At 47.7% G+C, this 140,602-nt stretch overlaps 5 protein-coding genes and 1 non-coding gene across 14 annotated transcripts; 5 read left to right on the top strand and 1 right to left on the bottom strand.

Annotated features, from left to right (window-relative positions):
• Positions 1-41,334: 41,334 nt before the first annotated feature.
• Positions 41,335-46,470, top strand: TIMCC (TIM double twin CX3C motif chaperone). Of its 3 annotated transcripts, none has more exons than XM_075911009.2 (3): positions 41,335-41,444; positions 42,930-43,070; positions 44,350-46,470. In XM_075911009.2, the coding sequence occupies exons 2-3, from the start codon at positions 42,936-42,938 to the stop codon at positions 44,536-44,538; spliced, it is 324 nt and encodes a 107-aa protein (XP_075767124.2). In that variant the 5' UTR covers positions 41,335-41,444; positions 42,930-42,935; the 3' UTR covers positions 44,539-46,470. The 3 variants fall into 3 exon arrangements, with proteins under 3 accessions (XP_075767124.2, XP_075767122.2, XP_075767123.2); XM_075911007.2 differs by lacking the exon at positions 41,335-41,444 and adding an exon at positions 41,792-42,079 and having other exon boundaries at positions 42,855-43,070; XM_075911008.2 differs by lacking the exon at positions 41,335-41,444 and adding an exon at positions 41,866-42,079.
• Positions 46,471-47,427: 957 nt separating this feature from the next.
• On the top strand, positions 47,428-51,942 carry SNRPG (small nuclear ribonucleoprotein polypeptide G). 3 transcript variants are annotated; one of them, XM_075911010.2, is made up of 4 exons: positions 47,428-47,580; positions 48,001-48,023; positions 51,224-51,348; positions 51,746-51,942. In XM_075911010.2, the coding sequence occupies exons 1-4, from the start codon at positions 47,549-47,551 to the stop codon at positions 51,794-51,796; spliced, it is 231 nt and encodes a 76-aa protein (XP_075767125.1). In that variant the 5' UTR covers positions 47,428-47,548; the 3' UTR covers positions 51,797-51,942. The 3 variants fall into 3 exon arrangements, with proteins under 3 accessions (XP_075767125.1, XP_025043540.1, XP_089629961.1); XM_025187755.3 differs by lacking the exons at positions 47,428-47,580; positions 48,001-48,023 and adding an exon at positions 48,025-48,136; XM_089773835.1 differs by lacking the exons at positions 47,428-47,580; positions 48,001-48,023 and adding an exon at positions 48,067-48,106.
• A 606-nt stretch (positions 51,943-52,548) lies between these two features.
• On the bottom strand, positions 52,549-69,258 carry PCYOX1 (prenylcysteine oxidase 1). The gene is made up of 6 exons (XM_075911006.2): positions 69,094-69,258; positions 63,894-64,100; positions 60,608-60,782; positions 57,346-57,557; positions 56,676-56,828; positions 52,549-56,289 (listed from the first exon to the last, which is right to left on the bottom strand). Exons 1-6 carry the CDS (start codon positions 69,194-69,196, stop codon positions 55,631-55,633), a joined length of 1,509 nt encoding a protein of 502 aa, XP_075767121.2. The 5' UTR covers positions 69,197-69,258; the 3' UTR covers positions 52,549-55,630.
• A 2,087-nt stretch (positions 69,259-71,345) lies between these two features.
• TRNAG-CCC (transfer RNA glycine (anticodon CCC)) lies at positions 71,346-71,416 on the top strand. The gene has a single exon. It is a non-coding gene; the product is annotated as a tRNA-Gly (tRNA).
• Positions 71,417-71,629: 213 nt separating this feature from the next.
• Positions 71,630-102,424, top strand: TIA1 (TIA1 cytotoxic granule associated RNA binding protein). 4 transcript variants are annotated; one of them, XM_075910962.2, is made up of 13 exons: positions 71,720-71,932; positions 84,842-84,938; positions 85,364-85,462; positions 85,991-86,045; positions 86,216-86,248; positions 87,516-87,603; positions 92,824-92,899; positions 94,960-95,068; positions 95,909-96,004; positions 96,096-96,180; positions 97,010-97,133; positions 97,680-97,822; positions 99,351-102,424. In XM_075910962.2, exons 1-13 carry the CDS (start codon positions 71,907-71,909, stop codon positions 99,472-99,474), a joined length of 1,155 nt encoding a protein of 384 aa, XP_075767077.1. In that variant the 5' UTR covers positions 71,720-71,906; the 3' UTR covers positions 99,475-102,424. The 4 variants fall into 4 exon arrangements, with proteins under 4 accessions (XP_075767079.1, XP_075767078.1, XP_075767077.1 ...); XM_075910963.2 differs by lacking the exon at positions 86,216-86,248 and having other exon boundaries at positions 71,717-71,932; XM_025187775.3 differs by lacking the exons at positions 71,720-71,932; positions 84,842-84,938; positions 85,364-85,462; positions 85,991-86,045; positions 86,216-86,248 and adding an exon at positions 92,287-92,355 and having other exon boundaries at positions 87,585-87,603.
• Positions 102,425-107,227: 4,803 nt separating this feature from the next.
• Positions 107,228-133,195, top strand: C28H2orf42 (chromosome 28 C2orf42 homolog). 2 transcript variants are annotated; one of them, XM_006129097.4, is made up of 9 exons: positions 107,228-107,377; positions 115,778-116,612; positions 119,770-119,880; positions 120,549-120,653; positions 123,950-124,054; positions 126,401-126,508; positions 129,726-129,826; positions 131,413-131,575; positions 132,515-133,195. In XM_006129097.4, exons 2-9 carry the CDS (start codon positions 115,790-115,792, stop codon positions 132,721-132,723), a joined length of 1,725 nt encoding a protein of 574 aa, XP_006129159.2. In that variant the 5' UTR covers positions 107,228-107,377; positions 115,778-115,789; the 3' UTR covers positions 132,724-133,195. The 2 variants fall into 2 exon arrangements, with proteins under 2 accessions (XP_006129159.2, XP_025043552.2); XM_025187767.3 differs by lacking the exon at positions 107,228-107,377 and adding an exon at positions 107,409-110,739.
• The last annotated feature ends 7,407 nt before the right edge of the window (positions 133,196-140,602 follow it).

Raw genomic sequence — 140,602 nt, 5'->3', positions numbered from 1 at the left:
CTGGCTAAATGCTCGTGCAGACCCTGGCCCTCAATGGGCTTGGAAACCGCCCCCTGCTGTCCTTGCGCCGGCATGGGGGTGAGCTTGGTGCATGCTGCTCGCAGTGTGGACGTGCCCTCTGCCAGTGGCGTTAGTTCCACCCGTGTCAGACTGAGCAGCAGGGATCGGTATCTGGCCCTGAGACAGCTCCCCGAGCCTGGGCTGCTTCACTGCCGCCCCGCCCCTCGTGCTGCCTTTGGCATCTGAGCCAGTGGCTGCAAAGTGCTCATGTGCCAGGCTCTTCAGGCTGCTGCCGTCAGCTGCCATGGAGAATCCAGCCTGGCACGTGGGACCTTGGGGAGTCGGGCCCAGTGCCGGGAGCCTGAGAGGCCAGCCAGGATAGGGAGGTTTGGCTCTGGGTTCTGCTCCAAACCCACCTCCCTCTGGTCCCAAATGCCCCTGATGAGAACAAAGAGCTTCCCCCGCGCAGCCTGAGCTGGCTGACGGCCCTGGGGAGGGCATGGCCTGGGCACAGACACAGGAAGCTCTGGGCTGCCCCACGCCCCTTGCAGGACTGAGCCTTGACGCCTTCCGAGGCAGGAACAGTCTGTGTTGCCTTTTGATTGCTGCCTGCTCCCCGGATCAGCCCAGATCCCGCCACTGGCTGCCCTGCTCTGAGCCGCCCACGGCTACCACCCACCCTGACCTTGGAGAGATTGCCAGAGCCAGGGGGCAGCCCCTCGTCGCCTGCCTTTCAGCTGAAAGAGCCTTTTCCTGGTGGCGTGGGAGGGGCAGTCAAAGAGCGAAGTCATTGAAGAGAGGGCTGCCCCGGACGGGTTGGCTGCCAATGCTGAGGCACTGAAGGGATGAGGCTGCATTGCAATTACCCCCTCCACACACTTTGCCTGGGGCACCGAGTCTCAGAGTCCAGGCTCAGGGCTAAAAATTGCACTGGAGGGGTTGGGGCTGCCTTGTCTGAGCCCAAGCGTCCTGCACTGCAGATTTATACCCCGAGCCCCACAAACCCCAGCAACGGCCCCTGCTACATGCAGGAATGGGGGTGCAGTTCCCGCTCCCCACCCTGGTCTCTCGCAGCTCCACATAGATCCTTCTAACTCACACCTGGGTCTTGCTACTGCAGGGCCTGATCCTACTCATTGGACTGACCCTCCACTGGTGCAGATCAGTATAGCTCCAGCAGTTAGGAATAAACCAGCAGTTAAGAATATATGCCAGCTAGGACTCTGGCCCCCAGCCTGTACCCCATCTCCTGCAGATGCTGTCATCCCTGCCTTTGGCTAAGTGCCTTCTGACCCACAGCCCCTGCTGCCTGGGGCATCCTCTCACACCCCAGGGACCAGCCACTCTCCCTCCACTCGCTGTTAACGCCTTCCAGCAATTGAACTTTGCCTCCTTCCTCCATTATGGAAACAATCACCCCGTGCAGAGGTCCAATGCAAAGTTCTAGAGGCCAGTTCAGGGCTTAAGTAGTGCAGAGACATCCTGGTGGCAGTGTTCTCTGTACGCTGGGCACTTGTGTGGCTGCTCAGGAGAAATTCAAATAATGCCACCCAGCTGATTAGCAGAGTGCCCACTGCTAGGTTTGTGTGTCTACTGGTGGTGCACATCCAGACATGCCTTGGTGTGCATAAAATTATTCCGCACATAGATAAAAATCCATCCACACACAGATGGAAAAGACTAGAGGGAACATTGCCTAGTAGTCCACTGCTCAGGGCTGAACTTCACATCTGTCTGTCCCATATGCAGCGATTTAACCTATCGAATTTGCGCTGCATTCACTGCTGTGTTATCTGTGCACGTCAGTGGCCCTCCCATGCATTGCACAGTGTATACCAACCTACGGCTTCTCCTTGCAGGGCTCCGCAGAGGTCCAGCAAGTGGATGAATTTCACTAGGCCTAGGGAAGCAATCCGAATGGAAGGTTCTTTGCTCTGCACTTTCATTTTCTTCTTCCGCCTTTCCAGGCTGGCTTTTTATCCATTGCTGCTGTCTGAGATCATGCAGCTCCGCACCCCCCTGGGATTAGCACACCCCAGGACATGATGGTGTGAACATATGAGGGAAGGATTCCAGCCTCTTCCCATGTAAGGCCACGGCTGCTGGGGCCTGAGGCTCCGCAGACAGAGTAGATTTGCGGGATGCTAATGGGACCACCTCACTGCACTAAATTTAGGCCTCACGCTGCCCAGAGGCTGGGAGCTCCTGTCTGTGGGATGAGAATGAAATGCCGGCGGGTAACCAGAGCTCGCAGTTCACGGGCCACTCCTCCCCGAGCAGATAAACATCCAGCAGCACTTTGCATGCTCCTCGGCTTGTCCCGGTCAGCAGCCAACATGACACTCATTCCTGTCAAGTTATTCTGCATGCTGTCTGCAGCCAGATCTGGCGGCGCTCTATTTCCAGCGACACGCGGCACATGTGTAGCCCCTGTGGTTTCATAACAGGCAGCTCTCTCGCTATTGCAATAACGTGTTAGCGTGGGCACTCGGTAACATGTTAGCAAGGGCGCTTGGTAACGTATTAACAAGGATGCTCAGTAACATGTTAACATGGGCACTCGGTAATGTGTTAACATGGGTGCTTGGTAACGTTATCGTGGGCACTCGGTAACTGCTTACATTGACCTGTTCCTGGCTAACAAGCTGTCACAGCAAAAGTTACTTTGATGTCAGGCCTTATCCTTATTATTCTCACTTCTTTTGTTTTCTCTTCTCCTCCACATCCCCTTTGGTTTTCTTTACGTTCTGAGGGGAGGGGGGAAAAGTTACCTTTTGTGTTGTTTTTCATGCAAGCCCACTTTGATGATTCCCTCATTTGGGGGGTGCAAATCTTCCCTCTGCAGCAAGCTGGCACCAAGCTTGGGCACTGGTTAAACCCACAAACAAGAGCTTCAGGGGTGCACAAGCCTCGTGCTGTCACCCTGCACAGGAATTCATGTAATGCCCATGGGAGTTAGGCACCTACATCTCTTGGAGGAGCTGAGCACTAAGAAGACAAGGCAGATGATTATCCTCATTTTACAGAGGAAACGGAGGCATGGAGAGATGAACAGCCCTGACTTTCACAAGTTCCCCACACCCAACAGTTCCCACTGAGAAATTAGGGCCATCCAGGGAGTTATGTCAATCCTGCAGACCCACAAATCCTGCGTCAGCGAGTCTCAGTACCTGGCTCAACGGATGCAGGCACATGGGGCTCATGCTGTGGGGCTGAAAATAGAAGTGTAGCTATTCAGGCGTGGGCTGGAGCCTGGCTCTGACCCTTTCCCCTGGCTCCTTTAGCCCTGGAGCACAAGCCTACTCAGTTGACCTGGCCTCTGAAAGGTTTTTTGCACTGGAGATGCATCCATAGGAGGTGTTTCTCCTGAGTCCCATGCCAGTGCCTGGTCCGTCCTTCTGTCCTGGAGTTACATCCTATTTTCACCCAGCATCACTGAGAGCCAGGATTGTATCTGGTAAGTTTTATTGTTAATTCCTGTATTTATTTTGGACCCGATCCTGTCCCATTCTGAGCAGTACTTTGCTCCGTGCATGGACACTGGGACAGTTTGTTCAGTGGGTAGTGCTGAGATCCAGTGAACCAAACTATAAACCCTGATATAATGGAAACTACTTCAAGCCAGGGGGTGCTGCAGCTGCCCCCACACCAGTGTTCCCTGTAAGTTGGGCGCTTGTGCAGCTGCTCAGGAGAAGTCAAATGCTGCCCAGCTGATTAGCAGAATGCCCACAGCTGAGTTTTGTGTTTCTTCTGGTGGTGCGTGTTGCTTATACCTCGGTGCACATAAAAAATTGTTCTGCATTGGATGGAAAAGATTCGAGGAGACATTTCCCTGCACCCCCAGTTTCAGCACCAGGGGATCCAACAGCCTCTGTGGGCCCCTGAGCACGGTGCAGGAGCCAGCTCTGTACTCCCAGAATGGACAGTGCCTTGGGCGCAAAGGGTTGGGCTGGGGGCAGCCAGCCTTTTGCACCAACTGGACCAAGGTCCCACCCACCCCCCTCCAGCCCTCAGAGCCACACAGAGCGCACAGCATGAGGCTCCAGCAGCAAATTAAAGGGCCCCGCACTCCAGCCACAACCACAGCAGCAGCCAGGAGCCCGGGGCCCCTTTGAAGCACTAGGCCCTAGAGGACAACTGCTGCCCCCCTCCCCCCTTCCCCCGTCCTCCCCTCCCATTGTCAGGCCTATCCAGTACCTCTGCCCACTGGGACATTGCCTGATGAAAACAAGTCCCCAAGCCCTAGGGTTGCCAGATACCTTCACAAAAAATCCCAATGCTGCCAGCCTTCCGTCCAAGGATGGGAGGCCAAAATACCGAACTGTCCGGGTGAAAACTGGACACCTGGCAACCCTACCAAGCCCTCACCATGGACTTTCCCAGGCAGCATTCTTATTTTTGGCTCCTGTAGAAACAATGATCAGAGGCCACTGTCCGAATTCCCATCTCCCTGACCCAGGTGCAAATGGGGAGAGACTCTGGCCATCAAAGCCGTTCTCAGGAGTACTTAGTCCACATGGGGGGTGGAGTAGTTGGCTTCTTGGAGCCCCCCAGCCCCACATCTTGTCTGTGGTTGCCTCACACCAGTGTGAGAGAAGTGTCTCCAAGAGTTGGCCCAGTGTTATCAATGCTGTCACGCTGGGGGTTTCAAAGGCGCATCTGGAGTCACATGCCCAGTTCCCATAGGCCCCTTTGGCAATCCCCGCCTGAAATGGAATAGGATCCCACTTCTGAAAAGAACGGGGGGGGGGGGGGGGACGACACTGCTCCAACAAAGAGACAACATAAGAACATAAGAGCGGCCGTACTGGGTCAGACCAAAGGTCCATCTAGCCCAGTAGCCTGTCTGCCCACAGTGGCCAGCACCAGGTGCCCCAGAGAGGCTGGACCGAAGACAATGATCAAGCGATTTGTCTCCTGCCATCCCTCTCCAGCCTCTGACAAACAGAGGCCAAGGGCACCATTTTATCCCCTGGCTAATAGCCTTTTATGGACCTAACCTCCATGAATTTATCCAGCTTCTCTTTAAACTCAATTATAGTCCTAGCATTCACAGCCCCCTCTGGCAAGGAGTTCCACAGGTTGACTACACGCTGTGTGAAGAAGAACTTTCTTTTATTAGTTTTAAACCTGCTACCCCTTAATTTCATTTGGTGTCCTCTAGTTCTTCTATTATGGGAACTAATAAATAACTTTTCTTTATCGGCCCTCTCCTCACCACTTATGAATTTATAGACCTCTATCCTATCCCCCCTCAGTCTCCTCTTTTCGAAACTGAAAAGTCCCAGTCGCTTTAACCTCTCCTCATATGGGACCGGTTCCAAACCCCTAACATCCTTCCCTCCCCTTAAAGTCGGTGGGAGAGGTGAGATCCTCAAAGGGTTTAGGTTCCTAATGCCAGTGGAAGTTGCCCCTCTTCCACTGAAGTTGGGAGCCTGGATATCTTGAGGAGCCGAGCCCCAGAACCTTGCAGGATTGATCCCTGCGGCTGAGATGCTTTGGCACTCAGCATCCACTTTGGCGGGGGACGTTACCAGCAGTCAGCTTTGGGCAGCAGCAGGGGGCAGGGGAGCTAACGCGGCCCCAGCCTAAGGGGGATTTTGCATGACAGCCTCATTCAGGCTGCATTGTCCGGTCTGTTTTGTCCAGAGGCCTGGAAGTAACAGCCTCCTTTGCCGCCTGTCACCATGCTCCGTTACTATGGCGATGCTCCATTAGGCCCAGCACATGACATGCAGCCCTCTCCTCTCCGTGCTGTGGGAAAGACCCTAAAAGAGTCCTGGGGGCCTGCTCCCATTGAAACCGGAGCCTTGTGCTTGCAAGGGGCGAGTGCCTGATGCTCAGACCTGCAGAGGCCCTGGGCACGCCCCAGCGCAAAGAAATAGCTTCACTTGAAACCGCCCAGATTGCTGGGCAGCAGGGGGGTAGCAAGGACAGGGCCTGGCTTTCAGAGGGGTGGGCGATGATGGGGGGCGGGGCAGAGGGACTGAGGGCCCTGGGAGGACAGGTGCCCTGGTGAGGGGATGGGGGCAATTCGGCACCCTAGAGGGAGGGGCACAAAGGGATCTGGGCCTTGGCAAAAGAGGCTGGAGGAATGGGGGCCCTGCCTCCCCCCACTCTGCTCTCAACTGCTCAGCAGGCAGCCCTGCCGCATCCCTCTCCGGCCGGTGTGCCGCGTGCTGCTAGCTGCCCAGTGCTAGCCCCCACCCGGCCTCCCCTGAGGCACCCCCTCCTCTGGACTAGGGCTGGCGAGCAGGGCCGCAGTGCCCAGGGCTGGCAGGAGAGCCATGCAGCCAGCCCAGCCTGAATGGAAAGGGGCAGGGCTGTGGCCCATGCAGGACCCCTGTAGCTACACCTCGGCTGGGCGGTGAATTTCTAGTGTTGGGGGTGGTGCTTGTGGAGACCCACTGCCCCCCATGCCCCCAAGGCACATGCTGCAGAGAGACACACGCTGGCCCCAGTGGCTGGCCACTTTGAGTGGTGGGTGTATGGGGCCGTGGCAGCCAGGGAGCCTGCCAGAGGGCCGTGCTGGGCTGCTGGCTGGGAGCTGCCTATGGTAAGGCCTCCTAGCCAGAGCCTGAACCGGAGCCTCAGCACCTCCTGGCCAGAGCCCCTGCCCCAGGTCAAAACATCCTCCTGCACCCAAGCCCCCTCCCCCTCTTGCACTCCAATCCCCTATCCAAAGCACCCGTCTGCAGCCAACCTCCATCCCAGACTCCGCACTATTGATATCATAGAAAAGTGTGGCCCTTGATCACTTACTAAATTATTGGAGTTCCAGAGAGGCTGCAGGGTCCGAGAGGGGGCTTGGGTGTAGGAGATAATTCTGACCTGAGGGAGGAGAGTAATAGGGGGTGCAGGGACTAGAAGGGAGTTTGGATAAAGGAGGAGGCTGTGACCTGGGCAGGGGTGCAGTGGGGGGGTGCAGAGAGTTTGGGTGCAGGAAGGGTAGTGATCTGGGGCAGGGCATCAGGCTGCAGGCTCTGGATGGGAGGCACTCACTGTAGGTGACTCCTGGCCGATGGCACGGCAGGACCGCACCCACAAGTCACCAGGGCCTGATGAAACGCATCCTAGAATACTCAAGCAGCTGAGAGAGGAGGCAGCTGAGCCTTCACCTATCATTTTTGAAAAATCTAAAAGGGAGGGAGGGAGAAAAATGGTTCTCCTTGATTTTTGAGGATAGGACAAGAAGCAATGAGTTTAAATTGCAGCAAGGGAAGTTTAGGCTGGACATTAGGAAAAACTTCTTAACTGTCAGGGGGTATGTCTACACTACAACGTTAATTCGAACTAACGGATCTAGACTAAAAAACTAGTTCGAATTAGCGTTTTGCTAATTCGAACTAGCATGTCCACATTAAGTGGACCCTGAACCGGGCTTAAGGATGGCCGGAAGCAGTGCCGGCAGGGCATCAGAGGAGGACTTAGAGCGTGGAGATGCTGTCTCAGGCTAGCTGAGGGATGTGCTTAAAGGGTCCTGACCCCCACCCCGGACAGACAGTTCTCAGGGGTGCCCCGCTTGCAAAGCAGTCCTGGCTTGGATTGCCCGGACTACCCACACTGGGCACATCACACCACTCAGCCCGGCTGCACTTGCCGCAGGCTGCCATCTGGGGAGAGGGGGTAATTGGGGGGCTGCAGGAGAGCTTCCACTCCCAGAAGCACACAGAGCCAGCCCAGTCCTCCCTAGCCCCTCTTCTTGATGTACAAAATAAAGATAACGTGTCTTCCAAAATGGAATCTGTCTTAATTGAACAAAACTGGAGGAGACTGGGAAAAAGAGGTGGGAGAGGGGAAGAGAGAGGGTGGGAGAGGGGAGGGCAACTAAAATGATCAGGGGTTGGGAACAGGTCCCATATGAAGAGAGGCTAAAGAGACTGGGACTTTCCAGCTTAGAAAAGAAGAGACGGAGGAGGGACAGGATAGAGGTCTCTAAAAGCAGGAGTTGGGTGGAGAGGGTGCATAAAGAAAAGTTCTTCATTAGTTCCCATAAAGAAGGACTAGAGGACACCAAAGGAAAGGAATGGGTAGCAGGCTTCAAACTAGTAACAGAAAGTTCTTCTTCACAAAGCAAAGAGTCAACCTGTGGAACTCCTTGCTGCAGGAGGCTGTGAAGGCTAGAACTAGAACAGAGTTTAAAGAGAAGTGAGATCAAGTCATGGAGGTTGGGTCCATGGCGTGCTATTAGCCAGGGGGTAGGAGTGGTGTCCCTGCCCAAGGTTTGTGGAAGGCTGGAGAGGGATGGCATGAGACAAATGGCTTGGTCACTGTCTTCGGTCCATCCCCTCCAGGGTCCCTAGGGTTGGCCACTGTCGGCAGACAGGCTACTGGGCTAGATGGACCTTTCGTCTGACCCAGGACGGCCATTGCAAGCTCAGGGCTCAGGGTCTGGGTTTTCAGTTGACCCCCTTGATTCTCTTGCACACCTGCTCCTGGGTGGCCAGGCTGGCAGCTCTCCTGCCCTAGACGGCCACTTTCCTGTGCCTAGTGTGGATATCGTGGACGAGGTCCACGATGTCTGCACTAGCCCAGGCGGGTGCCCGCCTCTTGCGGTCCCGGGCAAGCTCCCGGGAGCCGCCAGCCTGGTCCCGGGAAGAGGGGGAGGGCTGGAGGGCCTCGGGTGGGTGGCTCGATCCGTGCCAGGTGCAGGGTCTTCTGGCTGGGTGTTGGCAGGCTTGCACCTGGCACGGGCACCGTAGCCAGCCCGTGCCCCTTTAAGGGCTCCGGGGCCGGGAAGGGGGCAGACAAGTTTCCCTGGTGTTGGCCAGAGTGGCCACCAGGGAAACCTGGGGAGGGCTAGCCTCCCACTAGTTCGAATTAAGGGGCTACACACCCCTTAATTCGAACTAGCTAGTTCGAACTAGGCTTAATCCTCGTAAAATGAGGTTTTCCTAGTTCAAACTAAGCGCTCCGCTAGTTCGATTTAAATTCGAACTAGCGGAGCGCTAGTGTAGCATCTATTAAAGATAATTCGAACTAACATCCGTTAGTTCGAATTAACTTTGTAGTGTAGACATACCCCCTAGGGTGGGTAAACACTGGAATAAATTGTATAGGGGGCTTGTGGAATCTCCATCACTGGAGATATTTAAGAGCAGGTTAGACAGACACCTGTCAGGGATGATCTAGATCAGTGGTTCCCAAACTTTTCAGAATCACGCCCCCCTTTCTGATTTTTGAAAAACCCTCACGCTCCCCCTCCCCCAAAAAAGGAACTGAGCAGGACAGCAAAACTTGATGGTGGGGTCTGAGTCTCCCCCCTGGAATTTCTTCACGCCCCCCATTTTGGGAACCCATGATCTAGATGGTGCTTGGTCCTGCCGTGAGGGCAGGGGCCTGGACTCGATGACCTCTTGAGGTCCCTCCCAGTTTTAGGATTCTGTGACTCTTGGGTAGGCTCCCTGGCTGCTGTGGCCCCACATGTCGCTCAAAGCAGCCGACTGCTGGGGCCAATGTGTGTGTCTCTGTGTGTGCCTTGCATGCAGGGAGGCAGCTGGTCTCCATGTGCTGCCCGAGTCCACAAGCACTGCCCCTGCAGCTCCAATTGGCTAGTTTCCAGCCAATGGGAGCTGTGACGATTGTGCTGGGGGCGGGGCAGCACACAGAGACTCCTCTGCTCCCAAAAGAGCATGCCATGCAGAGACACACAAGCTGGCCCCAGCACTCAATCGCTCTGAGCAGCATGTGAGGCCGTAGTAGGCAGCCTCTCTGAGGGTACCCATGGGCTGAAGCAGGCCAGATCCAGGTCTTTGGTGGGCCAGATCCAGCCCACAGGCCATATTTTACTTACCTCTCTTATAAGAGCTAGGGATTATTACAAACTGGAAAGGTTTTATTGAATTAATAGAACTGTGACAAATATAATGCACAGTGCTCTTTGTGTTATTTAATTTGATACATTCATCCTTCTCAAGGCAGGGTGTGGGTGTGGGTGTGTGGGGGTGTTTGTGTTTTAGCAGGTGTGGCCCATCATTGACCAGGTAAAGTCATTTTGCATAGATTATACTTATAGGAAAGTTCAAGAAATTAAATATGTCATAGAATTTTGATTAATTTGCTTGAAAAAGGGAAGTAAATTTGTAGGATTTCAACTTCAAACATTATTCATTGTATTGAATAATTGCCATACATAGTAAATTTGAATCTTTTAAACTTGCTACCTATTAATTTCATTTGGTGACCCCTAGTCTGACCATTTGTTGTTTTTTAAGTTTTTCCTTAGGAATATGTTAAGCACTTGGGGATATACTACAGGTTACAGCCCTGTGCTTATGGCCAGGGTGACGTTAGGAGGCCACTTTCATCTTGGATTTCTGTAATTCTATGAGGTTGACTTCTTAAATGTCAGGGTATGTGTGTCACGGCTCCTTTAAGGCGAAAGGACTAGGCTGGTTTTGGCACTGTGCAGCTAGTAATCTGTTCTAGAGGAACATTACTGGGTTTGGCTAAGTTATGGTGGCCCAGCCTGCTCTGCTTGGCTTCCATAGCCTTTGGGTAATGTCATAGGCAGTTTGACTCCAGGTAGACCCAAGATGAATTGTGGAAACCCCATTACTGGAAATAGTAGGGTTGTGCCTTGAAGGCCCCAGAGCAGACAGGAAGCATGAGAGATGCAGACCTCGTTTGCAGCTAGCCTGTAGGTGCTGGGATCTTGCACAGGTATCTGCTGCAAATACGCCTTTCAAGCTTGAGGTTACGGGTTGGAGGAGGAGTGGTTACGGGTCACTTATGGCTGGATTCGGTTAGGCAGCGGAGCTCTGTTAGTCTGGGGGAACAGCAGTGTGCTTGCCATTTTAAGGCTGTGTATTTATTTATGGGAGTGTCCTGTGGCTACATTTATTTATTTATTAGTCCCGGATGGAATTCCTGTGGTGAAATACTAGTTTGGGGTAATATTACTTAGCAACTTTCTAACCTTTCTGGGCATGTTCACAGCTGTAATGGATTTAGGTTTGGAGGCAGAGCTGAGTAGATACTTCAACGCCCATTTTGGTGACTATTTGCTTATTTTTTTAAATGTCACCTTGTTTTGGGCTGTTTGGATGCATCGTTTGTGCCTGAAATTCACCCTCTGTGCAGAGAACAAGTATAAGGTATTGGGCCTTAGTAAAAAACCCTTTAACGTGGTCTGAAGGATTAAGTGGGCCTTCGGCAGTGGACAGATATCACCTCATGGGAAGTGGATTTCACTCTCCAGTAACTGAGCTCGCTGGCCAGAGTGGCTGGTGGAAACTGCAAATTCTAAGCAAATGTTTAAGGGTGTGTGCGGAGCATTTCTGAGAGTGAAGCTCCCCAGGCCAAGGAATGGAATGGCAGCAGGGCTAGGTGATCCATCAGAAACGGTCATAAAGAACACTGGTATGAACTCCTGGGGTCCCTGCCATTCCTATGTGCTCCCAAGTGGATGGTTAGCATAGCAATGGCTTTCCCCAGGGTGACCTTTCACCCCACCCTGGGAGGAGGGCTGGAGCCCCACTCGCCATGCGACCCAGATGTGCAGCTTTCTCCGGTGAGGCGGGTCCTCAGCAAGCGTCATGGTGGTTTTGCTGTTGAGACAGAGAAGAAGATAATGCCCATGTTGTACCATAAGGCTTTCCTTGCTGTCTGTTATTTATTATTATTCATGATTTGCCGTCGCTAGCACCTTGGGTTGCCAAGTCACCAGGAGTCTCCAGGAATTAAAGATTCATCTGTAATTAAAGATGATGTCATGTGATGAAATCTCCAGGAATGAAGCCAACTGAAACTGGCAACCCTAGCAGAGCCTACGAACCTCAATGTCACAATGTGGGCTTGGGCAGTCAGGCCCAGTGGTTGGAATGAAATGGTTCAGAAAAGGGCAACAAAAATGATTAGGGATTTGGAACGGGTCCCATATGAAGAGAGATTAAAGAGACTGGGACTTTTCAGCTTAGAAAAGAGGAGACTAAGGGGCAGATATGATAGAGGACTATAAAATCATGACTGATGTGGAAAAAGTGAATAAGGAAAAGTTATTACTTGTCCCCATAATATAAGAATTAGGGTCACCAAATGAAATTAATAGGCAGCAGGTTTAAAAGAAACAAAAGGAAGTTTTTCTTCACTCAGCTCACAGTCAACCTGTGGAACTCCTTGCCAGAGGATGTTATAAAGACTAGGATTTTAACAGGATTTTAAAAAAGCTAAATAAATTCATGGAGGTTAGGTCCATCAACGTCTATAAGCCAGGATGGGTAGGAATGGTGGCCCTAGCCTCTGTTTGTCTGGAAATGGATGACAGGGGAGGGATCACTTGATGATTCCCTGTTCTGTTCACTCCCTCTGGGGCACCTGGCATTGGCCACTGTTGGCAGACAGGATACTGGACTAGATGGACTGAGTATGGCTGTTCTTATGTCCTTATGAACAATATTGGTCACAGCTGGAGCCAGAAACCAGGAGACAAAGCCAAGAGACAAGTCTGTCACCACAGCTTGCAGGGGAGTCCACATTGTTGCACGGACACATCCTGGGATGACTCCTGGGCTTAAACTGGGCACCTGGCCCAACCAGGGGCCAAGAGGGAATCCTTCCCCCTGCGGCGTTTAGCTCTATAGGGTTTATATGATGATGCACATGGCCCTATCATGGCTGCCAACCAGTGTTCCCTATAAGCTGTGCACTTGTGAGGCCACTCAGCAGAGATTCCAGTGCCACCCAGCTGATTAGCAGAGCATCCATAGCTGGTTTGTGTTTTTCCTGGTGGTGCACATTGGCATATGCCTCGGTGCATGCACACAAAAATTATTCTGCCCATGGATGGGAAAGCTTAAAAGGAAGATTGCTGCCAGGTGGCAGCATGGAGGCACCAGCCATCCTGCAGACCTGGATTCTAATCCCTGCAGAGAATCATCCCCAGTCATGCACCAGGCCCCATTGTGCTAGGCGCTGTACAAACAGAAGATTTGGACCTTACGTAAGATCTGTTGCATGCGCAATAATGCCTGGCACCAAGGCCACGTATGCTTGCATGACGGCAGCTCCGTGATGGTGCACATTCCTTAGCTGAGCAGAAAGGATCTCCTGGATGATTACTCAGCGGAGTTGCTTAGCAGATCTTCTGTACCACGTATGTCTGGAATCTCTCAGCCACCCCACACAGCCGCCTTCACACAGCCGCCAAGGTGATTCAGAAGGGCTGATGGGGAAAAAGAACCCAGGCTAGTTTCGCTCTGCTGCATGGCCTCAGTGTTTACCAGCTACCGTCTCAGCTGGCTGCAGACCTGCCCGAGGAATGAAGGGCTTAGCTGTAGGTTAAGGCGGAGGATTCCCATTCAGCCACATGGCAGGCTGCCCGTTGGCAGAGGGCTGTCAGTAGAAAGCAGCTGAAATGAGGCAGAAAAAAATGGAGGCATCTCTGTTTATGGGAGTTTCAAGTGCTATGCATGTCCTGGGATCATGCTGCCCCCCTAGGGACATTGTGTGATTTCTTGCATCTTCCCCTAAAGCATCTGGTGCTGGCCAGGGTAGAGCAATAGATGGACCTGATTGAGTCTGGCAGTGCCTGGCTTGGCTAGTGGAATTCTCTGCAAGAGTAACGGTTGGCGTGACTCAGTGCAGGATCAGTCACAAGGAGATACCTCCTGCCCGGAACCATCACAAGTATAAAGAATTCAGTGGGTGCTGTTTAGCCCAGTTTCTATTGGGGGGTGGCCCCATAGTGTTAGGTGCTGTTTCCATATGTCCAGTGTGGAAAATTGTCTTTGTCAAGAGCTGCATTGAGCGTAGCTTGATCAGTTTGTGGGGCTGATTGGCAGATTCCCCTTTGGACTCAGCAGATCTGTCATTTTGCTCAAGGACCCTCTGAACTCAAAGCAAGGCTCAGTCAAAGCCATGCAGTTGGCCTGGGTCAACGTTGGCTCTCTGTGACCTGAAAGGCTCAAGCCACACAAAGTCGCAAGACCTCTAGGTTCTTGGATTCTGCAGTTTTGGTTTGGGGCCAAAATTTTCCTATTTTCATTGTTTTGAACTACTGATCTCAGTCTGGGGGAGGGAGGTTGCTGAAAACTCAGCTGCCGGCCCAAGCAGCAAATCTAGCCAAACCTGGAATAAGGAAACACAGCAGATGTTGCTCCCTGGTAAATCTGGGATAAGAACTGCTGTGTGATTCTCTTACCATCTTATTTCTATATTAGGGGCTTTGTCTTATACCCCCAACTACACCTCTCTCCCCCCAAAAAAAGAAGCGTCCTGGTTTTTCACACTTGCTGTCTATCACTCTTTTCCCAAGAGGCACGAAGGCAGCACAGCTGATGACAGGCTGAGCTATTTTTCTTAATCCCTGTTGCATTCAGCCCTGTGTCTGTTTCACTGGCAAAACTTTCTGTGTATCGCCCCCTGCTGGAAAAGATCAGCCTGTGAAAGCATGACTCATGGGGCTGAACCATACAAGTCCATTCATGACACACCAGCCCCCGTCACTCAATTCCTAGAAAGCCTGATGACTGGATTTCCATCTAGCTCCAGTTAGTTTGTTTTGAACAACAAGACAGCAGGCTCCTTGTGCACTGGTTTTCCTAAAGTCACCCATCACCATAATCTCTGATCATCTCCTGTTTCTGACCACAAACTGAGCATGCACCATGGGGTACAACTGTAAACCCTCATAAGTGGCAGTGTTGCTTTGGGCACAGTGGAATGCTGGACACACCCATAGTTCTGTATCTGTGCTGATCATTCTATAAAAGAATGAATGACGGAACTAATCAAAATAAACACTCCAGTTTGTAAGACTGGAGGACAGAGTTCCCTCTAAGATTTTCCACCCATGAGTGGAGTGAGTTTTGTCTTGTGCACCAATATTGAGGTCATATGCGCCACCATGGCACCCAAGTTATTAACAAATATCTTATAAATATTTTTAAAATGCTATGGAAGAAAGAATACTAAAATAAGGGATAATTAACAAGGTCCATGACTTCAAATATTTATTTAATATGAAGTCAAATAAAAAATTTTCAGTAGCCAACGTCCACTGTTTTTAATCCTCTCTCAAGCCCTAACCCAGCTGGTCTTCCTCCTCAATTTAATCTGGCTCTCCTTTCAGGGAACTATGTTAATTGGTTTTTTTGAGCTTGTGTAAGATACACTCTCCATTGCGCACCTAGGCAACAATGTATTGAATATTTCTACCCATTCACATTGTGTCTCAGGGCTATATTTTATTTTGTATCTGAGGTGAAGTCAATCCAGTATCATTTTAGAACAGTTCCTTTTATTACAGATAAATAGTCAACTTTGAAAAAGCAGTTACATGGAATGCTTGTTCTGCACCCAAGACACATAAATCAGAACTAAATCTCTCTGATAAATCAAGTGCAGCTTTCTTTTAATTGTCTGATTTGATCCACTCATTAGCATTCTTCAAAGCTTGAATGTATATTAATGAAAATAATGTATAAGAAAGGTGACAAATAATATTCTTTGCTTTATGCCAGAGTGCAGGTATTAGATTGTATTACTTCAAGTGATCAACTCAGCTACAAAAGTTCTTATTTTTTCTCAAAGTAAAGAACAGTGTATTTGCATGGAAAAGTTATCAAAGAAATTTGTGTAAAGCTTAAGCACATGCTTGATGGGTTTAAGTAATTTCTTGCAGTTTTAAATTAAAAAAAGCAAGCAGACAAGAAAATAAAGGATGTTTAAGGCCTTTTCTGAAACTCCTTGAAGTTAATGAGAATCTTTCCATTAACTTTATTGGACTTTGGATGTGGTTCTTCAAGCTGTTCTTTTAAATACTTTTAAAGTAAATTATGTAACTAAAAAGAATTATGTATTATGGTATTTATTTTATTTTATGTCCTCTAACAAAGACATTGAGGCTATATCTACACTGTGGCTTTTGCCGCAACAGCCTATGCAAATGAAGCACTGATTAGCATCTCACCATGCTTCATTTGTATAATTTATTCAAGCCGGTTTTGCGCAAGGGGTTTTTGAGCAAAAATAAGCAGCATGGATGGGGTTTTTTGCACAAAAACCCCATTTTGCACAAAATCCTTATGCCTCTCCCAGAGTTTTTGTGCAAAAAAACCCGTCCACACTGCTTGTTTTTGCGCAAAACCAGCTTTAATAAATCATGTAAATAAAGCGCAGCGATATGCTAATCCGCACTTCATTTGCATAGGCTCTTGCGGCAAAAGCCGCAGTGTAGACGAAGCCTCAAAGTATTCAAAGAAATATATTTTCTCTACCTTTTTGTATATATATATGACAAGAACTGATAAAGGTCCTTGTAGGGCAAGAACTTGCATGGTCCTCTTTTGTTTAAAATACATATTGAGTAACATTTCTATACATTATGCAGCCATTTACTTTGGTGGTTCTGAGCTACAGACAACTGCTGTCTGGGCACTAACTCCATGTTCTTAGTTGCAAAGCTTCTGGTTGAACAAGTGTTAGGAATACAATAAGCACAACTGCTTCAAATAAACACTAGTTACAAAGATGCTTGAATTAATTACATTGGATTAAAAAAACCCCTAAATTTATTGTTGTTCCGTAGTTATTACTGTGCTATTAAATCTCCATTCTTCACACTTGATGGTCTATTTGGGTCACAAACACAGCTAAAGCTGCTAGACAGAAAAGGGGCAGGTGGATATTTGAATTAAATATGAAGCAGCGTATGGCTCATCTCACTTCAGAGCCAGTAGGAAGCCACACAGAGCTTAGTCCCTTGTCTTTAAGAAACGCTACAATATTGTGCAGCAGTGGTACATGCACAAGTAAGGGGCACCTAGAATGGCCTCCCAGGCATTCAATCTCAGTTTGGACCCAGCCTATATTATAAAGACTGGAACCCATGGAAACTTAAAGTCCTCCCAAGATGTTGATGCCATCATCCCCCAATAGTGCCCCCATCTGAGCCCCATACCGCTCGCAAACCCTGCTCAGTAACTCACTGATACACTCTGCTTCCCGCTTTGGGCTCCTGCCCAGAACACACCTGCCTTTCCAGCCGGAGCTTTCCCAGTGGCGTGGGTACACCGTCTGCCTTTGACATGGTGAGTGCCTGCCCTGGGTGCAGGGGCTAGAGCCAGGGCCATGGTGCTATTTTTAGTACCACGGTCAGGACTGCAGAAGCTGCCACGCAGCCCTGACTCCAGCTGCTCCTGGGGCAGGACCACATGGCGGGCAGCTGCCTCACATGCCAGGACTGGAGCCAGGGCTGCCCGTGGTGCTATTTTTAGTACCGTGGTCCCACTCCAGAATCTCTCCACCATTTCTAGGGCCAGGCCCATGGTACTAAAAATAAGACTGCGGGTGGCCCCACCTCCAGTCCCAGCATATGTGGCAGCTGCCCACCATGCTGTCCCATCCCTGGGGAAGCAGCTAGGGCCTGGGCTGCATGGCGGCTTCTGGGGCCCTGACCATGGTACTAAAAATAGCACCGTTGCCCCAGCTCCAGTCCCAGCACGCATGGCATAGCTGTGTGGTGGGTGGCTGGCCCATGTGCTGGGACTGGAGCTGGGGCAATGGTGCTATTTTTAGTACTGTGGCCCAGACTCGAGCTCTGGCAGCTGCCACGTGGCCCACCCTGGCCGCAGCTGAAGCTAGGTCAAAGCCACGTGGTGACTGCCCAGCTGCTGCTGAGGTGGGGCATTCACCTACTATGTGGCCCCACCCCAGAGCAGCAGAGCAGCCTCTGTGCAGCTTTACTATGAAGGTGCGTGGGAGTCAAATTCTTGGCTTCTGTCTCCGTATGTAACCTGGATTAAGTTTCTGTGAGTGGGTTTCAGTACTCTGGAAATCAGTGATAATATCACATGTACTCTGATCCCTAGAGTCTCTGACTAACATCACCACTGTGTGAGCAAGCTGGACTTTGGCCCAGGTCAGGACCCCAAACTGTGTGCTTGCTTATGCAAATACACCACACCCAGCTCCCTGATATATCTGCAGGGGCTTTGAATTCACCCATTGTACTGTTCCCTCCTTGTGATTTCAAGCCAGTTTCCATCGGGAGAAGGCAGCAGGGTGTCTAGCCTCTTATGGATTCAGAAATCCAAAGGCTCTGGGAAGAGACAGCTCTAGGCAGAGATCACATGGACATTATCAAATCAGCAGAAATTTTCATTGGGGTTGAAAAGCCTTTTTTTGCGAGGTCCCCAAAATACATTTTGACAAAAGCTTCAAGCAACTCCACTGACAACACTCATCTCAAGTACACACTAACAATTTCCTCAGCAGAGCTCTTGGCAAACTATTGATAAAGAGCTTGTCTCCACTTAATGGGAGATTGACTCTCTGGAGATCCATCTCCGGGGTTTGATTTAGCAGGTCTAGTAAGGACTGGCTAAATCAACCTCTGATAGTGTCCCTATCAACGCTGGTACGCCACCAGGTTGTGAGGCATAACAGAAGTGGAGGGGACTGTTTCTCCTGTCGACCTCCTGCAGTAGGGATGCCACAGAAATTCGACCTAAGGTAGCTGGAGTTGCATATCTTCAGATGACTTTCTCTACCAGTGTACAGCCGGCCTAAGTCTCACAACCACTCCAGGGAGGCCAGTTAAATCAGTGGAGCACAAAGAGGCCGGTAGGGGGTAAGGCCCAGATGCTTAGCAGTATTAGGTGCCTGTCTCTCTTTGAAGCTCTGGGTCAAAGTTAGTAGAAGAGTCAGGAACAGAACCCTGGCATCTAGACTACCGCAGCCCTGATTTAACCATTAGATGGTCCTTCCTGTCTGCCAACAGTGGCCAATACCAGATGCCCCAGACGAGGAAACACAACAGGTAATCCTCACGTGATCCCTCTCCTGTCACCCATTTCCTGACAAACAGAGGCTAGAGACACCATTCCTACCCATTCTGGCTAATAGCCATTGATAGACCTCACCTCTATGAATCTATCTAGCTCTTTTTTGAACCCTGTTATAATCCTGGTCTTCACCACATTCTCTGGCAAGGAGTTCCACAGGATTGTGCGCTGCTTGAAGAAAAACTTCCTTTTGTTTTAAACTTGCTGTCTATTAATTTCAGTTGATGACCCCTAATTCTTATATTATGGGAACAAGTAAATAACTTTTCCTTATTCACTTTTTCCACACCAGTCATGAATGTATAGTCCTCTATCATATCATATCTGTTTGTTTTAAACCGGCTGCCTAGTTACGTGAAAGTGGGTTTACAAATATAGACAAAGGATCTTAACATGCCCAACTATAGAGTGAGTTAGAGGAAGCTTCCCGTGCAAGTTCAGGCTGGATGGGAGGGACTGGTTTCTGACGATTGGCACTGGGAGATTCTGGAAAAGCCTCCCAGCAGGAGCTGAGTCAAACAACTTAATTAGTTTGTGAGGGAGACCCGGACAAAGGAATGAGTGTGGTTGTGTGGCAGGGCTGCTTCTGAGGGTGAGGGCGGGGCTTGGCAGCTCTGGACTCACTTTCAGGTTGTTTCTGACAGCTCATGCTTCTTTCATGGGCCACCTGTAGTGTGTTCCGCGAGCTGTTTCCTGTCTCCTTCCTCTGAAGCATGACTAGAGATGGGGTGGGGTGGGCCAGGACTGTGAGGTGGAATCCGGTTTCCTCTCTCAGGTGCTTGGCTGGCTGCTTCTTGCTCAGGGTTTAATCAATCCTCATAGAAGTCAGGAAAGACTTTCCCCTCAGGTCAGATTGGCAGGGACTTTGAGGGGGTCACTTTCCTCTGTGGCGTGGAGTGGGGGTCACTTGTGCGGATTAGCTCCTCACAAGTGTATGTCAACCATTTCAGCACGATTGTGGGGACCTCAGGGACCAGTGCCCCTCAGTCCCTCCTTCCCCCTGCAGGGGGACATGTCTGTGGAGGGGTGTGATGTTTTGGTCTAATTTCAGTGGTTGGGTTAGCGTGAGGGTGCTGGGTTGTACTGTGCTGTACAGCTGGTCAGACTATGAGCTCTGGTCATCCCAGATGCCTTAAAACTCTGTAATTCTCCTCAACGGATATTTTTTTTTCTTCTTACACTCCAATAACAGCAGGTTAATGATTTACTTACCCTAGGGCCTTGTGTCTATTAACTCTATTACCAAACTAATTCTCTTAGTTGAGCCAGGAACCCTGAGGCTTCTTTTCAGAAATGATGAACAAAGTAATTCCTTCATGGAAAAAAAATGTAGAGCAAAACCCATCCGAATACATTTGCTGGCTGTGGCTGACCTTCGTGAAGTGCTTCACAAGAGAGAAGAATTGTCTGTGGAATTCAGGACGTACTGGGGGAGTTTGTTTTGTTTTCACAGAGCTAAGGAAATGTGAGCCAAAATTAAGATTGGGTTTATCTGGTTGCTTCTGTCCTGCAGATTCCTCCTACCACAAAAGAAATTCATTGAGTCATGCCCAGTGATGGAATTTAAAGGGGACTGATAATGCTGTGACTAATAATAGGATGTATAGTGAGGGACCAGTTTCTACTCTCATTTAAACAAGTGTCAATCCAGAGTAAATCGGCTCAAACCACTGCTGTGCATTCACACCGTGGAGAACAAGCTTTGGCCTATAGTGTTGGTGTCCAACACACTATGTGGCTATTTGGCCAGTTGAGCGTGGCTAGTTCACTATAGCACTATAGCGGCTGCTGCTCTAGAACTGGGTGGACGCCACAGACCTATAGTCAAATATTGGCCGAGCACTTGTGAGGGTCAGGGAAGGATATATCCTCGTGTTGCAAATTTCGCGTGTGGCCAGGTGTACAAGGAAAGTTTCTCTCTCATTACAGATTGGCCACTGCTGGAGGGTAAGATGCCAGACTTAGTGGACCAATGGCCTGATTAGGTAGAAATTTTATCAGCCTAAATCTTTTGGGCACTCTGTCTCTGATGCTTTGGGAGACTTTTTGCTCTGACTGGGCCTGGTTCACCACTCACACTGGCTGTGTCTACATTGGCATCCCTTTCCGGAAAAGGGATGCTAATGAGACACTTCGGAATTGCAAATCCGCAGGGGATTTAAATATCCCCCGCGGCATTTGCATTTACATGGCTGCCGCTTTTTTCCGGCTCGGGGTTTTTGCCGGAGAAAAGCACCAGTGTAGACGCGATTCTCTGGAAAATAAGCCCTTTTCCGGAGGATCCCTTATTCCTACTTGAAAGAAATTGCTGTGGGGTGCCTGGCGCTATGCTGCGGATGAGCTGAAATCACTGTGTGGAGCCTGGTGCTATACTGCAGATGAGCTGACATCGCTGTTGCTGAGGGGAGCCTGGTGCTAAGCTGCTGGGCTACTAGCAGAGCAGCTTGCAAGGGACAACCAGCAAACACAGGCAGACAGCAGAGCGGTTTGCCGGACGACCGGTGGGTGCAGGCGGACAGCAGAGCAGCTGGCGGGGATGACCTGCGGGTGCGGACAGAGCGGCTGACGGGGACGACCTGCGGCTGGTAGGAGCGGCAGCAGGCAGCCAGTGGAGCAGCGGCAGGAGCAACCAGCTGGCAGCCAGAGCGTGGACCGAGACGGCTGGCGGAGCCGGACAGTGGAGGCGGCTCACTGGACAACAGGTGGAGTGTGGCAGAGTGACTCGTGTCGACGGCGGCGGCAGAACCCCACGGAGAGGCGGAGCCATCGGTGGCCCACGTAAGGTGTATCGATCCCCGCCCCCCCAGGTTGGGATGGTGAAACCCTGCCGGGTGAACTTTTGAACCCTGGGGCGGCACTGACCTGGGGCAGAGACTTTTGGGGTGTTGAACTTTGGGTGATTTTTTGAGTTGCTGGACTTGAGAGACTCTTGGGGTGTTGGACTTTTGGGACTTTGGGGGATTTGTGGCTGGGGAGGGCCTTTGCTCATGTTTGGTCTGTAAATCTGAGTTGTGATGTTTTCCCAATTTAATGCTATAAAATGTTTGCTGCTATACTGAGGCTCTGTGCTTGTGAGAGGGGAAGAATTGCCTCTTTGAGGCACCCAGAGGTGTATGTAAGATTTCCCAGGTCACTGGGTGGGGGCTCGAGCCGGTGTTGTATTACCTTGTTGGGAGGAGACCCCTAGATACTGAACCCGGCCCTTGCTGCTATTTACTTGGCCTGGCAGAAGGGTTACAGCAGGATCAGAACTTGATGGAGAGTTTGCCTGAGGAAGGACTGCTGGTATTGGCCCACAGGGCTGTCCTGGCAACCTCAGGATCTGCTCCATCCCTGCCAAATGCAGTGGGAGTTTGGGCATTTGATTTATGAGCGTGGGCCCATATTCCTCCCAGTAAGGCCTGGTATTTGTGCTCAGTTTCCATTTGTAAAGCTGGCAGAGCTGGGTCATTGGCAGGCAGGATTGAACCTAGAGCCCTAGGGGCTAAAGCCACATGCCTCTACCCCATGAGGTAAAAGTTAACTGGCTTTCAGCCAAGGCTGTAGAGCATACTTCACTCTGCCTTCTCATTGGTCTCAGGGCCTCTGGGTTACATGTACCTTATCTAGCACGCGGCCGACCGGACTGTACCCATTTGTACCGCAGCTGAGCCTGCCGCTTGGCGTCACCCCGTCCCGTCCGCAGTTCTCACGTGCATCGGCCCCCTTGGCACAGTAGGAATGAGAACAGGAAGCTGCAGATCTAAATGCATGAGTGGCTACAGTTGGAGCTTAAGTCCCGAGCTGGGGGCTGTGACATCTCATATCCTGCATGGATGGGCAGGGAGGGGAATAGTTACATGCACTCGCCCGTTGATCTCGCACACACACACCATGAAAGGCAGAGTCAATTAAAACTCCCAGGCCCCTTCCTTTCCTGTTAACCAACAGCAAAGTGTAAATCAAACCCAGGGCTCACCCTGTCAGTCCAGGGCCTGGTGAACCGAGGAACCGGCAAACCTGGAGCCAGCTCAGCTGGACTGAGGGAGGGACACAGCCTAGCGAGTCTGGGAGCAGCCACCCCAGCCGGTGGGGGTCGTGAGAAACTCCGGCAAGGAGCGAGCGTGGGTGTGATCGGCGCATGGGGAAAGCCTGAGAGACTCGGGAGAAGGGCTGAGCTTGTTACCAGGCAGCGTCACTCCCACGGCCCTGCTGGAATTCTCATTACCTGGAAGTCTCCTTTGCCACCTGCTCATCTGGCTGTGAGGGGGGCAATGAGCCCCCATTCTGTCCTCCCTTAGCACGCAGGGGGCATGGTCCCGTTTCAGAGAACAGGGGTGGGGCGAATAAAAAAAGGTCAGATCAGCAAACCAGCCGCTTGCCGTAGGCTGCCCAGCTCTACAGGGCTCCAGCTATGCGGCCTTGGCTCCTCACCATCCTGGAGTCGGCCTGGGCAAGAGGCTTCGCTTGCTGACCTGGCTAGCCTGGTTGCCCACCACTTCTGGGTGGTCTCCAGAGCTTTTAAGAGCGGTTCTACTCTGCTGTCACTGGACAGTGCCTGTACCGAGCTTTGAAGAGAGAAAGGGCTGCAGGGCAGCCTGTATTATTACTGCCATTTTACAGATGAGTCAACTGAGGGAATGAATCGACCTGACCAGCACCGCACACCAGTCAGTGGCAGAGGTAGGCTGCAAACTCAGCTATTCTGATTTCCAGGGCCTTGTTCTGACCAACCAATCACACTCCTTTCCCAAATCCAGCATCTACTGGAGAAGATTTTAAGAGCCATTAGACAAACACCTATGAGGGGCGGTCTGATTATACTTAGCCCTTCCTTGGGTGCAGAGGAGTGGACTAGAAGACCTCAGGAGGTTCCCCCCCTCCCTAGTCATATGTCTCTATGAGTCTCTATTAAGTATTCCATAGCGTAGCTTGCTAAACTCACATTATAATCGTTTTCTTTCGGTCAGTTCTAGCAATGGATTTTCAGTGTGTAGCAAAAGCAGGTTAGACTTTACAAATCCCTGCCTTCAGCAGGGACAGACAGCTGCAGCCATAACTCAGCAGCATGGAATGCAGAGAGGAGGAAAAAGCCCCGGGCTGATTGTGGAGAGGTTGTGGATGACCCATAGGGACATACCTAGGTCCTCACTACCCAGGGGCTGAGGCCCACAAGTCACAAGAGAAGTCAGAGGGAGCTACCGCATGGAACACCCCTGAAACATCCTCCCCACCATGCCCACGTGTTTTCCTGGACAGACAAAGTCTGGCAGCTCCAACACCATTGATTGCTCTGTTCGGGCCAGGGGAAGAGGGATGGCCAATGCCGAGAAGACAAGCTGGGTTTAGTTCCTGCCTTGTCTTGCGTCGCGTTGGGCAAGTCTCTTCTTCACCCTTGAGCTTTACTTTCCCATCTATCAACAGAGATAAAAGCCATTGATGATTGCAGGCCACTCACATGCTACAGTGACGAGGGTCATATAAATACCTAGAGAGTTGCCTGTGATATCAGCGCTCAGCCCGAAGGTTGCAAATATTATTTATTATTTGTGTTCCATGGCCTCTAGGAGCCCTAGGTGCTGGACAGGGTGAAAAGGCAGCCCTGAGCCTGAGGTCTTTGCAATCTAAATAAGGGCTTCAGGAGCCGTTGCTGGTCTCCTTTCCTTTATGGGGAGGGGCTCCTGAAACGTTCTTCTGCTGTGACATGGAAAAGGTCGAGAGCTGTTGGCTTGGGATCCAAAAGGCACCGTGGTAAGTGGATCTGCTGTGGAACTGGAAATCGCTCCGGAACTGGCCCAGCATCCCCCTCACTCTTGCTCTTTCATCTACTGGACGTGGCTGCCGGGGCCTGGGAGAGAACGTCCTGTTTATTCATCAAGGGAGCTTTACTTTTACAATTTAAATGAAACCGTTACCCTCAGCTCCTGGGTCCAGGCCAGCCAGGGATGCTGGCATAAGAAGCCTTTCCTGGAAAATGCTGAAATTGTGGCTCTGTTAATATCCCAGAATTTGCAGTGTCCAGGGGGGATGTTTCAAAGAACAGGCGGGACACCTCTGTGCAACCCTGGGTTCTTTTTATACTTGTCAGCTCTGTTCCCCTCCTTCCTCTCCAACGCTGGCAGCAAGGTGAGGCTGAGGACATTTGTGATCTCTCTGGCGGCCCGGCTGGAGCTGTGCTCCCGGATGCTGGTCCCACTGGGGCTGTGCTCCCAGATGCTGGTCCCACTGGGGCTGTGCTCTCTGCCATCAGCCCAATGCAAGCTGTGCTGCTGACCCTGGCCAGCTGGGGCAATCTGCTCAGCAATATCCATGGTCCTGCTGGATAATGGATGTTGCCGGACCAGACAGTCTTGGATTTCAGAAGTTCGGTCTGTACCAATATGCCCCAGCCAGGGTGCACATGGCAATGCTGGTTGTTACCGCTGGACGGACCAATCAGAGGAGAGAGAACATACCTCTTTGCAACAAAGAGCTTGTTTGTGCTACGAGAGAGTGAGTCACGCTCCAAAGAGACAGGTGCCCTGCCCCGCCCGTGCAAATCAGAGCGGTAGCTGTGAGAGCCAAGTCTAAGAAAATGCACCTGCCCGGCTATTAAAATCCTGCAGGACGTACAGCGGCTGGGGCTCCTTTCAGCCAAAGACAAACAGCAGCCAACACATTGGCTGGGCTTGTTTGTTTCCGCCAGATATGGGGGAGTCAGCGTAGCACATGATTTTACACAGGAAGGAATCATTTCCATTCACTGGTTAGCACAGCTGTGTGGGGAAAGGTACATTCTCCTTCCCTGTCCTGCTAGCACTCTCAGCTCCTGGTGCGCTCAATGGAAGCCCAGAGGCCTTAGCCCCCTGTAAGTTTGAGCCCTTAGGCAGGAGAGGAAGAGAAAAGTGATTTCTGTCAGGGCTATTTAGACATTAGCCCATCTGAGCTCCAACACACTCGTGACAGGTGTTGCTGAGAGGCCCCAGAGCAGGCTAATCACACACATCATGCTTCTTCTGTAAATAATAATTCCTCCTGCTCTTCTGTGCTGTTATCTATCGTGTTAGGGCTGCAGGCCCGTGAGCTTTAACCTACTCCCCAGGTGGAACAGACACCATGGACCACTTATTGGTGCTGTACATGCCAGCAGCTGTGTATTCAGGAGGATGCACATCTCCCCCTAGAGCTGTAAGTAACACAACCACTCTCCTTTGACACCCAGCCTGGCGTTGATGAGAGCTGGTCACAATTTGACCATTTTGGTTATGTTTGTGGGGGCCTTGAAATATGAAAACTTCCTGTTTCCGCTATTTCAGAAGGGACCGTTTGCTGTATTCATTTTGAAACAACTTTCTGGTTTGAAATGTACTTTATGTTGTAAAAAAGTGATGTTAAAATATAGTTCAAATCAAAATGAAACCTTGCAATTGACTCAGAATGGGAGGGGAGATCAGAATTTTGTTCTGTGGAAAACGTGGATATTTTCTGTTTTATTGTCCCATTCAGGGATGTGTTTTCTGAGAAACTCTAGACTGCACAATATGGAGCCAATGCAATGCTGGGAGGCAGACTGCGGAGAGCAGCCAGAAACACTTATTATGAATTCCAGACTGAGATGCTTGCTGCAACCACGTGGGCAAATGCATAATTTTTGTCCTGGGCCCAATTGGTTTGCAAAGGCAGTGAAGGAAATGTGTTGTGCCCAGTCTACGTGCAAGGCTGTATGCTGTTGGATTTTTTAGAAAACTTTTTATTAAGGCAAAATTACATTAAAAGGTTAACATGCTATATGCATCTTTCTAATTTCACAAAAGTGAACACCCCACCCTGACCTCCACTTGTTCCATCCCCCTTTCTTCTATCACTCACTGTCCGACACACTCACTCACTTTCACCAGGCTGGGGCAAAGGGTTGGGGGGGGAGGAAGAAATTGCTCCAGCTGGGGATGCAGGCTCTGAGTGAAGCCAGAAATGAGAGATTCAGGGTGCAGTACCTTAACTACATTGTACATTGCTTATTCCTTATTCAAGACCTGGTTAATATTCAAAAAAGCTGGCTAAAAATTGAGTATTACTAAAAGAGGTGCCCAAACTTCTAGACACCAATCCTCTTTTTGGTGTTTCTCTTCTCTACCTACTTGGTGTAAACATTTTTCCATTCCAAGGACAATAGTATTTTTCTTAATTTACCCCTTACCCGTTGGCTTTCATTGACCTGTGGAACTCCTTGCCAGAGGAGGTTGTGAAGGCCAAGACTTTAACAGGGTTCAAAAAAGACTAGATAAATTCATCAATGGCTATTAGCCAGGATGGACAGCAGGAATGGTGTCCCTAGCCCCTGTTTATCAGAGGCTGGAAATGGGCAACAGGGGCAGGATCCCTTTATGATTCCCTGTTCTGTTCATTCCCTCTGGGGCACCTGGCATTGGCCACCGTTGAAAGAAAAGATACTGGGCTGGATGGACCTTCGGCCTGAGCCAGCATGGCCATTACGTTCTTATGTAATGCCCTGCAGGTGTTCATCTGGTCTTACCTGCCATGCTAAATAGCTGACTTGTGCATCACTTCCCTCTACTGGACAGGCTCAGAACTGCTCAACTACATGTTAGGATAGGCCCTATAGTGCAAAGAGCTGATACCAAGGTTCTATGTTGGGGTCTCTCATTCTGTAGCAGAAGCAAACAGCTTGGTTGTGCAGCACAGTGACAACTACAAAGCTACAGGTGGTCTCAGAATTAATATAATTGTTCTTACTTTTAAAGAGTCTTTACTTTTGCATAAGTTAATCTATATAGTTGAGAGTTTGTCTGTTTGCCTGTTTTCATGTTTGTTCAAGAACTCCTTCTAAATGGTAAGAGCTAGGCCCCAGCAAATTTGGTAGGCAGCTTCACCTTATCAGAACTTAAAGCAAACTCAAGGTTTGGTTGCTCCAGGACAGTGGGATGTGCCAGGAATGGGATTGCTTCTCATAACCCCAAAATATGCTAATGTGGGACTCATTTGCATGAGTCGCGATCTCATTAGCATATTTTCTGCTGTTTCTTTTTGCGCAAGGGGTTTTTGTGCAAAAAGAAGCAGTGAGAGCATTTTTTTTACGCAAAAAAACCATTTTGTGCAAGATCCTTATGCCTCTGGAGATCTTGCGCAAAATGAGGTACAAGGAGACATAAAGATCTTGTGCAAAACGGGTTTTTGCACACAAAAATTGTCCACGCTGCTTCTTTTTGCGCAAAAACTCCATGCGCAAAAAGAAGAGGCAGAAAATATGCTAATGAGATTGTGAATCATGCAAATGAGTCCCTCATTAGCATATATTTTGCAGGAAGATTTTGCGGTATAGATGATGCCATACAGAAAAGAGACAGAATCACCAGGCAGGTTAAAGGGGCTGGCTGGGGACGCACCCCCCCCTCCTCCAGGACTGCTGCAGCCCTGAGCTTCCTATCTCCCAGGTGTCCCTTAGAGAGGATGAGGGGTTCTGAACCCTCCCCCCCTCCCCGATTCATATGGGAACATTGCTGGCTGGTCCCCTTCATCAGGGAGTGAGGAGAAAATGCAGTTTGAGGCATTCCTCACTCTGGATGGGCAGTACAGGGGGCAGATGAACCTGGACCTGCCCCTGCCGGAGAACAGGTGCTTCTCACCTGGCCCCAAGCTGTTGCAGTGAGAGCGGGCTGGGGTTGTCCTCTCTCCCCAGGACAGCCTGGCTCCTGAACCCCTCCTCCCCAGCCCCACCCCAGAGCAAGGATTGAAATGAAGCCTGGACATTTTAATTTTATTTTCCAAAAATAATAATAATAATAATTGAGTTAAGGACCCAAGAAATACCTGCTAACTCTTCTAGTGCTTATATATTTTGTTTGGTGGCTTTGTTTTTTGTGCTGTTTGAAATACGACACAGTAAATTCCTCTTAAAGGGTGCGTCTACACTGTAGTGTTTTTCTGGAAGAACAATACTCACGTCCACGTCCATTGAATTCTTTTGAAGAAAGTCGAGAGAACAGAGGGTTTTTTCCAACGGTGTTAAACCTCATTCTAGAGGAAGAAGCCTTTTTCCAAAAAAGCTTTTTCGGAAAAAGGCGTGTGTGGACGCAGAAGAAGGAGTTCTTTTGAACGAAGAGGCCTAAGAGAGGAAACAAGTAATAAATTCACTGTAATCATCCCTAAACAGAAGAAGGTTTCAGTGGCGTGTTTCTATAAAAAAGTACAGTAGAGCACTGTAAAGTGTTAAACACCCGGATCTGGATTCAGACCAGATCCTATGATAATCCCTGCAGTGGGCTCCCACTGACATCAGAGAATCACAGAATCATAGTCCAGTCCCCTGCCCTCACAGCAGGACCAAGCACCATCTAACAGGTGTTTGTCTAACCTGCTCTTAACTATCTCCAGAGATGGAGATTCCACAACCTCCCTGGGCAATTTATTCCAGTGTTTAACCACCCTGACAGGTAGAGAAAGTTTTTCCTAATGTCCAACCTAAACCTCCTTTGATGAAGTTTAAGCCCATTGCTTCTTGTCTCTCATCAGAAGTTAAGGAGAATAATTTTCTCCCACTTCCTTGTAACCCCCTTTTAGGCACTTGAAAGCTGCTATCATATCCCCTCTCAGTCTTCTCTTTTCCAAGCTAAACAAACCAAATTCTTTCAGTCTTCCCTCATAGGTCATCATTTCTAGACCTTTAATCATTTTTGTTGCTCTTCTCTGGACCTTCTCCAATTTGTCCACAGCTTTCTCGAAATGAAGTGCCCAGAACTGGACACAATACTCCAGTTGAGGCCTAATCAGCGCACACTAGAGGAGAAGAATGACTTCTCGTATCTGGCTCACAACACTCCTGTTAATGCAGCCCAGAATCATGTTTGCTTTTTTAGCAACAATGTCACACTGTTGACTCATGTTTAGCTTGTGGTCTACTATTACCCCTAGACCCTTTTCGGCAGTACTCCTTCCTAGACAGTCACTTCCCATTTGGTATGTGTGAAATTCACTTCTCCTCCCTAAATGAAGGTCTTGTGAGTATTACAAAAGCAGGATATTGGCTAAAGCCATACGGATGCTCTGATGCCATCTGTGTTGTGATAAGCAAAAAGTGTCGTCCGTAGTGAAATGAACCACCCATATCTTTGTAGAAGTGATGAAATACATGTTCCCTTCCAGTAAAAATAACCCAGATGGTTGGCAGAAATGTGAAATGTTCTGGATACTGGGTATATTTGGAAACAGCTGAATAACAACGTTCCAAAGATAGGAAGGAGATGAAACAGAATAATATAGCTCAGAGATGGAAAAGACAATTTTGAAGAGGGTTTCCCAACCTTTTCGGGTTTGAAAATCTTATTCAAAGTCAAAAATTGTAATGATTCCCCCTACTCTTACGTTTTACAATAAAAGTAAGAGTAAAAAATTGTATCTGTCATAAGAATGCTAAGGCTATATAATATAAGTGCTGCTACGTTTAGCCTAGTACATTTCAAAAGTTATTCTAGAAGTTTCATTTGCTTTGAAATTCAATACAATTTCCAACATCTCATTAGCACCATGACCCCAAACACTACCCCCTGACTAAAACTATGGATTTACATTACTGACTGCATTTCCCTATTAGGCAGGATTGGTCTCTACCCAGCATGTTCAGTTCTCTGGAAAATCTAGTTATCCCCTTTGATAGAGCTCTCTGTACTTCATCAGAGTTTGTCCAATCAAGAATAACCCTGCCCACCCACACCCACACCAGCAGCCAGCCATTGGTGTAGCTGCGCTAATGTTCACACCTACGTGCAGAGAAGCACAAAGTATTGTTCACACTGATTAAGCCAAGGAGCAGCTAGACAGGAAAGCAAACCCAGATATGCCCTGCTTTGCACTTAGGGGTCAGCATTAGTCACCCCTATTGCTGTTCACTGGTTGATGTAGCAAGGCTATTGCTGGGGAAAGACCAAACCACTGGAGGCTGTTTCCATTTCTGGCTGTGGCTAGGGTTGTGCTCTCAAAGCAGGACCCGAATCGCTTAATTTCTACATGCAGGGGGATAAACCAGGAATTCCAGATCAAACCATTTAGCTATTTATAGAAACTGAACTCAACCACCCCATGTTTGAGCGAGAGCCATCCTTAGGATGTATGGGACCCTCCGCATTACTGTGACACTGGTGTCCCTGTGTCCAACAGCGGCCCAGGGATGTCGATTTTTTAGAGATGTGATTTTATAATGTTCAGCAACACGCGACTGAAATAGTCTTAAAGCAAAATTGAAACTAAGGTCCTGTCGACTAACCCAGTAAATTCAGAACCTGACAGTATGTTCCTGGGGCTGGCTTTGTTACCACTTGAATGGCTCTTTCCCAGGTTCAGTGTCTGCTGATAGCTCTGGCCGGCTTTGTCACTGTTAAGTTAACTAGATCCTTTCTGGAGGACGGAGAGCCACAAAACAGGGATAGGAAGAGGCAAGCTGATGGACATTAAGACCCAGTGTGTCCTTTGCAGCTGCATATTCTGTGTATGGGCAAGGCACTTCCTGCTTTAACCCAGTCCTGCACTCCTTGCTCCGTCAAAACTTTCATGGAACTGAGTTGGTCCTGAGTGAAGGCTGCAGGATTGAGCCACTTTTGAGGTTCAGTCATTGCAGCAAATGACCTTCCCCCCCCCCCAACAGTTGCTGTCAATCCACATCTCATTTCTGTGCTCTCCGCTGCTCATACTAACAAAATCTGCTGGGTAATGGTCCAGCAAGCACCAGTAAACACAGCAGGGTTCTTATCCACAGCAGCAAATGTGAATCCGTATAAACACCAATGCAGGTTTCGAGACAGAGATTCAAAAGCTGTTCCGCGACAATGAACAACAATGAACATAGTCCTGGTTTTTGTTTTATTGGTGGGAGAGACACGCTTACAAGCTGACACTGAGCTCTGCCTTGGCTGTGTGAGAGATACCCAGGGAGTCCCTGCTAAAACACGGTGGAACCGATTGTCTAGCATACACAGTCAGCATGTGTTCCAAGAAACCATTCCAGGTGAAAAGGACAGTGAAGACCTCTGCATTCAAAGGGCACAGGTTAGTGGGTTACATATTATTGTTATGAGCCATAAATCCAACGTCTTTATTGACACCATGATTTCCAGTAGCTAGTGGAATGATGAATTTAAGTTCCGAGGTTTCACTGTATTGTGCAAGTTTCCTTTGAGGATCACTAAGATGTGGAATGATCATTTTTGTGAGAAGTATTTAGACACAGGCAGTCAGGTATCTTTCTCTTCTCATTTTTCTTTGTGAGTTTACTTGAGAATGTAGTGATTGTCTGCTTCCATCTGTGTAGTTGTTTGGGGGGCATTTAGTGAACCACACCACACATCCTGGGAGCAAGGTGTAGGACCATGGGTCTTGAATTGTGTGCCATGTCATCTCAATGGTGGAGAGATGTTTGGAGGTTTTGCATCTGTTGTTCTGGTGGGCTCTGGTGCCTCTTTGAGTTGATGCTTCTTGGTCTGTGAAGATCTGGCCTTTGACAAGGAGCTTGGGAAGTGTGCGGTTGGTGTTTGAAGGCCAGAAGAGGCAGTCTGGGAAATATTTCTCTCGGGATGTGGTCTCCATTGAGTATGGGTTGTAACTGATTAATGATTGATTCCAGATTGGGGTGATAGGTGACAACTAGAGGTGTGTGGTAAGTGGGTTTTTGTTTGTTCGTATGGAACTAGGGTCTCTCAAGGGGGTTGGGTGGGCACGCTGATTACGAACTCCTGCATGACCTCCTTAGGACTGAAGCAGTTTCCAGGTATTTATGAAGGTACTTAGAGAGTGCAGCTACCTTGGGGATTCTAGCTCTCAATATCCTCCCACCAATGTGGGTTGAACACTACAAATCTCTTGGGTAGACAAGAAAAACTGCTTTGCGCTAGGGGGGTCTACACATGCAGCCAAGGCCTAAGAGAAGGTCAATGAGGATCAGAGGGTACTTCCTGGGGGGAATCATACATTGAATAAAAAGTTTTTCTTTCGTCTGTCAAGTGAGTTCTGGTTTTCAGAAACTGGTCATTTTACTTACTGGAAATTCAACAGGCTCTGAAGGTTACTTGATTCCTTGTTGGGAAGTTATACTCATTATTGAGCGGCTTCCCACGCTGCCCCTTGCTCAGCCTCTTGCAGGGCTGGAATGATCCAGCAAGCCATCCAGCAAGGGCAGTGGCTTCTCAAGGGATCGCAGAAACGAAACCACACCCAATGACTGGAACTCTAGACATGAGGGAGGCCTGACTGGTCCTGTAGGACTGGGAGTAGAACATCAGAGTGTCTCCTGCATGCGCAATGTACGTGATGTGCCACAAGTGTCATTTCCAGGGTAGGTGTGTGTGTGAGTCCCCTTGCCCCCCTCAAGCAGTTGCAAGGAGTGTGCATTGTAGATGGAGCCATGGACACAGAGAGACCACTCCGCAGGGCCTGCACTGCCTGGCGGCTCTGCAGGCTTTGGGTGTGTCTAGACAGCAAAGTTATTTCGGAATAATGGTGGTTATTCCCAAATCACTATGGGTATGTCTACACTACCCCACTAGTTCGAACTAGGAGGGTAATGTAGGCATACCGCACTTGCAAATGAAGCCCGGGATTTGAATTTCCCGGGCTTCATTTGCATAAGCCGGGCGCCGCCATTTTTAAATCCTGGCTAGTTCGAACCCCGTGCCGCGCGGCTACACGCGGCACGGAGTAGCTAGTTCGGATTAGGAAGCCTAATCCGAAGTAGCTGTACTCCTTGTGGAATGAGTACAGCTAGTTCGGATTAGGAAGCCTAATCCGAACTAGCTACTCCGTGCCGCGTGTAGCCGCGCGGCACGGGGTTCGAACTAGCCGGGATTTAAAAATGGCGGCGCCCGGCTTATGCAAATGAAGCCCGGGAAATTCAAATCCCGGGCTTCATTTGCAAGTGCGGTATGCCTACATTACCCTCCTAGTTCGAACTAGCGGGGTAGTGTAGACATACCCTCTGCGAGCAAGTCTTCACACAGCAAGTCTGTTATTTAGAAATAATTTCAAAATAATGGACAGCTTATTCTGACTTCTGTATACCTCATTCTGCTAGGAATAACACCTAGTCTGAAATAGCTATTTCGAAATCAGGCGTGTATAGATGCACCACGTCTGCTATTTCGAAATAGCCCCTCACCAGGGCCATTCTAAGTTATTCTTCTGGGACTCTAAATCGAGATAGCACATCTACAGTAGGGAAGCCGGACTCGGACTCATTGTGGGGCTTCCCTGCAGTATAGATGTACTATTTTGAAATAAGCTATTTCAGAATAACTATTCCAGAATAGCTTATTCCGAAATAACTGTGCAGTGTAGACGAACCCTTTGAGTCCCAAGGCTGATTGTCTATATGGAACCTGCTGAGTTACAGGAAAAGCCATCAGTCCAGCACCTTCAGCATCTCTGAGATGGAGCTTATTATATAGAGGAGAGGGCGAGGAATCAAGGGGCACCTGAGTTCTGTTCCTGACAATAACTCACAGCGTATCCACGGACAAGTCACTTGTCCTTTCTATGCCCCAGTGTGCCCATCTGTAAAACCTGCCTAGCCATTAGCATTTCTCTCCTTGGGATATTTTCAGGCTTAACTGACTGGTGTTTGCAAAGCGAGGTCCTTGCATGACAAATGTCGTTGGCGTGTAAAGTATTGTGGATACCAATTAGGAGAGGCAAGCAGCCTGTCCTTTGTGTAAGGGATGAGAGTGAAATCATCCAAGACTGAGGTCCCTTTGGATCCACATAGCTGAACCAGCGTGGATCTAAGAGCAGAATTGGGGCTTAGGACCTTGCACACTACTCCGTGTATCAGCCCAGCTGAAGACCAGCACTCCAAATACAGCAAAGCTTTCTGAAGACTGTAGGAACCGGGAATACCTAGATCAACAACTCGCTCTCTTAAAATCCATGGCACTTTGCTTTTCAGATCCAGAGTGGGGTGCCAGACCCTGGCTGGGCTCCTTATCACAACTGCAGAGCAGGAAATCACAGGTTTCTTTGATTGTCTAACTCCCCCTGAATCCATTCATTCACAAAGCAGAAGCTCCACCACTTTTAAAACTAATTTTAGATTTCCAGTAATCTGGAACTAAAACCTGGTGCTGCCCACATGCGTCTGACTAGGATGGGGAAGCATTTGGTTATTAGATTACACTGAACTGCCCTTTCCCATAACTCAGATAAGGATAAGTCCAGGGGCAGGAGCGCCAAATGAATCAAACACTGCAGATGTGTCTTTATTTGGGTTACACGTCTATGTTCAGCCTGTGTCCATCTCTGCCCTGAATGCCTCACGCCCCCTCTGTGCTCCAGGGCTCCCTGGTGGTGCTCTGTAAAGAGATGCAGTTTCCAAAGGACTTACGCCCTTTTGCACCCATGTTTTGGTAAGGATCAAATTGCCCTGCAGGAGGTGCAAGTTAGATAGCAGGAGGCACCAACGCTTGGTTTTCCAGGCACATACGCAAGTAGCTGGTGCATCTTGAGTCTGAGGTACCCACCACTCCAGTTGAAGCCAGGGGAAGTTACAGGGGCTTGGGAAAACAGGTTCACTATAACTGGGAAAAGGAAGGTCAGATCTCAGCCATTTAAAAAAATGTATCCCATGCAGCAATGGCTTTCCTTCAGCTCAGTGCACTGCAGCCAGGGACGCTGAGCCTGGGCATTGCTATACTAGCAGGACTGCCCAATTCAGCAGGGTGGAGATGTGTTCTTGGTGGGTAGAGCTTGTTGGTCTGGAGAGGGGAGGGACTCTGTTTGGCACAGCCTGCCTGGTCCTTATTTTCCAATGACATGGCAAAGGAAACTAGTCAGTAGCAGGACTCCAGCCAGGAGACAGCTGGGAAAGTCTCACCGCTGCATTGAATACTGACGTGGCCAGTGCTTTTCTTGTGACAGTACTGCTCGGTGCACAGTACCAGCACCTCCAGTCAGAGCTTACCTGGAAAGAATGAAGCATACCGGCACCTCTGTACGCAAATGTCCGACAATCGGCTGGGCCCTGTGTCTTAAAGGGGCTGTGCCTCTTAAAAGGGCAATGCCGGCTCCACCCCAGCTTTTTTTTTTCTCAACAACTTTTTCCCTGGAGTACCGGCAACTTTTTTTTTTACAAAAAAAGCACTGGATGTGGCTATGCTGGGGTAAGAGCTCTGTATTCAGAGCACAGAGGGGATCTTCCCAGGAGAGCAGGAGTTTCAATTGCAAACATGGGCACGGAAGTGGTTCACATGCACTGGGTCTGGGTGTCTTTGAATGATAAGAGAGGTGTATTAAAGAGTGTCGACACTCTCTGAGAAGGAATGAACAGACACTCAAACTATCTTACCCAATTACCAAGATAGCTTCCCCAATTATCACCTCTAATACAAACATCCCACTCTCCCCACCTCTAATATCATCAATTCAGACACTTACCTTCCTTCCCACCCCTCCCCCCACTGCATTCCCCTCCTGTTCTGAAATGTGATTTGTCCTTTTCATATGTGTTCATTTTTTTAAATTGTATCCTTTGGTATATATGGTTGTGAATATTTTCTTCCACTATTCGATCTGAGGAAGTGGGTCTGGCCCACGAAAGCTCATCATCTAATAAACCAACTTGTTAGTCTTTAAAGTGCTACATAGTCCTGTATTTTGCTTCAGCTACCCCAGACTAACACGGCTACATTTCTAGAACTGGAAGAGACCTCAGAAGGTCAAGTCCAGCTCCCTGCTCTAGGCAGGACCAATTCCAACTAAATCAACCCGGCCAGGGCTTTGTCAAGCCGAGACTTAAACACATCTAGGGACGGAGACTCCACTACTTCCCTAGGTAACCCATCCCAGTGCTTCCCCACCCTCCTAGTGAAATAGTTTTTCCTAATATCCAACCTGGACCTCCCCCACTGTAACTTGAGCCCATTGCTCCTTGTTCTGCCATCTGTCACTACTGAGAACAGCCTCTCTCCAGCCTCTTTGGAACCTCCCTTCAGGAAGTTGAAGGCTGCTCTCAAATCCCCCCTCACTCTTCTCTTCTGCAGACTAAACAGACCCAGGTCCCTCAGCCTCTCCTCATAAGTCATTCCTCCTCATAACCCAGGCTGATATAGTGTCTTCCCCAGTGTCTAGCCACCCAGAACCTCATGCCAGGGATCTCTGCTTGTTGCTAACCAAGGTGGATCTTTTAGCTCATTGTTAGAAGGGCGTGCTTTCAGAGACAGAGGTCTGCAGTCAGACCCCTACCACTCACCACTGTGATGCTTGGGGTTTCACCCACACCACGGCGGGGTTCTGTCACTGCTATTGTGCTTAAGCCACGCTGAGATTAATAGCAGAGATCTACTTACTTGCACAATGCATGGCATTGAACGGAGACGGCAATTCCAGTGATTTCTCAGTGAGTAGGTCTGTAGTTTTAGGCAACATCTCCCTCCGAAGGTTGGCAATACTCAATGCAGTGTCCTCCTCTAGTTAAAAAGGAATTAAATGCTAGAGCTTTTATTCACACTCTCGCTCCTCACCGTGCAGTCACTGGGCCTGAATTTCTGGTGCAAAGTGCATGCCCAGCAGCAGTGCTCTGATTTGTTAGGGCATCTCGCACACTGCTGGGGCATTAGCCTAAATCAGAATTTCTCAGCCTTTTTTTATAAAGTACCCCTTTTTCAAAAATATATACATATATACACCTAGTACCTACAGTTTTCAAACACACACATATTTTTCTACCATTGCAACACATTTGTTGGGCGGGCAATGAGATTTTTGGGTGTAAAAAGTGCAAAACTAATAAAGTGCTGTAAAACTTAAAACAAAAATTCAGTTTTCTCCAAATTTCAGTTGTGTTGATGTACCCTTCCCCCCTCCCCCCCCCCGGCCGTCTCTCCAGTACCCCTGAGAAACATTGGCCTAAATGACACCACCAGGCAGGAGCCACACAGAGAATCAGGCCCTTTGGTTCAGTCCACTCCTGCCACCTAGTGACCAGCTTGTCTACTGGAGCAGGAGATTGGAGGGCAAGGACAACACACGCCCATAGGAGAGGAACCACAACCAGTGCTATGCTTGAGATGGATGCTGGGCCAGAAGCTAGACATCAACCAAGCATAAAACTGCCAGCATGGGGACACACGTTCCCATTCACCCAGTGGTTGTATGTATAACTAGAGCCCTGCATAGATGCAAAACTGTAGAGCCCAGTGCGGATACAAAATTTGTATCCACATCCATATCTGTAAAAATGAGCCACTGGTACCCACACTGACATCTGTGGATGTGATTACCGGCCAATATACAGTGGACATCCATGGATTTGCAGGGCTCTAGGCATCCTTATCTGCATCTGCAAAAATGATCCACAGATATCTGCATCCACATCCATATATGGAGATCAAGCAGATAGCTGCAGATTTGTGGGGCTCTAGATACAAAATTTGTATCTGCATCTGCATCCATATTTACAAAAATGAGCTGCAGATATCCGCATCCACAGCTGGGGATATGGATACCCATGGATATAAAGAAAATGTCCGCTGATTTTCGGGGCTCTGCCTTTAACTAGAACCCTGTATCTCACATGTGACCCTTTTGCTGCATATTTTGCCAAGGGAGGGGAGAATTCAGGCTTCATTTCAGTCATCTGCCTTGGCCAATAACAGACCATTATTTTGCGCAAAGTCTTCTTACAAATTAGGTATGGCTTAACTCAGCTCATACCTGACTGAGATTTTGAACACGCCCACAGTTTGACACATATCGGGGGTTCTGTTTGTGTTGTTCTGTACACAAACTGCACTCCTAGTGGCTTTCAGAGGAGCTGATAAATGCAATTCCAGAGCTAAATAAGTCCTGTTTGTATGTCAGACCATTCCCTTGTGAACATGAGCAGAAAGAAAATAGTCAGGATCCCATTGGTCGCTCATTATTTTGTATTACTGTAGCACCTAGAGACACCAGACAAGAGGGGCCCTTTTGTGCTCGGTACTGTACAAATACATTAAATTAGTTTCCCTGCCCAAAACATTGCTTACCATCCAAATACTGCATCAAAGTGGTGCCCACTAAACTTTTATAACCCTTGCACTATGCCTAGAATCTACAGTGATAACTCTAGCTATATTGGAATCTAGAGAAAGAGAGTGAGGGTACGTCCACACTAGCCCCCTAGTTCGAACTAGGGAGGCTAATGAGGGTGACTGAAATTGCTAATGAAGCACGGGATTTAAATATCCCGCACTTGATTAGCATATTCCCGACCGGTTGCCATTTTGGAAACTGACTAGCCCAAAGTAACTGCTCGCGTCTACACACGGCAGAGAAGCGCGATTCTAATTCCTTAGTTCGAATTAACAGTTAAACCTGAGGCTTAACAGTTAAACCGGAGGCTGCACGCCGGGACCTTCTTCCCCGACCGCCACATCAGGGTCGGGGATGTGGACATGCTCGTCTGCCTGGTGGGGGATGCGGCCTACCCCCTACAGCCCTGACTAATGAAGCCCTACATGGGACACCTCAACCCCTCCCGGCAGGCCTTCAATGCCAGGCTCACCAGGGCCCACATTGTGATTGAGGGGGCCTTCGGCTGACTGAAAGCCCAATTCCTCCTCACCCGCCTCGACCTCGCCGAGCACAATATCCCTCCCATGGTGGCAGCATGTTGTGTGTTGCACAATTTATGCGAACGGAAGGGGGAAGGCTTTCCTGCCAGCCTGGATGGCTGAGGCTGACTGCATGGCTGGCCAGTATGCGCAGCCCTGTACTGCCGCCATCCGGGAGGCCCAGAGGGGGGCGGTCCAGATCCGGGAAGAGCTTCCATGTGGAGGAGGACTGAACTTTCCCTGCATGCCCCACTGGAGCCTTCTTCCACCCTCCTCTCCTTCCCCCTCCCTAATGTCAAATAAAGACACCTGTTTTGCCAACAAAAATCTCTTTTTATTTTACATAACTGGGGTGGGGGGAGGGAGGAATGAGGGTGAGAGAGGGGAGGGGGAAACCTGGGAGGAGGGAGTTGGAAGGGGGAGGAAGGGAAGGGAAAGCTCAGGGCTCAGAGTCCTGCTGGCTTTCCCATCTCGCAGCATGGGTGTGGGGGCGTCGGGGGGGAGTGGGTGTGGAGGGTGGGGCAGGAGGGACGGGGGGTGCAGAGGAAGCGGGAGGGGGAGCAGGAGTGGGAGGAGGAGCGAGAGCTGGGGTGGCTGCAGGGGCTAGAGCAGGAGGAGGCAGGAACCTATCCACCAGGGTCTGGAGGTGACCTCTGAGGGCACGGCCCTGCTCCTCCAGCGCCTCCAAGCTCCGCTGCCGCAGCTGCAGGTCCTCCCGGACCCAGTGCTCCTGGATGTGGATCTGGTGCTCCAGTAGCCGCAGGTGCCGCCGGTGGTGGTACTCCTGGTTGTGGGTGCGCCTGCTGGCCCGGGTGCGTGTGGCTGTTGCAGGCGGGGTGATGCACCCTGCAGTCCCAGGTGCTGTGGTGAAACAAGAGCAGTGGTCAGTTCTCCTTGGGGACACAGTGGGTGAAACCCAGCCCCCCCTCTGCAAGGCGAGGTCAGCGTGTGGGGAATGGGCCAGGGCCCCTGCATGACACCCAGCTGCTGCTCCATGGTGGGCAAGGCCTAGGCACACAGTCCCTGGGCTCCCTCTCCATCCCCCCCATACACATAATGGGAGCATGATGGTACTCACGTGTGGAGCCCTCCCCGGCCTCAGACGACACAGCAGATGTGCTCTGTGGGATGACTCGGGGGTCCTGGGTCCTGGGCAGGCTCCCTGCAGACTCCTGGCTCTCGACATCCTCCTCTTCCTCTGTTTCTGCCCTGGGGTCGACCACCCCCCGAGAGGCATGGACTGCGTGAGTCCCCAGGATGCGGTCCAGGGCCTCAAAGTGAGGGCAGGCCTCTGGGTCGGCCCCTGGTTGGGAGGCCCTGGAGTAGGCCTGCCTCAGATCCTTAATTTTGTAGCGGACCTGCTCCTGGGTCCATATGTGGCCTCTGGTGGCCAGGCTGGCAGCCATGCGGCTGTAGACAGCCACATTCCTGTGGCTAGTGCGGAGATCGTGGACGTTGGAGGCCTCCCCCCAAACCTCGATGAGGTCCACGATCTCCGCACTAGACCAGGTTGGCGCTCGCCTCTTGCGGCCCCGGGCAGGCTCCTGGGAGCCACCAGCCTGGTCCTGGGAAGAGGCAGAGGGCTGGGTGGCAGCAGGTGGCTGGCTCATCCCGTGCCAGGTGCAGGGTCTGCTGGCTGGGTGCTGGCAGACTTGCAACTGGCACAAGCAGTGTAGCCAGACCATGCCCCTTTAAGGGCTCCAGGGCTGGGAGGGGGGCAGACAAGTTTCCCTGGTTTGGCCCAGAGTGGCCAGCAGGGCAAGCTGGGGAGGACTAGCCTCCAGCTAGTTCGAATTAAGTGACTACTCAGCCCTTAATTCGAACTAGGCGTTAGTCCTCGTAGAATGGGGTTTACCTAGTTCAAATTAAATTTGAACTAGCAGTTTGCATGTGTAGCCCCTATGAAAGTTAATTTGAACTAACAGCTGTTAGTTTGAATTAACTTTGTAGTGTGGACACACCCAACGGAATGGGGAGTGAGAGATGGCTGGGGATGCAGAGATGAATGGCATGGCCAGTGGGAATAAGAGGCAGAGGAAGGCTGCCAGGTACCGCCCTGCCCGCACTCTGCCCCCTGCTTGAGCCCAGCTCATGGGCTGCTGCTGGGGACTCTAGGGTAATGCTCTGGAGTGGGGAGGGTGGGGCTGTGCGCTGCCCGCTCTCCACCCATGCTCTAGAGCCGGGGAGGCTCCTGTGGGGGGCTGGAGGTTTGCCCCTGCGATGGGCTCGGTGCCCATGGAGCGGCAGCCTCAGGCAGAAGAGGCAGGGCTGGGGGCTCGCCACCCCCAGGACTACATTGGGGGAGGAGAGGAAAGCGAAGGCCAGACAGGGCGAGCGAGAGATGCCAGGGGGGGAGCGAGGCTGGGGCATGGGGTGGGTTTAACGCTTGGTTTAAGTTCCCAGCACAGCGACAATGGAGCGAGAGCGAGAAACGGGCAGGACCAGAGCGAGGTGCGCGGCGCTGCACCCTGCCCACCCAGCCCGTGCGCCCCTCGCTGGCTGGCTGGCCGGGACGCGCGGGAGCCGGGTTGCAATGCGCCCAGCCGGCTCCAGGGGCTGCTGTGGCCGCCGCGCAGCGCTGGGCCGGGCTGACCCGGGAAGCGGATGGGGGCGGCGGGTGTCCTCTACCCATGCGGGCGCTGCCGGCCGGGCGCAGGGCGCAGCATGGCCGAGGCGCAGCAGAGCCGCATGCAGGCGGCCATAGACAGCATGGTGCACGGGCTGGAGCGCGAGAACATCCGCAAGATGCAGGTAGCGGCCCCCCATCCACCGCCCCTCGCCTCCGTGAGCACCCCGATCGGGGAGTGGGGGAGGAAACCACTGAGCCCCCCTCCCCAGCGTGGGTGCGGAGAGGGGCCCTGAGTGACGGGGGGAAGGGGCCAGCGAGTTCTGCCCGCTCCCCACTGGAGTGTGCCCAGGGATCTGGGCCCCTTGACGAACTGGGGGAGGGGGCAGGGCTTTGCCCAGCCCTATTGCAGTGGCTGCTTAGAGGCCTGGGGCTCTCCACGAATGGGACCCCCCCCCCCCAGTATCGAACCTCCCAACACTTTGAGCTGCTAACCTGGGGCGCAGTGACACATAGGTCTGGCCCTGCGCCAGTTTGCAGTGCCAGTGGGTTTGGGGACCCACAGACGGGGGGGGGGGGGGCAGATTAAACAGCCCATTGCACAGGAGAGAGGAAGGGGGTGTGTATGGGGGGGGGGGGGGGCAAAGCCGGACAGTTCTGCAAAGCCCAGGGCAGTTGGGAGCAGGGAGGTGACAGGTTCACTGGGAAGCCTTAACACTTAACCCGTGGGAGCTGCTTCAGACCCATTGGGCCTGCTGTGGATAGGTGCCGCTCTGGCCACCCAGAGCAGCCCTTGTCCGCAGTGGGCCCTGCCTGCAGCGGAGAAGGGGGCTACTCCAGCCCTCTTCCCCACCTGGCCTTTAACTGGGATTTTACATCCCTAGCTGGGAGGTGTGCAATATATGCACGGGGCTCTCCAGTGAATGGGGTGTGTGTACTGTGAGATTTGAATGGCTACAGGCAACAGCTTTGGAAGAGTCAGGCCTCTGGCTGCCCGCAGCCCATTCCCAGCCAGCTTTGTTTCCGGCTCTGCAGGGGCACATGTTTCGCTGCAGCGCCGACTGCTGCGAGAATGACAAGGCCTCCATGCAGCAGGTGCACCACTGCATCGAGCGCTGCCACGCGCCCCTGGCCCAGGCCCAGGCTGTCGTCACCAAAGAGCTGGAGAGATTTCAGGTGAGGAGACAGTGACCGATGCCCCAGGCCAGGTTCCATGGGGCCCTACAGCAATAGCATTGGCAGTGGAAGTCTCTTGGAGGCCTCAGCTCCCCGAGGAATCTTCTTCTTGTCCGGTTTAATCTCAAGCCCTGTGCAGAGGTTTGCCGTGGACACATACGGGTTTGGGAGGTGGGGCCAGTCGGTTCTATGCTCAACCCCATTGCAAAAGTAACCTGGATCAAAGGGGACGTACCAAAGCAGGGACTACGTAATGTAAATGGGGCATCTCATGTGGGAGAAGAGGAGGCTGTGAGTGAGGGGAGTATTGGAGAACCAAGGTTGTGCTCTGTGTTCAATCCAGGCTCATTAGGAAGCACAGGGTTTGAAAGCGCAGGACACCAGAAAGGAGAACATCCTGCAAAGAGAACGTGCCTTTTTAGGGTAGATTTTCCAGTGTGAAAGGGCAAGTCTGAAAGCGAGCAGGCTGGAGGAGTAGCTACACACACACCGCCATCCCCGAGGGTTTGATATTTGGAGGGGAGCCTAAACAAAATTAGTTTGGAGTAGGGAGGTTAAATTTAATTTAATCCACTAATTGACTAGTTGGTAGATTTTCCATCGACTAGTCAATTAATCAATAAGCAGGGGAGCCGCAGTGGGGTTAGTTCCTGCTGCGGCTCTGCCTTTTAAATGTATGAAGAGCCACCAGGCTGTGTTGACTCTGGGTCTCCCCCCGGCTGCACACCAGCCATAATGTAAAAAGGCTGGAGCGCAGCGGGGGGACCCAGCGCGAGCTGGGAATCAGCCATCCTGGCTCGCGCACAATGGTGTTTCTGATTTTTAAACTTAAGAGCCCGTAGGCCCATAATACATTTAAAAATCAGAGGCGCAGCGTCTGGGACTGGACGCAAACTGGGAATCAGCTGATTCCCGGCTTGCGCGTGGTCCCCGCTACCCTCCTGCTTTCCCTGCCCCCTGTGGAGACGGTGCTGCGGGGAACCGGCTCCTGCTGTTCCCCCTTGCTGCCTCGCATAGTCAACTAGTCACTTACATCCCTAGTTTGGAGGTCTCATTGCAAATGATGAGAGAAACTTCCAGATTGCAGCTGGTTTCATTCTTCTTCCAACCATTCCCTCCATTATAAATAATTTTGTTCTGTGTTCTCCAACGCATGATGTCCACCTCTTAGATAGCAGGCTAAGAGCTCATTTTTCCCATGGCTGCACTTCCTCCCAATACACTTTCCACTTGCTCCCAGCCATTTGAACCTCTAAGTGTCTGGAATTCTCATTTGCAGGACCGCTTGGCTCGCTGCACAATGCACTGTAACGACAAGGCCAAAGACTCCCTGGATTCAGGGAGCAAGGAGCAGCAGGTGAAACAGCAGCTGGAGAGCTGCGTGACGAAGTGCGTGGACGACCACATGCATCTCATCCCCAGCATGACCAAGAAAATGAAGGAGACTTTGGCAGCTATTACACAATAAATCTGAGTTTGTTTTGGGGGAGAGAGGGAGAAGCATAGCTTCTATTAAGAGAGAGACGTGTACACGGAGATTCGTGTTGGAAATTGAAGCATGAAAATGGATGATAAGGGTGATTTTTGTATTTTCAAAGTATTGCAGTGGTCCATTCAACAGCTGGTTTGAAGTGTTGGTGTCTCGGGTTGATTTGAGAAGTGTCACCAGGTGTGGAGAGGACAGAGTAGTGACTTTGCTCCAGTCCTCAAAGGGTTAATGGTTAGTGTATGTACAGACCATGCTGCTAATAGCAGGATCCTCTATTACTTGATAGTACCTTGACTTACTTTGGTTGTAGTGAATTTAGGGCTGCTGGAAGGCACCACCAGCTGGACAGGCCTGGAGTGTGAGGGACCTTTGTCCCTGGGACAGGTGCAAACTTCTCCATTGCTGCCTAACTAATATGCCTCAATAGTTCCCTGCAAGTGTTAAGAGTCAGATATAAACTGGTGTAGTTCCATTAGTGTCAGTGGAGCCATGCCAGTGTAAACGCACTGAGTATCTGGCTTCAAAAGTCCACTCTCCCGTATTCTTGGTGGCGATGTGATGGGCAGAGGATCTGAAGTATAACTACCACTGGGTTTGATACCCTAGAATTCAAAGGGCCATAATTCTTGCCTCACTTGTTCTCTGGGCTATTGTGATTTAAAAAAAAATGCTTTGGGGACAGGATTTTTCCCTCCTCAACTGCCCTCACATCTGCAGAACTGATTGTCTAGCACTGACAGGTTCCCCCTGTCCTTCTAGTGCAAGTGCCTTTATGTTAAAGGAGACAAGAGGAAGTCAGGGAGACTTTTTTTTTTTTTTTTGCACTGGTAGGTCAAGTTTCTGCAGTTAAAACATCTCTGTTGCCTCTCACACTGGCATAAATCAGAAGTGATTCCAATGGAATAAATGGAGATATGCCTGTGTGTGAACCTAGTGGAGAAAAAGCCCTTTAACTTCACCTGACCTCATCAGGCCACCAATCCCGTCATATATAATTCTACAAAGAGAACAAGGTCAGCCAGCTAAGTGTGGGTTCTCTGAAGCAATGAGTCACAAAGAACATGGCCTATTGAAAAGGAATGGCCAATACTACATAATGCTCCACTCATGCTGATTTTACATCTGTATTACTCCTGATTTGCAGTGGTGTAAGGAACAGCAGCATTCAGCCTGAAGTCTATCATTAAGAATTATAGCAGCTGTATTGTTCCATGCAGTGGGGCATAAATGTGTCGTCGTTTCCCCCCCCCCCCCCCCCCCCCCCCCGAGCCTCTGAAAAACAACCACCGAAGGTTTTAATAGGTGGAATCTCTCCTCCTTTTTGACCTGATAACTTTTTGACTTAACGCGCAGAGAACCTGTCCTTGATTCTCCCTCATGCTGGTATAAATCAGGAGTTTGCTTAAGTAAAGAATTGATAGCAGTGTTCAGTGCACTACCAGATTCTGTGTGTTGTGGTGCAGTCTTAAGGTGGATTTCAGATCTCATTCTTCCTCAAGCTGCAGGGACAGGGAGCAAGACAGAGGAGGTTGGTTTGAATGCTGGGGCAAGGTTAAGCTAGTCATGGATAACCATTAATAGCTGCCTCAGATATGGAGCTACTCGGCTACAGGAGTAGGCAATTCTGAATCTGTGGTCCTCAAGGGAAATGAACACAATACAGAGAGGTAGTCACCACCAAAATAAAAAGGGAAATGAAAACAGCAGCACCACCTGGTCCTGTCCTTGTGGCTGGAGACAATGTAATGAATACCTTAGGATGGTTCTATTTATTGTGAGCTGAGAGTCCTGTTTTGTTCCTTCTCATGAACAACTGTAATTAACACAACCATTTTGTTCTGTCCTTTTAAAAACGGATTTATTTTCTAAAAGTTTGATTCAAAAATAAATTTTAGATGATAACTCCTCTGAGTTCTTTCTTACGACTAGGCTCATCATTATGGCTACACTGCGAGAAGTGCTAAATGTGGATTTTGTGTATTCTACTGTGTTTTCCTACCTTGAGCTCTTCGTTTTGTATTATAGTTGGAGCTAGTATGTGTCTCAAACACTGCTAACATTTAAAACAGCTCTAGTTCCAACTCACTGCTTTGGAACCAAAGAGCCAACCTTATTATTAATCCTGTTTAGTGCCTAGGGAAGCAATGCCAAATGGTGTGCTAAGGACTGCACAAATGGAATAGTGGCATCCCAACGGAACAGTCCCTGCCTCAAAGAGCTTACCAGCTAAAAAGTCAAGACAGGGAAAGGGGTGGCAGCAAACGTATGGCAGGTTCCTCCTGGATTGAAATCGGATTATTTGTCAGTCACCACTTTCTTGTGTAAATCGGAGCCAGATCCAAACTCCGCACATGTGGCAAACCTACATTTTGCGTCTACACGTTGTTAAAAAGGCCGAACCAAAACAGCGGATCCAGCCCCCTGGAACGTGGTCAGGGCAGGTTCCAGCGCCAACGCGAACTGAAAAGCGAACCCAGAGGGTCGCTACATGCAACAAGCGAGGCCGTATTGTCTAGGGGAGCCGCGCATTCACATTTCAATGAGTCCGTATTTAGGCAGCATTGGTAACTCCGCGGCCGACGGGCCCCTGTGTGGAACCGGCTTTGGCATTATCTGCTACGATCTGGCTCCCGAGCGGCCACTGCTTCCCCGGAAAAAGGAGATTGGGCCTCTATTCTGTGGAGTACGGCGGAGGTGAGCTAGGTGCCCTCCTCCATGAGGCGCTGCTGACGGGGAGAGAGGAAGCGGCACGGCCCGCATTGGCTGTTGGGTCAGTGAGGTCATCCGCAGAAGATGCCGGAGACCATGTTGATTGGCTGGCTGGTCTAGTGATGTCATACGCAGGCGCCCGATTGGCTGTCGGGGTCCCAGCACGCGGCTTCGGCGTCAGCTCTGATTGGTGGCTGTATCCGAGACGCGGTGACGCCAGAGGCTGGGTTCCGCGCGGAGGAGCGGGAGGCGGTTGTGCGGGGCTGACTGAGAGGGCACCATGAGTAAAGCGCACCCGCCCGAGCTGAAGAAGTGAGTGCGGCGGGGCGGGGGGCAGAGCGGAGATCGCCCCGCCGAGGGGGGGGGCGGCTGGTCGAGGGGGGGGGTGTAATTCCAGTAGGACCCACCTTAATTGCCTACTCCCCCAGTATCCCGGCATGCACCGCGCTGCCCAGTGAGGCCTGCCCGCGCGTGGTGGGCGAGACCCCTCCCGTGGTGTGCACATGGCTGCGCCCCGCCCCGCGCATGGGCGTAGCGACCCCGCCCGCTCAGTTCCGGGTGCCCCGCCCCCCGCTGAGCCCGGCACTCGGCGCCTCCCCTGGCCATTGGCGCCTGCGCACAAACCACGCGGCTGCCCGGGACCGGCCCATCTGCCGCGTTGTGGGGGGGGGGGGGGGGGCTCTGGCACGCCCCCTTGCGGCCCCCTAATGCGCTGCCTCCTTGTGCTTTCAGATTCATGGACAAGAAGCTGTCACGTGAGTTATTTGTGTGCGCGCCTGGATTGGTTGTGAGCAGCCGTCACGCTGCCATTGGATGGGCTGGGAGCAGCACTGTACACGTGGGTTGTTTGCCAATGTGTGTGTGATAGGTATGACACACCACTAAACAGACATGCTATTCTTAGTATTGAAACAATACACGGTGGCAACGGCTAGACTGGCAGGATTTTCCGCAAATGCCTTTAACGGAAAAGTTTTCCGTTAAAATCATTTGTGGAAAAGAGCGTCTAGATTGGCACAGACGCTTTTCCACAAAAGCACTTTTTGCGCAAAAGCATCCGTGGCCAATGTAGACGCGCTTTTGCGCAAAAGAGCCCCGATTGCCATTTTCGCAATCAGGGCTTTTTTGCGCATAACAAATCTGAGCTGTCTACACTGGCCCTTTTGCGCAAAAGGACTTTTGCCCGCATGGGAGCAGCATAGTATTTCCACAAAAAGCACCGATTTCTTACATGAGATCATCAGTGTTCTTGTGGAAATTCAAGCAGCCAGTGTAGACAGCTGGCAAGTTTTTCCACAAAAGCAGCTGCTTTTGCAGAAAAACTTGCCAGTCTAGACTCAGCCATTATATCTAGTAATAGAGATGTAGCTTGCTGAAACAAAAGACAGGACTATGCAGCAAGAAAATTGGCATGACCATATGTACCAAAGGGATACAATCCAAAAAAGTGCACGCACATAAAATTGACAAATCTGATTTTAGAACAGAGGGCGGGTGAGGGAGGGAGGTTAGTGTCTATGAGATAATGATATTAAAATCTGATTTGTCAATTTTATATGTGTTCACTTTTTTCGATTGTATCCCTTTGGTATATATGGTCATGCCAATTTTCTTCCACAATTTGATCTGAGGAAGTGGGTCTGGCCCCACGAAAGCTCATCACCTAATAAACCATCTTGTTAGTCTTTAAAGTGCTGTATAGTCCTGTCTTTTGTTTCACATTATATCTGTGGATGTTGGGAGGTTAACTGAATCAAAGATGGTTCTCCCACAATGCCATTTACCCCATCAGGTATCCCCCAACACTTTGCACCATTGAGATCAGCTTTGTCATTAGAAAATAGAAAAGATTCAAAGGCAAAATATATTGAGCTGCCTAGGAATGATAAAATGTGGGTAATTGTGTAACCCCTGAAAAAATTCAGTGGTTATACCCACCCACAACAGCAGTTGGCTCCCTGTGGAACTGACTGCCGCCTCTGTGCTAATAGAAAGGCAGCAGTGCAGGTTGGCAGCCAGCTCCCCAAGAGTAAGGGTGGGGGGCTTGCATGTAACCGTGAATGTTAACCAATAAGCTCAGGCTTATCTGTTAACTGCTTACACAGTTACACCTTCACATCCCTAGTATTGCACTGGTAGTGGTTCTTCATGTACCCGTATTTAGAATGCTGGTATCCAAAATAAAGATGAAGGTGCAGAACAATAAGTTAAGGAACTGGTACCTGGTAGTGTGTTGGATTTTAAGCCAGGTCTACACTAGACCTGACTGCTCGGTTTAAGGTATGCAACTCCTGCTACGTAGACTATGTAGCTGGAGTCGGCTTAGCAGCGTCCCAAGCAGCGGGAGACCAACAAAAGCAAAGGAGGAATACCGGATGCTGGCAGAGGCACCCTCTGCTTGATTTAGCAAGTCTTAACTAGACTTGCTAAATTGAACTCCAGAAGGTCGATCATGGCAGCAGTCATCTTCCTTTTAATAATGACTCGATATACATAAAGTTTTGTCACTTGTGAAGTCATGTTATAAATAATGGTAGTTGAAATGTGTGTCTTTGGAGCACATTTTCTGTATAAAGTGCTGCAAGATTTTTGCTTCCCACAAGAAGGATGTTTTGTCTTTAGACAAGATCTTTGGCTAATATTTCTTGAAAGGTTTTAAGACAAAACTGGGTGGGAGAGTAGTCAAAAAATTGGGTCCACCTGAAATGCTGCTGTGTTATTTTTGGTGGTGTTTTCCAATGCAGTTTTAATAGAATTGTGCATCTGAGTGTACAGTAGGAAAGAATTATCATGGAGCTGAATAATGTGTTTGGGGCCATGATAGGTGGCTGTTGAGTTGCTGTGTTTATCTCTGTTGATTAAAGTAATACACGAATGACAAAAATGGGATTGCAGTGCTCCAAAACATGCAGATATCATTGGTTTCTGATCTCCAGTGATGACAACTAGGCCGTTACTTTTGTTTACGGTCTCGAAAGTGGCTGCATACGTAAAGACATTTATATGATTTTACATATGCATTTATGACAAGAATGACTAAAAGTATTGTGTAGATCTTCAGTCTCCTTCAGTAATAAGAAATATGGTCTTGTCCAAATGACTGTATCTCTACAAATACTTGTCATAACTAATGTATTATTCAGGTTGTATTGTGGTAAGGCCTAAGGACCCCAATAATAGGCTGGGATCCCGCTTTAAGCATTGTACAGACCTATTATACAAATATTTCTGAATAAGATGATCTGGAGGGGGCACGAGGTAACAGAGCAGGGAAATCAGTGGTCAGCAGCACACTAACTGCCTGACTACTACAAACTGTTAATCTTCAACTCCTGCATGTTGAAGATTATAATATGAGACATTGTCGGCCCACATTCTTCTAATATTGACTATCATCTGGACTTCCCCATTATAACACTGCCTTTTTTTATGATATGAAGCCTGTGGTATGGGGAATCCTAATTCCAATAATAAACTGTGGTCCTTTAACATGCAGTATGATGAAATAGTATTTCAAATAGGGATGTACAATCCTGCTTAATTAGTTAACTAGTTAAACATTAGGTTGACCTAACATTTATCCAGCTAACTGACAAAAGCGGGATCTGGGCTGGAGCAGCCCCCAGCCTTATGCTGGGGCTACTGCTGGCTCCCAGACCCTGCTGGAACAGCCCCCGCCTCCTGCAGATGGGGAGCTGCTCCAGCCCCCACCCATTACTGATTTACTGGAACTGGTAAGCATCACTTGCTAAGGCTTGCTGTAGATGGGTGTTCCGGCTTGGTTTAACTAATTAAATGGGATTTTACATTCCGTTTCAAAACATCCCAGCCCCCTCCACCTCCAAAAATGGTTCTTAAGTTCCCATCTCAAAGGTAACACTTTATGATCAAGATAGTTAAGAACTACCACTGCATGTGTGTAATTTTTTTTTATTTACCAAATATCTATTTCTAGTGAAGTTAAACGGTGGCCGACATGTCCAAGGGATATTGCGAGGGTTTGACCCTTTCATGAATCTAGTGATAGATGAGTGTGTGGAGATGGCACAAGGTGGACAACAGAACAATATAGGGATGGTGGTAAGTAGAGATTTTTCACCCCATTGGATGATGTGGGTTGAAACATTTTTAGAGGGAGAATCTTTATTTTAGACTCTTTCCCCACCTGCTGCCAATAATCCTAATGTCCTGATGAGCACTTATTTTCCAGCAAATGTCTGAATCAGGCGAATTCTAGGAAACTAGATAGTCCACACCATGCCTGTCACTGAATAATACCTGGGTGATTTATGGGTCAAAATTAATTGCTGTTCATCTTTCCAGAAGAGGTAGAGAAATATATCTGCTGTAGCTGGTTTTCTGTTTGGTTGGGTTTTTTTTTGGTGGGCTTACATATTCCTGATCTTTGTCACAGCTCTAGTTCTGCTAAATCTCATTGATTGCTATAGAATTCTTATTTTATATTCTGTGTTTTTAGGTAATACGAGGAAACAGCATCATCATGTTAGAAGCTTTGGAACGAGTATAGCTTAATCAGTGAATTCCTGCCTAATGCTGTGATAAACCTTTTTTAACTCCAGCTATCTTGTTAACTAATGAAGACCTTTTCTAGGAACTGTACCTTCCTTGTGTAAACTTATTTTTGTTAAATAAATTTTGCAATGGTTAACGTAACTTGAGTAAATTTAGCTTCCTCTTAAAATTGGTGCCCGTTGTATGGTGAAATATCTTGTGCATATTCCAGAACGTCTTAGCTAAGGAGCATAATAGAAGGAACAGAGATGTGTGTTTTACATTACTGTAGTAACACAATAGGTGAGCATTTACCTTTATGTAACCAGTCTGTTAATACATAAGCTTTTGGGTCAGTGTGACCAGAGATGTTTTATCCTTCTCCTCCATCCTTTCAAGTGAAAAATGTCTGGGAATAGGTCTTCAGTTGTCATGGCAGAAAAGGGCCAGAATCATTAACCTTTTCCTGCAGTGTCAGTAGTAGCACTGAATTTCAACTTACCTCTTTCCCATTCCTTTTTAGCCTATTTTTAAATGTCTTTAGGGAGAAAGGTACTGAATTACTAATCTTTTTCCTTAACTAGGGTGTGCAGCAGGCTAGTCTACAAGTATCTGACCAGATCAAAAACACTAAATATGGTTTGACTTGTGCAGTGATCAGAGTAATAAAACTACTGTATTGTGATGTTTCTGGTGTTCAAACTATTGCAAATGGTTCTGATAGTCTAAACAGCAGTATTTTCCTGTAGTGAACTCAACACAGCAAAGGGTTCCTAAATATTTTTAATAAACTTAACACTGATTATAATTTCTCAAACAAGACTCATGCCACCATTTCAAAAAACATTTATCATGATTTCAGCCTTGCTATTGTCTGCACTGGCAAATGTATACAAGAGACAAACTCCTGCACACTGTGTGGTTTCCTCCTCATGCTGAACTAATGTGTTTATAGTAGAGTTATAGCAACAGATAATCTGGCCTCTAGACATGAGATTCACATTTCAGTTTTATTACTGTGGTGCAAAACTTCTTTAACAATGAAATCCTTAAAGATGCAAGGGTCTGGCTAAAACATTTGCCCACCCTTTGCTTTATAAATAGTTGCACCTATTTAATTACACAAAAATAGCTGCCTTTACCTGAATAACTTTTTGTTTACTGCTATTGGAAATGAGCTTAAAAACGCTGAAAAAAGAGTATGCCAGTCCTACTAACCAGCATGAACATAAATAGTGAAACTGTTTGTAGGGAGACTTGAGACTCTTCTCTGGTATGAAGGCAAAAGGTTCGGTGGCTATATACTTTTCTCCATAGATGATTAGAAGGCACAGATATATGATCCATGGATGCAAAAATAATGGCCTAGACCTACTATGAAGAGTAGCAAGGGTGCCCAGACTTCCTCCACTCCTTAAAAGATGATCAAGCTCCTGATGCAGCTTGCTTCTCAATATGACTCTGGTCGCTTGTTTCAGAGGACATTACAATATATTAGGATTACCTTAAACATAGAACATTTAGTTGGAAGGTTGCTCAAATCACATTAGGCAAAGGTCTTTACCTTATGCTGCTAGTAACACTGCAGCTTAGTAAAAATGAGTTTAAAAAGTGAGCAATACATGGGCCATAGGTTGTCCTGTGACTAGACCCATTGGCTTCTCCTTCATAAGTGTTTACAAGCTCAGGACCTTAGTCAGTTTTAGGTTATTAGGAACAATTAATGTCTGAAGAACTGGTATTAGATTTTTTTTCCAATAAGGACAAACAAAATATTTCCATGAAGGTTGATTTTACAAAGTAGCACAGTCCCGAATTAAAAACCACTGATTTTTAAACAAAAATTCTGTTCAGATAAAGCACCTCTAAAGGAGGTTGGGAGCTTCTCTTTCCTTACTGATGTTTTTTCAAGACATCACCTGAGAATAAGTGAAGTACCACCAAAAGGCATGAACTGCAAACAAAATACTTTCTGGTTAGACAATTTATGCTGAGTTTTGAGTATCTCTCTTTAAGCTACTTAAGGACTTCAGCTCGCTAATTAGTTAAAGCAACCTGATTTTGAAAAACTGTCCACTGAAAACTATGTATGTCTACAACCATTGCATAACTTATCTGGAGTTCTGGTATTTAAAACAAATAAGATTTGTCTGTGAAAGCTGTAAAGCTATCGAGCATTAAAAACATTTAAATTTGCCTCACTTGTAAAAATATGGCTCTAGCCCCCCGTCCTACAACCAAAACAGTTTACACAAGGTGTGCAATCAAAAGAAATGAGACCTCACTTGAAATTTATGAAGTAAACTCCCAAAAATATTCAAGTCTCCCTTTCAGGTGCTTGGTCAGTATGGGTGGGTTTTTTTTTCTGGTCTCCCTGTATTCATTTATCTGAAATACATCCTATAAAATAAATTGCTTATTGAGGCACTATTGTATTCTTTACTACAATTGTCAAAAAAGGTTAAGTTTCAAAGGATGAATTGCTTTTGCAAGAGGAATACCTGGATAGCTTGGCACTGCATGGAAAATGTCTGGGTGGCAGAAACATTGAATAAGCAAAATAAAAAAAGCAATTGCAGTTCTTTGTGATCCTGTGAGCCTTTTTCAGAGCTGTATATTAATCTCATCTGGGAAGAGGCCACATTTGCTGTTGTCCAAATTATATTCAGGTTCTGTACTGCAGAAACTAACACTACAGCTTTGGCTGCTAAAGTAAAAATGAAAGGAGGTGGATAAAAAAAATAAGTATAATTACAGAAAATGCACTCATATTAGTCCACACTTTAACTAAATACCCCTACCCCCAACTTTAAAACCAGTTAAACTTAGTTTTCTTAAAGGTGCAAAGTCTAATCTAATAGAGGAGCTTTCGAACCCTGTCAGGTGCAAAGGCATTACCTCATTCTGCTCACATAAGACAAGCAATTGTTTAAAATGGAAATCTGATATTCAGAAACCATGGAATTTGTACTGGATTAACAGGGGTTAGCAACTGGAAATGAGGTGAGCCAATGTGACCAGTCAGCTTCCTATAGGCTGCTTTCACAATTTGATTTTGTCCATTTTTAAAATAAAATTAATGCATTACACCTGGCTCCACATCCTCCTGCCCTTTTCCAACATGTAATTGTTTTCTCCCTCCCTCACTGCTGTGTAAAACCCTGATATGAACTACTGGAGACACACAGTTCTTCCTCCTGCATCAATTTACCCACACGCTTACATGTCTGCAAGAGCAGGGCTTAAGTGATGATCTATAAAGAGGTCCTGATTCAGAAATTTAGGACTGCACTTAAGTACATACTGAACTTTAAATACATGCTTAAGTACTTATCCTGACTAGGAATGGGCATGAGCACGTGCTTCAGTGCTTTCCTAAACTGGGATCAGAATACACAGGGGGTAGGAGCAATGTAAAAATCCTAAACATCACTGGAATGTTTCCATCTTTGCTAGTGCAATAGGTACCCCGGGGCAAAGGGGGGAGGAGGAAGGCTGGCTCCACCTCCCAGACTGTGGTACCCTCTCTCGGCCAATTCTCAGAGCTATGGCAATTCAAAGAGGCCTGGGGCTCTATCTGCTGCCACAGCTCTGGGCCCCTTTGAATCTCAGCCCCAGGGAATTGCTGTCTTTTGCCCCCACCCCCCTGGCTCCAGTTAGGAGGCCTGGTAATACTTGTGATTACTGAAACAGGTTGAGGAAAAAATATTTCCATATATTCATTTTAACTGTGAAGTGGGCAAGAAAGATGTAGTATTTGATCGATACCATCGTACATTTCTTCTGCACATCACTTGACCATCTAGACTCTCACCAGTCCAGGGCTCTGCAGCTCCTCCCTGGGTAAAACTCACAGTTCTGTTTTGAGTTTCTCATTTAAATCCTCCTGGTCAATCATGTCTGCATTTCTGTACCAGCGATGGTATGAAAGAAGAGCTGCATTTTTGGCTGCTATCGCGCTCATCTCCATGGCACTTGCTGCCCATTCCATGCCATTAAGGTAGTATATCCTATCATGGAGGATTACAGGTGGGCAGTTCTTGGGGATGCTGTAATGTGGGTAAGCCAGCCACTTCTTCTCCTTCACAGAATCATAGGCTGAGAAAAGCAAATTCAGCTGCTCCTTGGTGACAGGTTCTTTTGAAAACACTTTCCAAACAGCCTCTCCCATGGGTTGCTTCACTTCCTCTGGTTTATTTTGGACGGGGGACACAATTCCTAAGCTGTTGATAAATAGTTTGGGATTTTCTGTTGTGAAAATATCAGCCAAGCTAAAGTAGGATGACTCCTTGTAGCCGAAGAAGGATGCATTTAGGCGCCCATGCACAAAAGTTGCCACCGTCTGATGGTAGCTGTTTGAGAACTCTGGAATGGGAGGGTTAAAGTTCCGGAAAGTGATGTTGGCCATTTTACGATTCAGTGGTGTGGCAACAAGAACTATATCATACAGGTCTGACGCTGACCCTGATGTAGAGTTGTAGCTCACTTCATACAGCTTAACTGTACCTCCTGCAAAAAGTAAATGTTAGTAAATGTAGAATCTTCCTGGTAATAAGGCATGAGTGGAATTTTTTTACTAATGCTTTTGTAAACTAGAATATTTTTGGAAGATGGAAAGAGCAGGGAGGGATTTTCTCTTATTGAAACAAGAACTTTTGCTTCATATGTTGCACTCTGGGACCTTTACTGAAAGAATTTAGAATACATTTTTCAGACTAGTACTTTCTGTGTGCACAACTGACCCCTTAAAAGGGGCCCCAAAATCAGATGGGTCCTATATATTAATAATCTGAAAACCAAATGTTCCCAAACTTTTGGCTCGTGAGATCAGCATCCAAATGTTTCACCATATGTTGATCTCCAGTTTTAAAGGTTTTGCTCTAAGCGCTCCTCACCTGTGCGTTTGGGCCGCGTTTTCTCCTCTACAGCGATAACTGTACCAGAGATAAGTTGTGCTTTGGAAGCATAAAGAAGGCCAGTGCAGACAAGTTTGTTGCCACCTTTTACTGACCAAAGTCCAGAATCTGTACCCGCCAAAGACACTGCACCTGCCAGGGAAGAGAAAGAAATTCCAAATAAAATGTTCTCACATCCCATTCGCTGAATTAGATGGGATTGGTCTTCACCCAGGGCTGGTATGCTTCAGTGGAATTAGAAAACTATAGGCCTGTAGAAACTGACACACAAATCTTGCTAAAATTAACTGCAAGTAGCTACTGAACACTTTGCTTTCCTAGCAGAATACCAAAGGCTACATCTACACTACGAGTTCTGCTGGAAGAGGCAATGCAAATGAAGCGCAGGTTAGCATTTTCTCCTGCTTCATTTGCATAATCTCTTCCAATCCGTTTTTGCGCAAAAACAAGCAGTGTGGACATCTCCTTTTTGGGCAAAAACCTCTTTTTGCACCAAATCCTTATGTCTCCATGGAGCAAGCACCAGAAGAATGAAACTCGAGTTTCCACTATAACACAGCGAGGTCACAACACCCAGCTTTTTAATGCCAGTTTCATCTGGCGGCAGAAACAGAAATACAGCAACTTGGGAAAACAATTAAATGCTCACCTGCAAAACTACTAATGTTGACACCTTGCCCATAATTGACTCTCATGATTGGAGTAACCACCTCATAGATAAACTTCTGGGAGAAGCCAGCCTTCTGCATAATCTCATCAAGGGTCCGATTCAACATTTGGATGAAGTCATTGCCCCCGAGTGCATGAAGCAAGCCCTCTATGCTGCTGAAGGAGTAGTCATGAGCCTGATAGCGGTAGATTCTTTATCCAAAAGGAGAAAGATACATCACTTCATGAAAGACCAATCTTGACTATACAAATGCGCACAGAACAACTGACTTGTGGTCACTGATTTACTGTAAATGAAAAACATTTCCGCCAGGAACAAAATTTCTAAGCACGTCAAGTTTTTCATTTTTCTCTGCAAAAGCCAATATAAAGAGGGGCCAGACCACTTTAGATATTGTCTCTGCTCCCTCCTGAGATCAGCTGTGGTGGTCTTGCCCGTTAGTCCTTGGGAGTGAGTGCTTGGAACAGGAGACAAGGGATTCTCAATGGAGTGCTTCCAGCAATGGGACCACGGGCACCAATTCCGTAGGTCCTCCAGGACGGGAGTACCCAGGGGGGAAAAAGGTAGGCACTGGCAGTTCCCCATCAGCTTCCTCCTTCCTCCCGCCTAGAGCCTCCCGCAGGTCCTGCTGATCAGCGACTTCCCCTCCCTCCCTGTGCCCCCTGGCTGGCACAAATAGCTGTTTGGCAGTGTGCAGTGTGGGTGGAGGAGTGAGGGCTGGGCACCCAGGAGCTGCAGGAAATGCGGCATTGGGAAAAGGGGTGGTGTGGGGGCGGGGCTGAGGGTAGAGCCAGAGGTCAAGCGCTCCGGCACTCCGCCAAGTCAGCACACGGGACCATTGGAAAAGGCCAAGGCTCATTTGCCAGCCAAACCATCACCTGACACGTCTAACACCAACCTCTGCTGGGGCTTTTCATAACTTTTTGGAGTTCTCGCTGTGACGTAGTGGGGGTACCTGGCTGGTTTCTATGCTGCTGGCTCTGGGGTAACCCCCACTGGCTGTTGTCGGTACCGCGGCCCAGAAGGACAGGGGATGAGTCACTATGCAAAGAGGGTCTCTCAACCTGTCTGACCAGTTACCCCCATGGAGAGAAACAAAGGAAGGTGGAATGCCGCCCCTGGCTGGGGGGGTAGGGCTGGAGGAGAGTTAGTTACTTTTCTGTCTGGGAAGCAGTGGAGAAGGAGCTGGGGAGAGGGGATGGGATTGAAGGGTGCAGCCACCCCCCATCTCAAGGGGGGCTGAGGCCTCTTAGCCCCAGTTCCTGTAACCAGATGACATCTGTGCTGTGCTGTATCCTGGAGAAGCAATACACTCCCTCTATTCTACTGGCTGGTGGAGTCTGTTCGTGCCACTACAGGGGTGCAGGAGACGGGAAAACCCCAACGCGCCGTCACACTCGCCTAGTGGGTGGCTCCTTCTGCTCATGGCGGGCAGCTATAAATTAATGCCTATTTCTGTGGCTGATGCACCCAAATGCCAGCGTGATGGACACAGAACTAGGGATGTTAGATATCGGTTAGCGGGACAGCTGAGTAAGCACATTCATTCCTGGCTGTTACTCCACTACTCTATAGTCCCCGGGGGCAGAGCTGGCAGCCAGTGCGCTCCAGCCTCACTCCCGGGGAGCCCCTCCTATTCCACACTGCTGCCTCTGTATCAGGTGGGAGCTGGACCGTGGGGGGAGCCAGTTGAAACAGCTGCCCGTGCAGACTGGCTGCCTGCCATCCCATGCTGCTGCCTCTGATACAGCAGCAGCAGCAGCAGCCTTGTCTGTGAGGGTCCAAGCTCCCTGCAGACAGAGGCTGGTTCGGCAGCAGGCTGGGACCCCTCGCAGATGGGGGCTGCTCTTCAGGATGTGGAGCTGCTTCCCCTGCCCTGCCCTGCCCCAGGAGGGAGTGGGGGGGGGGGGCACCACAGAGCTGATGATGGGAGGAAACTGGCTTTTAAGCCAGCTCCCCACATCACCAGCTCCTGCTCGCCCCCCCTTGCTGCTGATACAGACGCAGTGTGTGTGGGGGGGGATGCGAGTAGTCGAGAAGATTAACCAATAAGCCTAGGCTTATACTTGACTACTCGTTTACATCTCTAAATAGAAGATGAGGACAAATTGTACCAAGGATTCCTTTTGCACACAATGATATTGTGTTCTTGGATCTCCATTATTAACAGAAGAACAACAAGATAAGAACGGCCGTACTAGGTCAGACCAAAGGTCCATCTAGGCCTGTCTCCTGTCTGCCGACAGTGGCCAATACCAGATGCTCCAGGTATTCCTCACGTGATTCCTCTCCTGTCATCCACTTCCAGAGAAACAGAGGCCAGGGACACCATTCCAAGCCATCCTGGCTAATAGCCAAAGATGGACCTAACCTCCATGAATCTATCTAGCTCTTTTTTGAACCCTGGTAATGTCCTAGCTTTCACCATATCCTCTGGCAAGGAGTTCCACAGGTTGACTGTGTGCTGAGTGAAGAAAAACTTCCTTTTGTTTGCTTTAAACCAGCTGCCTATTAATTTCATTTGGTGACCCCTAGTTCTTATATTGTGGGAATAAGTAAATAACTTTTCCTTATTCACTTTTTCCCCACCAGTCATGATTTTACAGACCTCTATCATATCCCCCTTTAGTCTCCTCTTTTCTAAGGTGAAAAGTCCACGTCTTTTTAATCTCTCTTCATATTGTTCCATGTATATGGGTTGGTTGCTGTGTTTGTCCTTATTGCTACAAAGTGACACTGTTTAAACACCAGTCCTCTTAATTAAAACAGTAAAAGGGCAGGCAACAATAACTACTTATAGGAATCACTCCATTTGGAACGAATCCTCAGGTATATTACGACATACATTTGTAGGGAAAAAGACCCAGGAAGATTACAGGAAAGAAAGAAGGGCAAGAAAAAAAAAAACTCAGCTACCACCTTCTTATTCATAATTTTTTCCATAGCAGTCACCACCATAGATAGTATCTACCTATCTACCAGTTTTTAATCTCTCTAGTGCATGGGTTCCCAAAAAGGGGTGTGTGTGTCCCATAGGGGGGGGGAGCGTGAAGAAATTCTAAGGGGGGGGCATGAGGCAACCCAGCCACACACACCCCCGTCAATCCCACCCCAAGTGTTGCTGCTATTTTGGGGGGGCGGGGCGTGAGGGTTTCTCAAAAATCAAAAAGGGGGGGATGCCAAAAAGTTTGGGAACCACTCTAGTGGGAGAATTAATGTAGTTCAGGCGTTACATGATTACCTCATAAACTTGTCCAGGATATCTTCCACCCACATGTTCATTCGCAGAGAGTTGAATCCATAATTCCAGAGAAGTTTCAGGACATTGATAATGTACCAGCTACTCTCCTCAAATACAAACTCATCTCCATTGTAAATGCCCATAAGGCTATCTTGGTTGTCAGGAACAGAGAGTCCTGCAAAGGGAAGAAATATCTGCCGTAAGCTAACAGGGCCTGCTGGCATTATTTAAAAAGGAACGGGTCTAGCTATTCCATGGTACTGCTTCAGGGTTCATGAAAGGTACATCAGTGCAAACAATGACAAGTGCAATCATTCTCATTTATTAGTTCAAACGGTCTCTGTTTTTATTATTTCCCTTTAAAAATCTTAGAAACAAAGCTGGCTCTGAACAAATTGAGTAGCACCTCACGGGTAGACTACACTATGGGACAAAGTCGAATTAAAATATGCAACTTCAGCGACGTTTATTGCGTAGCTGAAGTCGGAAGCAGCTTACCTCGGCTTTTGGTGCTGTTGACTTCCCTAACTCCTCGTGGAAGCAGGACTACCGGCATTGACCGGAGCGCCCCTCTCACTTTGAATTCGCTATCTTTACTAGCCCCACTAATTCAAACCCTGGAAGATCGACAGAGGCAGCCTCAATCTTCCTCTCTAGTGCGGATGTACCCCAAGAGTGCAGGAGTTCAAAATGGCTTCCTCTTATACCAGGACTAGAAGACTTACCTGGCATAGCCCAGGTCCTTCAGGATAGGGGGCTGGTGGTGGTGGTGGGGGGGGGGGGGTGCAAGAGTCAGGGAAGGGACTTGGGGATGTGGAGGGGGGCAGGGCAGTAAGCTACGGGTGTGGGGGGGTGGAGACAGTGAGGGCTGGGGGTGAGGAGGGCCTCAGGGCGGGGGTCCCAATCAGTGGGGCCTTTTCTCTCCACTAGTCCTTGTACACAGTATTCAAGATGTGGGCGTACCATAGTTTTATACAGGGGCAGTAAGATATTCTGGGTCTTATTTTCTATCCCTTTCTTAATAATTCCTAGCATCCTATTTGCCTTTTTGACCGCTGCTGCACAGTGTGTGGAAGTTTTCAGAGAACTGTCCACAATAACTCTAAAGATCTCTTTCCTGATTTGTCGTAGCCAAATTAGCCCCCATCATACTGTACGTATAGTTGGGGTTATTTTTCCCGATGTGCATTACTTTACACTTATCCACATTACATTTCATTTGCCATTTTGTTGCCCAATCACTCAGTTTGGTGAGATCTTCTTGGAGTCCCTCACAGTCTGCTTCTGTCTTGACTATCCTAAACAGTTTTGTATCATCTGCAAACTTTACCACCTCACTGCTTATCCCTTTCTCCAGATCATTTATGAATAAGTTGAAAGGGTTGGTCCCAGGACTGACCCTTGGGGGACACCACTAGTTACCCCTCTCCATTCTGAAAATTTACCATTTATTCCTACCCTTTGTTTCCTGTCTTTTAACACATCCCTAAAGTCAAGGAGAACAATTTTTCTCCCTCCTCCTTGTAACACTCTTTTAGATACTTGAAAACTATGATCATGCATGAAGTTACACATTGCCCGGTATGATTTTAAAAATACATGTAGCACCAAACTAGTCAAACAGCCTGGGACGGGGTGTGCATAACCTGCACTGAGATAGGAGGGGTTAAAACTCTGTGGGCAGAGGAAGTCCCGCCCCTCCACCCAGACTGGGCATGCTCCAAATGCCGGAGCAGTATAAGAGAGGGCAGCTCAGCTCAGTCTGGGCTGGATGCCGGAGGAGAAGGATCTCCTGCAGGCGCTCCGGAAACACTCCAGCCAGAGAGCCAGGAGACTGCCTAGAGCTGCCAGTGCTGGAGGAGCCCCAGGAAGAGGCTGATGTGATGGAACTGGAGGTCCCTGAGATCATGTGGAGCGTCTCCACACTGACTCTGCTAGGAAGTGACCCGGGGAGGGTGCGGGAGAGGTATCTCCCACTAGACTGAGCTCAGTGTGTTGCAGCTGGATTCCCCGCTGAGCGAGTGGTGGAGCACTCTGCCTCTCACAGGGCCCTGGCCCTAATATGTACCACATGAATATGTACCACATGATTTGTTTATTGGGCAAAGGGAAATGAAGCGGCGATTAAATAATCGCCGCTTCATTTAAATTTGCATGGCTGATCAGCTGTTTGTCGGCTCAGCGCACTAGTCTGGACGCTCCCCTGGCAACATCAAAGCCCTTTGTCGGCAGCCCTGGTAAACCTCATCCCACGAGGAATAACGGAGCTGCCGACAAAGGGCTTTGATGTTGGCAGGGGAGCGTTCAGACTAGTGCGCTGAGCCGACAAACAGCTGAACAGCTGTTTGTCGGCTCAGCGCGGCAGCCATGTAAATTTAAATGAAGCGGCGATTATTTAAATCGCGGCTTCATTTCCCTTTGCCTACAACCCTCATCTACGTGGCTCCGTCGATGGAGCCATGTAGTCTAGACACAGCCGGTGAGTTGGTAGATACTGACACAGATACACTCCCTCTCAGGAGTGTCCTCTTTTTTGAAAGTTTAAATGCTGTAACCCTGCTGTGTAATGCTAACAGAACAGGCTCGTGTATATTATTCCTTTAAAAAGAGTAATGGACTTGGTATATTTTGCGTGTCCAGAAGAGGGTGGGGCAGTACAAACCATACATTTCTGAGGGAAAATCCAGGATTGGGAGCATATTGGGATCACCCTGCAGTAAAAACAAGACTGGGGAGAGCCAGGGCGTGGTTGTCAGGAGTGACCCGCAGGTTGGAAGGCTGCTGGCGAGCAGGCCAGGTGGGAGGCTACAGCAGCAAGGCATTGCCAGGCGACTCATGAGAGAATGTGGGCAGTCTGTGGGGGGGGGGGGGGGGGAGGGAGGCTCCCCACTCCCAGAAAGAGCAGGGCCTCGGTGGAAGGGGCGGGGCTGAGGCAGCCAGACCCTCAAAGTGCCCCCCTCCAGCTGGCCCTCGGAGCAGGGCTCTGAAGCGTGTGACACAGGGCTCCAGTGGCAATTCCAAAGGGCCGGGGGTTCCGGACGCTGTTGCTGCCCCAGTGGTGGCTGAGAGCTCTGGGCCCTTTAGAACTGCTGGGCCCTAGGGCAATTTCCCCATTTGCCTGCCCTCCTCCCCCGTTGATGGGCCTGGACACAGCCCCGCATTGGTCGGGATTGCACTCGGGTGTGTCACAATAGCCTGACTCAGGCTGATGTTACTCCATATTTGCATTGGGGTGAGGGGAGAAATGAGCCCCATAACTTCTGCTCCTTAGGAAAAAGTCACATACCTAGCTCCTTGACAAAATGCTTCATATGTAGGTTAAGAGGATGGATCACGCTTCCTCCTGCTTCATAGTCTTTTCCTTCCACGTTTACAGTAGCCAAACGGCCCCCAACTGTTCCTTTCTCAAACACGTCAATCCTTACGTCTTTCCCAAACTTCTGGCGGAGAAAATAGGCTGCTGATGTGCCCCCAATGCCAGCTCCAATAACAGCTGAAAAGAGAGTTTAAAAGGAAGTCATTCTCCCCACTTCCGTTAATCTCCACAGATATGTTGCAAGTTTCTGAATTCAGGAAGCCCTCATGCTAGTGTCAGCTGTGGCTCTCTTCCTTCAGGGCTCTCTCCATGGTTTGGACTGAGTTTTCATTTTGAGGGTAGAATTTTCAAGCGTGCCTAAGTGGCTTGTGCTCTTAAACCTCTTCTGTGGTTTTAAAAAGCCCACCCTCCATTTTTTTAAAACCAACCCTTCAGCTGAAAATGAACATGGGAGAAGCAGGAAACCTTTCCACAGGTCTGGTCTACACGAGAGAATTCATCAACTCAACTATGTCATTCACACATGTGAAAAATCCACACCCTTTACTGGTGCAGTTAAGCCAACCAACCCTCTCTGTAGACGTCACTAGACTGAGAGAACTCTTCTGTCAACTTACTTACCGTCTCTCACAGAGGTGGTTTACCTGCATCAATGAGAGCTCCCGGCCCACTAGTACAAGTAGCATCTACAAGAAAGCCCTGCAGCGGGGCTGCTGTAGCATTTCAAGTGTAGACAAGCCAAAGGTTACAAATTACTCACATCCATGTGGCAACATGTATCCTGTACATGAGAGCACAGGGCTGCGTCATGTAGCTGGTTCGGTGTTCCAGGAACACTGGAAACTCCTGCTGCAGGGCAGGAGCTGCAGCATCAGTTAGTAATTCATCATCATCATTTGCGGTTACAAGACGCGGGACTTGCAAGCACTTGATGGACTTGGGCAAGTCATTAGGCCCAAATCCTCAAAGATATTTAGGCTGTTAACTTCCTGGACCTTACACTCTCTGTTTTTCAAGGTATCCCTAAAACACAGAGCATCTAAAAACACAGTCCCATAGAGCGATGGAGGCTACACTAAATAAGTATTGATAAGCATAAGACCCCTCAAATGAAGTTAGCTGTGTTGATAGAAATCCCCCTCTGCTAACAAAGCTTCCTCTAGACCAGAGTTATGTCAGCAGAACTGCACTGGTGAGGAATGTGTTTTTTCACACCCCTGACTGAAGGATCACTTTCCAGTGTGGACCCCGCTCAGGCCTGGTCTAGGCTTTTAGATCAGTGTAATGTCATCTCTCAGGGGTGTGAAAAAATCCTCCCAAGAGATGGTTGTAACAATCTCATCCAGCGCTGTGTCATTCTCCTGCCTCTCAGAGAGGTGGATTACCTATGCTGGCAGGCAAACCCAGGCAATCCCCTCCCATCATCATGAGCAGTGTCTACACGGAAGCCCTTCAGTGGAGCAGGTCCTGCAGTGTAGTTGCATTTTAAGTATAGACAAGGTCTCAGACTAGTCAGGAAGCCACACTTTGGTATGTTATAGGAGGCATTAGCATAATGCACACTTAACTATCCTCAGGTCCCTCTCTAAGGCCTGGTGTACACGAGCAAGTTAGATCAACTTAGCTACATTACTCAGAGGTGTGCAAAATTCTTCTCCTGAGAGATGTAATTAAACCTAAATCCCAGAATAGACAATGCCAGGTAGCAGCTAGTGCCTCTTGGGGATGTGGATTAACTACAGTGGTCAGGAGCGGCCCAAGGCTGGTTGCAGCAGCTGGTGCCCTAGGCGGGGTGGCACAATCAGCGCCCCTGCCTGCATGGCCATCAATGGCCGTGATGTCATCACGGGCCGCCCCTGACAGTGGTAAGAGAACTCTCCTGGCACTGTAATGTCTGCAACAACAATGGACAACTTAGGCTAGTGAGTGGGCTGATGAGTGGCCCTCCTCCATCTCCGTGGGCTGTATGGTTGTCATAACTCAGACAGTCTCCCAGGATAGGGAAGTTTTGCTAACTGTACTTATGTACCGAGGATCTGTGGGATGCACCAACTGGACCGGAGCTACCCTCTGACTGGATGCAGAGGACATGCACAGCTCTCACTCAATGCACAATCAGTAAGAACCTTATTTCGCATGCCCTGGCTTTGCATGCATGTCCCTTTAGCAATACTGTACCGGTAGGGATAAAAAAGACGACGTAGATGGAAACCAGTTGGAATCTGGCAGCCTCATGTAAACAAAACGTCTTACAGGCCATGCACAGAACTGCAATGGGCGACATAGCCTTTGGCCATGGTTACTCACCGCTGGTCTACAGCAGTGCTGCAACGGTGCCACTGTTATGTTTTAAGTGCACACACAGCCTCAGTGGCTGCCACAGGCAATCCCACCAATATTCAAATGAGTCAGTAAGGCTCCATAATTTCATGTTGGACGTGCACAATTACCTCTTGGCCTGTGCTGTCTTGCTCCTTCAGCAGTAATCACCTGCACCAGCATAAACCCATGCAACGTGGGTATAAAACACTACCACGCCAGAAGGATAGTATGTTCCGTCACCTGGCACTGGGGCAAAGGAGCGCACAAAGTGCAAGGCACCAGAGACACAAGACTTGTTTCTTCATAATGTGTGTGGTGGTGGTGGGGGGGGGGGGGGGGGCAGGGGGAGGTAGAATCATGGGGTACTTAGAAGCCAAAGGGCAAAGAAAATAATAAACTGTGAATCCAGGAAATATTTTAAAGCCCAGTAACCTTGTCTCTGAAACTAGACATCCAGTCAGTATCACATGGGTTTCAATTCAGTTTTTGTTACAGCAGGGTACCTATGCTAAACATGGAAATTCAAAGCTCTGTGGCAGGGCTACTCAACACGCAGCCCATGGGTGGGAGCCAAACAAAAAGTTAGTCAATATAACGGTCTTCTGTTGATTTATGTTTTAGTAGTTAAATTCCTGGACTGTCATTGCTCATTAAAAGTGCTGTCAGATGGGTGGAAATTGAGTAAATATTGCATTGTATTAATATCAGCAGAACTGACTTCCATGGGGCCTGTGTTTGTGTAATCTTGCCTTAATCTTTGAACTCACGCTCTCCCATTAGTGTGAAAGAAGCTATTTGCATGTATATGCAACCACAGTTAAGTTGCGGCCCTGGGCATGCGCTGTGAGTATCATCCTGGTGTGTCTCTTTGAAGTACCCCTTCACCCCCGAGCCCCCTTTGCTGCCTCTCTCTCATAGAGGCAGCAAGGGAGGGGGCAGGGAAATTGGATAGTTGACTAATCTTTAACATCACTAGTTAAAATGTCTGCTGTGAAGAAAAATAACCTAAAATATGTAACATTGTTGTTTTAGTTAAATTAAAAAATTAAAAAAAATGTAACTGTCTGTCTGGTGGTGTTCTCCTCCTAATTTAGCATGGGAAGAAAATCCTCCAAGTATTAATGATTAACCTGTTGAACTGGAAATAGTTCACTTCCCAACGACTTCATAAATATTTGCTTCAATTACCTTTGTTAATGGATAACCATTGGTTCATTTTTTGATATAGCTGTAAAACTAATCTGGAAAATTGTCAAAATAAATCACTGTTTAAAAATGTATAAGGTGTATCTTCTAAAAAAACCCTACATCTAGCTATCTCTGAGTTGGGAAGAATATGTGTTAAGGCTGCTTTTCTCAAACTGTGGGTCCCAACCCCGGGGGATCACGAGCAACTTAGAGGGATGTCGCAGTATCACAAAGTTTGAGAACCCCTGTGTTAAGGTTATAACAACCAACAAGAATGCACTTTTACATAGAAACCCATTATGAAATCAAGTCTTCCTGACTAGTGATTTAAATCAACAGATCTACCCTGGGATGGGGAATCAAGTTAGGAACAAGTTTACGAAGCATCTGCCACAATCCATTTCCATGTGCAGATTGCAGACCACAATGGGGACTAGAGCAGGAGGGAGAGACAAAATGAAGGGCCATTATCTTCTCCTTAGAGCAGTGTGTGCTCAGGGAGGGAATGGTTCTGAGTGACCCATGGACTACAGACAGACAGACCCCACATACAGGCAGTAAGGAGTGGCTGCACCACTGCTCTCCTCATTCCAGTTACTGCACTGGTTCCCAATCTCCCATCCCGGAGCCAGATGCTCCAGATCCACCCCCCTCCCTCTTACCCCCAATGTCTCCTGTCACCCACGTGCCCCTCCCTGGCAGCTTGTTCCCCAACTCCTCATCTCACAAGCAGCTGTGCCCTAGACGCCGCTTGCACTCTTCACCAGCAATTGTGCTGCAACACCCATGGCCAAGGCCAGGGAGTCCCCTGCCCAGCAGCTGAACCCCAGCCCCCCTGAATGCCTGTGTCAGCGATCCCCCTGCCCCTCTTCTCAGCAACTGAGTCCCAGCCTCCCTGAACCTCCCCCCCACATCCCCTCTCTTCCCTGCAGCTGCGCCCCACACCTTCTGCCCTCCCCCCCCCGCAGATTCCCTCCCCTGTAGCTGGGCCCCACACCCTATGCCACCGACGCCCCTCCTCCCACAGATCCCCTCCCCCGCAGCTGAGCCCCACACCTTCCGCCCCCCGCAGATCCCCTCTCCTGCAGCTGAGCCCCACACCCTCCACCCCCCGCAGATCCCCTCTCCTGCAGCTGAGCCCCACACCCTCCGCCCCCCGCAGACCCCCTCCCCTGCAGCTGAGCCCCACACCCTCCGCCCCCCCGCAGACCCCCTCTCCTGCAGCTGAGCCCCACACCCTCCGCCCCCCGCAAACCCCCTCCCCTGCAGCTGAGCCCCACACCCTCCGCCCCCCCGCAGACCCCCTCTCCTGCAGCTGAGCCCCACACCCTCCGCCCCCCGCAAACCCCCTCCCCTGCAGCTGAGCCCCACACCCTCCGCCCCCCGCAGACCCCCTCCCCTGCAGCTGAGCCCCACACCCTCCGCAGATCCCCTCCCCTGCAGCTGAGCCCCACACCCTCCGCCCCCCCGCAGACCCCCTCCCCTGCAGCTGAGCCCCACACCCTCCGCAGATCCCCTCCCCTGCAGCTGAGCCCCACACCCTCCGCCCCCCGCAGACCCCCTCCCCTGCAGCTGAGCCCCACACCCTCCGCAGATCCCCTCCCCCCGATAGGCCCAGCCCCCTACAGCCGGGCCCCCGGTCTCTCTCCGCCCCCCGTACCTATCTTGCCGGGCGGGTAGCGCAGCTCGCTGGCGGCCGGCGCCCCCCGCCAGAGGGGAGCGAGCAGCAGGAGCAGAGGGGCAGGCAGCAGCCGGGCCCGCATCGTCGCTCGGGGCAGGACTGGCAGCGCCGCGCCCGCCCCGTCAGGTGTCCGGGAAGGCGGCGCCCAGCTGGCCCGGCCGCGGGGCGGGGCGGGGGTGGAGGTTGGGGGGGGAGGAGGGGCGGGGCTGTCCCGGCGAGGGAGCCGGGAGGCAGCAGGACATGGGCAGGCGAGGCCCCCAAATGTGCCGGGGACATTCCTGGCCAGGCGCGGGGCCCACTAAGACAGTGCCCAGTGACCCCTGAGCCTGCCGCCCTTCCCACCTGGCCGGGCAGCAAGGTTCCCCTCCTCTTTTCCACCCAGGTGCGGAATAATAAGTGTTGCATGCACCAGGGCATGTGTGGATGTGCACCACCAACAGACACACACAACCTAGCTGTGAGCGCTCTGCTAATCAGCTGGGCAGGTTTTTTCCATTTCTCCTGAGTAGCTGCACAAGCTCCCAGCTTGCTGGGAATGCTGCCAGGCACCCCAATATCATTGGGACCATCTGGATATGGAGATCTATGGATATGTCTTCTATAGGCCTCCCATTCTCCAAAAACAGTGCTTTGTTTTTTCTGCTTGGCAGCTGGTCACTCTCTATGCTTAGGGCACCAAGCAGCATAGTGTCTAGCTCTTCTGCCTGCCTGTTCCTGACTTAAATTCCATCATCTGATGAGTGCTCAGAGCCTGTGGGAAATAGGTGGGTGTCTGGCTATTTATCCAGGGTTGTCACAAAACCAGCTCACTAGCACGAACCCTAATTCTTGTTGGTAATCTCAGCAGAGGAACTGAAAACTGAACTGGGGAGGCTTGAATTAGCCTCTCCAGGTTGGACTGAGGTGGGCCTAAGGTGTACTTGAACTCATCATATGCTCATGCTGTTGTTTTCCCAGGTGTGAGGGGCTGTCCCCTATGCCAGGTGGCTGGCAATTACTTAGTTTTTTAAAGAAAAACTGAAGTATTTGTAGAACAGAGAAAAACACTGAGATGGGTTTTGAAAATAGATTGTTTTTATTACAAAAAAAAGAAGAAGTAAAATCTTGTTTTGGATCATTACAAGCAGATGTGTGTTCTCAGTGATAATCCACTTGAGCCAGAGAACACGAATTCCAAAATAGCAAAGACATTATTGTTGTGAAGGGTGTCTTGTTATCTTCACTCTTATTTCCGTTATTCTAACTTCCTCAGAAAAGAAGAGCCAGATCGGCCTGGCTGCAGCCGTGTGCAGAGTTTGAAAAAATTATCTAATGTTTTATTTTCAAGGCCCCGCTCCTGCAGGGAGTGGCCCTCTACACTGGCACAGAGTTCCACTTGAGTCAGTGGAGCCCACTGCACAGGTTCAGGAGGCCCATCCGGGAGGAATAATTTGCAGGATCAACTCTTTGGGGGTGAAAATCACATAGCATGGAGAGAGGGATGTTATTAGGGGTCATGCAGGAAAGGCACAGCAGAGCAAGAACCTAGGGGTTTCTGCATCCCCTGCATGCTGTTTGCTTGTACTGTTTATGCATAATTCTGCACAATGTATATTAAGGATGTAAAATTTAAATTATTTAGCTAATCAAATAGTCGATGCAATTTGTATTGGCTATTTGATTAGTCGATAAGGGCACTTCCTCCTTTGAAGTGTAGCAACAGCTCCTATCCTTCCCCCTGAGGCTCAGCTTTGGGGAGCCTACTCTATCACTCTAGCCCCCCTACCACCCACATACAGGGGCAGAACACACAAAAGCTACTAGCCTGGCCCCCCCAGGCTCTGGTGTGCAAGGGGAAGGTGAGGAGTGTCTTTCTCCGTCTAAGTCATGTGGTTCTCACTTTGCTTCTCACTTATGTGTGGTCCCCGACTGATTTTCTTTGGGTCAGTGGCCCAGACCCAAAAAAGGTTCCCCACTCCTGCCCTAGGACATGTTCTTGTTGCAGAAGTATAATTATGTGCACTGTATATTATACCTAAAACTAAATGATGAATTTGCATATAGCCATTGTTTGTTAGCATGGTAAGGCAGATGACCACACTTGTGCTAGTGCTGGTGTGTGCTTGAATCTCTATTACATGCATAGAGCTCTGCGTGGATGCTGTCAATAAACAACACTGAAATGATACATAATATATAATTTTAAGTTTTGTAAAGCTCATCAGCAGTGCGGCCAAACAGCTTTTTCATCTGCGCCGCTGGTGTAGTGGTATCATGCAAGATTCCCATTCTTGCGACCCGGGTTCGATTCCCGGGCGGCGCACGATTTTTTTTTTTTTAACTCCTCCTGCCTGTAATTAGCTATTAATTGGAGCAGCAGAGGAGCCAGCAGCGCCCCGCAGGGAAAGGTAGAAGGGGATCGCAGGAACATTAGGAGGCAGGAAAGAACCGCACCGCCACCAGATGGCAGTGCGCATGCGCCACAAGAAAGCGGACAGAAAAGAACCCGGCGGAGGGAGATCTCAAAAGTTTAGCGTGGCGCGCATGCGGCTTCTGGTTCCCGTGGGTGCGGAGGGAACGGGACTCAGAGGTCATCAGTGCGCAGGCGCTTGGTGCCGGCCGGCCGGTTTCCTCCCTGCGCATGCGTTGTTGCTCCCCCCTCCGAGCCGGCCGCGCCGGGCCCCTTCCCCCCGCCGCCGCCGCCATTTTGAAAGACGCATCGGGGCTTATTGTCCGCCTTGTGGCTTCGCGGGCCGGTCGCGCGCGGGCTGCCCAGGTGCTGGGTGCGCCGCGGGAGGGGCAGCGGCGGAGCCATGGAGGACGAAATGCCCAAGACCCTGTGAGTGGGGGGGCGACGCCCCGCCCATTGTTCGGCCGCGCGGGGGGCTGGGGCTGCCTCAGCCCGGGCAGCTCTGTCCCCGCCTCCTCGCGCAGCTGGGGGGGCTGCTTCCTGCGGGGGAGGGGCTCCGATGGCGGGAGGGGGCTGCTCGGGGGGGGCTCTGTGGGGGGAGGGGGCTGCTGGGAGGAGTTGCGGGGGGCGGCGGCCCTGTGAGGGGAGGGGGCTGCTGGGAGGAGTTGCGGGGGGGGGCGGCCCTGGGAGGGGAGGGGGCTGCTGGGAGGAGTTGCGGGGGGGGCGGCCCTGGGAGGGGAGGGGGCTGCTGGGAGGAGTTGCGGCCCTGTGAGGGGAGGGGCGGCCCTGTGAGGGGAGGGGGCTTCCCGGGGACGGGAGGGGTTTGCTCCGTGCTGTAGTTCTTTCCCAGGCGACTGTGAGTAAAGGGGGTGGGGGAGTCAAGGTTTGAAGTGTTCACTCAGACTGTACTGTGCCCCCCCTCTAGTTACAAAATACAGGACTATGTAGCACTTTAAAGACTAACAAGATGGTTTATTAGATGATGAGCTTTCGTGGGCCAGACCCACTTCCTCAGATCAAATAGTGGAAGAAAATTGACACAACCATATATACCAAAGAATACAGTCAAAAAAATGAACACACATGAAAAGGACAAATCAAATTTCAGAACAGAAGGGGAATTGGGGGGGGGGGGGGAAGGTAAATGTCTGTGAGCTAATGATAAACCATCTTGTTAGTCTTTAAAGTGCTACATAGTCCTGTTTTTTGTTTCAGCTACACCAGACTAACACTGCTACATTTCTATCACCCCACTATTTATTATGTCTTTTTCTGTGTAACCACTCCTTTTGTTTAGATGCTTGCAATATTCTGTTTTTAAGGCTTTGTTCTTTCCTTATACAGGGTTTTTCTTTCATCTTTCTTTTTCTCATTCTTATTACTCTATTGTTCATTAGTTTCTTTTTTGTTTCTTCCTCTTCTCTCTGAAAGACTTTTGTTGTAGTAGAGAAATTGTATGTACCCTTTCAGGAGCATATGGCTTAATTTGTGCCTGCTCGTATCTGTGGTGTTTAACACAATTTGCAAACAGGAAGCCTGACATTTAAAAGAATCCTGACTTCTAAGTGAGTGAAAACCCCCAAACAATCAAATGCTTGTGTATTAGAAAAAAAAACAATAACAACAGCCCAACTTTGCAATAGATTCCATTTCATGAAGACTGATTGTAAAGCTACTTAGGAAATGTACAGGAGTTTCATGTGTACATTTAAATGTGTATAGCTCCAGAGATAAGAGCTGTAATGGGTGTACTTTTAAAATAAGCTGGAATGGGGGTGATTGTAAATTGAGGAATGTTCCTTGTAATGTGGATATAATTAACACACTACCTTGAAAAATCTAGTTAACATAGCTGGCTCCATTATGGGAGAGCTGAAGATACAACTTGTCAAAATTCTTCCCACTTTCCTCTTCCTCACAGAAGTTTCCTTTGCAGTGGTTTCTAATGTTTAGACTTATGATTTCTCTGATCTCTAACTTTGTTGTTCTAGAAACTTGTTCTTTCAGTTAGGCCGCTGCCACCATCATCTATCATGGTATGTTCAGGAGTATTAAGATAAAGGTGGAAGTTATCAGAGAGAGTCAAAAGGGGGCAAAGTTCCTGCATTTGGCTTTGATGCTTTGCACATGTTTCATGGACATAAGTATCTTAGCTGACTTCCTGCATAGGAAAACAGGACTCTGGCCTATGCCAACTTTTCTAGTTAATTTTCAAAGTGGTAAGGTGAACACTCTGTTGAATATTGTTAAATAAGGTCTCATTGTCTTTTCAGTTTCAGCTGCTTGAAACATGGGACCATCTGTGTTCATCACATTCTTACTCCCATATTCTAACTTTTTTTGTTGTACTTTTTTCCTCTGTTTCTTATATTGAGTCTTGATTTTTAATGGTCTCACAAGTTACTTTGAGTGTACTGCTTCTGCTTTAAAGAACTACAGGCAGTCCCCGAGTTACGCGGATCCGACTTATGTCGGATCTGCAGTTACGAACGGGGCCGTTCCTCTCCCTGGTCTCCAGCAGACCAGGGAGAGGAAGCAAAGCGGCGGAACACGTGGGCAGCGGACAGGGCTGTCCGCTTCCCACGCGCTCCGAGGCTTGGCTCTGCTTTGCCCCCCCCCCTCCCCGTCCCTCTGGTCTGCAGACCCGGGGGGGGGGGCAAAGCAGAGCCAAGCCGCGGAGCGCCCGGCCAGCTGACAGCCCAGATGCGTCTGGGCTGTCAGCTGATCGCGCGCTCCGCGGCTTGGCTCTGCTTGGCTCTGCTTTCCCCCCCCCCCCCCCCGTCCCCCTGGTCTGCAGACCAGGGGGACGGGGGGGGGCAAAGCAGAGCCAAGCCTCGGAGCGCGTGGGCAGCGGACAAGTCCTCCGCGGCTTGGCTCTGCTTTGCCCCCCCCCCCATCCCCCTGGTCAGCAGACCAGGGGGACGGGGGGGGCAAAGCAGAACAAAGCCGCGGAGCACGTGGTCAGCGGACAGCCCAGACGCGTCTGGGCTGTCCACTGCCCGCGTGTTCTGCCGCTTTGCTCCCCGTCCCCCTGGTCTGTAGACCAGGGGGACGGGGAGCAAAGCAGAGCAAAGCCACGGAGCCCGAGGGCAGCAGGACAGCCACGGCGCGTCTGGGCTGTCCCGCTGCCCCCGTGCTCCATGGCTTTGCTCCGGACACCTGTGGTACAGCAGCTGGGGCGCTGCCAGTTGGTCCCGTAGCGCCGCACTGGGCGCTACTGGACCAACCGGGCAGCACCCCAGCTATTCTGCCCCAGGCGTCCTGATTCAGCCACTGCTGGTCAGATTCGGCAGCGGCTGAATCAGGACGCCTGGGGCAGAGCAGCTTGGGTGCTGCTGGGTTGGTCCAGTAGCGCTGAGGAGCGGCGGCGCTACTGGACCAACCCAGCAGCACCCCAGCTGCTCTGCCCCAGGCGTCCCCAAGTCAGCCGCTGCTGAAACTGACCAGTGGCTGACTACAGGAAGCCCCTGCCCCGGACTTCCTGGAATCAGCCGCTGATCAGGTTCAGCAGCAGCTGACTTGGGGATGCCTGGGGTTCTTAAGTTGAATCTGTATGTAAGTCAGAACTGGCGTCCAGATTCAGCCGCTGTTGAAACTGATCAGTTTCAGCAGCGGCTGAATCTGGACGCCAGTTCCGACTTACATACAGATTCAACTTAAGAACAAACCTACAGTCCCTATCTTGTACGTAACCCGGGGACTGCCTGTAATTATCTGCACTCAATACATGCAGCTTATTGCAAAAGCCTAATGTTTCTGACCTGTAAAAAATAACAATTGAGCAACACACTGAGAATTGCATTTTCTTGAGTCAGTTTCAGGATAATTATAGCTAGATCTGGAATATTGTGACATTAATTTAAATTTTAGTGTACAATATTTATACAGGCTTTTGACTGTAAGGTCACTTTTCAACATATGATCTGGTGTTTATTCCGAATAGTTTTTGTAGGACTTTTGTGTATGGTTTTACTAAAACCTCCATCCATAGAAGGATTAAATAATGTTCAATCAGACTGTTTTGCTACGGTTTGATAGGACACTAATGTCTTTGGGTGTCTGTCAACTACTAAACTTTATCCTTCTGGTTTTCTTAGCATAGTTGTTTTTAGCAGCTCTTTCTGCAGAACAATTTTTTAAAACAGCCTTTTCTTTATGATGTTTATGTATTTCTAATGCTTTGGTGTGAGGTTGTTAGTCTTGATATTTTGACGTTCAGCTGGGCTAGATTGATAGCTATATTATTTAAGTAACTTAGTCTCTGAATAACATATTTATTTTTACATAGTAAGCTATGTAACCACTTCTTTTGTTTGTTTACAATATTCAGTTTGTGCCACTTGCAAAACTTCATAGAACAGTTTGCTTATGTAGCTATTGGATTCCTTAATATTGTTATCTTCAAAAAGGTCAGTTTGTTTAGCAGCAGATTTCTCAAGAAGATATATACTGAAACCTGCACTGAGAACATAAGTACCAATTAAGAGTATAGTTAGGAAAGTGAAAATCCATAGAATTCCCATATCTGGAGAGACTTTCCCTTCTCTGATGGAAACGTTAGCCATTCCTGCTCAAAGAACCATTGTTGTTAGTAACTACTTTTGAAATTGTTGAATATACATGCTTGTTTCTGACTTCAGTTTAGTTACACTTACAAGGAGTGTAGAACCAAATCCTTAATATATGTAACCTGTCATTGCCTCTTCACAGTAGCTGTGCTGTAGCTTTGTCTCCCTGTGGGGGTGGGGGGAGAGACCTGTAGAAATGATAGTGGAGTATTAATTTAAATATTAACACAGTGAACACTTATAATGTAGCAAAGTTTAACTTTGTAAACAGTTATCTGATAAGCCTGGGCTTATTGGTTAACTTTCACAGATACGTGCAGGCTCATTATACCACATGGGGAGTCAGCTTAAAAGATGGCTCCCAGCGTGCTCCAGCTCCTGGGGTGGCAGGTGGCTCCCAGCGTGCTCCAGCTCCTGGGGTGGCAGGTGGGAGCCTGTAAGCACAGGGAGCTTCCTGCTCACCCATCCTCTTCCCATGTAACCATGACATTTTCAGCAGTTACATGTTACTTAATTACTCTCATTTTAACATCCCTAGTAGTAAGTGCACCTAATTTCTGGTATACATGTACAATGCCAATAAAGCAGGGTTCTTGGTCATAGAGAAGGTGTGCGTCAACCCTGGTGTCCTAACTTTGCTAAATGGAATTCCTGTAGCATATTTGACTTTAGTAATAAATATGCAAAAAACATCAGTCCACTTCTAGGAACATTGATACCTGTCAACTTTACCTTCACATGGTTTCTCTGTTGGTGTATTGAAGCAACAGCTATGGAACACCACCTTCTCTACTATATCTTATGACTTACAATGATCAGGTTGGCATAGTGCAGTCTAATAGACTTTGGTAATTCTTTACTTCAGTTGCATGTGTAATATTTGAAATCTCTCTCTGTGTATATAAAAAAGTTTTTCCTGCCAGGTAACAGAATGATATCATCACGCTTTCTGGCTGGATAGAGGGGGGTTAGCGAGCTGTCAGTGCAGCCTCTTAGTCTGTTTTAAACTTAATACACATGTATACCTTTTAAGCATGGTTTCCCAATTAATATGGTCAATTTTATAAATGCTTGTTCTTAAGAACTTGCACACTTTTGCTTCATAAGTCTCTGAGCAGAGGTTTTAATATTCTAGGAATGTGTAATACCAGCCCAGAATTTTCTCTACCTATCTTTAGCCAATAAATGAAAAAAATATAAGCTATTAGTCATTGAGAATAGGTAGCAGAGAGACACAACTGTAGGAGTTAAGCTGTAATGTAAAGTAGAAATATTCCTGAGCTATCTTTAACCCATTTTCTCAGTTCACATTTCTTAGAAAACATGCATAATTTTACAACTTCCATTTTAGCTTTTTCCAGTAATTCTCACTACTGTCTATCAAGATACTATGTGTTTTTCTGATGATATACCTTTGGCATGTTCATTAAGACATTCTGCATATGCATAGAGAAATTCTAAGACATCAAAACTCAGTTCTTTCTGCAGATATTTGACGTTACTGACACTAAAATGTCAGAAAACTTGTAGCACAATTCATGTTGTAGATATTGATTCTGAAGGAACATATTTTTGCAGCTCCAACTGCAAAAGTTTTGTATGGCTGCCAAGAGATTATCCAGCATCCTAGAAACCTCTTAGATTGCTATTTAATTATGCAGATGAAAAGGCAACATTCACTGAATTTTCAATTAATAGGTATTCTGTTTCTAGTAACCATTCTGATTTTTATGCTGTTAATAAGCTAACCTTGAAATCAGTGCAAGGCTGTAATGCTATTTAATGTACAATCTATATATATTTTTTTTCCTGTGGGCCAACAGGATGATGTCATCAGCGCCCACAGGCTGGGGTGAAAGCCTACCTGGTCAAGGCAAGCCCCAGCCCCTCCCCTTCTGCCCAAACCCCACCCACTCCTAGAGTGGCCCTTCCCAGCGGCCACTGGGAGAGCTGAGGCTAGCCTGCTGAGGCTTCAGCCCTGCCCTCTCTCGAGGCTGAGGGCAGAGCTGGGGCTACTGCATTGCAGCCTCGGCCCTCCCTGGCAGCCAGTGGGAGAGCCGGGGCTGGTGTGCCATCACCTCGGTGCAGCCTTCCCCGGGGTCAGGGCCGGAGAGCTGTTAGTGGGATAGAGGGTGTAGCAAGGACCAGGCAGGAATGGAGTGGGGCTGGCAGGGTGCAGCAAGAGAGGGGTGCTCCTGGAACCAGGTATGAGGAGAGGCAGGGGACAGAGTAGTTGAGGAGGCATGGGGAGAAGTTATTGGGGTGCAGCGGGCCTGGTGTTTTGCAGGGACTGGGTGCGTATAGGGAGGAGCTAGCAGGATACAGTAGGTGGGAGGAAACTGCAGGGACTGGGCATGAGGAGAGGTTGTCAGGGCACAGCAGGCAGGTGGGTGCTGCAGAGTTCAGGCATGAGGAGGGCCCTTGACCCTGCCTCATGCCTCAGCCCTGCAGCTTCCCTCACTTGCTGCACCCTGCCAACCCCATCCTGTGCCTGCCTGATCCCTGCTGCATTCTCCACCCCCTGCTCTGTGCCAGCCCCATCCTTAGTCAGGCCGAGGGGAGTGGGCAGCCACAGCGCTGCATGCCTAATTTTGTGAACGCCACCTTCAACGTGTCCATGGTGGCCACCATGGACACATGTGGCTCGCCGGCCGAAGAGTGCAGATGGCAAGACCAAATCGGACCACTGAGTCAGGGTAGCGTAACAAGCAGGGGGCACAGCCTTCTAGTAATGCTTAAAATCCAATTCTAAATAAATCACTAGCTATTATTAGTGTAAGAATACATTTGATGTGGGGATGTTACTCAATAGGAATGTAAAATCCTTTTTAATCAGTTAGCTGGTTAAAAGTTTAACCAGTTAACTGGGATCCCACAGGTGCTGGGTCTGGCCGGGCTGCAGCTGCAGACGGGGGATTGCTTGGGCCTGACCCAACTGCATTGCATGGGGTGCGTGGGAGAGGCTGATCTGGCCAAGCCAGGCCTGGCTGCAGCATGGGTGGAAGCATTGCTTCATAAGGGTGACGCTTACTGGTCAAGCAAGTGAATGGCTACATCCCTGTTATTCAACTTATTACTGAACATCTTCTATAAAAAAAACCTTTTATTTTAATTACTCAGCCTAATGTCACTTTAAACATTATAACAACTTCCCTACTTATAGGAGAGATCTTTATTACTAAGAGGCAACTAAATCCTCGCTATAGTCAAAACATCACACACATTAGTCTTATCCTGATGAAATTGTCCGTGTCTAGCTTTTTAAAATACAATTCCTGTATTGTGCTTAAGTTGTCATTTTTCTTAATTTATTACTTTTTTATTTCTACTTGCAGATGGCCAGTATACATTAAATTCCAGTAGAACGTTAATCAAAGGCATGGTAACTGAGTGGACAATGTGTCTGCCTTCTACTTCTCAGATACTGAGTTTCTATTTTGTTCAGGTTTATAAGTTACTTAAGCCTTTTTATCAAGAACCATTTTTTTTAACGTACCTTAAGTAACTCTACTACAGGCAGTCCCCGAGTTACGCGGATCCGACTTACGTCAGATCCGCAGTTACGAACGGGACCCACCCTCTCCCTGGTCTCTAGCAGACCAGGGAGAGGAAGCAAAGCTGTCAGCTGTCTGCAGACCAGGGGGACGGGGAGCAAAGCTGCGGAGCATGGGGTTCTTAAGTTGAATCTGTATGCAAATCAGAACTGGCGTCCAGATTCAGCCGCTGTTGAAACTGATCAGTTTCAGCAGCGGCTGAATCTGGACGCCAGTTCCGACTTACATACAGATTCAACTTAAGAACAAACCTACAGTCCCTATCTTGTACGTAACCCAGGGACTGCCTGTGTAGGACTCCTACTGAAGAAATAAAAGCTATTCAATTCTGATTGCTTTAGCCGAAGTTCTTCTCCTCCTGAACTTGCTGCAATTGTAGGAAGTTTAATAGGAGGTTGTCACTTTATCGTTAACTTATGTTTTATCATCAAATCACTAATTGGACACAACCTGCATATTCTGGTGTTCGGCTGCAGTGCTAGTGGCCATTGGTATAGGAACCTAGATTGAGCAGGAAATTCACTATTTGTATTGCCTGTGTTTAATTTATTGTATTTTGTGTTTGGCACAATTTTTTGTTATTAAGATTTCCCATGTTAACTTTTGTCTGAGAGGGTGCAGTAATGGAATTTTTTTTAACGTTTTGGAGAAAATATGTGAAATTTCTGTGGATTATGTATGAAGTCTAAGATGGATTCCCAGGCTTTTTAGTTCTCTGTTGGCTGTAGCTGCTGTGAACCAAATTTTATGGAAATGGTGAATCCTGTCAAAAAGGAGTTTTGCATAATCATCCTCATTATGATGTCAAGTGGAGTTTAAGACACAAGGAAGACTGAATTAAATGATCCAATTAGCATACAAAATGTCCTTAACATGTATCTAAAATCAAACTGATAGGTTTAGTCAGTTTAACTATTATATGCAGTAGATTGCATATCTCCTGTCTTTTGGTCGTCAAATATAAACTAAAGTCAGGTTCTGAAATCCAAAAACACTGTTCCTTCTGTCTAGAAAAGCAAATACTTCTTGTTTCATGTAGTTTGTATCAGAAATAGGTGCTTGTGAGTTAGAATGATGGATCTTACACTCTGTTGAACTACTCTATGATGATTTTCCAGTTACAGACTAACTCAACTACCCCTCTGAAGCTTTTACTTGATGCTGATTAGGTCTCAGTATGTGGGTAATGACCAGTTCTGAGTGCCACATTTCAGGAAAGATGAGCACAATTTAAGAAGGTCTAGGGAAGAGCAACAAAAATTATTAAAGATCTAGAAACCTATGACAGAAGATCCAAAAAAATGGGTTTATTTAGTCTGGAGAGCAAAAGACTGAGGAGGGTGGGGACATGAGCTTTTAAGTACATAAAGGGTTGTTACAAGGAGGCAGGAGAAAAATTGTTCTCTTGAACCTCTAAGAATAGGACAAGAAGCAAAGGGTTTAAATTGCAGTAAAGGTGGATTAACTCTGAAAAGCACAGTGAATTGGCTCGGAAGGTAGTGAAGTCACTGGAGATTTTTAAAAACAAAGTTAGACAGGCAGCTGTCAATACTTAGTTCAGCTTTGGGTGCAGGGGATGGACTAGAAGAACTTTTCAGGGCCCTTCCAGCTATATGTTTCTCTGATTCTGTATCAGGTATTTAATAGAGTAACTTGTTAAACTGTTGCATTAGTAACCATTTTCTTTAGGTTAGTTCTGTTAATGGATTTTCAGTAGGTAGTAAAAGGTTGATTTTATGTAATTTGAATTTATTTTTAATTGTTTTTTAATTCTAATTTGTTATCCATTATTATCCAGATGATAGAAATGTGTGGTCTTGAGAAACAGAACTACCATATACTAGAGATGTTGTAAAGCAGGGTTTTTTTGTAAACATGTCACTGCTGAAAATCCCATACTGAGGGAAGGCAGCTTTTAAGCCAGCTCCCTGCAAGCACTGGATTCTGTGGCGCAGTCGTTCTCTCCCCACCAAACCCCCCCTTTCCCCGCACCTCTCTGAGGCAGCAGGCAAGAGCTGGTGCTCGCAGGAAGCGGACTTTCAGACTCTCCGCACTGGCTCCCCATTTGTGTAAAAGGCAGCAGCATGGGGGGCAGGCAGCTCCTGCAAGCATTGGCTCCCAACTCTTCCTCTTCCCCCACACTGCTGCCTCTGATAGGCAGCAACCCATGGGGGGGAAGGGAAGGGAGGTTTGTGTGTAACCGTTTAAACCAGGGGTGGCCAACCCATTCCAAGCAAAGAGCCAAGATATCAGTGGATCCAGTGCGAAGAGCCAGGGCAAAGTTGTCAAGCCTCCCCCCCTCCCCCAAAAAAGGCTGCCCCTTTAAGAAAAGGCGTTCAGAGGCTTTTTGGCCACATCAGGCTCCTGCCAGCCGATGCCCTCTTTAGTGGCTGCATCGGACGGCTCCCCTGCCACAGGGAGCCGGGTGGAGAGGGCCATTTTCGGGAGTGGTTTTATGAGCCATGGGGAGGGCTTCAAGCCATGGGAAGCCGTACCTGGGAGAGAGGGGGCGGGGGAGGGAGGGAGAAGAGCCACATGTGGCTTGTGAAGCACAGGTTGGCCACGGCTGGTTTAAACTGTCATGGCCCTACCATAGACAAGGAAGATTCAGTATTAGATACTTGAGATTTGCACAGGGATTTAACCTAGCTCCTCTTCAGAGTAATCTGCTATTCATTTCCTAATGAACACATTACACACTGGGACTGGACATTAAGTTCCTTTTTGAGTTAGGGCCTTAGTCTTTGGTTTGGTCAGAGGGCAGCTCCATCCCTGCAAGGGGCTCAGCATGGACAGGAGCTGCTCTCTTCCAGAGCAGCCCCTTTCCTTGGCAGGCCCCAGGTACCTCACAAACAGCAACCTAACATTTAACCGGGATTTTACATCCCTAGTTTCTACAGTACCTTCCATAGTGGGGGGGTCTCAGTTGAGGGGTAGGTACTACCATAATGCAGATAATACATGCTGTAGCCTTCATCCAAGCCAGAGTTGAAGCACATTGGTAAGGCATAGTGTGGAGAACGGCTCACCTTAGAGCTCCAATCCTTGCAAGGAGTTCCTCACTTAAAGTCCTGTGCTCACATGGAGCCACACAGAAGTTAATGGAAATCTGCCCAGTCACACATCCATGCACATGGAGCTTCTTGTAACATCTGGACCTAACTGTTCTTTGGTTTCCAAAGCTATCAATCCAACATTTCTGACAAGCAGTGGATTTGAATGGGAAAATGTAATCTCTGCCAGTAGTTCCCAACCTTTTCAAGTATACAGACCCCTTTTCAACTTGTATTCATTTCACGAACCTCCCCCCTGCCAGTGATCCATTTTTGCTAGTCCAGCTAAACCCTTCCCACCACTCAATAGCTTTTGAATGGTTAGAAAGGGGTGACATATTCAAAAAATAGGAGGAAAAAGGCAAAAAAGTGACAGTCGCATCTTGTCAGCTTCAGTGTGGTCTGAGGGATATGCAGACTGCAGGGCATGGAACTTCTCAGGTCCCGTTGACTGCTGTTTGCCCACACTGCTTCCTGGCCCCTTCGTCCCCTGCCCATCCACAGAGCGAGGGGGCTCTCATGGCCAAGGGGAGCTGTGGAGCTGCCAGCTCTTCAAGGGCGGAACTTTGGGGTTGCAGCAGACGTGCACTCTGGATCACGGCTTGCTTTTGATCCCATTCCCTGAATGTTAAGGGAGTAAGGGGAAAGTGCTTCCATCTCGTGCATGCCTCTCACACACCGGCCAGGCATGAGAGGCATGCAAGCACTTTCCTCATGCTCCCTTAACTTCTAGAGAATGGGATCCAAATCAAGCCATGTCCCAGCACGCAATGCTTCCGCGCCTTACCTCCCCCATATGCTCTGGGGAAGAAGAAAAGTAAGGATTGAGCCCACCATGCAATTTTGGTTTTATACTGTACTCAACACTGTAGTATCTGAACACCTTAATATTGGTGTATCTCCATAGTCTGGCGTTACAATGTAGTTTAGATGTACATATAATACAACTGAAAACTACTCAGAACAACTGTTGTTGACTAACTCATAGTAAAATACAGGTTGGACACCTTTGGGACCTAACCAGTTCCAAAAGAGAGCATTTGCTGGATGAGGGAGGTCCTCTGCCTCGGGATGTTAGATACTGTGTAAATGAATAGTCGTGTAACCACATGAAATCTTAATGGTGACACGACTATTAGATAGTTTCCGGGGGTGGGGACCACAGCCAGTGTGCTTCTGGGAGCCCTCTGCCTCCACATGCTGCGGTCTTTCAATCAGAGGCAGTAGTGCAGGGTAGCAGGCGGAGCTGGTCCATGAGGGGAACAAGTTTAAAAAGCTGCCCCCCACTGCTGCCTCTGATACAGAGGCAGCTGTGCAGGATGGCAGCAGCTCCTGTGCATGGGGGGGTCTGAGGCCCCTGTCCGTGAGGAGCTTGGACACCCTACAGATGAGCTGCTCGCCCCACCACTGACAGGTTGCTTTGTGGCAGTCCTCCCGCCCCCACATGTGCTGTTGCCTCTGATAGAGGCATGCGCATAGGGCAGGGAGGACAGTGCGGGGGGGAAGCTAGCTTTTAAGCTGGCTCCCCCCTGCCTTTGTAGGAAGCGGGGGGGGGAGGGGGAGGTGGATCTGCAGAGCCAGGTCGCGAGGGGAGCCTGCTTGAAAGCCAGCTCCCTGTGCATATTGGTTCCAGTCTGCCCCCCTCACCCTCCATGCTGCTGCCTCTCTATCAGAGGCAACAGCATGGGGGTGGCAGGTGGATCCATTTTCCCCTCTCCCCTCCCCCCCCCTTTCTGCTTCTGATACAAAGGCAGCAGGGCGGTGGGTAGGAAATGCGTGTAGGCTTATCAGTTAATCGTGTACTCATCTACATGATGACATCCCTACCTCTGTCACCAGCCCCCAAACCCATCGCCTGCTGCTGGCTCCCTGGGCAGTATAGGCTCTGGCTCCTGCTGTGAGGCTGCAGCCCCATGCTTTTGGGGACTGCAGATCCTGTTGCTGCTGACCTGGCTGGCTTTCCGTCCTTTAGACTCCCAGGCTGTCTGGTCCAGGAGCAGTTGCTGGACAAGAGAGTGCCGTTTTTCAGAGATGCAACTTGTATTTCCTTAAATTAAGGAATAATACTTGGCTTAGCAAAAGTTTTCTGCTTTTGTTTTTAATAATGATGAATGAGGAAAATAAAAGGAATGTGTAAATATCTAAACTTTTTTAATCTTACAGATATGTAGGGAACCTGTCAAGAGATGTGACTGAAGCACTGATCCTCCAGCTGTTCAGCCAGATTGGGCCATGCAAAAACTGCAAAATGATCATGGATGTAAGGTCCTTTTATCTGGATAACATTTCCCACTCCTTGTAGCATGTCTGATTACAGAAATTCCCATATGCTTAACTTTCTTTGAGTACAATGAAGAAATGTAAAGAAGCTTAACTTGTTGCAGCCTTTTGTGATGGGTATGATGTTGTGAAAGGAACATGTCATTGGACTCAAATATTAGTTGCTAGTTTTTTGTTATATCCAGGTGGGGTAGAAGCACAGACTTACTACCAAGTTGTCTACCCATAGCATAATTTAAAAATATTTTTCTAATATGTTAATACTGTGACTGGGTTGAAGCTGTTAGAGTAAGCTTTCTATAAATTACTAAGACTTTCAGACATAGATCTAACTGAGCACCAGTTACAATTCAGGTAAAATAGGAGGTGATGATAACGTTTAACATCATATGCTTTTTTTAACAGACAGCTGGAAATGATCCATACTGTTTTGTGGAGTTTTATGAGCATCGTCATGCAGCTGCAGCATTAGCTGCCATGAATGGACGGAAGATAATGGGTAAGGTAAGCTGTCATGTCTAAAGGGTGAGTTGCAGTGGAAATAACAATATATACAATTATGTGAATGAAACATTTTTAAAATAAACAAAACAAAGCAAAACCACCATCTGAACTGAATCACAAAAGGTAAACACTTTCTCCTGGTTTTTTTTAACATGCAAAGTGAAGAACTTTTAACTTCATTTGAGCTTCATGATTGTGGTGTTTAAAAGCTGGACATTGACCGTTCACAGGAGGGTTAGGTCAGAAGTGGAGAAGGGAAAATAAAAAACGTAATAAATATTTTAATTCTGCTCATCTCAAAAGTGAGAGGTTAGCAGGGTAATAAAGCCAAAATAGTTATCTTCATTGTGAAAGGGCTTAATGTAGCTGGAAATAGAAGATTTTTCCAAAACTTCAGCCACTTAGATTAATGTCTTTCATTACAAACTTGTGTATCTTGTGCCCCTGCAGTATAGAAATTAATTGCTAATAATACCAGAATGTGGCTCCAATTTGCTTGGATATAACTTTAGCAAATATTATTTGTAGGAGGTCAAAGTGAACTGGGCAACAACCCCCAGCAGCCAGAAGAAAGATACCAGCAGTAAGTGCCCTTTATACTTTGAGTAATTTTTTATTTGCACAAATAGTTTTTAAACATAAGCAATAAGCATCATACAAATGTTTGCAGTAATGTTTTGATCATTATCCTAAGATGATATTAAATGTGTTTGTGTTAATAAACTTAAGAACAAATCTAATCTTTGTCATCAGGTAGTACCGTTGTCAGCACACTGCGTTCACAAGGTAATTGTATCTTCTTAAACATAAAATGAAATCTCTCAAGGGTATTCACTAACCAGCTGAAGCTATTTTGGGGGTTTTTGTTCTCTTTTGTTCTTTCGTTTGTGGCAAGATTTCCCTCTCCTTTCCCCATTGCATCAGAATGTGGTCTGTTGTCCACTCTTTTTCATTCTGGTGCTGCTTCTTATAGTCCTTTGACCCCATTAGTCATGATTGATTGATATTCTAGTATTTCATCCACTATGAGGTTAAAATAATCAGCTGCCTTCATGGCTATTGTCTGTGCTGCTCTATACAAACTTTTTTGGAGCTCTTTAATTGCTTCTGAAATTTCTCCCTTCATGGCAACCCAGTGTGTTGCTTTTGTGCTTGACCAACCTTAAACTGCTCTTAAAAATTTGCGGTTTAACCAAATTAGTATCGTAGTGGATTAGACCTTTCACACCTACTCAAATACAAGCGAGTCTGTACGGTGTTAAATGTTAAAATTGTTTAATCAAAGTGGAAAAAATCCTGAGATGTGGGATCTTTATTTCTCTCCAGTGTTCTTTTTTTTAATGGCTCTGACGTAGTGAAGGATTACTCTTTTCATCTGTTGCCTTCAGTCTTAGTTCACTTGCACATGGATTCACTTACTTTGAATTCACATGGATTCACATGATGTAATGGCTGGGCAAACAAAACTTGTTTGACTTTTGGGAAAACTGTCAATTCTTTAACGTCAGTCTGTTGAAATGCAAGGTATTTCTTTGTTCTTCACAAAATATGGATTAAGCCAAACATTTTGTAGCTAGGTTCAATATCCATCTTTCTTTTAAAGCTAATTTTATGCTACATTGCTCACAGAGCTGTTAGTTGCTATAGTTGGTAAAGTTTTGGATCATTAATGAACTATCTGTAAATGTTTAATTTTAACATTACTATTGTAACATTAAGATTTTAAAGTAAGCTTTGACTTTTAAGTAAACAATTGTAATCTTTGGTAAAATAGTGACTGGTTATGAAAATAACTACAAAAATAGCAAGTTTGAGTTAAATATTGTACATCCCAGCAATATTCTTAATTATTGCTTTTGTAACATTTTTAACCAAGCATTGGCTATATTTGAAGCAGTGACAAATGCTATCTTTGATAGGTAAAAGATTTCAGTTTCCCACGTAGCGCTCAGAGCTATAGAAATTAATGCAATATAAAGTTGCTATACTGATTGTGATCCTAGGAACATTCTTCAAACTTGTACATTATTTTTTTTCTCTTTTTCCCAATAAGACCATTTCCATGTCTTTGTTGGAGATCTCAGTCCAGAAATTACAACTGAAGATATAAAAGCAGCTTTTGCACCGTTTGGAAGAATATCGTAAGTGATTTCTTAGGGCAAATAAATGAAACATTACCTTTTACTGGAGGCAAGCTTGTGTTTACAGTAAGTAAAAGTCCTGTCAAGTTGCAGAAATGACTGTGGTGCACAATATTGTATTCAGAAAGAGACTTCAGGGTTCTAGTAGTTGAGTAAAAAGTAAGGGATACATAATAGAATTACAACACCAATAGTCAGTTTTTTCTTTTTAGGAAAATTCAGTATACATCGAACTTTGTACGGTAGAAATCCTAGTGTAATTTGGAGGATGTCTTAGACTTGAGTCTTGTACTTCGTTTCCACTAAATATAATCATATTCAGGTCCAGTCAGATTTTGGCTTTTTGATGATAGTCTAGGTATTTGATACAAAAGTCATGTTAAATAAAATAATTTTTAATTCCAGTTTAACAATTAGTTTGGTGATTTAGTACTTGCCTTGTGGTAGCATCTGAAGGCCACAACCAGTTCGGGCCTCATTGTACTAGTCACTATGCAAACATGGTAACGGTGCCTGTTACTTATTATGAGAGGAGTCCGAAAGGCAAGATTCAGCAGGTGGATGGGGGGAAACAAGTGAACTACAGTGAGAAGGAGAGATGGCTTAACAAGTAGAACAGTATGTATAAAGTCTTAGCTGATCAGTGGTCGTGATTGCAGTTCTCCACCTGCCTGATCCTTATTTGCTGTATTAACATCCAGATGTAGTGCTTATAGTTTGAAACACGTGTAAAATATATGCTTTGTAGCAGGGCTAAAAGCAGCTTTGTTCCTTTCTCCTAATTTAAATTAGTCGTGACTAACTATTTGTACTTGGATTGATGCTCCTGGTTGGTGAGGTAACCAAGATAAGAGGGCTTTGAAGTATTATGTAGTGATGTTTTTAATTGAAAAGTTTTTTTCTGATGAAGTGCAATATATTGGACTTAAATCCTAGTTCAAGTTCTTATTATGCTAGTAATAGAAATGTAGCCGTGTTAGTCTGGTGTAGCTGAAGCAAAATGCAGGACTATGTAGCACTTTAAAGACTAACAGGATGGTTTATTAGATGATGAGCTTTCGTGGGCCAGACCCACTTCCTCAGATTATTATGCTAGAGTTTTCAAACTTGATCTGCAAGAATTTTCTCATATTAGAGAGTGCTAATTTACATTTTTTAGCTTTTTTTTATTTTATTTTTATCCCTGTCTTTCTCTGTAGAAATTGCAGACATACTTACTTGTGGAACAGGTACAGTGCCTCACATACCTGAACATCTCTGAGTGACACATGGTTTCTAGAATAGGTCTTATCTTCATCCAGAAGTATTAAGGTCTGAGAAGGAGGAAGTAGTACTCGAAATGTAGGAGGGGTACTTTTAGACAGATCCTCTTTCAGAGCTCCAGACATCTTTTCACTCTAACACATAGGTATAGCAGTCAGCTGCCTGAACCTTTTTTGATAGCTGTCTTAGTGCTGGTTTACACTGAAAAGTTACAGTGACATAATTACATCTCCCAGAGTGTGAAAAAGTAACACCTCAGAGAGGTTAAGCCAACTAGGGATGTAAGCGACTAGTCGACTATCTGATAAGCATATGCTTAACTAGTCACTGCCCCCCACTTGCTGCATCTATCAGAGAGAGGCAGCAAGTTGGGGTGAGCAGGCTTAAAAGTTGTCTTCCCTCCCCCCAGCACCATCTCCGCGGGGGTTTACGGGAGTCAGAGATGTAACAGGAGTCTGGACTTGAGCTGGGAATCAGCTGATTCCTGGCTCACACCTGGTCCTCCCTGATGCTCTTTAGCCTTTTAAATGAATTAAAAGGCAGAGCCCCTCAGGTTAACTCCTGGGGACGAGAGCTCACCCTGCTGTGGTTCTGCTGTCTCTCCCCTCCCCCCCCATCAACTAATTGATGGAAATTCCATCCACTAGCTGATTAAATACCATTTAACATCCCTAAAGCCAGCCTAACCTTCAATGTAGACTGCCTAGGGTACTGCCTCAGAGAGAGGTGTTTTATCTAGTGACAAGAAGGCTTCTTTTGTCACTGATTAATATCTACACTGAAGGACTACAGCTGTGCCACTTTAGTGTTTTGAGCAGGGGGTGGGCAAAATGCAGCCCGCCAAACTGCTGAATCCAGCCAAAAGCCTCCATTCCAAGGCCCAGCTGGAGCCTTGAACAGGCTCCTCCCCGATGGTGTTCAAAATGGCCGGCTGTATGGAGCATGTTGTCTGCGCAGTGAGCCCCTGGGCAGGAGGTAGCTCAGAGAACATCTCTTCCCACCTCTCCCTCTCCCCCCCCCCCCCCCATAGCCGGCCACTTTGAGTGGCATGTGGGAGCATGGAAAGCAGAGAAGCCTGCCTGACTGTACCGCTGGTCTGTTGACCAGGAGCCACTTGAGTAAGCACCTCCCAGCCAGAGCCCGAACCTAGCACCCCAGCCCCTTCTTCCCCACAAACCTCGACTCCCCACTCTTTCAGCCATACTTCCTTCCTGATCCTGTACCCCAATCCCTTGTCCCTAGGTCACAACCCCCTCCCAGACGCTGCAACCCTTCCTACACGCTCTTCCAGATCAGAATTGTCTCCTACACCCATACCTATATACTCTTCTGGACTCTGCATCCCAATCCTTTTCTCTGGGTCACAACCCCCTTCTTAACCCAAACTCCCTCTGAGACCCTAGTCCCCTACCCCAAGCTCCCTTTTGTTCCCAATCTCCATCCCAGACCCTGTGCCACCACCATTAATATAATGAAAGAGTGCGGCCTTTGACCACTTTACAAATTAGTGGAGTGCCCCCCCATCAAAAGTTATTGCGCACCGCAAGTTTTGAGTGTAGGCATTGCCTTGCTCTGCAGTTATATTGGTATTAGATAATAAAGAAAGGGGTTAATTCCAGACAAGCAATTTTTAAACTTGCTATTTTATTTTTTTTCCATTCCTGTGAGGGGTGTTTGCGACAGTATAAAATAACTCTTAAGACTGTATCACATGTCTGAAAAACAGGATTACCGGGACCCTATACATCATTCCCTCTGTTCCAAAAGGTAGTGGTGATTCACTCTACAGCAAGAGAGCTGATCCAGACCGCAGAACCTAGGGGTTTTTTAAAGTCAGGTTTCAAATAATGTGAGTGAGACACCCTTTTTTCCTTTCTCTTTAGGATATTACGTACATAATTGTAGGGCTAACTGTCTGAAAAACCTTTCAGGTCACCTAGGCTCAGGCTGACTTTGTACAAAAAAAAAGAGGATTTAAGATCCTTCTGTTTGTAAATTGTTGTCATAAATAAGGGTTAATAGTAATAGAATGTATTTTGATTTCACACAGTTATTCAGGTGTGTGAAGAATACTCCATATTTATAAAATGAACGGACACTTTTTTTTATTCAGTCATTGATTCTTTCCTGGAAATGTATTGAATTTTTAAAAGAAATTTTCTGTGAAATAATCTGAGTTGAACCAAAGCATAATTAGCACTTAGGAATGTGTGGTAGCTTTTGTACAACTTAATCTTTATTTAGTGTGAATACATAATTTTTTTGTTCTGGTCTCCCTTTATATTTGGTGTATGCATGTTTTCACTTGTTCAAGTCTTATTTTCAAAGTTTTCAGTTGAGGGGTAAGTATAGATTAGTTTTTTTATTTCCTTTTTAGGCTATGCAGAACAAACTGATCTAACTATTCTCAGGCAGTTTGTAACATATTCAAATTTAAACTTTATTAACACAGAAAATTGCAAGCAGTTTAACACTTACATTTTCATGGGGGGTTAATGTACTTTTCTTTCTGTAGTGTGTGGTAGGGATGTAAAATCCTGTTTGAACGGTTAACTGGTTAAACATTACTTGTAACTGGTTAACCTGGACTGGAGCTCCCCCCTCCTATGGCTGGGTAAACCATAACCGGTAAGCATTGCCTAGTAAGGATGATGCTAACCAGTTAACCATTCACATCTTTAGTGTGTGGAAATGGTCTTAATTTAAGTCTTTCAGTGGTCTACATATTCTTTATAGCCATATGTGTAGAAGAACTAGATTTTAATACAGGATGCAGCTATTAGTGTTTTAAAACTGGCATAATGACAATTATTTGTCTTTTTTCTGCCAGTCTTAGAATACTGAATATTGTGCATTTATTGTGATAGTTATAGTTATTGAAATCATTTTTATAAAGCCTTTATATTACACTGAGTGATCTGCTGACTGGTTTTACTACTTTTTTCAAAAGTGTGTGTGTGTGTGTGGCGGGCTGGGGAGGGCAGGATAGCGGGGGGTGTATACTCTACTTGATACTTGGCTAACTGTACAGAATTGTCTGAGAAACACCATTCAATAAAATCACTCTCTCCACAAATGGGGTTTAGCTATTGTAGCTGGTTCTCTCCTTTTTTTACTCAATCTCAAATAATAGGCCTCTGGTTATTTTGCAGAGTGTCTCTGAAGAATGGACAGAATTGCCATGGCTAACTACAAGCTACAGCTCTCAGTGGATAAACGTTGTAGTTTTCTTATTTACTTTTATAAATTTTGCCTATTTATATCTTATAGTTTCCAATCAATCCTGTATGATTGCTGTTTGCGAATGCACTTTAGAATTCTTTATAATAGTATATAGCTTAAAACATAAATGTCTTTAGTATTTTATTTCCTTTAATAATGCAACCATTTCTGAAAATGTCAATTTTTCAAAATTTACAGCTGCCAACAGTCCAAAAAGGGGGTAACGAATTGACCCGAGAAAATTAAAGAATTCAGTTAACAGGCGACGTATGCCTTTTAATTCCTATTTTTTTCATTTTTCTATTTTATATTTTTAATGAGTAGAATGTGTTGGCAATTAGCAAGCTATAAATTGCATGGTTAAAGAGAGCCATTCAGTTTAATGTTAGTCAGCTTTGTGACTTAAGTGTTTCATTTGAATAGCTGCTTTGACCATGCTTAGTGTTTTAACAATATGTAAAAGCATTTTGAACTGGGAACCAACTATTGTAAAATGTGTTTTAGATAAACTATTGATTTGCATGTTTACAAAATTAAGTTTAATTTTGCTACTACATGACAAATACTAGTAATGTTTTTGTTTAGAAAAGGGGAAATTTGCTTTTGATTATGTTGCTGGTGCATTAAACAGTTCACTTTAATAAAAGGTGAAACATAAAATGAGCTCTGTGTGACTTTCATTTTGTTAAGTTTTGTTTTTAAATGCTAAATTGGTTATTTGCTTCTGCTTTTTAGAGATGCACGAGTGGTTAAGGATATGGCAACAGGAAAATCTAAAGGATATGGCTTTGTTTCCTTCTTCAATAAATGGGTAATTATTGGCATTCTAGATAGCATGAGTTCTGAAATCTTGGTATTTGCTTTAAAGAAAACATAATGTAAAACATACGTGCATATTTGGTCCCTTTTATATCTGGTATATCTGTATCACTTTCTCCTTTTGTAAATAGACTGAGATATTACTTTACCTATCATGCTGTATCATAAAGCTTCATTCATGTTTGTAAAGTACAAGTATCATCCCTATGTAACTGCAAAGTAGTATGACAACTAAAATACTCAGACTGATATTTATACTTAAAATTTTACTATTCATGCAATAAGTACAAATTATGTTTTGAGTAATTTGGCTCTGACAATGGCAGTGTTCTTAGTGGTCTCAAGTAGAAGATATTCAACATAAAGGGGAGGAATTTGAGTTAATTGGTTTAATGCTAAACTTAGACTAATCAAACATTCCTGCATACAGCTGGGCAAGGTACTATGGTCAAGATACTAGTAATTTTTATGGTTCCAAATCTATTTGTCTCAGAAATAATAACAGTTTGGAGGGAGGGATGAGTAGGGCAGGCCATTATGTGGTCTCAGTATATTTTGAAAAGGGGAGATATGGGGAGTTAAAAAAAATAGACACAAAACCTGTAATCTGAAGAAGTTGGTTGTGCTCACGAAAGCTCGTGATTCTATCTACATGTTTCGTTAGTCTTTAAGGTGCTACTAGACTATTTGTTGTTTAAGATTTTTCTTGCTGTTAGGCCAGACTAAGTTTAAAATATTAAGTCAGAGAGATTTGGGAGGTATGCCTGGGATGAGGCATGCCTGGGAGGTCGACAAATGCCTTTGATGTCGACCACGGAGCATCCAGACTACCGCGCTGAGCCGACAAACAACTGATCGGCTCAGCGCGGCAGCCATTTAAATTTAAATGAAGCGACGATTATTTAAATAGCCGTTTCATTTTCCTATGCCGGGTAGTCTAATCTACATGCCTCTGTCGCCAGAGACATGTAGTCTAGACGTGCCCTAAGAGTGCATAACTCTTCTTCAAATCAGTATCTTAGATTCCTGTATACAAATGCAAAAAGTATGAGTAATAAGCAGGAAGAACTTGAAGTGCTAATAAATGAACACAACTATCACATAGCTGATATATCAGAGACCTGGTGGGATAATACACAATTGGAATATTGGTATAGAAGGGAAATTTTTTCTCCTTGGCCTCTGAGGAGAGGACAGGACAAGAGGTAATGGTCTTAAACTGCAGCAAGGGCGGTTTAGGTTGGACATTAAGAAAAACTTCCTGTCAGGGTGGTTAAACACTGAAATAAAATGTCTAGGGAGGTTATGGAATCTCCCTCACTGGGGATGATCTAGATTGGGTGGGCAATAATTTTTTGCCAGGGGCCATTTCAGAAAGTTTTGAAGTGGCCCTGGGTTGCACCGGAAAGGGCAGGGCCAGGATATTTCCCTGCTTCCTCACCTGCAGACCATCATTCATCTGGGGGTAGAGGAGCACCTTTGGCATTCCTCCCCCAGATTTCCCCTGTGTACCCATGCCCTTGGCGGTGGGAGAAGACTTCGCACACTCCCCCTTCTGCCCCAAGGCCAATTATGGCTTGCGTGCGGGGGAGCGTGCAACATCTCCTGCCCTGCCAGAAGTACGTGGTGCGCACTTCTGGCAGGGTGTAGGAAACTTCGAGTGCTTCCCCCTTCGCCTCCAGGTCCTAATTGACCTGGGGGTGGAGGAGTGGCAGGGCCTCTGCAGGCTGGATCAACTCCCTTGGCGATCCGGATATGGCCCTTTTGCCCGCCCTGATCTAGATGGTCCTTGGTCCTGCCATGAGGGCAGGGGACAGGACTTGATGGTATCTCAAGGTCCCTTCCAGTTCTAGTTCTATGATTCTTGGGATACATTCAGTTTGGCTTAAAATAACTGCTTTAAATCTCACCTTTTAAACTTCTCTTTTTGAAGTGGGTGTTGTGTTTTGAGTATTTGTTATAAGTTGGCAGTATCTGAGTCTGACAGACCTTTGCTTTTAGTATGAGTATTGTTCAAAGAATTTGCTGAAATGTTTTCCCCCTTACGGACAGGATGCAGAAAATGCTATTCAACAGATGGGTGGACAGTGGCTTGGTGGAAGACAAATCAGAACTAACTGGGCAACACGAAAACCTCCAGCTCCAAAGAGTACATATGAATGTAGGTTTTTAGCATTTTGTCCTCCTTGTACCCACCCCACCCAAATAAGGATGAAATAAAACCTTATATTAGCTCTTAAGTATTAGTGCTTCTATCATGAACAAAATTAATGCATTGTAGAATTCAGAAGTAAAGCTTTTGCTTGAAGAAATAACTTTATGAAGCTCCTTAAATATGATACTAATGTTGAAAGTTGAAAGCCCTTCAGTTACTTTTCAGAACTTATTCAGTCTTGTATTTTGGTAAGCTTGGACCATGAGAGTAGGTTTTTAACTTAACTTGTTTTCACGAACTGTCAGTGTTACATTTTTTGTGGTGAATATACTGGGTTGGGATGACTGTCTAGATTTAAAACTGAGGGAAGAAAATAATTCCAAGAAGTTTATTTAAAAGTAGATTCTGGGCTTAATTTAAATGACATCACTTTAAACATTTTATGTATCAGCAATTAACCCCCTTTTTCATTTGGAATTTACATGTCTGTTGTTTGAACTCATTAGGCATTTTTGAATGTAGCTTTCCTTTTGTCGTGCCCTTGTTAAAATGACTCAATTGGGAAACCTCACTAACTTTTCATGTCACTATTAATGCTTGTAGTTCTTTGATTTACATCTTTCTCATTTCCTAAACTACAACCTGGGAGGAAGGATGGTATAACTGTATTTTGTAATCTAAGACTAATTGTAAAATTAAGATTTACAGAAGAAAATATATTGGTCTGATTTTAGGCATCATTCAAAAAAGCCCTAGGATCCTTGCTGTTTGTAGACTTCTGAAGTCAGGCAAAAATGAAATCATTTGTTTAAATGAAAAACTTTAAAATAAAACTTTTTTTTACAGCAAACACCAAGCAGCTGTCTTATGATGATGTTGTAAATCAGTCCAGCCCAAGTAACTGCACTGTATATTGTGGTGGTGTTACTTCAGGACTAACAGGTAAGGCATCTTCTAAATTTTTGGTTTTCCTTGTAAAACATATCTGAAACTGAAGTACTTCCTAATGCTGTCTACCTTTTCTATACTGCAGAACAGCTAATGCGCCAGACCTTTTCTCCGTTTGGGCAGATAATGGAAATTCGAGTCTTCCCAGATAAAGGATACTCATTTATACGGTGTGTTGCATTTTTGCTCACTTGTAACAGTAACATTCTTTAACTTTCCTTTGAAAATAAGTTAAGCACCTGTATCGGCCTCCGAATGTTTCTACAGCCCTTCGTGGTCCTGCATCCTCATGAGCTGGACTAGGGAGTTTGTTGGACCGGGAGGGAAGGGGAGGTCAGGGTTCTTTTGGGAACATCAGCCTCTTGGCCACTGGCTCCATTCCCAGCAGCCGCTGAGGCTCTTTGATCCAGCAACATCTGAAGTCTGTTGTTGGACCACAGAATCCCAGACCAGAGAGGTTCAACCTGTAGTAGGAAACTAGCCTAGACACACTTACTCTCCTCCAAACTATAGTCTTATCTTGTTTGTGTAGTAATGTTGATCTGAGTTAACACAGATATACTACTTTTCTTTTTTCAATTTCAGAGTTGTAAGTATTGGGTATGATTCTTTCAGATTCAGCATGCTTTTTAAAAGCACTCTTTTTTTACATTTTCACCAGCAGCACTATAGATAATAAAAAATGCTGCTTAATGCATTTTCAGATTTTACCTAACGTGTGCTACTTACTCTCTCACCTTGAGTTGCAAAAAAGTGAAACTACACAGGTCAGTTTTACTTTCTGAAACTTCGGTACTAATAAATGCTGCACTGTTTGAGTTCACTTGCAAAGATTTTTCTCTTAAACAGAACTATTTCCATTGTTTTTTGGTAATCAGACTTGGAAACGCTTAAAACAAAGTGCAGGCATACTTTTAGACTGACAGTCTCCTTTCAAGTGTCTTGTCTATAGGTGTGTGAAAGGAGGTGAGTTTATATTGACCTTTTGTATCTCAACAGATTCAATTCTCATGAAAGTGCTGCACATGCAATTGTTTCTGTCAATGGAACTACTATTGAAGGCCATGTTGTGAAATGCTATTGGGGCAAAGAAACACCAGATATGATCAATCCAGTCCAGCAGGTCAGAGAACAAACTTACACTAATTTGCAAGATGATGATTGAGGTTCTTAACAGATTTCTAGAGCAAAAATACAGACGCGTTCTGGAGTGATGGAGTTATTTCTTGCTTCCATAATACCTGTCTTTTAAGATACTTGATCAAAAAACAGTTTGGAACCAGCAGAAGCCTGCTTTGGTAGCAGCTAGTGGGAAGAGCTTTAAGTACCTTAAAAATTCTTCCACTTTTCATACACGTAATATTTCAAACTTAACTCTCTTCCAGCTCTCTGAAGGAAAAAGCAATCTAATATTAGATTTAGATAGCTGTGCTCCAAAGAATGATCAGCAAAGTATGTGTTCAGGAAGTGGGGTGATTTTTTTAATGTATTTAGCATTAAAGGGAGTTGCCCAGCTAAATTCTGTAATTTTCAAAATCAGGTGTTAGAATATAAGCCCTTCAAAGTGCTTGATTAATGACTAGCTTGATGGGTAGAATATACAGAGATTCTACATCAATAGATAAATATGGCTGTGTGTAGTGTGTTCAATATTTAACTTTCTTTGCAGAATCAAATTGGATATCCACAGGCTTATGGCCAGTGGGGCCAGTGGTATGGAAATGCACAGCAAATCGGTCAGTACATGCCTAATGGTTGGCAAGTCCCTGCATATGGAATGTATGGACAGGCATGGAATCAGCAGGGATTTAAGTGAGTGTTCATGCTAACTGATCTGTGGGCTAAAATAAATTGCCAGGCATGATGCTGCCTTCAGGGAAGTCTCAGTTGAATTTGAGATCCATTGAAGTTCAAGAAAGTTGTATCATTGTAAACTGGTGTATTTTCAGAGACCTGATCTTCTTACAAGAGGAATTTTAGGCTGGCATAATAATTACCAGACCTGAAATATTTTCAGGGTATAAGGGACGACAACTCCTGCAAAAATGCCAGAGCTACCTTTTAGAGTAGGGAATAGGGATGTGAATGGGTAACTGGTTAACTGACTACCTGGTAAGCATCACCCTTAATGAGTGATGCTTACAGGGTACCAGTTAACAAGTACATGGGAGCAGCCTGCCGCCTGTGGCTTGCTGTGAATGGAGAGCTGCTCCAGCTCTGGGGGGCCAGGAGTGGGAGCTGGTCACCCTGCACGTGGGGCTCTTGCTGCTGGCCACCCCACACGGGATGCCACTTAATCAATTAACTAGTTAAACCTATCATTTAACTGATTAACCAGGATTTTACATGGTAGGAAATGTATAGGGAATGTATACGGTAGTGTCCCTGGTCAAATTAGTACTCTTTACTTAATAGCCATCTTGAAATTGTAAGTATAGGCACATTTTTTCCTTTGTCCCAGTCAAATTCTAACTCTGGTAATTACACTATGCTTAATTTTAATTTCTTTGCATTTTAAATGAGATGAGTATTTAGTTATTTCAAACATCTGGTCATTACTTGAGTGAAATGATGTCTGGGATGATGGATCCTATATTAAATATGTACCTGAAAATTGATTTACACAGTATACTTAAGGGCTTACATGCTGGATTCGTTAACCAGTAATAGAAATAAAATCTACTGTGACCTAAATGCATCGAACTACTCTTTTTCTGAGGGGACTGGTGGCAACAAGCCACTTGAGCTCCATTCTTTCCTCCTCTTAGTTCACATGGCAGCCCAGACAAGAGAGGATAGTATCCTCCTATCAACAATTGCAGATGTTGCTTAAAACGATCTGTCCCTTTTAAAAATTTATCTGCGTACAGCAGCAGTCAATTTCTGCATGGATTATTTTATACTTACTGCTGTTTGCAACAGTTTTCCTCTTATACTTACCTACACTTTGTAAACTTCAGTAATACCAATCTGCCTGACAAATGTTGAGGGATTTTAACCCCACTGAATTTGTCTATTCCCTATTTGTAATGGGTCCAAATTTTTTTTTCAGAAATACTGGATATCTCTTTCCTAGTGACTTCCGTGATGCGTGGCATGTCTTAAAACAAGGACCTAAATGACTTGCCCAAGCCATAACATCTGTGTCTTAGCTGAGTGTTACATTTACACATTTTTCTGTTTACTAGGCATTATTCTGATGGCCAAGACTTGGAAAAGTATCTAATTAGCTTTCATTCTAGTATGTCAGTTCTTATCCTCTCAAATCTCTATGTAAATTCAGATTTTTGGAACTACTAATTTTCTGTAATCACCTGTCTTCCTCCTCCCTTTACAACAGTCAGACACAGCCTTCTGCCGCATGGATGGGTGCAAATTACGGAGTTCCACCACCTCAGGGGCAGAATGGAAGCGTGTTAACTAATCAAACTGGATATCGCATGGCAGGTTTCGAAACTCAGTGAGAGAAAAGGACTCTGGAACTTAACACCAGTGACTTGAGACGAGTGCTGTAAAGCCTTTGTTTACTTAAAGATTTATCAAATCAAGTCAGTGCAAATGTCAGATACAGTGTATTTATTTAAAAAAAATCATTTTAATCATGAAACTATTTGTCACCCACATTGTTTTAAAAAAACAGGAAAAACTAGATGCTGGATGTCTGCCAACTTTTGCCTTCTTTTCCTCTTTTTGATGTGTGTTTCTTAAGATCCTTGTTTGAAACACAACAAATGCAGGGATTACTGCCACTGTTAAATTGGGGCAGAAAATTGCACAAAGTCAAACTTTTATTTCTTCTGAAGTAGTGTGCAGTTTTAGTTTGCATTCCTAATGTTTTAAAATGTATTATAAGCAGTTGTACAAAAAAAGCCAAAACTGTGTGAATTCTGAAGGTTCTTTACAATCTTCAGCCTGTGCACAAATTTATTTTAAAATAACCTGTTGTATAAAGTATCCATCTCTCCACTTTTGTTTATACCAGGGTTTTCAAATATAAATTATTTTACATCATTTTGTATCTAGACATTTTTCAAACAGTTGTCTTTGCCTTATGACATGAGGAAAATGTGATGCTCAGCATAAAATTGTGTGCAAAACTCTCAGATGGATCTAACTGAAATTACGTTGTTCTACATGAGAAGGTGCCTAGAAAAATCCCCGTTAGATTTGTTCTGTAGGATTTTTATCTTCAGTGATAAACTTTGTGTACTAGGAAATATAATATCCTGTTACAAATACCACAGTGTGACACATTCCTAAGAACCAGCTTTTTTATCTATCAGTCTACACTTACACATCTATTATCATGTAAAATATTTTAGCAAACTAATATTTTGCACAAGTTACCAAACTTTGTGTGTTTCCTTATTTAAAGGTAGGATGCAGAGTCCTCAGGATTTAGGTGTAACATTTTTAAGATATTTTTTTTTTTTTTGGTCTTGCATGTGAATATCAAAAATACACTTTGGTAGTCTTTGGATACAAAGTCATCTTCCTTGTTTTAAAGAAACTGCAAAAGACACAAAGTTGTAGAAAATAAATCAGTCTCACTGTTTACTGATAGTAAATTTTACTCAAATAGAGTAAGTTGACTTGATTTTAACATGTACAATTAGAACTGTGAAAACTGTAGCATTGTATGTGTGCGCATCAGGCTTGGGGTATGTGGAATCCTCCTAGTAAGCCTGAAGGACCAGCTGGGCAAAGCATTTTTAAATGTCCAAAGGCCAAAAAATTTTCTATCCTACCTCCTTGACCAGCCTTCAAAGAGCAAGAACTTCTTCATTGTGTAATGTTATTTATTATACCTATTAAGCTTTGGCTTTGGAGTTCCCATGTTCCCTTTTTTCCCCATTAGCTGCAGTTGGGCAACTCACAGCATCAAAGGATTAAACTTTTGCTATATTGACAGTCATGTGACAATATATTTCAGGGTCTTAGATGAAGTAATAACAGAGGATAGTGGGGGAGTGGGACAAGAATGAGGTCAGGCTTCCTTCCCTAATTAGGGGTGGGAATAGAATAGAAAATAATATTGTCTTCAAAATTTTGAACACTTATTAGTGAACGTGAGGGGTGGAGAGAGCAGGAGGGCAGACACAGGGCAAATCTTGGCCTATATCTTGTAGCCAACAGCCTGTAAAGTGTGGAAGGCCTGAATGTGTGTGACTCTCTGGAGAACTATTCTATGCAGCTGTTTTTCAAACTTGGCTTTAAAGATAGATGAATACAAACCAACTTTTTTACCATGTTTTCCTCCTCTTGCAAATAGGACTTGCACCAACAACAGCTTAAACGTGAACTGTTTCACCAAGTATATCAGTATCTTTTTAACTTTTATGATTATTTGAGGGTACGTCTCTTCTGGCTTTAATTATGCAAACATAAATTTTTACTTTCTGCTTGACCAGCTGTGCTGTATCATATTCTGCCCAAAGAACATCCATATCTGAGAGTAGGCACTGGAATTTAGCTCAATGCTATATTTGAATACACATTTTAAAACCAATATATGCATAATATGTATTTTTACCTCTTATTTTGACTGCATGAACAGCATCTGTCTAAATTTTTAAAATGTATTGTGATTCCTGTCATTAAAATGTACACACTAGTGCTTGGTTTAATTAAGGGTGTGGGAGGGCTTTCTGTGCTGACTGCTGTGGACAGAAATACCTCTTGAATAATAAACTCCAAGAGACAAGGACACACCTTTTATTTAATGAAACAATTGAGAGGTGCACATGCAATATGGAAAATCTGACCTGTAGATGTAAAAGGTAACTTTATATTTCTCTGAGGCTGTGAAGAGTATTGTCAAAAGAGGACACACAATGAATTCTCTAGAACACTGGCCTTTTCCTTGTAATGGCCATTGTGTAAAGACTTTGTGCCATTTCTGTTATCAACCAATGTTTAGAACAGCCTTACTTGGTGAACTAACTTGTGATGTGCTCTCTCGTGAGGGTGGTAATGATTTGTATTATTGTTGTACTCCTATTGTCCCCACCCACTCCACAAAACTAACAACGCAATATTGAAGTGACAATCCTTTGAACACATTCCTGTCCTTACCGGTGCACTCCTTTCTCCCTTCCCTTATTTTTTGTTCTGAATATTTGCACTTCAGTCAGGCTTTGATGTTTATATATCAAGGCAGCTGTCATTTTTGTAAGGTATGTTTTACTGAATCCCAAACACACAACAGGAAAGGACAAAATGGCTTATTTCCAAGATAGCAGCCTGGAATGTTTTTGCATTAGAAGCCCATTTCTTATTTGTATGAAAAATTAAATTTCACTTGAATGAATGTATTTTGATATTTGTGGTTAGGAGTACAAGACTCTAACTCCACGACTGGTGACTTTTTTTAAAGCTGTTAAGGATATTAATAAAACTGTGTGAACTTGCATATTCCCAACCTTATCAGTTTTTTTATTTGCTTGTCACAGTGGAGGCCTCCAGTACTTCAAGGGAAAATCAGGCACTAAGATGATGCTTCCTTTATTACAAGCCTGTTGCCAGAATGGAGTAGGGATGCATGTACTGGCACTGAGTTGTTTTCCTATTTCCTGAGGGGGAGATCATACGGCTATGAATTTGTGCCTTAAAGGTTTCCCTGGTTTTGTGCTTATACATACGAAATAAGAAAAATTGAATTTGTGTTTGCTTGGCTCCAACATGCTTGACCAGTACTCTTATTACATGACTCACCAATAGCTGTCTGTAACAGTTTAGTAATTCAGTGCATCCTGTGGGATGGAATTAATTTTACTCTTCAAAAAATATCTGTTTATGCAGTGATGTTAGTAATGCCAGTTGCTGGTGTATGCTGTCCAATCCTTTAGAAGTATCATACTAGTGGTGTGATGAGCTTGATATTGCTTTCACAAATTGTTAGCTTTTAGTTGGATTGTTCCCTCTTGTGAACAAATTAATGGTTTGTGTCCAGGATAGAGGTCACAATTAAAGTGATTGTTTTTTTTTGTGACTAAACATCTTGAGGTGCTACAACTTGTCAAATGAGAGTTTCACTTACTTGGAGAGAAAGGTAACTTAGGATAATCTTATGAGCAATACTTAACTAATTTTAATGTAGGAAATCTATAATAGAATTTACATTAAAGGCCAACATTTATTTTGGCATAAGATTTTGTGGGGGGGGGGGGGAGAACCATGTCAGATGCAAACACCCACTTTGTTAGATGCATCGTTCATGAAAGCTTATGCCCAAATAAAATCCTTTGTCTTTAAGGTGCCATAGGACTCCTTGTTGTTTTTGTGGATGCAAACTAACATGGTAACCTGTCATTTACATTAAGCAATTAATAATCTGTCTCTTATTCATAAGATGCAGTCCTCTTATTCATGTAGATGGTATTATCTGAAAAATGCTTAGCCCTTCACATGACCAAACATCTGAGACGAACGCTAAACTTAGTTACATACTAAGAGGTTGATCTGGCATTCCTTTTGCAGCCATGATTCCCATTGACAATAAGAATTTGGCCTGTGTTTAACTGTCACCGGACTAGACTTTGTCAGGATTTGGCAAGTAAAATAGCTCATCAGCACCAGTGGCTAGAAGGGATGTCGCTGTTTTAATATTTGGCAGTTGAGAGAATTAGAAGCAGGAACTTATTCAACCTGAAGCCCTGAAACTTTTCTAACAGCATAGGAACTTAAAGTACTTGGTCATGCCCAGAGCCTCTACTAGGGATGTTAAGTAACAATTAATTTGCTAGTTGAGTAGTCGATGGAATTTCCATCAACTACTCGACTAGTCAATAAGCACTTCAGTGTTCCGTCTTTGAAATGTGCAAGAGCCCCACTGGGCTCTTGTGCATTTCAGAGTTGGAATGCTGCATGGAGCCCAGGGCCAGTGGGAAGTCCCACTGACTCCGGGCTCCACGAAAGCACTTCCGCTTTGAAATTCACAAGAATCTTTGCTGGAACTCTTGTACATTTCAAAGCTGGCACACTGCATGGAGCCCAGGGTCAGCTGGAATGCCACTCCAAGCAGTGATACCGCTTTGAAATGCCAGGTGGAGCCCGGGATCAGCTGGGGACTCCCACCTGACCCTTGGGCTTAATGCAGTGCTGCTGCTTTGAAATGCCACATGGAGCTGATCCTGGGCTTCACCTGGCATTTCAAAGCAGCAGCACTGCACAGAGCCCAGTGGCACTGCCATTTTGAAATGCCACAAGGTACCTGACACTGGGCTCTCTGCAGCATTCAAAGTGTCAGTGCTGCACGAAGCAGCTGACTCGGGGCTCCATGCAGTGCTGCCACTTTTAAGTACCCCGTTCATTTCTCTCCCCCTCCACTCCTTGCTACCGCTATCTGATAAGAGGCAGCAAGCAGGGGGGAATGACTTGTTGATTATCCGGTAAGCATTTGCTTATCAGTTAACTAGTCTTTTAAATCCCTACTCTACACCCCAGGGCCTTGTTCTGTTAGTTTTAATATAGAATCTGTCATTCCAGTCATACACTTGCAGTAGCTTTCAGACATGGTGCAAGGTAGATATGTAGGTGGATAATTATTGCTGCTTTTTATCCACAGGATTTTTTGCGAATGATTTTTTTTTCTATATCTGATAACCAGATGAAGACCGTGTAATACATAGAGACATGTAGAAGAAGAAAAATACAATCCCCTAGAATGTTTACAATCTAAATGCTGCAACAAGGTGGCTCTGGTTTTTGCCACCTCTTGTGACTTTACAAGGCATTTTGCTTTTTCTTGGAACCATAGCTTTCATCTTAAATTTCTAGACATCCGTGTTAAAGCAAAGCTTGAGTTCTACCCTTAAGCTTCAAATATTAAAAGTCAAATGAGGATATTATCTTTGTTATAGGAAAAAAACAACAAATGGTCTGGTAGCACTTTATAGACTAACAAAACATGTAGATGGTAGTATGAGCTTTTGTGGGCACAGCCCACTTCTTCAGATGACCGGAGTTATGAGTTTGGGATGTGTACACTTGAAATAAATAGAAGAGGGGAAGGGAAGAGAAGAACAAGGGAGGTGGGAGACAGAGCATCAGTAAGTATCTGGAGAATGGGTACTTAAACCAAAGCAGATAAAAATCAAAGTCAATAGATAGATTCCCATGTTAGGAAGGAAACTACACAGAGAGCTGTTAGCACCTTCAATGGTTGTTAAATTGGTAGTGTCCCAACCAACTTTTATCACGATTGAATCCTTTAGTATGTGAATTGAATTTGAAGATGAACTGTAATTCCAATGATTCCCCTGTGGATTTAGCTTGTAGAGCTCCTTTGTGACAAGACTTGGAGATCTGAAACAAAAGACAGGACTATGCAGAACTTTCAAGACTAACAAGATGGTTTATTAGGTGATGAGCTTTCGTGGGCCAGACCCACGTCCTCAGATCAATATGTGGAAGAAAATTGGCACAACAATATATACCAAAGTGATACCTAATAAATAAACCATCTTGTTAGTCTTGAAAGTGCTACTTAGTCCTGTCTTTTGTTTCAGCTAGACCAGACTAACATGGCTGCATCTCTATCACTTGGAGATCTGTTAGTGAGAGTTGGAAGGTTGAAATGTTCCTCAGTAGGTTTTTGTATGTTTCCTTTACGTATATCTGATTTGTGTCCATTGATTCTTTCCTGCAGAGACTGGACTTGATATAGCAGTGGAGCATTGTTTTAGTTAGTCTGTGTAAGCTAAGAGTAGTTTTTTTTGGTGTGCTTTACATGATTTTTAAATAGATGGGTTGGCAATACTAGTAAATACTTAAGCCCAGCCTCACAAAGTTATTTAAGCTCTTTCTAGTAAAATCAATGGAAGTTAAGAGCCTAAATGCTTTTAAGTCCAATGTGAAAGTCACATAACTAACATGCTCTCCCAGGTACCTTGGGGAAAATTACATACTGTAATGTCTGAACTTTAAAACCCATACCACTGTTATCTGTCCCTATGCATTCTCTTATTTTGGTATAAGTGTGTGGTTGTGGTGTTTAGATCATCTAACCTAGAAAGCTGATTAAGCTAAATGCCAAAAAGCCCCTTACTTTGGCGCCTCAGAGACCAATACACATATCACAAGCTTTCAGTGGTGGTAATCCCTTCATAGCTCAGTTGGAGTGGAAATTGTGTGTGCGCACGCACACACACACACCCGCCCCCTGGATCTGTAATAGAAAAAGCAGTTACCTGTCAATTGTAGGGCCAGTGTTTTTGAAGCTAATTGAGCAAGGCTGAATGTGTCCAGCTCTTGATGTGTAAATGCAAATATCAAAGATGGGGGACATTGTTCTGGAATGTGTTCATGTCTTAAGCCATTCTTGCTACACTGGTTTAAGTAGACAGGTAGGCTACGTCTAGACTGGCATGAATTTCCGAAAATGCTTTTAACAGAAAACTTTTCCGTTAAAAGCATTTTCGGAAAAGCACGTCTAGATTGGCAGGATGCTTTTCCGCAAAAGCACTTTTGGCGGAAAAGCGTCCGTTGCCAATCTAGATGCGGTTTTCCGCAAAAAAGCCCCGATCGCCATTTTCGCGATCGGGGCTTTTTTGCGGAAAACACGGCTGTGCTGTTTACACTGGCCCTTTTGGGCAAAAGTCTTTTGGAAAAAGACTTTTGCCCAAACGGCAGCAGCCTAGTTTTTCTGGAAAATCACTGACGATCTTACATGAGATTTACATTTACATTTCCGGAAATGCAAGCAGCCACTGTAGACAGCTGGCAAGTTTTTTTTTTGCGGAAAAATTGGCCAGTCTAGATCCAGCTGCATAGTATAATATTACTAAACATGTACAGTAGCAACGGATGCTGATGGGAGGGATTATCTCATTGGCAAAAGCCAGCAGCTAGTTTCATGGAAGAATTCTTTTGTTGAGCTGCCTGGTGGTGGTTAAGCTGGTGTGGTTGTGGATTTTGGGTGTGGCTTTCCTTCTATGAACCTACTATAGTTCCTGTTAAGCAGGACCATGCTGCATCAGTCCAATGAACTATGAAGCTCAAATGAACAGAACAATTTTGAGTGACATCCCTTATCGTCCCACCCCAGCTTCTGGCTGAGTTAGCAGTACCTGCCTCATTACTCATTTGCTAACTGCACCCCCATCCCTGACGCTCAGTCATATTCCCAAGCACTAATCAGCTGGCGCTCACCCCAGCACGCTAGTCACAAGTGTCGGCGCCGCCAGCTGAGCGGAAGGAACTACACCTCCCATCATGCTCTGCCGCGCCAGCACGTGGCGGCTGACGGCCCAATGGGGCTCGCCGTTACAGCCGAGGCTCGCTGGCAGTTTGTAAGGAGCCATGGCGGAGGCCGCTCGCTGACTCCCCTCGCAGGCGGCCCGGCTGGGACCCGGGGAGGCCGCCCAGGTAAGGGCGACGCGAGGCCGAGTCTCGCTCACAAGGGGCCCGGCTGTGGCCCCCCGCTGGGAGGAACAGGAAGTGACGTCAGGGGGGCCAGCGAGGCTCCTGGGAAATAAGGGGGGACAGGGTCTCTAGGCCCCTCTTCCCCGGGCCCTGGTGGGGGAGGGTTGGTGACGTCGGCGCGTGTCGCATCACCCTGCTTACGTCACGGTGCCACGTGCGTTTGTGTGACGTCACTGAGGCCATTGCATGACGTAGGTGGCGTAAGTGGTGGTACAACACCTGCACCCATGGGATGTCATCGATGCCCTAGTGTCACGAGTGACGCGGTACATGCCTGTGTGATGTCATCCGTGGCGCATGCGCCTGTGTGATGTCATCCGTGGCGCGTGCGCCTGTGTGATGTCATCCGTGGCACAGCGGTCTAACCGTGGTGCTGAGATACCGGCGCCTGGTTGGCCTCGTCCTGTGGCTGTGACACGGGTGTAGCCGTGGTGCTGTGGAACGTGTACCCCTGTGACACTAAGCCCAGCTATCCATGCAGTGATTGCCACACAGCGATGGAAAGATGCCGGAGCACATGTAGCCTCATTTGATGGAACCAGTTGATGTCATGACGTTGTTGTGTGACATCAGTGTCGCAGCTGGGTGTTTGGCCTCTTCATGCTATGATGTAAAAGAGCATGTGACCAGATTGTGGGTCCTGTATTGTCTTTTTGACATCAGTACATGGTGATGTCATATCATTTGACATGATGCGATGGTGCCTTGAAGACAATATTATGTGGTCACTGAATTTGCATATTTATGGCAGTGTCACCACATCTCTGTGCATCCTTGCTACATTATGAACAATCAACACGCTATGCCACTAGGAAATCATAAATTTTTGTATGTGATGTGATGTCATGTGACATCACCATAAAATGCCAGTATGAGGCCAACCTGTGTTGTAATGTGCCATCCTCCAGCAAAGGCTATGACTACCCCTAGTGTTTGGGGTAGTTAGTTTAGTTAGTTACACAGACAACATGCTCATATTTATTGAAAGTGATGCAGATCCATCGTAATTTTAGTACAGATAGACAAATTGCCTATGAGCACTTTAAACATTGTTATGTCTAACCCTGATCTGAGCTGAGCATCCGCTCAATGATAAGGTTTTAAAAACATTGGGAGCCTAATCTGCATGAATGTCTGTACTGTCATTGACACCAACACTCCAATGTTGGCAACAGTGGGATTTTGTTCACAGAAATAGTGTAGACAAAGCTGTTGAGTTACTATGATATTATAATGCAACATTCTGCATAGTTTCTTCAATGTGATGTGATGGTGCAGAGATTGTTATATAACCATATTTTTGCCTCATGTTCAAGGAAGCTTATCCTAAAGAATGCTGGATCAGGATATCGTATGCTATGACTTATCTGATGTACCACCCTTCTGTATTAGAAGCTGGATGGAAGCTGCTTCATGATTATGCTAAATAGGCACAGCCTTTGGGCTGCTGGTATATTGGCAAATGCAACAAAATTTGGAATCTCTTTATTTAGGAAGATCTAAAGGCTGAAAATGATCTGTTCAGTCTAGCTTCTAAAATACCTTTTTTATTCAAGCCAGGTGTGACTTGGAAAGGAAGGATACCTACCAAACAACTGCATTCAGACACACTGATTATATAATGCTGCTATGCTCTTTGTCTGCATATTTTAAATATGAATCAAGGAGTAGACACTAAATCCCTCAAAAGAGTCTTTCAAACAATATTACATTTCTTCTCCAGTATTTTCAGAATTCTTATTATTTGTGTGTATCAGTGACCTGCTTTTTTTAAACATCTAAGTAATAAAACTATAGAGATTCAGCTGAACATGTAACATTATACAATTATTTTATATAACCAAGTTTGTACATGTTTGGTAGTTACTGTTCAAAGTTCCATAACTTCTTATTCTGTTCTGGGCGAATGTGACATACAGCCAGCATTATTCCATCCTCAAGTTGACTCATCTCTTCAAGTGTTCATAAGAAATGAGTCGACCACATTATCATGCACATACAAACAAACTTCCTGCTTATTTAAAAACAAGTAGTTCCGTGGCACTAACAAAAAGAACTACTCATTGTTTTTAAAGTTCCAGACTTAACACAGCTGCCCCTCTGAGACTTTCCTGTTTATTTGTTCATCTAGTTCCCAGTGTCTTCCTTAGATTGGAAACTCTTTGGAATGGTAACTAGCATTAGTTTTGTGTCTCTCCTTCTGCCATGCACATTGCTGGCACTGAACTAATACATAGTTACACTTATGGTATGGGCCACATCCTGTGAAATAACTTTACCTTATCCTTTGCTCCAACATAAGATAGCTGTGAGCACAAATAGATGAATAGGTTTCCATGCATAGTGTTTGTGTTGTTGGAGAGGGCTCCATTTAATTTCCTACCTACAATACATTGGCAGATTTCAGCTTTCTTTAAACATTCATTGGGCTATTGCTAGTGGTCTCATGAAGATTTGTTCACTGACATATTCATTTTGGTTATATCTAGGCTTGGAATGATGAGGGTTTTTTCAGTATCAGTAAATGTCTATTTACTGTACACACAAAAGTCAGTGAAAAATATTTCCATTAATGATAATCAAAATGTGCAGATAGGCAAAGCAAGAAAAGTGCTATTTGAGAGCTTATTAAGGTTTGATTTAAGGGTATTTACTTTGTACATTTTGACATGTGACATTGACTATTTGTGTTTAACAGTTATAAAGCTTTAACTTTTTGAATCTCAGAATCTGATGTCATTACATCATTTTGCTCCGTTCTCCCACCCCCTGCACATGATTTCCTGCAACTGTGAAAATTTAAATAGATGAAAATTTGTAAAAAGGCTTTCAATGGGCCACTGACATAGCCACTCAAAATGATAAAGAAGGAAAACATCAAATTCTGCCGCCTAGTCTATTTCATTTTGTATAGTAAAAGCCATTAGATCAGTTCGTGCTCTCATTCTTTTGCCAAAGTGCTAGCAGATATCATTCTTTGAAATCCTCGCCTTATACATTCTACTCCTGGGTATCCAGTATGTTCCAGAGGTGACTTTCTGCCAGATTAATTGTAAATCCAGGTCTGACCCTCTGTGCAGCAGTGCTCGGTTGTGATCTCACAAGAAAGCATGACAATCAGTCACCAGTAGATCAAACGGAACTTCTTTATTATGACACCTCTAAATTTAGAGAACATAAGAACGGCCATACTGGGTCAGAGGCCAGACACTGGTCAGAAGTCCAGGAAGACTTAAGTGTCAGATCTCACCTTTTCCCACCCACCACAAACACAGAACCCACATAAGACATTCTCATCTGAAACTGTGAGTACAAGTTGTATCCTGTGTTGCTTTTCCCTGAACGGAGCATTGCATTAGGTGACACTGTGGTGCTATGGGAGGATGAGATTTGTAATCCTGCTATATATAATGTTTACCTTTTTGTCTGTATCTCCTAGCATGCTGAGAACTCCAGCTGTAATGACTGCATATAAATAAAATGTGGAAAATAGTTGATTTTCACTTTTAGGGCTCTTCAGAACTGTTCCCTCATCTCACTACCGTCTCCCTCCCTTTTCAATGCACACTGTTTTCTCTTCCATAACTGCTGTTTGTATCTTGTTTTCCTGCTCTTTTATTCACCTGACCTTCCATGTCATTCCCTCAGTCTTCCTTACACTTTCTTAACAATCCATAAGGACTTACATTTCTACAGTGCCTTTCTTCACCATCGGCCGCCTCCTGTAAGCCACGTGCAGAACTCTCATGTTCAGCCCCATATCTCAAAGCAAGAACCAAGGCATTCTATCACTATTACACATGAAGGGAGGCTGCCATTGGCGCAGGAAATCAGCTGTCATTCGGAGAACCAGTACACAGCTCATTGCGCAGCAGCGGAGAAAGGGCAGATTTTGGGCATGACCTCAGAGCCAACCCTTACTCGGTGGAAGCAGCTGGGGATTTTTAATATCCATGCAGCGCAGAAAGGAGATCTTATATATATTTAAAGGACATATAAAAACGACTCTTGATAACAAGCTGTATGTTTCTGTCTTAGAAGAGCCGAAACAACGTTGCTAGCATTTGACACCTGGGCCAGATCATCAAAGAGATTTAGACACCTAACTCCCATTGTAATCCCATTTAGATGCCTAAATACTTTTGAGGGGCTGGTGTTTAGAGTACTATCCAGAGTGCTCAGTCTTTACTCTGAGTTGTGTCAGGGCCTGCATTGCCTCTAGCCCAGTTTTACGTTGGTGTAACTCCATTGACAGTTATAGAATTATTCTTTAGTTTTACCCGCAGGGCAAGGGAGGAGGGAAAGTGGCTGTCTTCAGCAGACCTACTTGTGAGTTAGGGCAGAAAGATGACCTACTTGTGAGTTACGTAGCAAGAATATCGTAACAGTGCCATTCTGATCAGGATTTTAGGTTCAGGCCTTATCTGCACACAAACCTTAAATTGCTTTTATATGGGTATAGTTAATACTGCCACCTCATATGCATTTATACCAGTGTAAAAAATGCCTATACTGCTATGGATTTTCCTCGCATGGGACAGAGAGTAAAACTCAGACCTCTCATAAGAATAGTTGTACAAAAACTGCATGTAGCCCAGGCCCCAGGGTGGGTAGAGTAGTATTTTTTATATATAAGCCCCCTTTTTCAGTTTAAACTGATTTTTATTGACAAAGAGTTACAGTGGGGGCGGTCTAGGTTGGATATTAGAAAAAACTTTCCCTAGGAGAGTGGTGAAGCACTGGGATGGGTTACCTAGCAAGAGGTGGAATCTCCATCCTTAGAGATTTTTAAGTCTTGGCTTGACAAAACCCTGGCTGAGATGATTGAGTTGGGGTTTGGTCCTGCTTTGGGCAGGGGGTTGGACTTGATGACTCCTGAGGTCTCTTCCAGCCCTAGGATTCTGTGAACGAGTAGTCCTGTCACACCTCAGAGACTAACAAATATATATATAATATTCCTGGGTTGTTTTATAAAAGGTATGATTTGTTTTGTTTTTGAATTTTCGCCTTACTTTTTGTATCATTCAAATATATAAAACCCTTGTTTAATTAGGAAAATATAGTATATTGAATGCAATATATGTATTACAGTAACACATTACTCTGTGTGAATATGCAAAGTTGCCTGTGGAAATATGGCAATGAGTGTGGTGGTTGTGTGTTTTGTAAGCTCTGAAATGTGTGTGCATCCGAACGTACCAAGGAATCTCATACCACGTACACTTTTCAAGCTCTTAGCAGATAACAGTTTAAAGATCTGACACACTGAAAATAGGAAGGAAATGAATATCTATATTAGGGATGTTAAAGAGCGGTTAATTAGGTAACTATGTAACCACTGAAAATCTTAGTGGTTACACAGTTACATGTTCTGGGCTTCTGCAGACCCAAGGCGCAGCTGGCTCCCTGGGAGAGGAGCCGGCAGCTGGCTGGCAATGAGCTATACAGCATAAGCTTTATACTACACTGCTGAAAACACGGGGCAGTTGCCAGGCTGATGCTTGCTGGAAGCCGACTTTTAAGCCGGCTCCTGGCATATACCAGCTCCTGCCTGATGGCCCTGCTCCCAGGGAGCCAGTTGCTACCCCTGAATCAGAGGCAGCAGCATGGGGCAGCAGCTTACTTCCCGGGAGCTGACTTGGCCTCACTCCCGGGGAACTCACTGCTGCTGTGGGCTCTGAGTCAGCAGCGTGGGGTGGCAGCCAGCTCCCTGGGACGGGGCCGGGAGCCCGCATGTAACAGTTACAGTAACCGATAAACTCATGCGTGTCGGTTAACCGTTTAAACAATTATACTCTTACATCCCTAATCTATATCACAATTCATTTCAGAATAAAAGGAAATAATACAAAAGTTTTACAGAAAGAAAACTGGAGAAAAGGACTGAGTGTACGTACTGCAGCTGCAGGGGCCTGTTTTTTAAGTGGAAATATAGACTCACTGATCTAAGTCTATAACAGTAAGCTGTTTATCCAAGTGAAAAGTTTTATTTGGGGTTTAGAGAGAGATTGTTTTCTTAAACTCAGAGGTGGCATTGTGTTTTGAGTTCTGCTTTAATTCTGCAGCAAACCACATTGAATTCCATTCATCAAAGCATTAATCTACTGAATAGTTCCCCCCCCCCATTGTTCCTTCCACCAAAATAAACCCTGATATTTACCCAGAAAAATTATTAATATTTTCCACTGATTTTCACTGATTTTTTTGTAGTAAAAAAATGCCAATAAATTCCCAGGAAAAATTAAATAACAAACACCAAAAATGAAAGGTACTATGGATATAGTAGATATCTCTAAACTTTGCTTTCTCCTAGATTTGCTTTCTCCAGATATGGTCTCCTCATCTTAAAAAAAAATGGCATTGGGAAAGGTTCAGAAAAGGGCAAATAATATGAGTGGGAGTTTGAAATGGGTCCCATATGAAGAGAGAGAAAAAAGACTGGGACTTTTCATCTTAGGAAAGAGGAGACTAAGGGGGGATATGATCGAGGTCTATAAAATCATGACTGGTGTGGAAAAAGTGAATAAGGAAAAGTTATTTACTTGTTCCCATAACATAAGAACGAGGGGTCACCAAATGAAATTAATAGGTAGCAGGTTTAAAACAAACAAAAGGAAGTGTTTTTTCCTCCCACACAGTGTACAGTCAACCTGTGGAACTCCTTGCCAGAGGACGTTGTGAAGACCAGGACTTTAACAGAGTTCAAGAAAGAGCTAGATACATTCATGGAGGTCAGGTCCATCAATGGCTGTTAGCCACGATGGATAGGAATGGTGTCCTGGCCTCTGTCAGAAGCTGGGAATGGGCGACAGGAGAGGAATTGTTTGAAGATTCCTTGTTCTGTTTACTCTCTCTGGGGCATTTGGCATTGGCCACTGTCAGCAGACAGGACACTGGGCTGGATGGACCTTTGGTCTGACCCAGTCTGGCCGTTTTTATGTTCAAAGAGATTGAAAATAATGTAGAGAGTGAGCGAGAGCGCATTATCTCCCGGTTTTGTCTCTGTGCACCTCCAGCCAAAGAAACACTAGGTCACCTCTATTTTTATCAGTGTACCTGAGATCTTTAGAGCTGCCTAAGGGATTTAAACAACTCGTTCCCAAGGGAATGTATCCAAGATCATTCAATCCTAGAGCTGGAAGAGACCTCAGGAGGTTATCAAGTCTAGCCCCCTGCCCAAAGCAGGACCAATCCCAACTAAATCTACCCAGCCAGGGCTTTGTCAAGCCGAGACTTAAACACCTCTAGGGATGGAGATTCCACCACCTCCCTAGGGAACCCATCCCAGTGCTTCACCACCCTCCTAGGGAAATAGCTTTTCCTAATATCCAACCTGGACCTCACCCATTGTAATCTGAGACCATTGCTCCTTGTTTTGCCATCTGCCACCATGGAGAACAGCCTCTCTCCATCCTCTTTGGAACCTCCCTTCAGGCAGTTGAAGGCTGCTCTCAAATCCCCCCTCACTCTTCTCTTCTACAGACTAAACAAACCCAAATCCCTCAGTCTCTCCTCACAGGTCATGTGCTCCAGCCCCCTGAATCATTTTGGTCGCCCTCCGCTGGGCCCTCCCCCATTAAGATCATTAAAGTAGTTTTGAAAACACCTTCCCCCTTCAGTGCTGCTTTTGGGGATAGATGACAAGCTGGTGAAAGTGCTGGTGGCTCTGTATACTGGGTGCCCCTCTTCGCACAGTCCGAATCTCTTGGCTTGGAAAAGCGACGAGGAGTCCTGTGGCACCTTATAGACTAACTGAAGTGTAGGAGCATAAGCTCCAGTTAGTCTATAAGGTGCCACAGGACTCCTCGTCGCTTTTGCAGATTCAGACTAACACGGCTCCCCCTCTGATACTTGGCTTGGAAAGGGAGGCTGTTTGCACGAGGCTGCCCGCGTCTGTCCTGGCCGCTGTGTAGATTTAGTCCTATGTTCTTTTCAGTGTCGTGATTAAGGGAAACTGTGATGAATGGCACAGGTAAAGAAGCTCTTTGAAATATACCTTGTAAGCCGTTATTATAATCCAATGATTGAAAACCCCCAGCACAGTTCAGTGGCTGAGCATTAGCTAGAGACTTGGATTCTGTTCCTAGCTGTGCCACTGACCTGCCGCGGGATTTGGGCAAGACACTGCCCCTCTCTCCGCCTGTTTCCCCTCCCACCTTTTGTCTGCTTTAGATACTGAGCTGTTGAGGGCAGGGGTGGTCTCTCACTGTGTGTACAGCCCCTAGCGCCCTGACGTGTTGAGCTCTATTGAGGTCCGCAGGTAGGATCATGATACAAATCATCAGAATACGTGCAGGTAGGAAGTGAGGCAGTTGGATTGACTTGACCTCTGTGGTGTTTCAGGCTCCCTGGAGGATGGACCCGAACTCAGTGAGGACTAAAGTCCCAGCCTTCTTGTCTGACTTGGGAAAAGCGACGCTCCGGGGAATAAGGAAATGTCCCCGGTGCGGCACCTACAATGGCACCCGAGGGCTGAGCTGCAAGAACAAAACCTGCGGGACGATCTTCCGCTACGGCGCTCGGAAGCAGCCCGGCGTCGACGCCGTGAAGATCATCACGGGCTCGGATCTGCAGATCTACTCGGTGCGGCAGAGAGACAGGGGGCCGGACTACCGGTGCTTTGTGGAGCTGGGGGTTTCCGAGACCACGATCCAGACGGTGGATGGGACCATCATCACGCAGCTCAGCTCCGGCCGCTGCTACGTCCCGTCGTGTTTGAAGGCAGCCACCCAAGGCGTGGTGGAAAACCAGTGCCAGCACATCAAGCTGGCCGTGAACTGTCAGACGGAGGCCACCCCTTTGACTTTGAAAAGCTCCATCTTAAATTCCATGCAGGCCCCCGCCGAAACTAAGCAAACCATCTGGCAGCTGGCCACAGAGCCCACTGGCCCCCTGGTGCAAAGGGTGACCAAGAACATCCTGGTGGTGAAGTGCAAGGCCAGCCAGAAGCACAGCCTGGGGTATCTCCACGCCTCCTTTGCTCAGAAGATGAGCAGTAAGAACGTGCCTGAGCACAGGTTTCTCTGCTCCTGCCAGACTCTGAAATCCAGCAAGGCCAGCTCTGCCCAGGGAGAGGCTGCCCAGAGATGCATTCACTTCTTCGCCTGCATCTCTGCCTTTGCCAGCGACGAGGCCTTGGCTCAGGAGTTCTCCGAGTTCCTCAGTTACGATTCCAGCGGTGAGTGGGGCTGGCACAGGGAGGGTTAGAGCGGGCGCGGGGGAGAGAGCGCAGGGTTTGGTGAGCAGCATTCAAGATGATGGGGGGTGTCTACAGTGAGGGTGGATTCCCTGAGCTCTGCGTCCGTGCCCCCCTCTGAGGACTGCTAAGCCTTGGCTGCTGCAGGGCATTTCGATCTCTGGCTCAGAACACCAAGGTGGCTTGCAGAGCGTCAGAAGCCTAAGGGGACATCACCCTCTTCCCAGCCCCCCAGCCTGGACTGCTCACCGCATCCCCATGTAAGCAACCCCCTTTACAGGAGGAAGCAGAACCCTTCCATGGTGGGTCTGAGTCAGGCACTAGCCCAGCTGATTAGCTGGCTGGTGTCCTCCCTGCCGGGTGCCTTCTGGGGAAGAAAATCAAGAACCCAGGAGTGGGAGGCAGATCCGAGTTTCTTGTGGGGGAGCTAAATGAAGAGGGAGCATCTGTCTGTTCAGGGGGAGGTTAATTAATGTTAATGGAGTTTTTTGGGGACTAATGAGTGTTAATGGGGGGTTTGGGGAACTAATGAGTGTTATTGGAGGAAGGAAGGGGATTTGGGCCCTTAAGGGCAGTATGGTAAGATATGACTGTCTAGCCCTGTTTAAATACAGCACTGGGCTGTTTTGGCTTTGAAAGAATCTATTCTCACGGCTCCTTCCCCGCCTGGGTTAGCATTGATAAGTTCTTTTGTTTGTAGGGAAGGTTCAAGGGTTTCACTAGGGTAGGAATACAGACCTGGGTGAGCTGCAGTTTTAACCTGAGTTTGGATGTTAGCACCAGCGGCCAAGAGAAGAGATGATGAGAAAGAAGGTTGTTTGTGTTTAACCTATGGGTTCCCTAGGGAGGTGGTGGAATCTCCATCCCCAGAGGTGTTTAAGTCTCGGCTTGACAAAGCCCTGGCTGGGATGATTTGGTTGGGGTTGGTCTTGCTTTGGGCAGGGGGCTGGACTTGATGACTCCTGAGGTCTCTGCCAGCCCTGGGATTCTATGATTCTAACCCTTCAAATACCTGGCTTATGTTCTTTAAAGTTTGGCTTGAGGTAATGAAAAGAAAGCCATTGCACCGCCTTGGGCAGAAAACCTTGATGGGGTTCAAATTCACCTTGTCTTACGTAGAGGAACAAAGTCTGCCTTCAGGGTTTAGTTCAGAGCTGATAACCAGTGCATAGAAGGCAAAGTTGTGGGTTTTTTTTAGGGTTTAGGCGTTTCTTCGTTAGAAAGGCTCCTTCCCCCTGCTGTGATGGGAAACCTCTCCCAAGGTCTGCAGTTGTGCGTATTTGACCAACGCTTCTAAACGTATTGTCGCTATGACGTAAAGGTGCTATGACGTAAACATATGTGTTTGTATATGTATTTGATGATAAAAGAACACAAAAATGGAAGCTGAGTAAACTAATTAGGGAAGTTGTTTCTGACATCTGGTTAAGCCAGATTGGCTGTGGGAACATTAAGAACTTGATTTTTGTAGTTGTTTAGGGGCCTAATGATAGAGCATGTTGTGCTGGAAGTCTGTAGAAATGAAAGGGAGTTAAGCACTGAGGTGCTCTTGAAAATTTCGAGCAGCATCTAGCATCTTTGTTAGATTTAGGTGCCTAAATACCTTGAAAAATGTTGGCTCTATGAGCTTAATTCTGATTTAGGCCAGTTTAATTAAGATCATGAATGGCCCTACACCAGGGCAAATGATTGTCTGTACTGGGAAGCGGGGGAGAGGCGCCGTCACAGATCACGGTCCCTTGTGCTGAGAAGTTGGTGTGATCGGAAGCTGGCCCGTACTGCCCAAACTACATTCACACCACTGCTGACTTGCTGTGTGACCCTAGGCAAGTTACTTAATGCGTCGGTGCCTCGGTTTCCCCATCTATAAAATAGAACTGTTTAATGAAGTGCTTTGAGATCTTTGGGTGAAAAATGCTAAAGAAGGGGAAGGCATTACGGTTATTGTTCAGCTGTTGGTAAGTGATTGATACCATGTCTACATTTAGCATCACAGATTTGCCAATATGTCCGTTCTGGGCCAGGTTAATCTCTGATGTAACACCATTTAACCTGGTGGGTCTACAGCAGGAGAGAAATTGGCCTCTTTAGTTTTTTGCCTCTTACATTCCAAAGTGATCCCTTCAGGCATATTTTGGAAATCAGCAAGGCCCTGGAGCAAGCACGTACAGTCCTACTGAACTCAGAGTTGTGCCTGTCTGCACTGGGAATAAATCTTGCCTTTAGTAAGGGTGCCATTGTGCTAGGCGACATCCACTAATTCTGGAGCAAAAAGCCCTGCACAAAGAAGGGCTGGAGACCCAAGTTTACACTGACATCTTGTCTATGTCTGTATTCATTTTGATTGTCCCTCCACCTCCACACACACACACACCACTCATACCCTGGCACACTGCTGTCAGTTATGACTCCTTCCTCTTCATCCCTCACCCTATTTCCAATTTTAACTTGACAAATAATTCTGCTTAGTTCTGGCCACAATTGTTTTAATCCTTAGAGTTGTGCACATGTGGGAAATAAGCTCTTTTCTCATTGTAAAAGTTGCTACCTATTTTTTTCTCACCTATAACTCAAGGAAGCTGAACTCTGGGAATATGGCTTGTTGACAGTCCGTGATCTGTACTTGTGTGATCAAGGATTACTCATGTGAGTTAGGGATGTTAAAATGCATTTAGTTAAGTAACTGTGTCACTGCTGACATTTTCAGCTCCCACCTGCCCCCCTGCGCTGCTGCCTCTCATACTTTAAGCCGAGTCCTCGTATGTACCAGGAGCCTGCATGTAACCGTGAAGGTTAACCGATGATCCCAGTCTCCATGTTAACCATGTGCACGGTTACGCTTTCACATTCCTAATGTGAATAAGAATTTGCAGAAACAGGTCTCTTATTAACATGGAGGGGGAGCCAGGATTAAAAATGAACAGAGCAGTGAATGTTTGAAAATACAGACTAAGTTCAGAGCTTGCACTTTCCTGTGAGTAACCTCCCACTTGGGTAGCCCTACGGAGTTTGGCTGGACTAGGCACATGTGTAAGATTAAGCATGCACATACATGTTTGCAGGATCAGGGCCATGCTATTGCCTTTGTGCTTAATTTTAATTGATTAATTACAAAGACTCACGGGTTGGTTTTTTCCAGGTCTCAAGGGGATCATAGTGCCCCAGTTAGTTTGCCATCCTGAATCCACCCTGCAGGCTGGCGAGCCCACTGCTTCCAAGCCAAAAAAGAGGAAAAAGGATGAAACATCTGGTAAGGGACCGTTTCAGTTCTTTAATCGGAGTTTCAGGGGGATCTGTAGATTGTAGCAGATCATTGTTGATCTGGATGAACCTTTGAATCTTCTAACCGGCCGATGATTTTTAAGGGGATTTAAGAGGCTTACTTTATCTCAGTGCTGTCTCTGAGTGCGCAGAGGCGCTGGCTGATAGAGGTGGAACACACCTCGTCAGTTCCATCCCTGTGCAAGGAGGGAGCCCCTGGGGCTCTCAGCTGTAAATGTGAAGTGGGGCTCTTAATAGGTAACAGGTTCACCGGTTACCCGATAAGCATCGCCCCTAACAGTTACAGGTAACTGGCATCCAGGTAACAAATAACTGGCATCCAGGAGCAGGTCCCTGCTTGTGGCCTGCTGCGGGCAGAGGGCTGCTCCAGCCCCACTGGATCCCTGTGAGGGGCTGCCAGCTTCCAGCCCACCTGCATGGGGCCAGAAGCAGCTGGGCTGGGGCACCTCCTGTGCCCACCCCTGCCATCTCTCCCCCTCCTCCATTTAATCAGTTAATTGGTAAAACTTAACATTTAGCTGGATAATTAAACTAGATTTTACCTCCCTAATCAGAAGCTACTGTTCTGACTCTGCAGGTTACATAGGATATGTGGCTAAAGTGTGGAAAGTAAAGCTCTTTTCAATTGAACCTAAGGTACACAAGGAAATAGCCCACTCCTGGCTCAAGATCCAGCCAACAGCAATCTGAGGAAAAGTGGACTGAAAAAGCCAGCTGTTGCCTCTTCACTAAAAAGGCAAGGTAAGGTTCGTGGGCCCTGCCCCTGAGCCGTACGAGCAGCAGAAATACAGAAATGTCTAGTAGGTGGCAAAAAATGATGCAAACCACAGTTCATCTCCTTAGCTGTGGTGAATTAGCATAGCTCCATGCAAGTCAATGGAGCCATGCCTGTTTACACCAGCCCATGATTTGGCTCAGGTTGCCTTAACCCATGTGAAAGAAACGTTATGGACCTGATTCTCCTCTCTCCTGCGCCGGAGTAACTCTTTTGACTTCAGTGGAATAACTTCAGGTTTTCAGGGCACGTCTACACCGCCTGCCAGATTGAGGGGAAGGGATCAATCCAGCAGAGGTTGATTTGTCATGTCTACTATAGATGTGATAAATCAACCGCCGAGCACTCTCCCATTGACTCCAGTACTCCAGCAGAATGAGAAGCATAGGCAGAGATTGGGGGGTGGGGAGGACCTGCCATCGACTCACCACAGTGACGGCACTGCGGTAAGTAGATCTAAGCACTTCGACTTCGTTATTCACGTAGCTGAAGTTCCGTAAATTAGATCAATGGCCCGTGATAGTGTAGACTGGTCCTCAATGGAGGAAGATGAAAATCAGACCCTGTATTCCCGAGCTCTGGTTCTGTGCTGCTTTTCTGTAATTCTCCCTGCACACTGGCAAAGCTACACACCGGAGTAGCAGATCTGTCTGCAAGAGGGTGCTGGCTCATTCTCCGGGGTAGCTGCTTTGATTTATTCTTTGGAGCGGGGACAGTGTTGTGCTTATATAAAATCAAACATTTAAAATGGTGGTGTAAGATGAAACTGAACAGTTTGGCCAAATTGGAACAGAAATCTGACTGCAGCTTTTATCTGGCCTTTGCTCCTATCTCCCAACTGTGTGTCAGTGTGAGATGATCCTTTGCCAGAATTAGTGACTAGAAACATTTTACAACCACTCAATGGCAAATATTTGTGCAAAAAGATAAGCCAGGTTCTGTCTTTTTCACCCAGACTGTTTTCAGTTTCTATGTGCTCTCTTGTCCCATACACACCGACAAATCTACCCAAAACAATAAGAACATGAGAATGGCTTTCCTGGGTCAGACCAAAGGTCCATCTAGCCTAGTGTCCTGTCGTCCGACCGTGGCCGCTGCCAGATGTCCAAGAGGAAATGAACAGAACAGGGAATCATCAAGCGATCCCTTCCCAGTCACCCCTTCCCAGCTTCTGACAAACAGGTTAGGGACACCATCCCTGCCCAGCTTGGCTAATAAGTATTGATGGACCTAACCTCCATGAATTGATCTAGCTCTTTTTTGGACCCTGGTATAGTCTTGGATTTCACAATATCCTCTGGCAAGGAGTTCCACAGGTGCACTGTGATTAGTGTGAAGAAATACTTCCTTTTGTTTGATTTAAACTTGCTACCTATCAATTTCATTTGGTGACCCATAATTCTTGTGTTATGGAAAGGAAGGAATAACTCTTCTTTATTCATTTTTCCACACCAAAATAGGAGTCATTGGCCAGGTTCATTTGTGCTTTTAATCTTATTCTTACAGTTACAGAATCATAGTACACTAGAACTGGAAGGGACCTTGAGAGGTCATCAAGTTGAGTCCCCTGCCCTCCCAGCAGGACCAAGCATCATCTAGATTTTTTTTTTCTCAATGAAAATTTTTCTGGACCCCTTTTATTGAGTCTGGGGGTCGCGAATGCAAAAAGGTTGCACACCCCGATCTAGATAATCTCGGAGGGTGTGTCTACACTACAACGTTAATTCGAACTAACTTAGTTCGAATTAGTTAATTCGAACTATGCTAATTCGAACTAACGGATCCAGACTAAAAAACTAGTTCGAATTAGCGTTTTGCTAATTCGAACTAGCATGTCCACATTAAGTGGACCCTGAACCGGGCTTAAGGATGGCCGGAAGCAGTGCCGGCAGGGCATCAGAGGAGGACTTAGAGCGGGGAGCTGCTGTCTCAGGCTAGCCGAGGGCTGTGCTTAAAGGGTCCCGACCCCCACCCCGGAGAGACAGTTCTCAGGGGTGCCCCGCTTGCAAAGTAGTCCTGGCTTGGATTGTCCGGAGTACCCACACTGGGCACATCACACCACTCGGCCATCAGCCCGGCTGCACTTGCCGCAGGCTGCCATCTGGGGAGAGGGGGCAATTGGGGGGTTGCAGGAGAGCTTCCACCTCCAGAAGCCCGCAGAGCCAGCCCAGTCCTCCCCATTGGGGGCTCGTGCCCCATTCCTCCCTCACCTCCTTCCACTTACCCTTCCCTAGCCCCTCTACTTGATGTACAAAATAAAGATAACGTGTCTTCCAAAATGGAATCTGTCTTTATTGAACAAAACTGGGGGAGACTGGGAAAAGGAGGTGGGAGAGGGGAAGAGAGAGGCTGGGAGAGGGGAGGGCAACTACAATGATCAGGGGTTGGGAACAGGTCCCATATGAAGAGAGGCTAAAGAGACTGGGACTTTTCAGCTTAGAAAAGAGGAGACGGAGGGGGGACAGGATAGAGGTCTCTAAAAGCAGGAGTTGAGTGGAGAGGGTGCATACAGAAAAGTTCTTCATTAGTTCCCATAAAGAAGGACTAGAGGACACCAAAGGAAAGGAATGGGTAGCAGGCTTCAAAGTAGTAACAGAAAGTTGTTCTTCACAAAGCAAAGAGTCAACCTGTGGAACTCCTTGCTGCAGGAGGCTGTGAAGGCTAGAACTGGAACAGAGTTTAAAGGGACGTGAGATCAAGTCATGGAGGTTGGGTCCATGGAGTGGTATTAGCCAGGGGGTAGGAGTAGTGTCCCTGCCCAAGGTTTGTGGAAGGCTGGAGAGGGATGGCACGAGACAAATGGCTTGGTCACTGTCTTCGGTCCATCCCCTCCAGGGTCCCTAGGGTTGGCCGCTGTTGGCAGACAGGCTACTGGGCTAGATGGACCTTTGGTCTGACCCAGGATGGCCATTGTAAGCTCAGGGCTCAGGGTCAGGGGTCTCAGTGGACCCCCTTGATTCTCTTGCACACCTGCTCCTGGGTGGCCAGGCTGGCAGCTCTCCTGCCCTAGCCGGCCACTTTCCTGTGCCTAGTGTGGAGATCGTGGACGAGGCATGAGGCCTAAATCTTTTGGAAATTGTCTGTGATGCTGAATGTACTTGGATATATATACGCACACACGGAGCGCTTCTGGTGTGAATCCAATATGTATCTTGGCCTTTCATTGCTTCCTTTGGGAGCAGCCTCCAGGAAGTAAGGAATGCTTAGCCTCTCTGTTTAAAGAGAGTCCTTGTGCTTAATGACGGGTTTCCTTTTCTTTTAGCCTGTAATCAGCTGCTGGATGAGTCACAGGTGACCTTGTCTTTCCAAGAATGGCTGGCCAGTGTCACCGAACGTATCCATCAAACCATGCATTACCAGTTCGATGGTAAGTGTTGTCTGGGAGCCACCTGGAATCGTGTCTTGGTTATTCTAAGCTAGGCAGCATAAGTTGTGATCAGCTTTAAATCTCTCCTGGGTCAAAGTGAGAACAGCATGTGGCTGGGTGGGGCAGGCGTTTCTTGCAATTCCTTCAGCCTTGATTTTCCTTGTAAACCAGGGTTCTGGACTCCTGTGCCCCTCTCGGGAGCCTGATTTGTCTTGCCTACCTCAACTTTCACCTCACATTAAAGCGACTGGCTTGGAAAATTGGACCCCAAACTACAGAAGGCTCAGGGCACTGTCAGACAGATCTCTTAGTCTGGACGGTGCCACAGGATGCCCCGTGGTTCCCCAGCACACTGGCACTGGAAAGTGGCGTTTTCCTAGTGACCACAGAATTTAAAATAAATCAAGGGGTACATAAATACGGTATTTACACCGGTCTGCTTCTCACTTCTGAGCCTTGTCTGAGGCCTGACCCCCACTGCCCAGGGCAGACGCATCAAACTCAGCTTCCCGTGGGCTCTGTGGCACAAGGGCCACCCCTTAATGCCGGCCCTGCGTTTCTGACACCCCTAAACCTACCCTGTGATCCCTCCCCCCGGAACTCCCAACCTCCCAGCTTGAGAAACACTGGTCTAGGTGTGTTGAGAGCCCTGTACCAGACCCCCAGCTGGGAACCACTGGAGTAAACCCCCACATGGCCGGAGGCATTGCATGAGGCTTTGTGAACCGGGATGGGTTTTGCCTTGAAGGCTAGACTGAGTCTTTAGGCTGTGGTGCCCCAGGATTCACTCTGCAATGGAGACTCCTACCCAAAGCTCCTTCTCCGCTCCCCTCCTGCTCTGGGAGGTGCGTCTGGAACAAGGAAAGCTGCTGCCCTTAGCGATTCCCCTACATCGGGGCAGGTGGAGCTGGGCCAAAGCACCATCCAGCCCTCGCTGTCCTCGGCCCTCTCCCCATGGGGATACACTCTGCACCAGGGAGGCATTCGTGCTTGTGCAGGGCGACGGGGCAGCCCCAGGAGCAGTGTAATCAACCCTGAATTGGGGGCATAAACGTTCGGACCGTTGGCAACAAAGCATTTCCCAGGACTCGGGATGCGGGCGTGGGGAATGCCGGCCTTGCCCCCGAAAGGTCTGGGTGGCGTTGGGTGAACGATCCGCCTGGGTGCAATTTTTATGAGACAAAGCGCTGGCTGAATCACTTCCTCCTACCGGCAGGAGTTCTGCCTTTTTACACAAATCTCCCGCAGTGGCACATCGTGCGTAGGCTGCACGTTTCCATGGCTGCCCTATTCTGGGGATGCTCCAGGAAAGGCTAATGCTAGCTTCTCCCTTGAGCGCGGAGCAGCTCGTTCACACAGGGCTCCGCGTCCTTCCAACCCTTTGCTGTTTCCGCTGAGTCCGTGGGCCGGTCCACGATGTTCTAAGCATGCTGCCGTGATGGGGGGACGGTGCCACCGAGGGGTGTAAAAGCCCAGGAGTAGAAGATGTTGTAGTTGATTATAAGCGACTTTTTGGGCTCCACAGCCATTGATTAACTGGTTGTTACGTCTGTTCGCCACTGGGCCTCTTCACCAATGGGCTATAAAGTGTGGCCCGTTTGCTGATCCTCCGTGTACACTCTGAAATCAGGGGCTGTGCTGATTTGCATGAGCTGGAGATCTCCCTACTTCACCCTCTACTGAAAGTGGACACGGCAGCTCATTTAACGGCACACAGTACTATGCAGCAAGGGTGGGGCTTGGGGGCTGTATGTGGCCCCCGGTGCCCAGGGCTCCCCCCAGCACTGGGGAGCCTGCACTGGCACTCCAGTCCCCCCGCCATCCCTCCGCAGGCTGGAGCACACAAACTCCACGAGCCTGGGCCCCCCGAGGCTCTGGTGTCTGAGGGGAAGAGGAAAGTGTCTTTCGTCTTTTCAGTCAGGGGCCACATGTGTGGCCCCCAACTGATATTTCTGTGGGTCAGCAGCCCCCAACCCAAAAAGGGTTCCCACCCCGGCTATACAGCCATTTAGGGCAAGAACCTCGTAGCCCGTTGAAATGGCAGGGGCAGGGTATGTAGGCAAAATGTCACTGCGCAGGTAGAAATTTGGTCCTTTCCATGGTGGGACACTGGTTGGGTCCTGACGCAGAGGGTACATTCCTTCCGGCAGCACCCACTGTTACCTGTGGAGGTCTGCCAGGCAGTTACCGACTGAGCCCAGCCCTGCTTAGCTTGTGCCTCTTGTCCAAGTGAAACCCAATCCTCGTAGCAGCACTTAAGGCTATTTATGAATGTCTCAGACCGTCCTTTTCTGTCAGACTGCTTCTTTTCTCCCTCCTCTGATTCCCTCTTGGTTTAACGTGCAGGCAAACCAGAGCCCTTGGTGTTCCACATACCTCAGTCTTTCTTCGACGCCCTGCAGCAGAGGATTTCCATCGGAAGCACAAAGAAACGGCTGCCTAATTCCGCTACAGGTACAAGGTCTGAGTGCAGAAGGGCACAGCTTTGGCAAGCAGCCCACTGGGGAATCTCCGATGGTTTCCATGCCCAAGTCTGACCAGCGGAGTGTTTTTAGGAGCGTGAGGTATAAAAGCTGTGGGTGAGGCCGGGGGTCTGAGATTGGCCATGCTGCAGTGCATGGCGCTTCCTTCAGGTTACACAGAAAATGAAGGGGCCAGTCTTTAGGCCACAGTCTCTGGGAGCCAGAAGGCTACAATTGCTAGGGATGGGTGATGGGATATAGAGTCTGGGTCGCTTCTCTTAGGTCTGCAGGAAACAAAAGTCACTCGTGGCGACTGTACCTGATGTCAGTAAAATGAGCCGCTTGTCTGGTTCCCAGTGGACGAGTGTCTGTGCAGCTCAGTAGAATCCATCAACCTCTAGGCCAATGTTCACTCTAATTTTTGCCACCCACGTGCGGAATAAATTTATTATGTGACCAAGGCATGTGAGGATGTGCACCACCAGTAGAAACTCCTGCTGCTGGCTGGGGGCGCTCAGCTAATCAGCTGGGCGGCACTTGAATCTCTCCTGGTGGCCACCCGAGCACCCACACTGGTCTAGGCGCTAAGTGACGCCTTTGCAGTCAGCCCCAGCATGGAGGTTAAAGAGTGAATGAACCACAGAGACAGACGCCAGCTCCCTTCCTCCTGGCTGTGGTGCTCACTCCGGCTCAGGAGTGGAGCACAGGACTGGGCAGCATGTGGGGAAGGTGAAAGGTTGCCACACAAACTCACTGGGACCCTGTAATCAGGCCACCGTTCATTCAGACGTAAGGCCCAGCCCACTTGGCCTGTTGCTGGAGTCAGTCCGCAAATTGGGATGGCCACTCTCACCAAACGAAATGATTGGGCAACAAAATGTCAAATAAAATGTAATATTAATAAATGTAAAGTAATGCACATTGGAAAAAATAATCCCAGAGTCCCCCGCTGACTCCGGCTCCATGCTGCGCTGCCGCTTCGAAATGCCACGCGGAGCCCACCCCAGGCTCTGTGCAACATTTCCCCAGAACCCAGGGCCAGCTGACCCTGGGCTCCACACAGCGCTGCCGTTTTGAAATGCTGTGGCGACGTTTCAAAGGGGCAGCACCGCACAGCTGAGCCCGGGATCATGGTGTTTCAAAACAGCAGTGCCGCACGGAGCCCAGGTACGGCATTTGCTTATTGGATAGTCAACTAGTCCTTAACAACCTTAACAGAGATTAAAAAGACTTGGACTTTTCAGCTTAGAAAAGAGGAGACTAAGGGGGGATAGGATCGAGGTCTATAAAATCATGACTGATGTGAAAAAAGTGAATAAGGAAAAGTTATTTACTTATTCCCACAATATAAAAACCTAGGGGTCACCAAATGTAATTAATAGGCAGCAGATTTAAAATAAACACAAGGAAGTTTTTCTTCACTCAGTGCACAGTCAATCTGTGGAACTCCTTGCCAGAGGATGCAGTGAAGGCTAGAACTTTAACAGGGCTCAAAAAAGAGCTAGATAGATTCATGGAGGTTAGGTCTATCAATGGCTATTAGCCAGGATAGGTAGGAATGGTGTCTCTAGCCGCTGTTTCCTTGGAGGTGGGTGACAGGAGAGGTATCACATGAGGATTACCTGTTGTGTTCCCTCCCTCTGGGGCATCTGGTATTGATCACTATCAGCAGACACAACACTGGGCTGGATGGACCATTGGTCTGACCCAGGGGACTGGACTCGATGACCTCTCGAGGTCCCTTCCAGTTCTAGTGTTCTGTGATTCTGTGACCCAGTCTGGCTGTTCTTATGTTCATTTAAGATGCTTGAGGCTGTGGATTATTACGTGGCAGACCGTAACTGCCTGCTGTAGCAACAGGACGTAGCGTAGTTCAGACTCCATGTATCCCAGGGAGTAGCTCTGCTTTCATGCAAAAAATCCCTAGGCCCAATTGGAGAAATTCACTCATAAGCAAAGGTCATTTATCTCCCTGGAGATATTGTGCTGGCAGTCTGCAGCACATCCTCTGTGTTCGAATCTTCCCTCCACTTCAGCCTTGGTTAGACAAGACTAGTAAATCAGGTGAAAAGGGGAAATACTTTACGATTTATGCACAGGGCTCCTGAAAATCTTTGTGGCTTGCACAGCACGTGTGACCTGGAACCCTCTGGCAGTGACTTGCTCAAAGTCTGTGGTGGCTTAACCAGTTTGAAGCCATGATCTTAAGGCCTTGTGTACGGGGGAAAGCTTGGTCAGTATAACCGGAGGCTTGAATGTAACTCCAGACAGCTATACAACCTCCCATGTGGACAGTCTGCTGATATAAGAGCAGCTTTTTCGCTTTAGCTGTGTGGCTTTGGAATAGTCTTAAACTGAACCAGAAAATCTCTTACACTAGAGTACGAGTGTCCTGAGAGCGGGTACACCTGTCAAAATGGCAGGTCTTGTCTAGGTGGGAAAGGTTTCCCCCAGCCTCTAGGCATCCAAAAGGTTCAGTGCAGGAACTGTAGTCAAGTGGCAGGGCGATGGGACTGAAAAGCAGGACCTTGAGCACAGTTAGGGAAGTAAAATCCCATTTTTTTACTTCCCAATCTTTTCTCAAGTTGCAGCGGGGGAGGTCCAGGTTGGATATTAGGAAAAATGATTTCCCTAGGCGGGTGGTGAAGCACTGGGCTGGGTTCCCTAGGGAGGGGGTGGAATCTCCATCCCTAGAGGTGTTTAAGTCCCTGCTTGACAAAACCCTGGCTGGGATGTTTCGTTGGGGTTGGTCCTACTTTGAGCAGGGGGCTGGACTCGATAACTCCTGAGTTCTCTGCCAGCCCAAGGATTCTAGGCACAGAGAAGTTAAGCGATTTGCCAGGAACATGCACTGAAGCGAGCCGGGGCACCGAACCCAGCAGCCTTGATTAGAGCTGCTGGAAAAATAAAACGTTTGTGAAAATCGTTGGGGTTTCTCTTACCAAACATCTGCCCACTCCAAAATTGTGACCAAAGTGAACCGAAAGTGACCGCATCTCAATTTGAAACAAATTTTCCTGCCAGACGCCTTTTGTTGTCAGAAATCCAGTGTCATCACCAGCAAACTGGTTTGGTGTCAACTAAATTGCAGTTTTCTACTGCCCTGCAGCAGCCTCCCTCCTCTTGTGACAAGATTAGTTTACCAATGGATAGAGAACAGCTGTGGGCTTACAGCCCCAGCATCTGTAATACACTCTTCCCGTTCACAGCTTTTGTCCGGAAAGACGCCCTGCCCTTGGGGACCTTCTCCAAATACACCTGGCACATTACCAATATCCTGCAGGTCAAGCAAATATTTGACACTCCTGAGGTAAGGCCTGTTTGTTCTCCCGGTTCCTCTCCACAGAGCAAGCGTGGAGCCCACTGTTTGGTCAGCAGGCGGGGGAGGAGACAGGGCAGAGCTGGACTCTGCTCCCACAAAGACACGAATGAGGAATGGCGTGTTGAGTTCAGTGGGGCTACTCGCCCGTGTGAGGCCACGTTTTGTTGGCATGACTGTGCCACGTAGCCGCCTGAAAACCCCTGCATGGACTCAACTTATACCAGCAAGTGGTGTTTTGCCGACATAGTTTGTGTCATTTGTTAGAGCCCTGCAAGGATACAAAATCACATCCGCATATGTATCTGCAAAAATGAGCCACAGAGATCTGCATCCACAGCCACGCATGCGGATATCCATGGATATAGAGTGGATATCTGCAGATTTACAGGACTCTAGTCATTTGGGAAGGGGAGGTGGCTTAAATATATCTGCAATAGAACTGAATATCCACTAGGGGGCACTGCCGGTTTAGTTATCCTGGCAAAGCTTTTCTAGTGTTTGCAGAACTGGGCCCTTAGTTGCTTCACGGCAGCGGCAGCGTGACTGAACCAGAAAGGCCGCTATCCATTCTGTCAATGGACTAGAAGCCAGGGCTTTAGTGGGGGCGGGGGTGTCTCATTCTTCTGAAGCACTAGACAAGGCTGAGTGCAGGGTTCTGCCCTTGGGCCGGAAGAATCCCAAGCACTGCTACAGGCTGGGGACCGACTGGCTAAACAGCAGTTTGGCAGGAAAGGCCCTGGGGTTACAGTGGATGAGTCAGTGGGCCCTAGTAGCCAAGAAGGCTAACACATATTCGGCTGCATTAGGAGGGGCATGGCCAGCAGATCTAGGGAAGTGATTTTTCCCCTTTATTCAGCACTGGTGAGGCCACATCTGGAGTATTGTGTCCAATTCTGGGCTCCCCAGTACAGAAAAGATGTGGAAAAATTGGAAAAAGTCCACTGGAGGGCAACCAAAGTGGTTAGGGGGCTGGAGCACATGACCTATGAGGGGAGGCTGAGGGATTCGGGCTTGTTTAGTCTGCAGAAGAGAAGAGCGAGGGGGGATTTGAGAGCAGCCTTCAGCTTCCTGAAGGGGGGTTCCAAAGAGGCTGGAGAGAGGCTGTTCTCAGTGGTGGCAGATGGCAGAACAAGGAGCAATGGGCTCAAGTTGCATTGTGGGAGGTCTTTCGGATATTAGGAAAAACGATTTCCCTAGGCGGGTGGGGAAGCGCTGGGCTGGGTTCCCTGGGGAGGGGGGAATCTCCATCCCTAGAGGTTTTTAAGTCCCAGCTTGACAAGGCCCTGGCTGGGATGGTTGAGTTGGGGTTGGCCCTGCTTGGAGCAAGGGGTGGAGTAGATCCCTCCTGAGGACTCTTGCAGCCCTAGGATTCCATGACTGGCAGGAGGGTAAGCTCCAATGGACTTAGTCCCCATTTTCCGCTCTCTGGGTCAGTGGAGGATGTTGGCCTTATGCCCCAGCTCTGCCTTGTTCCCGAGAGGCTGCAGGCCACGGGCCGGCTCCACGCACAACTTGGTGGTGGCCGATGACCACTAAAGCCCTGCTGATCCTTCGTGCCTGGCTTCTCTTGGCAGATGCCCTTAGAAATCACGCGCAGCTTCATCCAGAACCGGGATGGGACCTACGAGCTGTTTAAGTGCCCCAAGGTGGAGGTGGAGAGCATCGCGGAGACGTACGGTCGCCTGGAGAAGCAGCCCATCATCCGGCCCTTGGAGCTCAAAACCTTCCTCAAAGTTGGTGAGTTCGTAACAGGGGAGAAGTGTGAAATCAGCCCACGCGGCTGTCACCTCTGGGCCTGTTGTGCAAGAAGAGAGAGACCTGTCCTCCAGCGGCCTGAGCACAGGGTGGGGCATGTCGCCAGGGTCCTTACTGCTGGCCAGACTGGGTCGGTCCATCTAGCCCCGTGTCCTGACTCCCCACAGAGGCCGGGGACAGGTGCTTCCGGGGGAGTGAACAGAACAGGGCAATTTCCCAGCTCTGCCACTGACTCTGAGGGTGAAATTCACACCCGTGCAAAGCCTCAGCACGAGATCCATCCACCGCTTATTTCCACAGTGCTCAGGCCTCGTGCTGATAAACTTCACCCTATTTGCCTCTCCTCTACACCCCCAGCCCTGGACAGGGAGAGGCGGCTCTCTCCTGTCTTGTAAAGGTGTTGGAAGAAATCAAATGCCAAATACGGGCAGCTCCACATCGTGTGTCATCGTCCTGTTAACGACCTCAGAGAAAACCCGTCAGCTGCCAAACGGTGATGGGTTTGCTGCAGGGGAGTCCCTCGAGGCCCTACTGTGTCCCATGCGGTATTGGCAGGTCCTAAGGCAGGCCCGGCCCAAAAAGCTGCTGATCTAACCGGGCTGGAAGAAAGCAAAGGGGCAGGGCACTCAGTCTCGGGGCAGGATTTCATTCTGGGGCAGACGTGGCAAGAAGGAATCGTGGTTTGAGCCAGTGCTTGTGGGGGTTGTTTTGGAAACCGTCTTAATTAACGCCACATGGGCAGCTCGGTTGTGCCCACTGATTGGGTACCAGCGTAGCTACATGACCGGCTCTGCCCTCAGATACTCATCCTTAATTATCAGCCTAGCTTTACCAGACCCTTGTCTGGGGTCATCGCATTAACCTCCATGCCCTGGTCTAATACAGCTGAAACACTGCTTCCTCTTGCTGCTTCTACCCCAGGCAACACCTCACCCGATCAGAAGGAACCGACGCCTTTCACCATTGAGTGGATACCGGATATTTTACCCCAGTCCAAGATTGGTGAGCTGAGGATTAAGTTTGAGTATGGCCATCACAGGAACGGACATACCACCGAGTACCAGGAGCAACGCCCTTCACTAGACCAGACCCTGGAGCTAACTCCGCTGACCACCATCACCTTTCCTTGACATCCACACAGCCCCGCTCCCGGCTACGTTTGCACAGCCCAGCTCTGTGGTTTCGCTGCCGGGGCACCGCTAGCACTGAACTCGTATGGCCTCCCACACGGCACTGCTCTGTGCAGCTGATGCTTTCTGTTTTCTGAGTAGCCACGGGGCCAACACTAGAAGAAAGATGCCTCACCTGCTCTATCAGTAGCTTATTTTGATGCTGCTTTACAGCTAGTCTGCACTCAAACTCTGCTGTGTTCTGGACACCCCTCTGCATTCCCACACATCGGTGCACTTCAGCCTTTGGGTCGTAGCTTCTTTCTGTCACTTCCCCCAGAAAACAGACGCATCTGCTGCTCCCAGCTGGGAGAAGATGGTGTATTATGCAGTGAGCTAGAACCTTGTATCACTACATGAACCATGGTGGCATCGTCCAGTTTTATGCCGTACTCTCAAATCTTTTTTTAAATAAAGCACACTGGAAGAGGCTGCTTTTGGATTTCAACCTCTTTTGGCGGGGGGGGGGGGGAGCAATTTTAAAAGGTGAGAACCCCCTTTCACATGTTCCCATTGTCCGTTCTTTCCCTGCACTGACAATGCTGTTAGCCAGCCCTGCCAGGGTGGGGCGGATCTGGCTACAGAAGAGTTCTTAAGACTTGCTCTGAAGAGCAGGAGCAGCACGAAGCAAAGCGGCGCAGCTGTCAGCATTAGCACTACCTAATCCAAGGCTGGGTGGCCGAGACTTTCCACAGCTTCAGTGGGCTTTGGATTAGCCCCTTCTCCACACCCGGGTCATGTGTTTCCTGGTCATCAGCCTCTCGTGTGTGAACACTCACCTGTGCAGGGTCAAATCCACGCTACGCAGGAAGCGCTCAATGTCGGGGGCGGGGGCTGGGTTCACTTCCCCCTTCCGCTTGAGACTTGTGCTGGAGGCTGCCTGTGTCCTTCCTCTGAAGCGGTTCCACTTCAGTAGCATATCTCTTGGGCCTGATCCACAAGGAGCCCTCGTAAGCTGGGGGGTTAGGGCCCTCTCCTTGCCTTGGAACAGGGATCTGCCAGCTCTCACCTGAGGGGCCTGAGACAAGGCCTCCTACATGTCCATTAGCCCGCTGGGCAGGGCACTTAGGGGGACATGACAGATTCTGATTGTGTCCCCGTTCTGCCTGGCCAGAAGGGGGCTGGGCATTCTCTCAGGTGTGCGCCCCAGATGCTGGGTGGCTCTGTGCAGCTCTGTGCCGGTCTCATTGACGAGAGACGGAGAAAATCCCGCTGCCATGCTCAGCTTCCCGAGAAGGGGCTTCGCCCCCCCTTCCCTGTGCCCCTCCAGCGGTGAGCTCAGAGACGTCCTGAAGGGCAGCGGAGCTTCCCCCCGGCTCCATTTTCATAACGTGCTCATTGGGCCAGAGCCGCACCCTGGCGCCATCTCGGGTGTGGTGCTTTGCGTGTTGCTGGGACATAAATCCTCCTCTGCTAGATGGGCAGGGATTTGAATGTTGACCTCTTACCTCTCCAGTGACTCGCCTAAGAGGCCAGGCCCTCTGCTGCTGTGAGGGCCCCTGAACTCTGTTCCGCATTCAGTAACTAATTCACTAGTAATCAGGCCAGAGCTACCGTCCGCCTCTCCCTGTAGCCTGTTGCTTTGGCTGCTTGCCCAGCATGGGGCGGGTGCTAGTTCAATTCCCTTGCTGACAAGGGGACAATTTCTCCCCTATCAGGTGCCTGGCCTCAGTGCTTGGCTAAGAGGGATGCCGAGATGGAAACTCCCTCAGTCTTTCCTGTTAGGGTTGCCAGGTGTCCGGTATTCACCCGGACAGTCCGGTATTTTCGGCTCAAGTAAAAAAATTCAGAGGATACTGGACACCTAAAATGTCCGGAATTTTCTGAATTTTTCCCCGGCCAGGAGGCAAAAATGCTGGGCACCTGGCAACCCTACAAACACGCAGCGCACGGCCTCCCCTTCACCCCTCCGAATTCCCACCTGGCTCCCAACACCCCCAGACCCCATGCTTACCTGGTTCCCCAAGGCTGCCGGGCACAAAATGCTTCCCCTGGGTCTTAGTGCTCAACCGCTCCCCTGTTCCTATCCCTGCACTCACTCTAAAAGGGGACATGCTGTTTTAATGCTGTTTAATTTTTTTTTTTTTTGTGGCTTACTTGGAGTCTTTTTTTATGTGCTCAACAACTTTGGTCTCCCCCCCCCTTTTTTCCCTTCAACAGAATTTTTTCCCGTTTTTGGGGGGGGGGTCGATATTTTTGTTTCAACCCTCGGGGAACCCTATTTCCTGTGGAAGGCATCCCTCTTTCACTCCATATTAACTGAGCCAACATCCACTTCTGGAGCCTCCTGTGGTTGGGCTGTGGGAGACCCTAGTTCAAATCCTGCCTCCGCTGACTCTGGCTGGTGAGCATTAGGGTTGCCTGGTGTCCAGTATTGAACCAGACAGTCTGGTATTTTCACCTCCTGCTCGGTAAAAAAATTCAGAAAATACTGGACACCTAAAATGTTCGGTACTTTCTGATGTTTTTCCCGGCCAGGAGGCGAAAATCCTGGGCTGTCTATCTCAATACGGAGGCAGCCTGGCAACCCTCGTGCTCACCAGGTTCCGCAGGGAGCTGTCCAGCCCCGCACAGGGAGGCAAGATGGCGGGCAGCCGCCGGCAGCCTGTTAGGGCCATAAAGCCTCACCACACATTTCTTGAAGGGGCCATGCTGGGTTTTTTGTTGGTGTTGTTTTTGCTTTGCTTAACAACTCTTGGGATCCCTTTTTTTTCCGGTATTTTTTCTAAAACCATCTGGCAACCCTAGGTGTGAGCTCTCTGGACTGGGGTCATTTCACAGGGCCTCTTGCTCCTTTTGGTTAAGAGGAATTGCAGCCAGATGCAAACCTCCCCCGCATTGTTCTTTGTCCACCAGGACCGGGGTACACCAGGCTGGTGTGAACTGGAGGCTCTCTCCACTTCAGAGAGACGGCCCCACCACAAAGGACAGTTACCCAGGAGACAGGAAATCCCTGTGCAAACTCCAGCTGAACAGGCAGCTGGGGGCTTTGAACCCAGCTCTCCCGCAATGCAGCCAAGCAGCCTAGCACAGGACTAGAGAGTGAGGGTAGTTATGGGGCTGGCTCAAGCCACATGTAATTCATATGGAACAGCTTCAGCAAGCAAGAGGGAAGGTTCCCCGCTTTGGCTGGTCCAGCAGAAAGAGGAGGTCACCCAGGGGGCATCTACACAGCAACTTAGTTATTTCGAAATAAATTCACAAGAACTTATTCCGACTTCTGTAAACCTCATTCCTCGGGGAATAACGCCCCTTCCGAGACAGCTGTTTTGGGATAGCAGTCGTGTGAATGCCCCACTGCAGCTATTTCGAAATAGCTCCTCCCCCGGGCCATTCACAGTCATTACTTTTGGGGCTCTCAATCGAGGTAGCCTGTCCACTTTAGGGGAGCCTGCCTCGGGCTCCTTTTGAGGGTTCCCTGTGGTGTCGATGAGCTATTTTGAAATAAGCTATTTCGGAGTATTTCTTCCAGAATAGCTTATTTTGAAATAAGCGTGCAGCGTAGACGGAGCCCCATACCCCAGGGGAGATTCAGCCCCCCACATCCACTCGAGGTACGAAGCCCAGCCACCAGCTTACAGCAGGAGCTGCTGGCCCAACGAACATTTAATTGAAGTGGAACAGTGGCCCCTATTGCAAAGATCAGAGCTGCATTCAGCACCTAGCCCTGGGGAGGGGTTTCATCCTGCAGCTCCCATGATCCAGGCACATTGCCTACGCACCAGCCCATGGAGAAATTGTCGCCTTTCATGTCACCCAAAGAACAGTTAACGAATGTGGAACAGCTTCCTAAGGCAAAGCAATCTCCCCCTTCACAGTACCCCAGAAACTAGGGCACCCGGACTGCCAGAAACGGCTCCTCAGTCAGTTACGAGACAGGGCGGAGGGGAGACTTGAACCCAGCGGCGGGATCACAGGCTTTGTTAGCCCGAGTGACTTGAACACCAAGGTCAGAGGTTTCCTTTTTTGAACATGACTCTGCATGGCAGGGGCTGACGTCCCCACGGATGCCTCCAACCCCACTTCCTTGCATCATGCTGCCTGCATCACCCCGACACCCTCGGCACATGGCTTGCCTCCCATCTGCAGGTGTCAGGGTCACAGTCACACGGATTCCTCCATTTACTCGACCATGCTTTGCAGTAGATTGTGTCATGGATGACACAGCTCCAGCCTCGGCCCAGAGAGTGGCTCATAGGCTGAAACTGTTTCATTGTGGTGTCCGCTGTATTAACGTGAGTTAAGTCTGGGCCACCAGTAAGGCTTGGTTGTGAAACCTCTGCCCCTCCTGGAGCTTGGCGGAGTGGGCGAGGACACGGGGGATGTAGGTTTTGCTTGGACGACGCTAAGCAAGTCACTTTGGGCTGGATTCACGCAGCTCAGGGGCTGAGAATTGCACCTGGTGGTAAGTTTCCGTGCGATAGACACTGCGACTCCAACGTACCTTCATGAATCTGGATTTCTGGGGTCCACTCCTAGAAAGTACAGGGTAGGGGGGACCCAGCAGGAAAAGGGGTGAGAATCCCTGCACTAGCTGGACACCGCAGCTGGTCAGCACTTTTCACCAAAAACACTGCCGCCTCGATTCCAAAGGGTTTTTTGATCAAAATGAAAATGCAATTTGTAAGATGTTCTTTTGGGGGTCCATTCCCACTCTTCAGGGGAATCGGGACAGGAAGAAGGGAGAAAAATGTCCCATGTGCCTGTAGCCAAAAGACAGAAGTTGGGCCGCAAGGTTTTCAGGCTGGCGCCAGTCCGAAAGAAAGACGCAGCTTTGTATTTTAGCCAGCTCCGTCGCCGAGTGAGACACCTTTATGGACCAGCCACGAGAGGGCCACAAACCCTCATTCTCCTCCGCCACAAGTCCCACAGCCGGCCACTGGGGGTTTGTTTCACCTCCCTCCCGCCCCTTCACCCGGCTGGAGCAGGGACAAGAGGGGCTACAAGTAACTCTGCCAACAGGCTTCCTGGACAGGCACTTCTCCCGGGGGCAGTGCAGGCCAATGAGCCAGCCCTCGCTCTGGATTGTGTGTGGCCTGAGGCCCCACATGGAGGGGCTGCCCCACAGGCTAGGAAGACTCGAGGGCCTCTTGAACTCACCCTTCAAATTCTGTTGGGTTCAGCTCAGTGTTGGTAGAAGAGCCAGCAGCAGTCGCTTGTGCAAACGCCTCAGGGTGAGAGAAAGTCGCTCGCATTCCCGGTTCCCTGTGTCTCTGGCTAGGGGGTAAGCGCTGCGCTCCGGCTGCTAACAAGCAAACAGGCTCTGCACTGCCTTGGTCCTGTGTGCGTTCCCCTCTGCGTTAGAGCTACCCTGCCCCTTTGCCCAGGGCCGTGGATCAGACCTGCAGAGGGCGCAGAAGGAGCAGGGGAGCCAACATCCGTGGCTGGCGCTGTGGCAAGGAAGAGTGAAGCCAGTGTGAAACGACAGACCCATTTTCCCACAGGGCACCCCCCAGTGTAGGCTGGATGGGATGCCACGTCTCTACACAGACACACCGCTAGGGCCCGCGCTGTCCCCCTCGCCTGAGTGCTGCTTTTCCCAGGCTTCTGAGCAATCTCATTCACCAGTGGCCATTGGGTCCTCCAGGAGGGGCACAGGCTCAAGGTCTCCTCTCATTTTTTCCCATCCATGTGCAGAATAAATTTTGTTTTGTGCACCAAGGCAGAAACCCAACCTGTGCACTCTGGTGTTCAGCTGGGAGGCAGCTGACTCCCTCCTGGCCGGCCGCCCAAGTGCACAGCTTACTGGGGACGTTCCCTGGGCCATTCTTCACCCCGCAGGGCTAAGGGAAGGGCTGCGGAGCTTCCTGAAGAGCGGCTGCTGCGCTAGGAGAGCAAACAGAAGGGCGGTGGGGAGTCTCTTGACAGGGCGGCTGGCAGGCAGGGAGGCCTCCCGCTGCTGGTCTGAAAGTTGGGAAGGCTGGGCCCAGAGGGATTCGGCCCCTGGCCCTGAGCCAGCAAATGCCCATCTGGGCTGCGCACACAAGGGCTGCTCACCCTGCCTCTGCCATGCTTTGCCATCCAGGGGCAGCCTGGGAAGTTCGCCTGCCTTATCCCAGAGAAATGGATCCAGTAACTAGTATTGGGCTGGATTCTCCCCCCTCACACTAGTGTAAGTGCCAGGCTAGTCTCACTAGTCTCAGCGCCAGGGGGCGAGCAGCCCAGGTAGCCCATGGCAGGTTCTCAGTGCCAGTGCGACGTACCTCAGAGCCAGGCCCGGCTGCAGGGGCATCTCTCTGCCACCGCTCAGGCTCCTGCCGTTTGCCAGTCAACACAGAGTCCTGCCCTGTCAGCTGCCCAGGGGTTTCTCCTGTCGCCAGGATGGTGCTTTCTGAGGCATCAGCATGGGCCCTGGAGCAACACATCTCCCCATCTCTCTCCCCGCCTCTCCGGTGAGCTCCCTGGCCGCTCACTCTCAACAGGGAGGGCAGCTCTGCTCTGAGAAGCCCTGACTCCGGATCTCACGGGCACCCTGTTTGCCCTGCAGACCTCACCCCGGGGCCCAGGAGCTGAGCTGGTCCAATCCTGTGCTTGCGCCCGCAATACATCCCTTGCTCAGGGATGCTGGAGCCACAGCGGGGTAGAGGCCGGTCTCCGGTGGTTACCAAGCTGAAGGCTGGCTGGCAAAGGACACCGCCCTGGGCCTGGGCGCGTTCCCCCTCCAGTGCAGAGCTGCACTGTGAGGCCGCGCTGGGGGCTGACTTACAAGGGCCGGGCAGTCTGCGGGGAGGAGGAGCCCCCTTAGATTCCGGGTACTCCACCAGCTGGCTGAGTCAGGTGGGGTGCAGCTCCACCTACTGGACACACGGTTATTGCACCTCGTGTTCTCATCCCATTGCCACCTGGCAAGTGGGCTCTGAAGGGCCAGGAACCTGGGGGGATCTGTGGCCCCTGCCTGCGGTTTGAACCCCTGACCTAGCCCCAGAGCAGCTCTTACTGCAACAGAGCTTGGGCAGCTCCCAGCTGGGCCTTTGGGGCTGGGCGTTTGTTGATATAAACAGAGGGGGCAGGGTGATTAAGGTAACAAAGGGCTGGTCATTCAAGTGAGTGAAAGATCCTTAGATCATAGAATCCTAGAATCCCAGGGCTGGTCGAGACCTCAGGAGTCATCCAGTCCAGCCCCCTGCCCAAGGCAGGACCAATCCCAACTCAATCAGCCCAGCCAGGGCTTTGTCAAGCTGAGACTTAAAAACCTCTAGGGATGGAGTCTCCACCCCCTCTCTAGGGAACCCAGCCCAGTGCTTCCCCACCCGCCTAGGGAAATAGTTTTTCCTAATATCCAACCTAGATCTCCCTCACTGCAACTTGAGACCATTGCTCCTTGTTCTGCCATCTGTCACTACTGAGACAGCCTCTCTCCAGCCTCTTTGGAACCTCCCTTCAGGAAGTTGAAGGCTGCTATCAAATCCCCCCTCACTCTTCGCTTCTGCAGACTAAACAGACCCAACTCCCTCAGCCTCTCCTCATAGGTCATGTGCTCCAGCCCCCTCATCATTTTCGTTGCCCTCCGCTGGACCCTCTCCAATGTGTCCACATCCTGCATCCCATGATCCTAGATGACCTGGGGACTCCACTTACAAGCTGGGAATCAAAGGGTAGGAAAAAATCACGGTGGGATCGATGCAGGGATCTGCACTGGGCCCCGTGCTCGCCGTTCATTCATCAGTGATCTGGAGAAAGGGGGAATGAGCGAAGTGGCAACATTTGCAGATGATACAAAATTGTTCCGAAGTGTTTAGCCCAGCGCTGGCCGCAAAGAGTGACAAAGGGATCTCACAAAACTGGGTGACGGGGCAACACCAGGGCAGATGGGATTCAGTGTTGATAAATCCAGCAATGC

This window comes from Pelodiscus sinensis, chromosome 28 (assembly GCF_052426305.1).
Source record: "Pelodiscus sinensis isolate ZL-2025 chromosome 28, ASM5242630v1, whole genome shotgun sequence".
Lineage (NCBI taxonomy): Eukaryota > Metazoa > Chordata > Testudines > Trionychidae > Pelodiscus > Pelodiscus sinensis.
Note: the sequence above shows the minus strand (reverse complement) of the source record. Positions and strands in the feature narration are given on the sequence as shown.

Coding starts and splice junctions, on each gene's coding strand:
- TIMCC (XM_075911007.2), top strand. CDS start 41,933: ATGGGGGCGGCGGGTGTCCTCTACCCATGCGGGCGCTGCCGGCCGGGC. Junction 42,080..42,854: donor AGAACATCCGCAAGATGCAG/GTAGCGGCCCCC, acceptor GAATGGCTACAG/GCAACAGCTTTGGAAGAGTC. Junction 43,071..44,349: donor AAGAGCTGGAGAGATTTCAG/GTGAGGAGACAG, acceptor TCTCATTTGCAG/GACCGCTTGGCTCGCTGCAC.
- TIA1 (XM_075910962.2), top strand. CDS start 71,907: ATGGAGGACGAAATGCCCAAGACCCT. Junction 87,604..92,823: donor GCACCGTTTGGAAGAATATC/GTAAGTGATTTC, acceptor TCTGCTTTTTAG/AGATGCACGAGTGGTTAAGG. Junction 95,069..95,908: donor TCCAAAGAGTACATATGAAT/GTAGGTTTTTAG, acceptor TTTTTTTTACAG/CAAACACCAAGCAGCTGTCT.
- C28H2orf42 (XM_006129097.4), top strand. CDS start 115,790: ATGGACCCGAACTCAGTGAGGACTAAAGTCCCAGCCTTCTTGTCTGAC. Junction 120,654..123,949: donor CTCTTCACTAAAAAGGCAAG/GTAAGGTTCGTG, acceptor CTTTTCTTTTAG/CCTGTAATCAGCTGCTGGAT. Junction 131,576..132,514: donor CAAAACCTTCCTCAAAGTTG/GTGAGTTCGTAA, acceptor CTTCTACCCCAG/GCAACACCTCACCCGATCAG.
- PCYOX1 (XM_075911006.2), bottom strand. CDS start 69,196: ATGCGGGCCCGGCTGCTGCCTGCCCCTCTGCTCCTGCTGCTCGCTCCC. Junction 60,783..63,893: donor GCATTTTGTCAAGGAGCTAG/GTATGTGACTTT, acceptor TTCCCTTTGCAG/GACTCTCTGTTCCTGACAAC. Junction 57,558..60,607: donor ATCCTGGACAAGTTTATGAG/GTAATCATGTAA, acceptor TTTTGGATAAAG/AATCTACCGCTATCAGGCTC.
- SNRPG (XM_075911010.2), top strand. CDS start 47,549: ATGAGTAAAGCGCACCCGCCCGAGCTGAAGAA. Junction 47,581..48,000: donor CACCCGCCCGAGCTGAAGAA/GTGAGTGCGGCG, acceptor TTGTGCTTTCAG/ATTCATGGACAAGAAGCTGT. Junction 51,349..51,745: donor AGAACAATATAGGGATGGTG/GTAAGTAGAGAT, acceptor CTGTGTTTTTAG/GTAATACGAGGAAACAGCAT.